This window comes from Tursiops truncatus, chromosome 15 (genome assembly GCF_011762595.2).
Source record: "Tursiops truncatus isolate mTurTru1 chromosome 15, mTurTru1.mat.Y, whole genome shotgun sequence".
Taxonomy (NCBI): Eukaryota; Metazoa; Chordata; class Mammalia; order Artiodactyla; family Delphinidae; genus Tursiops; species Tursiops truncatus.
Window position 1 is genome coordinate 64,306,245 of NC_047048.1, and position 139,391 is coordinate 64,445,635.

Sequence of the window (139,391 nt, forward strand, 5' to 3'; positions counted from 1 at the left end):
AATGTACAAGTGAATGAATGTAGTTCCTTAGACACACTGTAGTCTTTGTTGTCTCATGCACATGCTGTTCTACCCACGTGAAATGCTCTTCCCTCTACTTCTCACCTGGGTTGGTCTTTCATGGCCTTGAGGCCTCCTTTAGCTTTAAACGGCACCATCTCAGACAGGTGTTCTCTGACAACCATGGTTTAAAGTAGGTTCCCATCGCCCTTATTTTTGGTCTCACCCCTTGTTCAATTTTTTCATAGTATTTACTGTAAACTTGTAATTACTTTATTTATTGTCTGTTTACTTTTTTTGGTCCTTTTCAGCACTATAATGTAAATTCTATGAGGGCGGAGACCATGTCCGTCTTGTTCACTGTCGTATGCCCAGCAACTGGTTCTCAGTAAATGTTTGTAGAAAAAATGAAAGTTATTCTGTAGTCTCATCCAGCTTCCATCCACACCTACCCTTCCCTTTTCAGAATCCTCCTAGCACTTAGACTCTGTCCAAGTCTTCAGTATCACCTGTCTTAGGACCAAGTTTAGATTACTATATGTCTAGAATAATGCATCTTATCTCATTTTGCCAATCATATTCCAAGGTCTTAAAGTCAGGGACCAAATTCATTGTCAAAGTATAGTCAAAAAAAAAAATCAAAAAAAAAAAAGTATAGTCAAGAGCTAGACTTGAAAAGATTCCCTTTGCCCTGCCCCCTCCCCCTTTCTAATATTTCCCCTTTTCACCTGTAAGTTCAAGGCTACTTGGGCCTTTTTTAATGTCCTCTAAGTTGCTCAGCTGCAAATCCACACTTCCTGAATCATTGTCAGAAGCACAAGGGACCACTACTTCTTCCCGACTACAGGTCCTACGGATGAAGAGGGGATTATAAAAATTAGTTTTTCAGGACTGCTTCTGTCTCATCACTCAAGTGCAAGCTTAAATGTCTCCTTCTCAGAGAGGCATTTATTGATCACCAATTTAGATTAAGTAAGCTTCTTCCCACCCCAGCCCCACATTTATTTTTTTCATAGTATTTAACCATTACCAACAATCACCAAGTTCATTTGTGTTTGTTTACTGTAAAAATTTATTTCATTTTCTTGTTTGTATGTTTGGCTGTTTTGTTCATGAATGTATTCTAAGAGACTAGAATAGTGCCTGGCACATGGCAATGCTCAATAAATATTGATTCAGTGAATGACTGGATAGATCTATATTTGCTGAATGTCTAGCCTATATTAGTGAATGAAAAAGCAAGTTGCCAATCTGTTTTCCAAAATGCCTGTTGCATTTTACATTTCATTTTTTAAAAATTTATTTATTTCATTTGTTTATTTTTGGTTGCGTTGGGTCTTCATTGCTGCATGTGGGCTTTCTCTAGTTGCCGCGAGTGGGGGCTACTCTTCATTGCGGTGCACGGGCTTCTCACTGCGGTGGCTTCTCTTGTTGCAGAGCACGGGCTCTAGGCGTGTGGGCTTCAGTAGTTATGGCTCTCGGGCTCTAGAGCACAGACTCAGTAGTTGTGGCGCACGGGCTTCGCTGCTCCATAGCATGTGGGATCTTCCCGGACCAGGCCTCAAACCCGTGTCCCCTATATTGGTAGGCAGATTCTTAACCACTGCGCCACCAGGGAAGCCCATGCTTTACATTTCTATCAGCAGTATATGAGGGTTTCAGTTGCTCCACATAATTGCCAATATTTGGTATTGTTGGTCGTTTTATTATCAACCGTTCCAGTGGATGTGTAGCAATATTTCACTGTGGTTTAATATGCAGTGCTGTTGGTCATCTTTTCACGTGCTTATTTGCTATTTGTATATCTTTGATGAAATGTCTACTCAAATCTTTTGCCCATTTTTTTTTTTTTTTTTTTTGCGGTACACGGTCCTCTCACTGTTGTGGCCTCTCCCGTTGCGGAGCACAGGCTCCGGACGCGCAGGCTCATTGGCCATGGCTCATGGGCCTAGCCACTCCACGGCATGTGGGATCTTCCCGGACCGGGGCACGAACCTGTGTTCCCTGCATCGGCAGGCGGACTCTCAACCACTGCGCCACCAGGGAAGCCCCCATGTTTTTTATTGGATTGCTTGCAAAAGTATGTTGGTAAATGTTTAAAAAAGACTCTCGCAGTGTAGTTCTGAAGTTTGATATTTTCATTTATATTAACGAGTAAGATGTAACTGAAACTTCAGAAGTGACTTCTTTTCTGAATGGGATAATAGTTTTCAAACAGGAGAAGGATATTTCCTCAAGTTTTTGTGCTATTGACAATGTGAAATTGATTGATGCAATATACTTTTAAGTTTAATCTCTATTAACATTTTCTCCAACATTAAGTTTACACAGTAAAAAAGCAATAAGTCAAGCTCTGGTCTGTAGCATGTGCTGACTGTATGGGGTAAATATTCTTATTGTAGCCAAAATTCAGCTATTAATGTTACTGGGAAGAGATTTGTAGTAGCACACCATGATATAAGATTTTTACTATTCAGATATTATAGATATAAGCTACCACAAAAACACAGATGATGGTAAAATACAGCAAAATAATTAGGAAATGATGACTTTGGTTTTCAATATACTTTATTTCATTGTAAGTGCGTATAGTTTAATTTTTCTAAATAGCTGTATTTAACAACCAATTTGCAAAATTCCTTTTATTTATATATATGTTTATTGAAGTATAGTTAATTTACAATGTTGTGTTAGTTTCTGGTGTACAGCGAACTGATTCAGTTATACATATATACTCTTTTTCATATTCCTTTCCATTTTGTTTTATTACAGGATATTGAATACTGTTCCTTGTGCTATACAATAGGACCTTGTTGTTTATCAAAATTCCTGATAAATTTAACAGTAGACTCTCCAGGCGAGTATGAGGCTTCAGCACACCATTGGTTGTCTTATTACTGAGTTGGAAAGAGTTCTTTATATATTCTAGATCAGTGCTGTCCAATAGAATTTTCTGTGGTAATGGAAATGTTCTATAGTTCTTCACGGTCCAACATGATCTCCACCAGCCACATGTGGCTACTGAGTGCTTGAGATGTGGTAAGTACAACTGACAAACTGAATTTTTAATTTTAATTAATTTAAATTCAAATTAAAATATCCACATATTTAATGGCTAGTATACCATACCCGACAGCACAGTACCAGACATAGAAAGAACTGACTCTCCCTTATTTAGGATAATAATTTCCGGGACACTAATTATAGTAAGAGTTATCGCATAGTGAATACTTCATATGTTCATAATAGTTAAAAGCACAGATTATGGAGTCAGACTGTCCGGGTTCAAATATTTCAGTTTCCTTCTCTATAAAATGGGAATACAAATAGTGCATATTTCACAGAATGGTGATGAGGAGTAAATGAAATAGTGTACATGGAGTGCTCAGTACACTGTCGGGCTATCCCATAAACTCCCAATAATCGGAGTTAGCTATTATTGAGTTCTTAGATAAGTCACTTCCTTTTTTGAGCCTGTTACTTCGTCTGTAAAATTGGGCTAATATTCTCCTGATACAAATGCTGTGCAAATCAGTTAAAAAATCACTCGTAGGTCAGTTATTAAGAACCGAAACAATCTTTGGAGAAAGTTGCCATAATTTTTAATTTTCTAACAAAACCCGAAACCCCTCGAACATTGCTGGCCCTTCCCCACCGCACCCTTCCTATTCCTTTAAAATCGGCCGGGCTGCAGAGAGACGACTGAGTGACAGCGCAATAGGCCAATCACAGGAGGACGCGTATAAGGCCCACCCCCAAGGCCTCGTCCAACCGCGTGCCGGCAGCGCCCGGAATGGGACGGTTGCGAGGCGGTCGGTTCCAAGTGGGCCAGGGTGCGGGGGGGAAGCGGGCCTGTACTCGAGGACTGCAGCGCACTCTGCGCGCGAGGACTGGAATTCCGGCCGCAGCTGCTGGGAGTGACCCGGCCCAGCGGGACGGCGGGGGACTGACCTGTGCCTAGAGCCCATCCTAGCACGCGGGGTCTGCCGCGAATCCCTGGCGTCCCCTCCGGCGCAGTCTTGGAGCCACTTTCCCGAGCGGAAGTCCGCCTGTGTCTCGGGCCCTGGTGGGACCTGCTAGGAGGAATGGCTCCGCCGGGTGAGGCGTTGCGCATGGCTCGACAACGGGGTCCCGCGGCCCGCAGGCCTTGGCGAGTGGGCCCTCGCCCGCAGGATACTAGTGCTCGCCACGCAGGAGCTGGCTAGGCGGGATCCCCTTACCCTGCGGGGCAGGGGCATGGGCCTGGGCATGGGTTCGGGCTCGGGCTTTTGGGCTCGAGGGTCTGACGAAGAGCTGGCCAGCGGGTGGGATTGCCGCGGAGGAGGGGTTGGGTACGGGTGCGGCGCGGAGCTGCGGGTCCCCCCGAGGCCCAGCCAGGGACCGCGGCCGCGGATAACGCTCGGGCTGACTTAACTCATTCATTTGACTTGCGCGGGCTTCCGGGCCAGGAGGCGTAAGAGTGAGCTTTTGGCCAAATCATCCTGTTTTTTAAAAAATATTTATTTACTTATTTATTTGGTTGCACAAGGTCTTGGTTGCGTTAGGTAGGGTCCTGAGTTATGGCATGCGAACTCTTAGTTGCGGCATGCATGTGGGATCTAGTTCTCTGACCAGGGAGCGAACCCGGGCCCCCTGTTTGGGAGCACAGAGTCTTAACCACTGCGCCACCAGGGAAGTCCCTCGTCCCGTTTTTGGACCATGGTTTCCTTTTTAATGAAAGGGGCAAGACAGTCAGTCATCTCTCTTTGGGAGCTTAGAGCATGAGTCCTGAAGTTAGAGTCTCCGGTACAGACTTGGAGTCTGCCACGTATTCGTTAATGTGACCCTGTGCAAGTTACTTAATTTCTCTGCCCCTCAGTTTCTCATCTGTAAAATAGGTTAGTAAAGTTATCTATCTCATGAATTACAGTGAGTGTTAAATCAGATAATCTCCTTGCGTAGCGTGGAACAGTGCGGCACTAAGTAAGCGCTCAGTAAGCTTAACTATATTGCTAGGTATTGAGTGGGCACTGTGCAGGATGGAACCTCATGTAGTCTCACAACAACTTGGGAAATGTGTACTGTTATTATTTCCATTTGACAGACGGAATATCAGAGAAGGGAAGTAACTTGCCCCAGGTAAAAGTGAATAAGTCAGTGAGCTCACTGCTCCATTATTTGAGAGGTTGAGGATAATAGAGCTCCTGCAGTTTGGTTCTCACCTAGTTACGTGTCTTAGGGCAGGTAACTATTTCTGAGACTCAATTTCATGGTCTGTAAACCGCACTCACTTGGATGTTGAGAGGATTTAATGACTAAATGGATGCAAACTACTTAGCATAGTGTGGGCATACCGTACACATGTTAAGTGCTCAAATTTTAGACCCCGCAGTTGTTATGATTAATATGAGGTGGGAATATCAGGATTCTGGCACAGATGCTGTGTTAGGGGAACTTACAGTCGACCTGGCAAAAGCTAGTCATAGTTACTCACTAGATCTTAAGGTATTGAGTGCGTGCATACGGGCCTCTCACTGTTGTGGCTTCTCCTGTTGCGGAGCACAGGCTCTGGACGCGCAGGCCCAGCGGCCATGGCTCACGGGCCTAGCCGCTCCGCGGCATGTGGGATCTTCCCGGACCGGGGCACGAACCACGTCCCTTGCGTTGGCAGGCAGACTCTCAACCACTGCGCCACCAGGGAAGCCCAGCATAAGTATCTTGATTCCTCTTTTACATCTTTCAATCCATTATCGATTCTGGCTTTAACTTTGAATTCTAGCCAGACTTCAACCACTTCTCAGTACCTCCATTGCTGTCACCCTGGGTTAGACCACCAGCATCTTTTTTCCTGGGTTATGGCAGTAGTCTTCTATCCTTACTTCTCTGTAATCTCAACACAGTATTGTTTATTCTCAACACAAAGTTCCTGTTAAAATGTATGTCGAGTCACTCCTCTGCTCAAGATTTTCCCGCGGCTCCCATCTCACTTTATAAAAGCCAAAGTCCCTATAATGCCCTGTGGATTTGGCCTCTGCTACGTCTGTTACCTTGTCCTTACTTCTCAACCCTTGCTTAATCCTCTCCAGCCATATTGTTCTCTTTGCTAAGGCGAAAAACACCATCTGCACTCCTGATTCAGGGTATTTGCCCTTGCTTTTCTTGGGATAGTTTCCCTCCAAATTTCTTTATGACTTGCTCCTTTTCCTTGAGGTTTACACACAATATCTTTATTTCTTAGGGCTTCACAGGCTACCATATGTAAAATTACAGCTCTTCCTGATATTCCTTCTGTGCTTTATTTTTCTCCATAGCACTTTTCACCTTCTAAGATGATGAATAACGTTTCATAATTATTTTGTGTAATGTCTTTCTTTTCCAACTAGAATGTAAGCTCCATGAGGTTAGGGGTTTTTGTTCTGTTTCCTGTTGTATTTTTAATACCAAAAATAGTGCTTGGTACATAGTAGGTACTTAATAAATATTTGATGAATGATGATCCACATTATAGATCTCTTTCTAGTTTTTTTCAAGAGCTTTTGCATTCTTTAGGTTATTTAACACACACGAGGACTTAAATAACACTAACACTCATGCCCCTAGTGTAGGCATCCCTTCTACAACATTCTCTAAAAAATAGTGGAGTGCGAACTCCATAGATAGACCTGGGTTTGAGTCCAAGATTGGCTATCTCCAAGCTGTTCTGGTCCTCGGTTTTCTTATTTGTAAAATACCTTTTTTAAGGTATTTAAGGTATTTCTAGTTCAAACTAAATTTGACGCTATAGGCAAAGGAGCAGTAATCATTAATGTTAACCTTGTGATTACTGTTACTTGGAAGGCAGACTGTTCATGAAGCTGCCCATCTGAATGCGTTTTTTTCCAAATGAAAAGTAGAAATGTTCCACTTCTGTGACTTCTCTCTGTCCCCTGGGGCGTAATGGATGAGGATTGATTTTTCTTTCCATTTATTCAGCAAATATTAATTCAGTACTGCTGTGTGCCAAGCAGTGTGCAAGATCTGGAATTACTGGGATGAATAAAAGCAACGGTCTCTGTCCTCATGAAGCTTACAGTCTAGCAGAGGAATAAGACATTACACTACTAATTTTAGTTGTGAAAAATTCTGCATAGAAGTGCAGGTTGCTGTGAGCAGATATAGGAACAACAACAACAATAATGTAATAGAAGGAGTAGCTAACATTTATATAGCACTTACCTATATATGTGCCAGTCACTAGCATTTTCTGTATTAACGCATGTAATCCTAACAACCCTGAGGTAGATACTGTTATAATCCCACTTTACACTTGAGAAAACTGAGACACAGCTGGTCACATTGTAACTGCCATGGCCACCTTGCTAAGAAGTGACAGAGCTAGGATTTAAACCTGGCCCCAGAAACCTCGTTGTTTGCTACTTTATAGTACTGGGACCTCATCCAAAGGGGGGCTGTTGGGAGGCTTCTTAAGGAAGAGATACTCGAAATCTCAAAGTCGAAATTAAGCAGGAGAAGGCATGCAAAAGAGCTGGGTGGGAAAGAACACGACTACTTAGAGGAGCAGAGAGCAACAGATGAAAGAGTGGGGGAGGAGATCTGGTTGGGACGGGCAAGGCCACGGGGAAGGATTCAGGATCGGGTTTGTCCTACGAGGCATACGAGTTACAAATGTACTTGAGATGGGAATGGCATGATGAGTCCCTTGCTTTAGAGGCACAGAAGCTGCTGGGAGGACTGTCGTTCAGAGAGTTGAAGACCATGCCCACCACTTCCCCAAGGCGTGTCTCCAGGTTGAACCTCCCAGTTCCCTCACCTTCCTCACATAATTTGGTTCCCAGACCTTGGTGTGCCTCATCATTGGAACTTCGTGTAGAACTTTGGAATAGTGTGGAGTGTATTTATTTAATAGTCGTTTCCCCCCAAGGTTCAAGCACTGTCTTCCTGTTGGCCCTGACAATCATAGCCAGCGCCCATGCTCTGACGCCCACTCACTACCTCACTAGGCATGATGTGGAGAGACTGAAAGCCTCGCTGGATCGCCCTTTCACAAGTTTGGAATCTGCTTTCTACTCCATCGTGGGACTCAGCAGCCTTGGTGCCCAGGTGCCAGATGTAAAGGTAAAGACCACTTTTGTCTTGGTGGCCTCATGCCTTCACTGGGTTCCTTTTGTGTACTTCAAAACTAACCCTTGCTCATTTGAGGATAACCAAGGCAGACCCAATATAATAAATATTTATATCAGTCTGACAGATCCTTTTTTTTTGTTGTTTTTTGAATGCCCAATATATGTTAGGACCATGCCAGATGTTTTAGTAGAATATAAAGGAGAGCAAGTCATAGATTCTTTAGAAACTTTTTTTTTTTTTTTTTTTTTTTTTTTTGCGGTACGCGGGCCTCTCACTGTTGTGGCCTCTCCCGCTGCGGAGCACAGGCTCCAGGCGCGCAGGCTCAGTAATTGTGGCTCACGGGCCCAGTCGCTCCGCAGCATGTGGGATCCTCCCAGACCAGGGCTCGAACCCGCGTCCCCTGCATTGGCAGGCGGACTCTCAACCACTGCGCCACCAGGCAAGCCCCTCATGCTGTTTTTGAACATATTTCCTTATCTCTTTAATTCCTATAAACTGATAGTTAGCTCTTGAGGCTTAATTATAATCAGGGTCAGTTTTCTTGGCAGAAATAGTTCATAGGCAGTGCTGTGTGCTTCCTATCAGTGGATGCATAATATCTGATTGTTTCATTTTTAGTTATGATAAAGTTGAATCAGTGGATTCAGGTGTTGTCATACTAATCTATCTCCTGTACACAGTATATAGTAGGGACTTGTTTTTTATCCATTCTGGCAATCTCTGTCTTTTAATTGGAGATTTAGTTCATTTATATTTTTTTGTAACTATACTGTTGGGTTTAAGTTTACCATCTTGTTTTCTATTTATCCATTTTTTTCCTCGTCCTTTCCTGTCTTAGATTGAATCTTTTTTTTTTAATATTCCAGTTTATCTCTTATATTGGCTTTTTAGCTTACTTATTTTTTTAGAGGTTGCTCTAGAGATTGTAATATGCATCTTAACTTATCACAGTATACTTTGAATTATTATTTTGCCACATCACGAATAAGGAAGGAACCTTATAACAATATATTTCTCTTTAAACTCCCATCATTTGTACTATTGTCATACTGCTTACATTCTTTCAAGGGTCATGGCCTTGTCCTGTCTGTTGTCCAGCATCTCAGCTTCATCTATTTTGTTCAGTTTTACAGTTATTTATGACAGGCTGGTAAATTCAGTACGTTTATTTCTGTCCTGGTCAGAACTGGTAGTCTCTGTTGATGTCTTGCAATCCATTGCAATTGTTATTGTTTTTGATGCTCAAAATGTCCCGTTTTTGCCAGTGGGCCAGAATGTCTCTCTGTGTGTTTTGTTTGTTTCTATGTAATCCAGTAGTCTTTGAGAGTTTCTGATGTCCTTGGCTTAAATATTTTCTGGCCGAGACTAGAATCAGTAATTGTTATTATTTATTTATTTATTTATTTTATTTTATTGCGGTATGTGGGCCTTTCACTGCCACAGCCCCTCCCGTTGCGGAGCACAGGCTCCAGACGCGCAGGCCCAGCAATCATGGCCCACAGGCCTAGCCGCTCCGCGGCATGTAGGATCCTCCCGGACCGGGGCACGAACCCGTGTCCCCTGCATCGGCAGGTGGACTCTCAACCACTGTGCCACCAGGGAAGCCCCTGTTATTATTTATTGAATGTCTCATGTGCCAGGTACCCTGGATATGTTATCTTGAGTTGTCTTCATTCTATATGGTCAGAAATATTATCCTGTAATAGAGGAGGAAACGCAAGCTCAGAAAGGTTAAGAAAATTGTCCAGTGTCTGCCAACCATCATCTGCATAATGGCCCCCAGGTTCAAATCCAGCTTGAAGCCTGTTTTTGTAAATAAAAGTTTACTGGAACACAGCCACGCCCCTCACTCACATATTGCTATGGCTGCTTTTGCACTTTAACAGTAGAGTTCAGTAATTACGGAAGAGACTTATCTGGCCCCCAAAGCCTAATATTTACTCTCTGGCCCTTTACAGAAAGTTTGCTAATCCCTGCTATGTGAGAGCTGTGCTTATTCAGATTTCTTCCTGACAGCTATCTCTTGTTGCTGCCCAATATTTCCTTCCTGTGTGTGACTGTTAATGAAACAGACTTCCCTCATGTTGTTTTAAACCCTCCAGGTCAATATACCTCCTAATAAAATTAGTTTTGTTCAAGAGAAAAGAGTACAGGCAGCAGTCGCTAGTCCAAGTTTTTAATTCTGGCTCCATCTCTCTGTAAAATGGGAGTTGTGATGCCTTCCTCATGGGATCATTGTAAAGATAAAGTGAAATCATATTATGCCTAGTAAGTGACTGGCCCACGAAAGGCCCTTTGAATGGTAGCTATTATTATAATTATATAATATTATATTATAATTATTTAATAATTGTTATATTATAATTTTAAAAGTTTTGCTTCTATTTATAATTTATTCAGGTGAGTTCAGACAATGCTGGCGCAGATACTGTATGGAAGGCCCACAGTGTCTGTAAAGGGCTTGGGAAAGAGAGAGAACAGACAATTGGGAGACATAGGGTGGAGCAGTCTTGACCAGTAGAGGTTTTGTATCATAAGGTGTAGGAGAGAAAATTGGAATATTAGGCTAATGTTAAATTTTGGCGGATCTGAATGCAGGATGAGAGTTTTCTGCTGGTCTGTTTGAAAATTCTGTGGGACCATAGGATTCCGTCTAGGGGCCTCCTGGAGGAGTGAGGAGTGAGGCACTCTCACTCTAACTGAAATGATACTTTTTAAAATTAATTTATCAATCAATTAATTAATTAATTTTTGGCTGCGCTGGGTCTTCGTTGCTGCATACGGGCTTTCTCTAGTTGCGGCGAGCGGGGGCTACTCTCTGTTGCGGTGCATGGGCTTCTCATTGCAGTGGCTTCTTTTGTTGCAGAGCATGGGCTCTAGGCGCATGGGCTTCAGTAGTTGTGGTACTCGGGCTCAGTAGTTGTGGCTCGCTGGCTCTAGAGCACAGGCTCAGTAGTTGTGGCGCACGGGCTTAGTTGCTTCGCAGTGTGTGGGATCTTCCCGGACCAGGGCTTAAACCCGTGTCCCCTGCATTGGCAGGCTGATTCTTAATCACTGTGCCACCAGGGAAGCCTCAAATGATGCATTTTTATCTGTCTCATGATTTAGAGCTGCACGTGGATTTAGGTTGAACTCATGCCCCTATAGGTTTTCTCTGCTGATGTAATGGGTTTGAGGGCACGTTGGTCAGGGCTGAAGACATAGGCTGAAGCCATCCAGACAGCTGCAGTGCAGTGTGATTTGGGGGTAATTGCGTGATTAGCTGTGGGCTTTTTATTCATAATACAGACTCTAAAGTCACATTGGTTGGCTTCAAGATCTTGACTTCACAACTACACCACTGAGTAACCTGTGCAGCTTACCGAACCTTTCAGAATCTTTATTTTCTCATCTGCAAGATGGAGATAGTTATAGTACTCAGCTCACAAGTGATGGATGTAGGTTGGTTGGCATGGTGATGGCATGTAGTAATGGGTGTAATCAGTATTAGCTCTTAGTAGTACTATTACATGGTAGTAGCAGTAAATGTATGTTGATTGACATTTTATTTTTTCTCCTACTGTCATTCCCATTGCTTAATGCCTAATGAAGAGGGTGTTCCACAAATATTTGTTGAATTGTAAACTTTAGCTTAATAGAAATGAAAGTTCTCTGAATGTGCCTCTTAATTGGAAAATAAATGGGTTAATCGCGTACTTCATTTTAATCACTTATGAAATGTGCTGTGGTGATGGTGTGATGTGTACATTGTAAGCAGTGGAAGGAAGGGAGTTGTATGGATATTTTGGAGTTGGTGAATTTCCTTATTAGAGGTGTACACTAAAGAAATCCATTGAGAGAGAGTCTCTGTTACTGTCACTTCCATGTAGTGGGATGTGTCCTGCTCAGCTGTTGTTGCTTTCAGCTGAGTAGAGAGAACTCCCTCAGTTCTGCTAGATGCACTGAGTTGGTTGTTCTCACAGATAGATCATTAGGGGAGATTTTGGTTATTTTGTCGAAAGAGATTCAGCAGCAGAACTGAGAGGAATGGGGTTTAATAAGAATATGAGAGTAGAGCGCAGCTCTGGGAACAGTGGAGTGTGGAATGAGAGTTGATTTTAGGTGTTATGAAGACTGAACATCTTTCATTTTGGTATCAAGTACTGTGTATGTATATTTTAAAAACATAAGCACATGAGAACGGCGATTTTATAGATTTTTTTAAAAAAATAAATTTATTTTATTTATTTATTATTTGGCTGTGTTGGGTCTTTGCTGCTGCATGCGGGCCCTCTCTAGCTGCTGTGAGTGGGGGCCACTCTTCGTTGCGGTGTGCTGGCCTCTCATTGCGGCGGCCTCCGCTGTTGTGGAGCATGGGCTCCAGGCACACGGCTTCAGCAGCTGTGGCACATAGGCCCAGCAGTTGTGGCTCTCGGGCTCTAGAGTGCAGGCTCAGTAGGTGTGGTGCACGGGCTTAGTTGCTCCGTGGCATGTGGGATCTTCCCAGACCAGGGATCAAACCTATGTTACCTTGTGGGGTTAAGAATCCCCACACGCCGGGCTTCCCTGGTGGCGCAGTGGTTGAGAGTCCTCCTGCCGATGCAGGGGACGCGGGTTCGTGCCCCGGTCTGGGAGGATCCCACATGCTGCGGAGCGGCTGCGCCTGTGGGCCATGGCCACTGAGCCTACGCGTCCGGAGCCTGAGGCCGGGAGAGGCCACAGCGTACTGCAAAAAAGAACAAACAAACAAACAAAAAAGAATCCCCACAGGTGGATCCTTAACCACTGTGCCACCAGGGAAGTCCCTATAGATATTATTGCTTAGCTTTTTATAAGACTTAGGAACATTGAGGGTTATTTTGTATTCATTTTAATGAAAATATTAAGTAAATGGGAGACATACTATGCAAAAATTGTGATGGTAGATTAGATTCTAATGACTGAAATCAGGACACATTAGACAGTGTTCACAGGTTGTCAGTCAATCAGGCACTTTCCTGATCTGTGAAAGGGGATAAGAATATCTACCTTATAGAGTTGTTGTGAGAATTAAATGTGATAATAAGTGTAAAGTGCTTAGCTCAGTATCTGGCACATGGTGAGTGTAAGGTAAGTATATCTGTATCCATTCAACAAGTGCTGAGTGCTTTTTGAGGGCCAGGCACTCAGCCAGTTACTGGGAATAGCAGAGAAGCAGGCACTCCTTCAGGCAGTAATCATTTTATGGAGCATCTGCTATGTGCAAGGTATTATGCTAAGTGCAGAGGAGCTCATTAACTAGTGAGAGACAGGAACCATAAGAGAGAGAGCAGGTGTGAGTACAGAGACACATGTAACATGTAGTGCGTGGAAAGTGCCAGGGGAGTCCAGAAGAGGGAGCTGCTCACTCACCCGGTCTTCTGAGAACACTTACTCTTAGTTCCAACCTTGTACAGGGGGAGTTACCATCTGCGATGGCTGCTACACGATTCCTTTAGTCATTCATCAGATGTCTAGTGAGTTTCTGCTGTGTGCTGAGCATGATGCTGGGCACCGGGGATTCAGTATTGAACAACAAAGAGAGCGTCTGCCTTTTGGAATGTATACTCTAATAGTGGAGACAAGCATTAGTCGTGTAATAAATATATACATGAATATTTATAACAATGGTAAGTTTTATGAAGGTGAGATGTATGGTGTTATAGGTGTGAAATAGGGGACTTTGACCTGGTCAGGGAAGGCACTTCTAAAGAAATCTCTGAACTTAAATCTCACTCTGTATACCCCTAAATTACAACTCCTTGAGGGCAGGAACTTTGTTGATTTTATTTGTTGTGTATTTCCAGTATCTAGAGAGCACCTGGCAGGTGGTAGTACTCAATAGCTGTTTATTAAATGAAGGAAGGTATGATGGGTCTGAATTCTAAAAGGAAAGTAGGATTTAACCAGGAGATGGGGAGGGAAGAGACTTTAGCCAGAGGAAGTAGCACGTGCAAAGGACCTGTGCAGTTAGGGAGCAGATTACATTTGAGAGACTGCAAGGAGGCTGTGTAAGAACAGAGAATGCGAGAGAGCTAGAGAGGAAGGCCGGGGCTAAGCCTCCGTGCCTTGGTAGTCAGAGGGAAGATTTTGCTTTTTCTCTAAAGAGAAGTTGATTTTAAGCAGCAAGTATCAGGATCTAGTTTTCATTTTGGAAAAGTTTCTGTCCTGCCTTGTGGAGGACAGACTTTCGCAGGGGAATATGGCACAAGATTGAATGCTGGTAGGGTACAAAAGATAACACCTGGACTTCTGACTTTTGCCACATGAATGGATGGTTGGGATTCCTTAGGATAGGAATACAGGAAGAGAATTAGGTTTGTGCAGGAAAGATCATAAATTCGGTCTTAAAGATGTTGAGCTTAAAATGCCTTTGAATCATGTAAGTGGCCTTTGAGAGAAGTCTGGGCTGGGGGTACAAATCTGAGAAATATCTGCATAGCGGTTCTGGATGAAGCCATGGGCATGATTGAGATCGCCTAGGAAGAGAGGGGATGGATGAGAAGTGGGCCTAGGAGTTGAAAAACTCCAGTGTTAAATGGTCAGGCAGAAGAGGATGAAACTTGAGGAGCAGCTGAGAAGGAGGAAGAGAGCCAGGGGAGGGCAGGGGAATCCCGGAAGCGAAGGGAAGGGAATGTTTTAGAACAAGGAAGGTTCTATCTAGGGTTAAGGGCATGAGCATTGGAAAATGTCCTTTGGCTTCCATAATTTGGAGGTCATTGGTGGGAAGAGAGAGAAGGAAGCAGCTGGAGGGGAGAGAAGGATCAAGGTAAGTTTTACTTTCAAATCAGTCTTAAGTTTTGTTGATACATTAGGGGTTACCAGTGGAGAGGGAGAAGCTGAACTGACGAGATGGATGGGCTTCCTGATGGAGAGAACAGCCCGTACTAAGCCTAGAGGCTTAGAAGTGCTTGTTGTGTTGTGGGGGCCGTGAGTTGGCTGGAGCAGAGGGGTGGTCAGAGAGCATGTGGAAAAAGCCGGCCCAGCTACCAAGACCTGGTGTGGATGGAGGCTGTCGCCAGCGTGTGCCGCAGTAGCCTGCACAGAGCCTGGCAAGATTACAAAGCCTAGACTGAGAGGAGACGGGAGTTGGGGGCTGCTGCTGGAGAGGAAAGGGCAGATGAGAGAGAGAGATTTACTGTCTTCCTGGTTGCTGATTCAGGCTGGGGAGTTGTAGGGAAGAATGGACTGAGAAAAGCACTCATGTCCTTCACTCAGGAGGATATTTAGGTAGCTGGGCACAGAAAGTTGGAGGGGAACAGATAGGGGATGGACATTTAGGAGGCCATTTTCAGCCTTCACTTGTGAGGGTGAGTGTGGAACTAGGGCAGCAGGAGTTGGAGTTACAGATCCCTGCAAGCGGCCAGCTGAAGCCTCAGATCTGGGTGGGCTTACTGAGGGTCCAGAGTATGTTTTGTGAGGTCCCTCATTTTTGCCACTATTAAAACTAAGCTGTCAACATTTTGAGCTTTGAAGCCACAGACCCTTGGTACTGTTTACCTAGATCTGTCTGTGCAAACGAGTAGGCATGATGCTGGTTTTATTCAGGAGCAGGTCGTTTTTAATAGTCCCTTGAGAGAGAGAGACAGGTTGTATAGCTCAGACTCTGGAGCCAGGCTGCCTGGGTCTGAATTCCAGCTCCTCCATTAAGAGCTGAGTGACCTTGGGCAAGTCAGTTTCCTCTCTAATGCCCCAGTTTTCTTGTCTGTAAACTTAAGGTAATAGGAGGACGTAATGCATAGATCCCCCTATTAAATGAGAAATGCATATACAGCACTTGTCAACAGTGCTTGACACATTTTAAGTGCTCAAAAATTGGTAACAATGACCATAATCATTGTCTGGGGCCTTGGGTGTTGTTCCATTGCTAAAGCACCAGATGGCGACAAAGCACACATCTTAAGCTTGCCCACATTCTGCTGAAAGGATTCCTTGAGTAGGTTGTTTTCTTCAGATCCCTAATTTGTGCAGTATGAAGTATTTTGGTTCTTTTCTTTTTCTTTTTGGATTCTTTCAGACTTCTGGTTGAAACTCATTTGTTTGAGACTCTTATTTAAGTATTATTCATAAAATTTAAAACAAAAGTTTTTTGGTTGAAGTAGCGCATGCATACAGTAAAATACCAGATAATACAGAACAGCTATTAGTGAAAAGCAACCATCCATCCTGTGGCCCACCTTGTCCTACTCCTGGGAAGCATCCACTTTTAACTGTTTTTATTACCATTTAATTTTGAATAGCTGAATTTTATATTACCTCAACCAAAATATTTAGTGCTATAACTAGCTATTAAATGTTATTTCTTAATATAGTAGGAATAGCATGGGTTTTCTTATGTGCCTACTCTGTGCCAGGCACTGTGGTGGGAATTTTTCAAAGTCTCTGCTCTCAAGTAACTAGTCCCTGGGGGGGGAGGTAGTTAGTACAGTGTGGTAAGTGCTTTGGGGGAGTGCTCGGGAGGGAAGGCACCTGGCCTGTCCTGGATGAATGTCAGGGAAGGTTCTCTGGAAAAGGTGACATCTGAGCAGAGGTGAAGATGGGACCTGGTTTGGCAGGCAAGAAGGACAAGGGAAAGGTGCTCCTGGCACGGGGTGGGGGGTAGCAGGGTCAGGAACATAAATGGTGAGAGCATGTTATGTCTGGGAAGCTGCAGTGGGGTGGAGGGTAAGATTTTGGAGTTGGAGGTGGGGCTGTGGTGAGGAAGCTGGCACAGAGAGTGAGGGTCAGTCATGAGGGCATTTTAAAAAATATATTTATTTATTTATTTATTTATTTATGGCTGTGTTGGGTCTTCGCTGCTGCATGCGGGCTTTTCTCTAGTTGCGGCGAGCAGGGGCTGCTCTTCATTGTGGTGCACGGGCTTCTCATTGCAGTGGCTTCTCTTGTTGCAGAGCATGGGCTCTAGGCACGCGGACTTCAGCAGTTGTGGTGTGCAGGCTCAGTAGTTGTGGTGCCTGGGCTTAGTTGCTCTGTGTCACGTGGGATCTTCCTGAACCGGGGCTCGAACCTGTGTCCCCTGCATTGGCCAGCGGATTCTCAACCACTGTGCCACCAGGAAAGTCCCAGTCATGAGGGCATTTTATGCCAGATCAGAAACTTTGAGTCTTGTTCTGAGAAGGATAAGGAACCACCCAAGGGTTTTAATAGCAGAGTAAGGTGGATACACTTGTCACCAAGACAAAGCTTGTGGTGCTGGCCGCATGACAGGCCAATAATCGAGAGATGAGGTATTGGGGCAAGGAATAAAGACTTTGTTCAGAAAGCCAGCAGACCGAGAAGATGGGCTCATGCCCCAAAGATCCATCTTGCCTGAGTTAGAATTCAGGCTCCTTTTATAGTAAAAGGGGTGGGAATAAAGTCAAACACTTCCCGGTTCCCATCAGCCTCCAGAGGGGTTGTGTTAATTTCTTCCTCCCTGCAGTCATTCACAGGTGGACCTGGTCGGGATGTTTCCTGTGAGCTAAACAAAGATATTTTAGCTTAATGCTCATAACCTGGGAGGTCATTCCCAGAGTTGCGTCATCATGTATAATTTAAGCTTATAGTCAGCATCCCTTTAGTGATTAACTTGTAATAGGATACAAAAGGTTCTTCCCTATTACACTTTTGCACCTCGTAAAGATCACTCTTGAAGCAGTATGCAGAATGGATTGCATGACTTGAGACCAGTTAGGAGATGAGTGTAACAGTCTCCATGAGAAATGGCAGGGGCGTGACATAAGGCAAGAAGGGAAGCCAGAGAGTGGGGATCGGGTTTGAGAGATTCGATAGGCTTGGAGGGTGAGGGAAAGGTCGAGAATGAGTCCTAGGTTTCTGATTTAGGTAGTAGGTGCATGGTGATGCCCGTACATGAGCCAGAACGTCCAGATGAAGAAATAGAAGGTTTCTAGCTTATGTTAGATGTGTTGAACCTGACTTAGCTTTGGAGACATCGAAGTGGAGACACTGCCATTTATTAGCTTTGTCACCTTCATTACATTACTTACCAACTCCAAGCATCAGTTTCTTATTCTGTTAAATGGGGATGATAGTATCTGCCACAGGGTCCTTATGTTCATTAAAAGGAAGAGCATCATAAACACCCCACACAGGTTATGGCCAGAGCAGGTGATCAGTGGAAGTGGTTCCTTTCTAGGTTCAGAAGGACGAGAGTGCCTTCAGGTTTGCTCTTTCTATGAAGTTAGCATTTTGGGATAATACAGTGTTCTGTGGAAAATATCTGCTTGAAAAATGAAATCTTGTGTAGCTCTCATACTTTAAGCCATCATGGATTGCTGAGAATTATAAAAACACATACAGTTTTCCTAATCACTGTGAATTTCACCACTTATCATTGACTTTCCCCCCGTTTAGCAAGCATGCACCTTCATTAAATCAAACCTTGATCCAAGCAACGTGGATTCCCTTTTCTATGCTGCCCAGTCCAGCCAGGCCCTCTCAGGGTGTGAGGTGAGTCCAGCTTCTGACATTTACATTTACTTTAAACTGTAAAGTGTATTTTTAAAAAGGGAAAGTCATGTCAGAATATTTTTTTTTTTAGCAGTGAGACCCCATTAAGTGTGGGTGGGAATTCCATTCTTGTGATTTTTTTTTTTCTTAAAGAAATAGACTTTTTATTTTTCCCAAGTTTTCACTTTTCATGAATTTTAAATAACTTTTTCCTATAGTTGCCTCTCTTCTGGGAAGTCTTATTTTTTTTCTTTTAGTCTCCCTTTAACATTTAAAAATGTTTAAAGCAAAAGAAGAATGCCCCCACGCCAGATTTCTAGAAATCCATTTTTTTGAACACAGGAGAAGAGCCATATCAGTAGACAAGTGACTTGCCAGAATCTTTTTAAAAGTGTTATGCTGAGGTTTTACAGATATTTAATTCTCGCATCTGAGATGTCGAAGAGGGGTGATCACAGCCCAGGCGGGTGGTGTGACCTCGGCAGTTGCTCTGCCTGCCATCTTTGGCGTGCCTTCCACAGGCTGGCAGCACCTGTTCTAAACTCTGTGTCTACCCATCCTTTCTTAGATCTCTATTTCAAATGAGACCAAAGATCTGCTTCTGGCAGCTGTCAGTGAAGACTCCTCTGTGGCCCAGATCTACCACGCAGTTGCAGCCCTAAGTGGCTTTGGCCTTCCTCTGGCTTCCCAAGAAGTGCTCGGTGCCCTTACCTCTCGCCTCAGCAAGGAGGAGACCGTGCTCGCGTAAGTCACCATCTTGAGCGCTTCTCAGGCTACTATCCTGAGAGGCTTCATCCACTGGTTTCACAAGTATTGTCTGGGCACCTGCTATGTGCCAGGTGCTCTGCTGGCACTGCAGATGTCATATTGTGCTAAGGCAGGTAAGGTCCGTGTCCTTGTGCAGCTCGCCAAGACACGGTCTCCCTCAAGCTGCTCCAGCAGAAGCAGATACTGAGTCCGAGCATAAACACACTGCCACAGAGACACGACTGCCTTTGAGGTTAGGGGCTGAAGCAAGGGTAGGGGTGACCGAGGGAGAGTGGGGCCAGAGAGCCATGTGCATCTCTTACTGCAGCTTGGCCAGGCCATGGTGAGATGTTGGCATTGGAGGCTCCGCCCTGGAGGAGGGCTCACGGGTTCCCTTGGAGAGGTGGGGGAAGTAGGGCCTCAGAGGGGGGAGTATTCTAGGGATCAGACCCTGCTCCTCTGCAAAAGGCTCAGGCGAAGGAGAAGCACCTTATAGGAAGGAACTATACGTTTAAATGTTGCAACTGACTCAAGGATGTTTACTAAAGTTAAAAGTAATAGTATATGTAGTTTTTTTTTTTCCCCTTTGACACTGAAACTCCTCATTTAACACAGTATATGTATTTTTCGTTTTCTGTGTGTCCCCCATTTAATTGCAACCCTGAGACAGATTGGAGCACCTGGACTCCTATTCATTGTTCAACAAGATGTTAGTGACACCAGTTCCCTACTGCAGAATAGTCCAGTTGTTTCCCAGGGTTTTTTCTTTTTCTTTTTTTTTTTTTTTGCTGAGAACCAAAATGTTTCTAAACTTGAAGCTTTGTTAAGGGCAGGGCTCACAGTCAGTTGACGTTCTCCCTGTCACTCTCACGCCCTATTCATATTCACATGGTCAGTAATCAGTGACTTTGGGGCTGGTACGTTTCTCAGGAATGACATTTTCCGCACCCTTTGCCCAATGCTTGGCCCTGTGGTCCTCCTGTTTCAGATTACATTACTTTGATCTCGTCCCATAATCCCTTGTGGAATGCCTCTGCAATCACCACCATATCTCCTGTCATGAGATAACGGTCAGTGCCTTACTCTGATGCCACCTTCTACAGAAAAATCTTTCCCTTTCCCTCTGAGCAAAAAGGAAAATCTCCCTCCTCTAAACCCCAGAACAGAAAGAAGTACAAAGAAAGTACATCCATTTTGGAGTGAGTTAGACTTGGGTTTGAACACCAGCTTTGTTTCTTCCTTGCTGTGTGACTTTGGGCAAGTTAGTAACCTCTCTGAGCCTCATCTGTAAAATATTACCAACAATCCTTACATCATAGAACAAATGTCAAGATTAAGTAAGATAATACATGTGATGAGCCTAGTGCAGTGCCTGGTCTTAACGGGCATGGGACAAATGGAGTTTGTGCTCTCTAGAGCATTTCCTTCTTAGGTCCCTTTTTTAGGGAGCTGGTTACTTCCTTGGTTGTATTGTTTTTTCTGCATTAGATTTTAAGCTTCTTTACTTACAGTGCTCAGAGAGCCTGGCACATGGCAGATGCCCAAGAAAGAGTTAATGAAGGCTGAAACTATACTTTTGTGTTTCTATTCTATCCTCTTGCAAAAAGCTTCAGGTAGAAAGACCACACGCTTGGGGTGAGAGAGAACTGTGTCCAGGCTCTTCTACTTAATACCTCTGTGGCCATGAGCAGGGTGTTTAACCTCCCTAAACCTCAGTGTTTCCATATGTAAAACAGGGAGAATGATATCTGTCTCATAGGGTTATTGTGAAGATCAAACTGGCAGCATGCCTTATATAATATTACTACTAATTTACCCTATTTAAGCAAATCTGATATAGATTAGGACTCTTCTAAATGGGCCTTCTACATTTAACTGGACTTATTCTAGGAAACGAATGTTCATAAACTTGTCTAGAATGGTAAAAAACATTAGTAGCTTTGAATGAACAATTTGAAAAGATTCTATTGTGGTCTCTCATAACCCAATTTCTTTGAATCATCTGCTGTTTATTAGCAAGACAGGATCTGCTTTCTTAGCGTTTGAATATAGTGCTCCAGAGGGAGAGAAACTGCTGGAGTATAAGTAATTAAAGCCAATGACAAAACTTTTCAAAAGCTAAGTGGATTAATTTCATTCTAAAAACTTCTGAGGTTGTTACCAGCATGACGCTTATTCGTTCCAAAGAAGAGAAAAATGATATCTTAATTGAAAAGTTCTTTCTAGGCTCTCGTAGCAGCCTTTTCTGGGCTCAGCATTTATCACGGGCAGATGTGGGATTTTTATCTTGTTTGGAAATTCAGGTTTCATTTTCTCAAGTCTGTTCTAACAACAAGCATCCCAGAGGGGTCATTGAACACTCTGGGGCTTCCCTCTCTGTGAATTGTGACTCCTCTGTTTTCCAGCTTACCATCTTAATGGAATTCGTTTTCCATGGAGGGAATCTAAATTGTTACGATTGTGATGAAAGCGGACAGATTCTCGCTCTACATTCCCCAACACACCGACTTGATAAATGGTGGTTTTACACAAAGGCCCGGTCATCCCTTGGGAATTTGGGAACCTTTCTGGGGTGGACCAGCAGTTGGCTTAACCACCAGGGGTCCTCAGCTTTCTCTTTTCCACCCCGAGAAGCACCATTTGTATTTTTCAAGTTATCCACATTAAGAGAATAGAACGTAATAAAAAATCTTATGTGGACATACTTACTACATTCCGCCTTAAAAAGTTTATCTTACAGAAATACACTCATAAGTGGATAAAAATATATGAATAAACCATAAAAAAGAATGAGGTACTGATACATGTTACAGAATGGCGAGCCTTGAAAATGTTACGCGAAGTGAAAGAAGCTAGACACAAAGGGTCACATTTGTATGATTCCATTTATATGAAATATCCAGAATAGGTAAATCCATAGAGACAGAACACAGGTTGCCAGGGGCTGGCGGGGAGGGGACAGGGCAGGGGATGGGAAATGGAGTGAAGCTGTTTAATGGGTATGGGGTTTTATTTTGGACTGATGGAAATGCTTTAGGACTAGATAGAGGTGGTGATGGCACAGCGTTGTGAAATACACTAAACGCCACTGAATTGTTCACTTTCAAATGGCTAACTTTATGTGAATTCACTTCAATAAATTAAAAGGTGTATATACGCATACAGCCATGAATAAGGGTTCACAGTTACAGCATTGAACAGTTACAGTTCATCTAAGCAATGCAGTGCTATGTCGTTGTTAATAAGGATGAAATATATTTATATGTCCTCACGGAAAGATCTATATAATCTAAATAAATTGCAGGACAGTTATCTTTTAGGGGTAGGCATTACAGGAATTTTAACTTTCTCCTTTAGTAATGTATTTGAAGTTTTGACAAATAGGTACTTTTATAATCAGGAGTAAATAGTAGGAAAAGAAAAAAAGAATAGACGCTGGTTTGAGAACCAGATCTTCTATTTCTTTCATCTTATTTAATGCCTAAAGGACGGGTGGCTTCCAGGTCTCCGAGCAGGATGGTGACAGCACAAGCGTTAGCTGAGTGTTTACCGAATGCTTCCTGTTTATATTGCATTAATCTGGTTTCAGAAAAGTTGCTCCAAATTCTACCCAACAACCTACGTGTGTAGATTCCACAGTACTTCTTTGGTTTTGGAGTAGGAAAAGTAGAAAAGAGGCAGCCAACCTCTGCCCAGCACAGTTCCTCTTACAACATGGGGATGCCAAATATACCTTCATTCGATGAATTGGCTCCTCTTCTCCCTCTAAGTATATCTCTTCTAAATCTGATTAAGTCTTAGTCTGGTGTTCTATATGTGATGCCATTAGGAACCAAACAGATTTTCAGAGGGGGGTGACCTGGTGCACCCTCTCTTCTCTCTGCCCTCAGTACTTATGTGGATCCTGCTGCCCAGATTGCCTTCTCTCTAGCTGTAGTGAACTTTGTAATGTAATGGTCTTTTTTTTGGTGGGGAGTGGGGTGGGCGCTGCATCACGTGGCTTATAAAATGTTAGCTGCCCGACCAGGGATCGAACCTGGGGCCCTGGCAATGAGAGTGCAGAGTCCTAACCACTGGACCACCAGGGAATTCCCTGTAATGTAATGATCTTTGTTACATCTTTCCCTAGACTGTAAACAAGCTCCTTTGGGACCGAGGCTGTCTTATAGTTCTAAAGAACAAGAGCGGGATATATGTGTAGGTATACCAATACAGGAAGGGGAAATGGAGACTTGCCATTCATTGGGGTTCTATTCTCTACCTTTCAGAACAGTCCAGGCTCTACAGACGGCATCCTACCTGTCCCAGCAGGCTGACCTGAGAAGCATCGTGGAGGAGATTGAGGTACAAATTTATTTTGGCAAGTGAATTTCCCAGCTTCTGTCTTTGAAACTCTTTAGAAGAGTCTTGCAGATAGACATGAATGATTTGTTGCGGCCAGTTACCTTTCTTTTCATATCCGTGGCACACTTTTGTTCTTTGTACCAGAGCAATATTTCCTAGGGAATATTTGTTAGGCTCGTATAGTTACACCATCAGTTAGCAACAAACTACTTCAGTGTTTTGTAGGTACAGTCTCATAGTCTACAGATTTTAGAGCCTAACAAACCTGAACTTCAAATTTTTTTCTACTTCTTATTACTTTGTAATCTCAGGCAAATTATTAATGTCTGAGCCTCACTTTCCTTACGTGGTGGTGGTTAGGAACAAGCGAAGTTCTAAAGTGCCTAGTACAGAATTGGTGCTCAGCAAGTGGTCACTGTGGTTTTTGTTATTCCACTACCCTTTCCACTGCCCACGACCTCCTGCTGCTCAGAGACTGCTTCCATGGACCGCAGAGCCGGGGATGACGGGCACTCTGACAGTGTCATCGCTGGATGCCCCACAGGCACATTAGCTGCCTCGTCACGTTGCCCAGGAGAGCAGTATGTCTCTCTTCATCCTTTAGAGCATTGAATAAGAAAGAGAAATGCTCTGCTCTGGAGGTTGTTTCCAAATGGATGGCCATCGATCCATCTGTGTCACGATGCTTCCAGGGTGAACTGTGGCTGGGCCCACTGGCCTTCTGCCCAGAGCAGTTGGTGCCTTCAGTGCCATGGCTCCTGGGCTTGGGCTTGAGTCGAAGGGGTCAGGGAAGGAGCACTCCGAGAGCTGCAGAAGATACTGTTCTCTTCAGATGCCCATATGATATACGTTACTCTCTGCCTAAGCACCTGTTTTGAGAAAGCACTAAGTGACTGAGGTGGGCTGCAGACTTAGAGTGAGATTTCTCAAAACCGTCTGCACTGGGGTAACAGTGGTTTGTACGTCTCATCTCTGTTATCACTTGACTTCCATTCTGCCTCTGTTTTGTTGTGCCAGGACCTTGTTGCTCGCCTGGATGAACTGGGAGGTGTGTATCTTCAGTTTGAAGAGGGACTGGAAACAACGGCATTGTTTTTGGCTGCCACCTACAAGCTCATGGACCACGTGGGCACCGAGCCATCCATTAAGGAGGTGCCTGTCTATATAACAGTTCTTGGGCGTGAAAACCAAAGGCGTTGTTGGCTTTATCTGCTAAGGGAAGCTTTTTTCAGAGAGGACAATTCAGCTAGCTTTGGGGTGTCTTGGGTTAGGCATTGAGAATGAGAAACAGAAAAATGTAAAGCCTGTTCCTGAGAAACTGGTTGTCAGTGGGATAGACGTGTAAAGAAATTGTTATACTTGCTTTAAATGGCGTACGGACACATCATGAGATAGAGACAAGAAGGCCAAGTGTATTACTCTCGATCCACCTCCCATTCCTTCCTGATGCTCCTTACCGCTTGTCTCATGAATGCTTTCCATGCTGGTGGCCTGTGCAAATCCTCTTTCTCTTGAGAAGTGCCCTGTACTTCAGAATTGCCTGTTCTGCTCTCTCCCCACTGACCCTCAGCAGTGCCTAAGTCTGAGCTAATCTGTGCTGATTGACATAGTTCACTGAGAGGCATGTGTGTCTACCAGACATCCACCAAGAGTTAATTCTTTTCTTTCTTTCAAGAGGAGCTTGTTAACCTGAAAGAACCTTTAGTTGGAATGTGTGTGGGAAGTCTTGTGAGTAGGACCCTCTTTGTACCACTTGTTTGTAAGGTTACCAACCCTTGATCTAAAGGACTTAAAATACAAGCTGCTGCTGTTTTAATTTTAGGAGGAAAGATTTGGGTTCCAAGTCAGAACTTGCACTTCTTTTGTGAATTATGAATGCATTGTGAGTTCTGTGCTGAGTTTCAAGTAAACAGTAAATAATTACCTGTCTTGAGTAATTTGAATTAATTTTGTATTTTCTCTGGAGGATATGATCTAATAATTTATTCATGTATTGGCCTTTTTATGTTGTCTTTTCCTTCATCCTAAGTTTAGGAGACCTAGAGATACCACACTCTATTTAAATTTCTGTTACGGGTGAAAGTGCAAGAATGTGGGTCTTATAGTACAAATCATTTCGGGATTCTCCTATACACAGTACAGTACATGAATTGGCGATATTCTACATAAAACAACTTAAACTTTTTCTTGCTTTATTCCCAAGCTGCTACTAACCAGGTATTTGGCTGGGATAATTTTGCTGTCACTGCTTTTGACATAACGATTCTGGTGAACACTCCCCCATTTTAACATGTCAACAGCTTACTGATGGAAAATGTAATTGGTACAATTAAAGAAAATTATTTCATGTCGACTGTGAATAACACTTTCGGGAACAGGGAACTCTTTTGTTAGACGGTAGATTTTAAAAAACGAAACTGATTGAAGTGGAAAATGTTTCCTCTTAAGCAAACAACCTCTAGAATTTTAATAATGCCTTTTAGATTCTACTTTTTTAAAAAATTGCTTTCCGTTTTCCCCTCTAAGCAGCCCATTAGTTCTTAATGGAGAGTTATTTTAGTTTCTTTCTAATGTACACTTTGGCTGTGAAGTTTGGTCTTGTAAACACCAACTTAGCCCCAGCATACTGCTTAGAGGTGGGTTGGCAAGGAAGGGAGCTTGGGTGGGAGGGTGAGGGAAATCAAGAAAGGACATATTTTATTGTGGAAGGACTTTGGAGACAAACAGACCTACATGTGAATTTGGGTCCTGCTTTTTTTCTTTCCATCGTAACTTGTAGGAGTAACTTAACTTCCTTTAGCCTCAGTTTCCTTATTTGGAAAGGATTGATATCAGTCTTTTCAGGATTTTTGTCAAGATTTGAGTTAATGCTTGTAAAGCACCTGTCACAGTGCCTGGCACATACAGGTATGGAACAAATGGGTACTGCTATAGGTGTTTTATAATATAGTTTCATATCTCAGTAGTTATCTAGAAGTACCTTGCATTTGTATAGTAAGCATCCATAAATGGTTGACAGATAAATGCATTAATTTCAGTTTGTACTAGAAGATGGAAAAAAACAACCAAATTCAAGTTTTACGCTTAAATGCAGAATATGTGCTTCCCCCACCCCTACCAATTTGGGTTACTGGCTAAAAGACCTTCCAAGTGAACGCCTAGAAAAAGATAAGGAATGACTTGAGCCAGGTGGGGAGGGAGGGGTGGCTGGCCACCTGTCTGACTGCTGCATTTCCCTTTTCTTTCAGGATCAGGTCATCCAGCTAATGAATGCCATCTTCAGCAAGAAGAACTTTGAGTCACTCTCAGAAGCCTTCAGTGTGGCCTCTGCTGCCGCTGCACTCTCCCAGAATCGCTTCCATGTACCTGTTGTGGTTGTGCCTGAGGGCTCTCCTTCCTACACTCAGGAACAGGCTGTCCTACGGGTATGACTTCCATGCCCCACATGCGCTGCTCTGATTGCTGTTTCCAGTGTAAGCCTTCCAGAAATCCAAAGACTGGTACACAGCTGATTGTAACCCCCGTGAGGACAGACCCCTTAAATGAAGAGCAAATGGGGATGGCCACTGGGTGAACTAGTCACAGAATCCTTCAAGCGAAAGTGTGGAGTCCTTACCTCTGGACGGCCAGGGAATTACCGTCAGAGTATTTTAAATAGTATAGCTTTCACTAAACTAAACTAAGTGCTAGAAAATTGCATTTCTGGATTTGTAAGTACAGATGTATAGAGAAGTCTTACTTCTAAAATGTATTTTCCAGTACCCAGACTTTGTAAATATATTATTTTAAGACAGCGTTTTAAATTCCCAGGTAATTCTGGTACTTATAGTTGTTAAAATCAATATCAGGTCTCTTCTTCCTTGGAGCCGACAGTGTATCTTTCTGCCTCTTCAGAACATAGCCATCCCTCTCACTCAGCAATAAGCACGGAATGTTTTGGTGTGTTAACTCTCTGAATAGAGCAAAATGCACACGTTTAGAGTTTTCCATTCGTCATAATGAGGCATTTGTTGCTATTGTTTGGAAACCAGGAATAAGCTAAAATCTTTATAAAAAGTTAGCATTTTATTTATGTCTAAACACACGGGTTCCACATAGGACAGTTCCATAAGTTCTTCTGCTTCAGAGGACCCTACAGATACTCTCCTGAAGAAGTGCCCCGTATTCCAAAGTTGCCTCTTCTCTCCCTACCTACAAGTCACATCCCCTCAGCAAAGACTGGGGTGAGAACTAACCTGATTAGCATAGTTCACCATGAGTTAGGGGGAGCTAAGAGAGCAAAGTAGAAAAAAATACTGGCTTTTGAAGCTAGGTAGGCTGGGGTTTGAGTCCTTAGCCATGTGGCCTTTGGCAGTCTTGTAACCTCTTTGTGGCTTCAGTTTCTTCATCTGTAAAATAAAGATAGATTCTGCTATGTCTCAGACGATCGGTGGGAGGATATATATAAGAGCCTAGCCTGGTATCTGGCAAATAGTCGACTTTAAACAAATGAGTGTTATTACTGTGTTATCCATATTACTTCAGTTTTCCCATTGCCCATACCTTCCTATTTTTCTTGCTAATAATTTTGTTTTTTAAAGATACTGCAGTAGTGAAGTAGAGTGGGTAGATCAGGGGATCATTAACTGTGTGATCTGGAGCCAGTCCTTACGTTTCCCTGGGCTCTGGTTTCCTCATCTGAAAAATGAGATCATTGGGTAAGATCATCTTTAAGATCTTCCCCACCTCTAACATTCTGTAATCTGTCCCATTCCCAAACTAATTGTGTTTTCCTGTATTTGATTTCCCATAGATAGTAGACCAAAGGTCAGTGATGGTTTTCTAAAACAAGATGGTTCTTTCCTGGCAGAGCTTGCTCCCTGTGGATGAAGCACCCACCCTAGAAGCAAAATCTGTACTCCCTCAGCTTTTGTTGCTACAGACAATTTTAAAATTTATTTCCAGTTGCAGGTCACCAATGTTCTGTCCCAGCCTCTGACTCAGGCCACTGTTAAACTAGAACACGCTAAATCCGTTGCCTCCAGAGCCACAGTCCTCCAGAAGACATCGTTCACCCCTGTGGGGTAAGAACTGAGCACATCTCTGTAGGGTGCCAATATACTTGTTTTGGAAAGTTAGCCTGCAGCCAGTATAACCCAGATTTATGTGGTTATTACCAAGATCATAAAACCAAATTTACCTAAATTTAGGATTATGCTTTATTTATAATAATATGTCATGAACATTTCCCCCATAGGATTAATATTCTTCTATAGTCTTATCTTCAGTGGCTGTGTTATTGTTATGTAAATTTTTTTAAAAATTAAGGGTCAATTTTTTTTTTTTTTTGCGATACGTGGGCCTGTCACTGCTGCGGCCTCTCCCGTTGCGGAGCACAGTCTCCGGACGCGCAGGCTTAGCGGCCATGGCCCACGGGCCCAGCTGCTCCGCGGCACGTGGGATCCTCCCAGACCGGGGCACGAACCCGCGTCCCCTGCATCGGCAGGCGGACCCCCAACCACTGCGCCACCAGGGAAGCCCAGGGTCAGTTTTTATATGAAACTTCGTTAAGTATTAAATTAGTAAGTTAATGAGATTGGGAACTGAGTTTTAGAGAGAAAATGCATTTCTTACACAGTTGTAAAGATACATAGGCAATATGTGAAATTAAAAAGCAAAATCATTTTTTTTAACACCTTTATTGGGGTATAATTGGTTTACAATGGTGTGTTAGTTTCTGCTTTATAACAAAGTGAATCAGTTATACATATACATTTGTTCCCATATCTCTTTCCTCTTGCGTCTCCCTCCCTCCCACCTTCCCTATCCCACCCCTCCAGGCAGTCACAAAGCACTGAGCTGATATCCCTGTGCTATGTGGCTGAAAAGCAAAATCATTTTTACGAATGATCAGTAGAATGGTAAATGACATTGAGGGTTTTGCCATGTAGTTAGAGTTAAGAATTCTCTACCTTTTTTTCCTCTTTAAAATAAAAATTAATATTTTAAAATTAAATTAAAAATAAGATGTATCCTTTTTAGGAAATTCACAAAGCACAGGAAAGTAGAAGTAATGCAGAAAGTTACCTACAATTATACTACCCTACACCAACCTCTTTGAACATTTCTACTTTTTTTTGTTTTTTTTAACGTAATTGGTATCCTACTGTAGACTTAGCTGTTTTGCATTTAGTTGTGGAAGACTTACCCGAAGGAGGTGGGATTTTTAGGAGCTGAGAGGGGGGGAAAATGAAAAGAAGACTTTCGAGACTTGAAAAAGGAGGTCATTTTAGATCGTTTTGAAGTTTGCCCCTCATTATAATCTGTAACTGAGCAGGAGGTGGCCCAGGCGGGTGGGAAGTTGAAAAGTGAAGAAGTGGTGCAGCCCTGGACCATCTCAAGGAATGCCTCACTTTGTAGGCCGTTTGTTATATTTGTGACTTTCCTATGTGAGTTCTTGCTAACCCCACTGTCATTCTTAACAGGGATGTTTTTGAGCTAAACTTTGTGAATGTCAAATTTTCCAGTGGCTATTATGACTTCTCTGTCAAAGTTGAAGGTGACAACCGTTATATTGCAAATACTGTAGAGGTAAGTGCTTTTCTTGTTGCCCCATCTCCATGTTAATATACACAAGGAAATGACCAAACAGGCACATAGCATTAACCATCTGGTATATTGACTTCACTTATGACCAAGTTAACGTGAATATGTTGAGAGGGATAGGTTTGAACTGTGCTGTTTGACAGACTTAGCCAAGAACTTGATCATAGCAAGTTTTCTTTTATTTGTAAATTGTTCATTTTCCATTATAATTTAGCATTACTATCTTACATAAAATTTAGGAAGTAGAAAAAATTAAAATCACCCATAATTCCACTGAGGTATAAATATTCTTGAGATGTTTTCTGTGGTTGGCCTTGATAGATTTATTTATTTATTTTTAATTAAAAATTTTTTTTTGTTTTATTCCCCATGATAGATTTAGAAAAGTGCTTGATGCTAATTAGGGGATCAAAAGCATCAAGTGACCTGTAGCACCATAGTGAGTCTGTCTGGGTAAAGTACAAAAGAAAATTGGTAATCCTTCATAACGAACTATGTTTCAGATGTTTAGCTGACTCTAGTTTTGTTGAAGATCCACGTGGTTTTTTAAAATTTATTTATTTATTTTTGGCTGTGTTGGGTCTTCGCTGCTGCGCGTGGGCTTTTTCTAGTTGCGGTGAGTGAGGGCTACTCTTCGTTGCAGTGTGCGGGCTTCTCATTGCAGTGGCTTCTCTCGTTGCAGAGCACGGGCTCTAGGCGCGTGGCCTTCAGTAGTTGCGGCACGTGGGCTCAGTAGTTTTGACTCACGGGATGTAGAGCACAGGCTCAGTAGTTGTGGCGCACGGGCTTAGTTGCTCCACGGCATGTGGGATCTTCCCGGACCAGGGCTCGAACCCGTGTCCCCTGCATTGGCAGGCAGATTCTCAACCACTGCGCCACCAGGGAAGCCCCAATCCACGTGGCTTTAAGGATGGAAAGCTATGCCTCACTTATCTGATGCTTTGTGGGAATGTGGTATTTCACATTAGTGGTTTTCCTAGCTAATTGAAGTTTGCCCCTTCAGGCACTGTAGCTTTCATTTTAACCTTTTTGGGTAGAAGTTTATTTAAGATGAATTATGTATTTTCCTACTTTTTAAACTATGGGATATGGTTTAACCTCTTCTTATTCTGGCTTAGGATCATAAGTATGAACCCTTCATTGAAAGCCTGTGACATGAACAGTACAGTTCTATGTGCTTTTGCTTATTTTATTCTTACAACAATCCTAGCAGATGCGTGGAGTCCTCTTCATTTCACAGACGAGACCCAGAGGGGTAGAGTAACTTGTCCAAAACCTCCAGCTTGTCTGTGCTTGGGTGGATCCCCTGCACAATACTGGTTTAGTCACTGTGCCCTAGTGAATATTGAGCTAGCTTAGAGGCTGCAGAGCTGTGTGCAGCTCCAGCTCCTGGCCTATTTATAATATTACTTTGTCCTTACTGCTTCATTTCTTAATGTTTCTGCCACTGTGTCTTTGTTGCACCTACTTGACCACATTGTCATGCATTCTGTTGGGTCAGGGGAACTTGAAGTAGTACAATGCCTTTCCCGAATAGTTAAATATATGCTGTTTGTGACAGCTATTTTCTTCACTATTCAAATGTCATTTTCCACTCACTTTTCTTTTTTAATGAAACGTTTTCATTTTGAAACAATTTCAATCTTAAGTTGTAAAAATAATATGAAGAATTCCTGTATACCCTTTACCCAGCTTCCCCAAATGTTAACATCTTATGTAACTGTAATATTATTGTCAATACAAGGAAATTAATAATGATACAATACTATTAATCTATATAGTCTTCATTCAAATTCCACTAGGTATCTTACTGATGTCCCTTTTCTGGTCCCAGATTCAACCTGGGATCACATATTCCTTTAGTTGTCATGCCCTTTTACTCTCCTCCAATTTAGGATAGTTTGTCTTTTGTGACTTTGACACTTTTGAAGAGTACTGGCCAGTTACTTTGTAGAATGTCCCTCACTTTGGGTTTGTCTGATGTTTCCTTTTAATTAAATTCAGGTCATGCATTTTTGGCGAGAATACACCAAAAGTGATGCTCCTTCTCAGTGTATCCTATGAGGCAGTATATGCTGTTGATATGTCTCATTGCTGGTGATGGTAACCTTGATCACTTGGTTAAGGTGGTGTCTGCTAGGTTTCTCCATTGTAAAGTTGCTGTTTTTCTGCTTTATAATTAAGTGTCTGGTGGAGTGATATTTTGAGACTCTGCAAATATCCTGATGATCTTGCCTGTAAGAGTTATTAATGTGGTGTTTGCCAAGAGGTGATTTTCTCTTTCATTCTTTCTACATTATTAATTGGAATTCTACTGTAAGAAAAAGCTGTCCCCCTTCCCTTGCATTTAGTTATTCAGTTACGTATAATACTTTGGATTCATGGATACTTATTTTACTCTGTAGGTTATAATCCATTACTGTCATCTTTTATTTTTTTTGCTCATATTATCCCAAATTTGGCCTTTGGAGAGCTCCTCAGGTTGGCCCCTATGTCACTTTCTTTTACTGAAAGGACAAGGCAGCTAGAAAATTTGACCTTTTCAAAAGTGGGGCATTACTTAACATAGTTAGATTAAACATTTATATTAAAAGTTTGGCAGAAAGGATATTTTCTGGAACTCTAGTCTCTCTGCCTTTTCTCTACCTCATGTCTGACCTTTTTGGGCAGGAGACATCTGATCCTACTCCATTCACTAACACAAGATTTGGATAGAAATGATTGTAGTGTGTACCTTGAACCTTGAAAATCCAGATTCTTTCAATTTTAGTTTCCTGCATTAAGGGGCCTTATTTGCAACTGAGCACATTGAAAGGCAAACTTTTTTTTTTTTTTTTTTTTGGCCTGAAACCTCCTTCCTTCTACCTATACAATCTTGATAACAACATATCCAATATAAGTGCCATACCCATACATCACAGCCATTCTTAACCCTTCCTTTCTTTCCACTTCTGGTCAGTCGCCATGTCGATTCCACCTTTAAGTGGAATGATTCCTTTAAGTTGCATGATTCCTTTGTTCTTCAGCCCCAGTTTTCCTACTTGGGTAGATCCCAAGTAGGTAGATATGTAGTTTCCAGCCAGTTTCACTGTCTTCAGTCTCTGCCCCTTCCATTTAATAAGCACCGTAAACACCACTAGAATTATAAAATCACAGTGTTCCCCTAGTTAAACATTTCTTTGGTTCTCTATTGCCTGTGAATAAGGTCTAGACTCCTCATTGTGGCTTTAGAAGGTCCTCCACAGAGCACATGCGCATCCTTCATTGTGGCTGCATCCCCATCCCCTCAGCTCTAGCTGCTCTTGACCACATACTCATCCTCATATACATTTTATGTGCCCAGTACACGTAAAGCCTTTGGACTTCTCTTGTTTCTTCCATGGGGAATGTTCTTCCCCTCCCTTGCTGAACTACTCATTCTGTAAGGTCTAGTTCAAATATTGCTCCTTCATCTGTGCTCCCATAGGATTTTAATTTTATTTTATTTTTTATTTTGGACTATTTAAAAGATACAGAAAAGAACAAAGAATAATATAATGATTGTCATATACCTACTGGCCACTCATCTCCCTCAAGCCCTAACATTTTGCTATGTTTTTCTCCTTTGTTTTATTTTGGTAAGAAATAAAGCCCTGTAGATTGAATTTAAGCTCTCTGTGTATTCCTCACTTTTTCTTCCTCTTTCCCCAGATTTGAGGTGTATGTTCCAATGCCAGTTTTTATATTTCTGCTACATATGTATTTTTAAGCAATTTATTGCATTGATTTCCATCTTACCAAAATTTATATGCTTCATTATACTATATGTATCCTCTCGCAATTTGCTTGTTTTCACTCAATATTAAAGACAACTAGCCATATTTACGCACGTAGAACTAGAGCTGTATGGATAAATATGAAAATTTTTCATAAAATTGTCTTCCTTTTATGAATGCATCAGATTTATTAATTCATTTTCTGTTGGACATTTAGACTTTCACTGTTACAGACAATGCTGCTGTGAATATCCTAGTACGTTTGCTTATGCACATTTTGTTTATCTAGAATGAAGTTGTGGGATCGTAGGGTATGTTCATCTTCCAGCTTTATTAGGTTTTGCCAAATTGCTCTTTTCTTCATATTTGTACCAGTATTTGCTATTATGAGTTTGGATAATCTGATGGATAGGAAATGGTTATCTTGTTGTTTCAATGTTTTTCTTTGGTTTCTAGTGAGATAGAGCATCTTTTCTTGTGTCTATGGACCATTTAGGTTTCTTCTTCTGTGAATTGTCGTGTATCTTTTGTCTTTTTCTTTTGGTTTGTTAGTCTTTTAATTATTGATTTTTAGGAGCTACATATATTCTGGAGCTATATATATTAGTAAATCCCTAGTTATAAGCATCAGACATTGTCCCTCAGTGTTGCTTTATGGCATCTTTCGATGCACCGAAGTTCATTTCAATGAAGCCTAATTTAAAAGTCTTTTTTTCCCTAGATTTTACTTTTTGTGTCTTTAAAAAATTCTACGCTGCTCCAAGATAAAAAAGATAGTCTCTAATATTGTCTTCTAACAGTTTTAAAGTTTTTTTCCCCGTATATTTAGGGCTTGTCTACTTGGTTTATTTTTGTTGCTGTAGTATTTTACACCCTGTCCATAATTGTTCTTGCTGCATTGTATTACTATTGTTTGCTTATAAGTGTTGCTTTTTCACTGGGCTGGGTGCTCCCTATGGGCAGAGACCAAATCTTATTTTTTCAGTGCTTAGCTTCCATCTCAGACCACTTAAAAGAAGAAAAGGATGGAGTGGTCTAAACATTAAAGATGTTTCCCCACATTCCAAGGCCCTTAGAACTATGGTAATTCATCTTCTAGGGGTGAGCCTTTTACCCTACACAAAGTAGCTTCCTTTTTTCTTTCAAATAACAGCTTTACTGAGGATATATGTAATTCACATACCATAAAATTACCCAGTAAAAGTATATAATTCAACATATTTAGTATATTTAGATGAGAGTTGTGCAACCACTACCACCATCTAATTCCAGAGCATTTTTACCACCGCCAAAAAGCAACCCTGTGTCTATTTGTAGACACTCCTTATGCTATAGGAATATATCCTCCTCCCAGTCCTGGCAACTACTAACCTACTTTTTGTCTCTATGGTTTGCCTATTTGGGACATTTCATGTAACTGGAATAATAAAATATGTAGCCTTTTGTGTTTTTAACTTAGCATAATATTTTTAAGGTTCATTCATGCTGTAGCATGTATCAGTACTTTATTCCTTTTTATGGCTAAATAATTTAGTATTCCATTGTGTGGATATACCTCATTTTGTTTATTCATTCATCACTTGATGGACATTTGGGATATTTCCATGTTTTGGGTATTATAAATAATGCTGTTATTTACATTCATGTACAGGTTTTTGTTTGAACACCTGTTTTCAGTTCTTTCAGGTTTATGCCTAGGAATGGAATTGCTGAGTCATATGATAACTCTATGTTTAACTTTTTGAGGAACTGGCAAACTCTTTCTCAAAGAAGCTGCACCATTTTACATCCCCACCAGCAATGTGTGAGGGTTCCAATTTCTCTATATCCTTACCAACTCTTGTTATTTATTATCTGTCTGTTTCATTTTGGCCATCCTAGATGGGTGTGAAATGGAATCTCATTGTGATTTGATTTGCATTTCTCTGATGGCTAATGATATTGAGCATCTTTTTATGTGCTATTTGGTCATTTATATGTCTTTTTTGGAGAAATATCTATTTAGGTCTTTTCCCCATTAAAAATATTTTATTTTGTCTCTTTATTTCTTCCTTCCTAATCTATATACTTCTTTTTTCCTTTTCTTATTACATTGTTTGTCTTTTTATGTTCTTGAGTTATAAGAGTTCTGTATATATTCTCTTTTTTTTGTATATATTCTTAATACAAGTTCTTTATCAGATATATGATTCACAGATATTTTCTGACAGTCTGTAGCTTGTCTTTTCCCTTTCTTGATGTTGTCTTCTGAAGCACAAAAGGTTTTAATTTTGATGAAGTCCAATATCTTTATTTTTCTTTCATTAATTGTGATTTAAGTGCCGTATCTAATAAACCGTTGCCTAATCTGAGAGCATGAAGATTTACTCTTAAGTTTTCTTATAAGAATTTTGTAATTTTAGCTCTTACATTTAGGTTTCTGATCAATTTTAAGTTAATTTTTGTATGTGGTGTGAGGTAGGGGTTCATCTTCCTCCTTTTACATGTGGATGTGCAGTTATCCCAGCACCATTTGTCAAAAAGACTGTTCTTTCCCTGTTGACTTGTTTTGGCACCCCAGGTACTGTCTGACAGCTCCCCATTTGCTCTATTTCCTGAAGAGAATAGGGCAGAGTCCCCACATTCCAGCCCTTTCCCCCCCGATCCCTTTCCCTTTCCGGGGCTCCCCCAATAAACTATTTTCGTGCCAGCTACAAAAAAAAAAAAAAAAAAATCAGTGTGACCATAAATGGTTGCAGTTATATTCCACTAATCTATATTTTTATCCTTATACCAGTACTATGTTGTCTTGATTATTGTTACAGCTTGGCTTTTTGTTACATCAAATCTGGTGTTTGCACAAGCGTTTCTATGGTCGTTGGAAAAATTAAATAAGTACAAAGTAACAGAAATGGCTAATAGCTGTTACTCATGCAATGATAGTAAGCTCCCATAGAGGCCATTGCTGTCCTTTTCCTTCCCAGTGATGGAGTAAGCGTTAAAGATCTCTCTTCATTATGTTAAGCTTTATGTGTGTGTGCGCATGTGTTTGTGTGTGTGTGCCTGCCTGTGTGCACGTGCATGCTCTGACCTCTGTCACATATGCAACTTTACTTTGTAATTTCAGTAATAGTCATGCTTAGAGCCTCAGAGCGGGTCAGCAGGTCCTGTTTACTCTCCTGGGAGATGCTTGACATTGGTCAGAGTGCATTAATGGTGGTTTGGTGTGGAGGACCTGTAATAGCACTCATTGACATTGGACTTGCTGTCAGGGGAAGCTTGGGTTTTAGAAGCTGTCATTAGCATTAATTGCCCCTAATGCACCATCATTTTTGACAGTAATGAGCTAAACAGGGAGGTTATTACTCTCAGCAGAAAGACTGCATTTCTTGGCGTTAAAACATTTTTTGGGGTGTATGTGGCGTGCAGTACAGGCAAAAGAAGGACTAGTTGATGCACTGTAAAGCAGGTTTAGCTGCATTTAAAGTGGCTAAACAAGTCCCTTTCTTATTATAAAAACTAATCCTGCAGTGTTAGTTTGAAGGAAGAAGCAGCTAACCAACAGGGATCCTACTCTGAACTCTTTACAACAGGGTTTTGAAAAAACCTCAATTTGATTTAAGAGAGTAGCATAAAAATGCTTTTCTTTTCAGTGTTTCCAGAGACCCATTTGTAATAAGATTTTAGGAGTGGAAGGACTTGTTTTAAATGGTTCCTTATTTAAGAACAGCCCTACGGTGTTTCTGTGCAACACAGAAAGCTGTAACTTAGGAGGCCTTTTAAAATTAGGCTGAGAGCAAACCCAAAATGACTTGAGTTCACTGCAGTTTGCCCTTTCATTATTCCATGTGTCTGTACTGTGAATGCTTACAATGTCTTCAGAACAAACACAGTTGAATCTTGATTAGCAGGCTTTAGTGACCGTGTTATTATTGTAAGTTTATAGTCAGGATTCTAAGTAAAAACCCACAAGTTGATGGCTTCCTTATCACTATAATTAGGATACACTGAGGAGCCTTACACAAGTCTTTAAACATGTTTGTGTTTATTCATCTGTTGAAAGGGAGAGTGATTGTCTTTTAAATCATATTTATTGGGTGGTACTTTTTTTTTTGGCCGTACTGCATGGCATGTGGGATCTTAGTTCCCTCACCGGGGATCGAACCTGTGTCCCCAGCATTGGAAGCCTAGAGTCTCAACCGCTGGACCACAAGGGAAGTCCCTGAGTGGTACTTTTTAATACAGAATCATTTATAAAGAAGAAAGTATTTGTCACACAATGCCAATGCTCAGATAATCCCTATTTTATTTTTATTTATTTATTTATTATTATTTTTTGGCTGTGTTGGGTCTTCACTGCTGTGCGCGGGCTTTCTCTAGTTGCGGCAAGCAGGGGCTACTCTTTGTTGCAGTGTGTGGGCTTCTCATTGCAGTGGCTTCTCTTGTGGAGCATGGGCTCTAGGCGCTCAGGCTTCAGTAGTTTTGACTCACGGGCTCTAGAGTACAGGCTCAGTAGTTGTGGCACACTGGCTTAGTTGCTCCGTGGCATGTGGGATCTTCCCGGACCAGGGCTTGAACCTGTGTCCCCTGCATTGGCAGGCAGATTCTTAACCACTGTGCCACCTGGGAAGTCCCAATCCCTATTTAAAAAAAAATAGGAGTAAAATATGCATGTAGTTAAAAAAATTCAAACTGCAAAAAGGTATATAATGAAACATTAGAGCCTTCTCTCATCCCTTCAGTCCAGTCCCTCTCCTTTGAGCAGGGGTCCCCAGCCGCCAGTACCACTCCGCGGCCTGTTAGGAGCCAGGCCGCACAGCAGGAGGTGAGCGGCTGACCAGCAAGCAAACCAGGCTTCATCTGCCGCTCCCCATAGTTCGCATTACTGCCTGAGCCACGCCATCCACCCGCCCACTCCCCCACCCCCACCCCCACCCGTGGAAAAATTGTCTTCCATGAAACTGGTCCCTGGTGCCAAATGGTTGGGGACCCGCTGCCTTAGAGGAATCCATTAGTAACAGTTAACTGTATATACTTTGAAAAAGAAGGATGCCCATATCATTGAATGTATGCATATCCTTTCTTATTTACACAAAAGTAATCCTTCTATGAAGAGTTGTGTTCTTTGCTTTTGTTACAAAGTAGAGGTTTCCAGCTTTCCCCTTGGGGTCTATTCAACTTGATGGCCTCCCCCCACCCCTCACCCCCCCACTCCCCTGCCATAATTCACCCAGTTGCCTGGACTCAGTGACAGGCGATGTTAAATATAATTCTGCCAATAGATGGCTGTGTATTCAAAAGTAGGAGGTGGTCTCCATATCAGTCCACAGACACCTACGTTGTTCTTTTTAATTGCTCCATAGTAGTTCAAAGTGTATGTGTGTGTCATTATTTCTCTAACTAGTCTCCTCTTTATGGACATTTAGGTGGGATGATGATTTTAAAATCACACTTACAAATTAAATGATTGAGTCCTTAAGAGAATGAGTCGCAGAAGTGAAGAGGGAATTACCTAGTTAATGGTGATGAAGATTGCAGAGTAATTACCCGTGAAAACAGATTATTTTTATAGCATGGAGTATTGCTAAACTCATGCTTCTCCTGAAACCAGAGGACTGCCTAAGCCCTCCTGCTACACATTTCCCACTCCCCAAACAAGGGCTGCCTGAGGCCGACTTGGGTCACAGTTCCTTCTGCTGTGCTTCCATAGCACTTTGTCCATCCCTGCATTAAAGCAGCAGCCTGGTCTGTTATAATTTAGCTTTGCCTTTATGCTTCCCTTTGGGACAGGAAGTGCATCTTGCCATCTCTGTCTGTCCCTGCACCTAGGTGTTCCAGATGCTCTAGGGGGATATAGGGAAGTGGTCTCAGTGGGGTGTCTTGCTAAAAATCAAAGCTCTTTGGCTACTTCTTTGCTTGAGCCGTCCATTCCAGTTTTTCTTCAAATGGAAGTGCTGTTAGTGCCTCTCTGGGTTGAGCTTTATAACAGCAAAGTTGGCTCTGGTTCCAAGCCCTGTATGAGTTGTGAAGCTGTTGGCTCAGCAGAGCGCCCAAGAGCCAAAGTGGAGGATACCAGCCCTCTCCTTGGTGGTTTATTCAACTTGAAGGCCATTTGTTCCCCCTCCCTCCCCCACCCCCCACCGTAGTTCACCCAGTTGCCTAGATTCAGTGACAAGCTATGATGCTAAATATAATTCTGCCAATAGGCAGCTGTGTATTCAAAAGTAGGAGGTAATAATATGCTTATAGACTTTGGTAGTCTTTTACATTTAGGGTTTTTTTTTTTTTTTTAAGCAAAACAGAACACCCCTATTCAACCTGATAATTGAGGTTGTTGTCACAAAATAGTTATTATGGAGGCTGTTAAAAGGAATTACTTGATCGCTATCTTTATCTCTTTTAAATTTTTCTTCTTTGCCCTTGATTTGAGGTTCTCACACCTTGATAGTGCACTTCAGAAAAATGCTGAAGCTCTCCTTCAATTATTTGCCCAGCCTTCTATCTCTATTCCTTGATCCTAACTTAGACTGTAAACCAGTGTATGTGGCAAGGATCTCTTTAAGCATTACATTCAAGCTTATCAAATATTTGGAAGTCTCACAGATATGTTTACACATTAAAAGTGCCTTGGGATTGCATAATTTGCACATTGAAACTTAGATTTTAAATAAAAAATTTAAATAAAAAAATAAAAAATTTCCCTTGAGGTAGACTTTTAGCATGTTTTCTGTCTCTTTTGGAATTTTATGTTTATTTTAATCTAATTTTTAAAATTTTCTTGTTTACTAGCATTGGCTGGCCCCTCTTTGTGAAAATGTTTATAGGGAACGTATAGAATTAAAGCAACCTAAGAGTTAAGATGGACTGGTTTGTGCTTGTAACAAACTCCAAATCTCAGGGGCTTAAAACAAGTTTCTTTTTTGCCCATGCAAGGTATCTTTAATGTGTCAGCTGGAGACTCTGCTTCACGTTGCCCTTACTCCAGGACCCAGGCTGAAGTAGCAAGCTCCTTTGTAGGTCGTCTATGTCCATGTCAGAGGAGAAGAGAATCACAAACCGACTCTTAAGTTTCCACTTGGAAGTGACACGCTTCTGGGCAGAGCCAGTCACATGGCCATACCTGACTCCAGGAGGGCAGGGAAGTACATTTCTGCCACATGCTCAGAAGGAGAAGCAGAAGTACTTGGTGGATGGCAGAGATGACTGCCATAGCTTCTTAAATCTTCCTGGGCAGACCTGTAGTCTGCTTGGCACAAACTTAAGTGTTGGCTGGGAAGTTGGACAGGAAGGTGCCTAAGAACGTGGACTCTAAGTCAGGATGCCTGAGCCTGAACCCTGGCTCTGCCTTACTAGCTATCTGAACTTGAGTGAATGGCTTCATTGCTCTAATCTTTAATTTCCTCATCTGAAATAGCACTACCTTAGAGTTGTGGTGAGGATTAAATGAGATAATCTTTAGAAGGCCAGTGTCTTTCACATAGTAAACACTCAATAAACATTAGCTGTCATTAGAATTGAGTACTTGTTGATTTAAATTATTTGAAGGTTACTACTTAAGGAGTTTCTCCCTTATTTATTTTAAAGTACACATGAAGATACCTACTTTTTTTCTTTTTGTTTCTTTTTTAATATATACCATTCATTCAAGGCCAAAGAAAGGAAGAAGGGATAAGAATCAAGGAGTTACTTTTAGGCCTCAAGATGGAAGAGGTAGAAATACTACTGGGATGGGTCAGTTTTACTAAAATCATTGAAGACTCCTGTCCTAGGATTATTTTCATGCCTTTACTCACAAGTAAGAGAAAAATTTGGATATGTATATTAATTCCTGGTATACTCACCAGCTGACTTGGCGATTTTCTTCTGTGTTTCACCCTAGCTCAGAGTCAAGATTTCCACTGAAGTTGGCATCACAAATGTCGATCTCTCCACTGTGGATAAGGATCAGAGCATTGCACCCAAAACCACGCGGTAGGTGGGATGCCTCCTGGGTACAGGGAGATTCCAGGCTTGAGCTGGGAGGAGCATGCCTAGGCACTGAGCCCCTTCAGATGTCATTTCTGTGTCAGCAGTGACCCAGCTTGTACTCCAGATGAAAGAGGCTGTCATTCCTCTGGCACTGCATCAGGGTGCTGCTTGGCATCCAGACAAATTTGGGGGTTGTCTATATCAGTGATCAGTCCCTGAGCAACTGTTTATTAACAGTCCACAGCGAGGTAAGGAGCTTACCTCAGAATGTAAGTCTGCGTCAGTCAGCTGTGTTACCAAGCACATTATTTAGTTCAGATGTCGATTCTTTTTAAAACAAGACTTTCTTTGGGGTTTTTTTTTTTTTTTTTTGGCCGCATTGCATGGCTTGTGGGATCTTAGGTCCCCAACCAGGGATCTAACCCTTACCTTTGATAATGAAAGTGCAGAGTCTTAACCACTGGATCACCGGGGAATTCCCTAAAACAAGACTTTCTTAATGGAGGAAGCAGTGTATTAATTTATTTTCTGATGTCATCTCTTTATCTTCACAGTCTTGAACTTGCTTTTAGGGGCCTCATGTCAACTCTCTTTGGCCCACAGTGAGCCTGAAATCAGTTGTACATCTCACAGGTCCTTAGAAGTGAGATGGCAGATACCCAGCGCTAGGGCTGTGAGTCCCTTTCTCAAGTCCATGGAGGGCATCACTGATCAGTCACAGCATTTGTTCCTGCTGAACTCAGAATCTTTTTTTTTTTTTTTTTTTTTGGCCGCGCCATGTGGCATGTGGGATCTTAGTTCCCCGACCAGGGATCGAACCCGTGCCTCTTGCATTGGGAGCACAGAGTCTTAACCCCTGGACTTCCAGGGAAGTATTTCAGAATGTTTTTTAACACAGACTTCTAGGTAACCATTAGTAATTGATCAGAGTTGGGCCAGAACATTGTATGAAGCCATTTCTCAGCTCTCTCCCAGATCCTCATTGGGTGCGGGGGGGAGGGGGCATCTAGACATCTGGGTGTAGTTCAGACCCCAAATTTACTCAACTGGGGTGGCTATAGATGCCAAAGAAAGTAGGGGAACCTTCGAGGCTGTTTTGAAGATGGGATATTAGCCAGAGACTAGAAGCTAAGCATTCATTCATTCCTTTTAAGTCACGTGGAAGGGCTAGGCTTTCTGCCTCTGGCTTGGATATTTTTATAGTGACATTGGAAATGAGAGCACTGTTGAGAATCCACTGAAATAATGTCTGTAAGAGTGCTTTGCAAAGTTTAATACTCTACATAGATAAAGAGTTGGCATTACTCATAAGTAAATATAAAGCCTAAACATGAAACGTGGCCCTTGTGAGCTCTGTAATCACTTGGCTTGTCTTTTATCCCCTGGCCATTTTAATCTAAAGTCCCAGGAGATAGCTGTGAAAAGAAGAGTTTTCTCATCAAGCCTGCCTTTTGAGAGAATGACTTTTTAAAGCTCAATTTCAGGCAGAAAAATAAATTGAAACGGTGTCCAGGAAAAAAAATGCAGCATTAAAAAAAAGAAAAAACTGTATATACCCTTCTGTCCTTTGCGTCTCCTACCTCCTAGTCTCCCGACCCTGCTCACATATGCTGCTAACGTCGATCCTGTGATTTTTTTTTTCTCCTTGTGGTTTTGCCAGAGCCCTCCAGTCCGCCTGTGAGCTTGCATGGGGACATGTGAGCCCCATTGGTGCCTGACTTGGTTGAGTTGATATCCTTAGGTCCTTGAAGTGAAAGCCTGGAGCATCTGCATTTTCCCCAGACCCTGATGAAAGTTTATTCTGTGCTTTTCTCAGTCCTGGCTTTATCAATCCAATTTGCCCTCAGGCCACAGACAATTCTCCACTCTGTCCACAACAGAAAAGTGTTACAATTGGGAGAGGGAGGATTAGGCAGTGAAGTGAAGTTTGTATTCTTCTCTCTTGTCTCAGAGATCTGCAGATCCTCCTCTCTGAAAACTTACCTTATAAATGTCTCTTTCAGGGTGACCTACCCAGCCAAAGCCAAGGGCACATTCATCGCAGACAGCCACCAGAACTTTGCTTTATTCTTCCAGCTGGTAGATGTGAACACTGGTGCTGAACTCACCCCTCACCAGGTCAGGAAAGAGCGCAGACGGTTCTCTTGGCCTGAAACATTGATGTACACGATAGTTGTTGCCGTGGTATATAACACTGAGTCGAGAAAATTCCGAATTCCTGCTTTCAGATCTTCACTCTGAACCCTGACAATCCATCGGGTTCTCCCACATGACACTCTGCCCCTCTTATACTGGTTGTAACCCTGAACCTGGAAGGCACTCTTCTTTTAAAGAGATTAGCTGGCATAGAAAAGATATATTTAAGGAAGATTAGCACTTAATTGAGGCTTTTTTCTTTCTGACTAAAAAACATATATTAAAATAATTTTGAAAAAAGGAAAACCTAGGAAGTGAGCCCAAAGTATGCTTTTGTTCTGGCCAAAGCAGATTTTGTAGGAATCTGAAAACTAGCACTTTTTAACTCGTGCCTCCCTCGTGTTATGAAACCAATAGGCTTCATTTCTGTTTTCCATATATAACATAATGATAATTATTATTTAAAAGATTTTCAAACTGTATCTTTTCCCCAGAGAGTCTGATATGGCCCTTGTCCTCTCAGACACCTCCTTTCCTGCCTCTGTCATCCCACTTGATTGAGAATAACTGCTCTGAGCCCTGCCCCATCCACGGTTGTATTGTAAAGGGAAGTTCAGAGAAGTACTTTGAATGTGGAAAGATAGGAAAGAACGTGGGACCTAGTGGCCTTGTTTTAGGTGCTTTGTAGCAGTACTTCAGCAAGAGCTAGCGGACTTGTGTCCATGCTGAGGGGCAGACCATGGAGGGGAGTGGACTCAACTTGGAAACCTTTTTGCTTTCTGTTTCTTGTAGCTGCAGCTACTGTGCTTGTGCCCAGGCCCAGAGTGGCTGCCGCCAGCACCGCCGTCCCGGCCCTTCTCTGTTTCTCCTCCCTCCACACCCAAGCTCCAGAGAGCTCGGTCAGGCCACTTAGCCACGACTAACTTTTCAGCCCCTTAGCACTTCCCACCTCCTTCTCAGAATGACATCTGCCAGTGAAACAGCACAAGGGAAGACAGAATATGAAGAGAAGTAATTACAAGACAAAATTGGTGGGATTAGGGTTAGGGCAGGAAGAGTTAGTGAGGAAGTATAACTTTAACTGAATACTCCTCATCTCATCCAAGATTCTGTTTTGGAAACCCTGGCTTACAGACCTCCTAGGTAGAGATGACATTTTGTAGATGAGCCTGGCTGCTGCCTGTGCTTGGCTGTGACAGGAGGAATATCAGGCATCCAGGCTTCTAAATCCCATTCTTGGCCAAGACTGCTGGAGTCAGGAGGCTTCACAGCTCTGGGCCTCTTTCCCTAAATACTTTGATGGTGGTTCTTTGTTGCCCAGGTGTAAAGTAACAAATGAGATTTGTGTTTTTTCTGTGGATCCAGCACTAGCTCTGTGACCATGGCAGCTCATTTAAACTCCGTGCCTCATGATCTGTGAAATGGAACCGATCTACCTGCTTTGTTGAATTCTTTATTTTGAAACACTTGAAAGAAAAGCTGAGTGGATATTAAGTTTTGCTGCAGTTCTAATTTGCAGAAACCTTAGTTTCTTAGGCCATTGGGGGGATAAGGTGATTAGACTCATACCATCATTGATAAATGTTTGTTGACTAGCTAGTATATAGTGGGTCCTACACTAAATGCTTTGCCTACATTATTGTGACTCTTGACATAGATATACCACATGTAGAAGTTAATCTTTCTATCTTAAAGATGCAGAAATCAAGGCTCAAGGAGGTTAAGTAACCTGCTCAGCCAATTAGTAGTGTAACCAAATCTGTTTGTCTTCAAGCTAGGCTCTCTCTGACACTGGGCTGCTTTGCTCGATTAGAACTCTGCCTTGCTATCAATCCCCAAGCCTTCTCTCCTAAATCTTTAACTGGAGGCACTAGGAAATTGAAAATGAGCTTCTTAAAGTTCCACCTCATTTCCCTTCTTTTCACCCTCTGGTGAAGAAGTTAATTGGGCAGCAAAGTGGCCAAAAGGCTGGCAGAAAGAAGAAATTACAGCAACAGCAAAGGGCTTAAATCATCCACAAACTGGGCATTCGGCCTACAAGTCGTTGAGAATTGGCTGGACCCCTAAGTTAAATTTCTTATACTAGCAAAAAGTGATCTCTGATCTCTGAGCTAGTAAGCAGGGTGGGACGGCCACTCCTCCTGCTTTCTCGGGCAGGCCTGGCAGATCCCAGAGCTCCCACTGCGATGAAAGAACTGACAGCCTGCTGCCTTGTTGATTTGATGTTGGGCCCGGAGGGAGTTTTGAAATTATCAGATGAAGGGTTGCGTTATTGTTCTATCCAGACATTTGTCCGACTCCATAACCAGAAGACTGGCCAGGAGGTGGTATTTGTTGCGGAGCCGGACAGCAAGAACGTGTACAAGTTTGAACTGGATACCTCTGAGAGAAAGCTCGAATTTGACTCTGCGTCCGGCACCTACACTCTCTACTTGATCATCGGAGATGCTACTTTGAAGAACCCAATCCTGTGGAATGTGGTATGTGCCTCCATGTATCTTGACCCAGGCAAGAGTGGCTGTGCTGCAGTCAGACACAGACAGCTCCTCTCCAGGGCATGGGCTCCCTACCCTGGCCTCGCCCTGCCACCCAGGGCGCACGCATTGTGAGGTGAGGGGCTGTGTGCTGTCCCCATTAGTAGTCTTAGGGGCATGCACATGGCCTGGCACGTCTTAGGGGTTTAATAAATAGTGATTGAGGGAATGATTGATGCATAGATTTGCCCTCATGGGTTCTAGCAAATTTCTATAAAAGTTGTAGTAGAAGAAGGTTTTCATAATACAGCAAAGCACTATGGGGGGGGTACATAGATATGAGATAAAGGCTTTGAGATATGGCTTGGCCTCACAGTGTGGGCCAGGGAGGGGCCTAAGATTTGAAATCCAATTCCAATTCAGGATGGTGTGGGACAGTGAATTGTGGGATATGCAAAATGCTAATTAACTAATAACCAACAACTACAAGGTGTATTAATAGTTTACATAGTGTGTTTCACTTACATAACTCACTTTTGACTGGTGTGTTAAGAGAAAGCTTGAAAGACATGGCATTTGAACTAGGGAAGAATTGCAGGGGTTTATCAGAATAGTATCTGGGGGACTATAGATTGATTGCTGGGGGAACAGCCTCCAGAAAAGCTTGAGGTGCTTTCAATGAGATATGAGTTGGGTCCATTTTGCTGGAGCACCTGAATCTGGTCCAGAGCAGTAGGCCGTGAGGTTGGAAAGGTAGCAGAGGCCAAACTGCAGGCCTTGAGTGGTTGGCTCCCTTTGCAAGACAAAGGGGCAGCTGCATTTTCTTATGTTGTATTCAAAGCTCCTTTTCTTCTCTTGGACTTTGGGCTGCTTTTTGTATGAGAGCACATTTTCATTTCTTTTTTTTGGGGGGGGGGGGGCGTCTGAGACTAAATTACACTTCCTAGGGACATGGAGCAGTTTCTGATTGCAACTGTAACAGCCTGAGTACCAGCTGGGATTTTTGTATTAGGCAGCTCTGTGGGGCTCACCAGACCAGTAGAAAATTGGAACTCTTGGTCTAAAAAGGATTTTCAACAAATACTTATTTTGTTCTTGAAATTTTTACTGCCTCAGTTTGTCGGCTAATGGATCAGAAGTGATTGGACTGCTTGGAGCTTTTTTCAGTTATGGTCCTGGACGTGAGTTAGGAGATACTGTCCTGCTGATGAGTTTCGCCTCCTTCTCTGCCCCTGTGCCTTTAATGGCTGCATTTATTTTTTTAGGCTGATGTGGTCATCAGGTTCCCTGAAGAAGATGCTCCGTCGACTGTCCTGTCCAAGAACCTTTTCACCCCCAAACAGGAAATTCAGGTAGATCCCAAAAGAGTTCTTCACTAAACATTGAAGAGAAATGTGAAGTGGACACAGTGAGAGAGGGCAGCAGACCCCTGGACACTGGCTCTGGTCCCTTCTTTAACCTGTTTATATGATGTTTTATAGTTTGGTCTTTGCCATCCTGTGGATCAGTCAGGGCAAATATCAGCCCCATCCTAGTGCTTAAAAAACAGGCTCAAGCTGCCCACTGACCAGCTCCCAGAAAACAGATAGTTGGAGACAAAATCAGAACCTGAATCTGTTTTCCTAAACATGCAGGAGGTTTAGCCCTCAGATCACTGCTTGATACTACAGCACACATGGATTTGGCTTTGTTCCTCTCTGCTCCTGCATAGACCAGGGGCCCACAGGTGGACAACTCAACTGGAGAACAGGGCTTTTCTCCCCTAGGCAAGCCCTTCCTCTCTCCTGGAACTCACTTTCTTTGCATACAAATATTAGCAATCCCTGCCCAGCCCAGCCCATAGGACTGTTGTGAGGATCAAAATAGTTCACAGATAAGAAAAGAAAAGCTTTGAAAAGTTTCTGAAGCAGTTCACAAAATAAACAATAATTATTAAACAGTTTGAGCACTGGTTAAAGAAACTGAGGTAGAGCCACTCGGTGGACTGTTTGCAATCGTGAGAAATGATCATACTGCAGTAACAGGGAAATCCCCATTTGAATTAATGTTGAAGTGTTCCAAGCAGACCACTTACTCTTATTTCACTGTTAGAAAAAGGCCAAGGGCCCAAAAGCTAGAGTAGTAGGATTTCTTTTTTAAAATCCTCCTAATGTTGCTATAGCATCGTTTAAGAATGTCAAATGCAGTTAAATAGTGGAAGGTATAAGCATGATGACAGAGGGTGCTGACTGATTTATAGGGTTGGAGTAGGCAGCAGTGACTGCCACAGGCAATGTTAGAAGTCCCTTCATGACAGTGGCAGCAAAGAGGAGCTGAGGTTAAAAAGTTGGGAACAGGAGTCTCAGGTGGAGGAGCTGCCTTGTTATGGAGCTGGGTTGGCTGGACACTGGCAAGCAAGAAAATTTTAAATTATTATACGCCAGTTAGCTAATTTAAGTTGGTTAGCAAAATATGATAGTGCTATCCTAGGAACCCAGAAGCATTATGAAATCCAGAGTCCTGCCTTGCGTGTGTCACCCCAGCCATCCAGATACCCGGGCACCGTCTTCGATACTAGGCAAATGCTGCTTGATAGGTTGCATTCTCCAGCCTCTAAATGGCAATATGTCTTGGAGGGAAAAAGAGGGTTGGTCAGGAGTAGTGAACTGGTGTAGTGTCTTTGGAAGCAGGCCTCTGGAAGCAGAAGCCCCTGTTGAGAAGAGGCGAAAGGCTAAGTGGCCACTCACGGCCAGGAAGTTTCAGCCTCTGGGAGGCATTTCCTCTTCTTGACTGTCATTGGCGTTTGGTTCCTAGTACATATACATGGCAGCCCCCGCTGGGAAGAGCACGTTTTAAAATATTCCTGGCTTGTCTTCTTTTGGCAGCACCTGTTCCGCGAGCCGGAGAAGAGGCCCCCCACGGTGGTGTCCAATACATTCACTGCCCTGATCCTCTCGCCCTTGCTCCTGCTCTTTGCTCTGGTGAGTAGCTGTAATTAGCATGGGCAGCGTGTGTCTGGCGCCAGACTCAGCAGATGTAGCTGTTCCAAAGGAGGCTTTGTGCTCTGGCCTCAGCACAGCTCCAGAGGGGTCCAGCAGCTGTGACCCAAACCGATGGTCAAAAAATTTTAGAATAACTAAAATTCCCCATTATGGGGGAGCAGCCAGAAAAACTGATCCATTATCAAGGGGCATGAGAAAGTACCCAGTAACCGTTAAAAATGGTAAAAGTGTATAGACGGGGATGCTCTGTAGGAACGTTCAGATGAGGTCAAGTGTGAAAAAAGCAAGACCGGATGCTAATAGCTATAGAAAAAGTGAGTACAGAGGCTGTGCATTTCAGCACTGTTTGGAGCATAAAACTATAAACAACCTAAAGTCCTCATAAAAGCAAGTGTTAAATAAATTATGTACATTCATACAATGGAATAATATGCAGCTCATTAAAAGAATGGATAGGGCTTCCCTGGTGGCGCAGTGGTTGAGAGTCCACCTGCCGATGCACGGGACACGGGTTCGTGCTCCGGTCCGGGAAGGTCCCACATGCCGCGGAACGGCTAGGCCCGTGAGCCATGGCCACTGGGCCTGCGCGTCCGGAGCCTGTGCTCCGCAACGGGAGAGGCCACGACAGTGAGAGGCCCGCGTACCGCAAAAAAAAAAAAAAAAAGAATGGATAGATTTATGTACTTGTCAACTGATATGACGAGGTTGCCAAGATGTTCTATTGAGTGAAGAAGGCAAGGGGTAGGATAGTATGTTTAGTACAGTGCTCTTTGTTTAAAAACCTTAAAAAGGCATCATCTATTAGTGTTGGTCGCCTCTAAGGAGGGGGCCTTTTAGGGAGTATAGAAGAAGGACATTTTTACCTCTTATACTTTAATGTACAGTTTGAATTTTTTTTTTTTTTTTTTTTTGCGGTACGCGGGCCTCTCACTGTTGTGGCCTCTCCCATTGCGGAGCACAGGCTCCGGACGCACAGGTTCAGTGGCCATGGCTCACGGGCCCAGCCGCTCCGCGGCGCGTGGGATCTTCCCGGACCGGGGCACGAACCCACGTCCCCTGCATCGGCAGGCGGACTCTCAACCACTGCGCCACCAGGGAAGCCCTCGTCTCTTTTTAAAAAATTATAAACATAGATGTAAATCCTCAAAGTTCAGAGAATTTTGAGAACTGTATGGAAAACTCATTAGATCTTACTTTTGGAAAGTTGCTTGTGTTCCTAATTCATTCATTGATTTTAATAAAAGAATTATTGGTCAATCTAAATCTGGAAGGCATGCCACAAGCTTTCAGAAACCAGACCTAGGATATGGGCACCTGTTCTTTTGAGTGATCAGAATTTCAAAAAGCATGGAACCCACAGCAAGAGCGTGTGCATCCTCCCGACTGCTGGTGGGTTTATCTCACCAATACTTAGAGAAATTAGCAGGGGTGCCAGTTACTTCATCACAAATACAGGTTCTGACCTTTCAGCCTCATGGTTTCACCTGTTTTAAAATAGAAAAGTTTGCTGTCATTAAAAATGATGTTCAGGTTTGAGTTACCCAAGCGCATTTGAGAGCAGGTGTTGGAATGCCTTTCTAAAGAAAAAAGAGAACAGTTTTTTCTGAGGACTTATAATAGGGTGGTCGTCACTTGGAAAATTCCCTGTTCTTCAGGTGTGCATGAACTTTTAAGCCCTTAGGGCTGTTTATTGGATTAGCATTGGCATGGCATGTGTTGCCTCCCTTTCAAGTTCTAATGTCTTTTTAATTTATTTCTCCCCATCGTTCAGTGGATCCGGATTGGTGCCAATGTCTCCAACTTCACTTTTGCTCCTAGCACGATTATCTTTCACCTGGGACATGCTGGTAAGCGCCCCAGGCTGCTAATTCCATTTAACCTCCTTTGACATTTTGCCTGCCCACGCAAAAGCCCTGTTAAGTAGACCCACAGCCTATTAACTATAATGACTTAATAGCATAACATTTCCCTCTTCCTCGTGGCCTTTTACGACAGTTAATATGATGATAAACCTGTTTGGCCCATCAACTTAGAACAGCTGTCATTATATTGGGTTTCATTGTACTAGGCTGCCGTTGGCAGGCCGTTTTACCTTCATTTAATAGCTCTGTTCATTTCCAGAGATTACTCACTTATTGTATCTTTACATTGAGCCATCTTCCTGAGTGAACAGCATTAATGCAGTTTCCAACGGTTATCTTCCCCCAACGTATTGATCTTCACATTTGCTAGCGGCTGTGTCTGGACTGTAGTCGAAAACAGTCCCTTCCACAGTCAGACATGCTGTCCTGCATTGTTCTCTTGAAAACTTAGGACCTAACTGTTACAAGACAGTAAATTCACAAATCAGTTAGGCGTTTCAGAAACTTTCGATACTATTGAATTGGTGACCCTTGCATTTCACTGAGACATTAATATTCTTTTCTGATTTCTTTGACTCTTTCAGGAGTCACCCTCTTTGTGTCCATAGTGTGCTGATTCTGTAGGGGTCCACAGACGAATCCCTTGAAACTCTAGGCAAATGTGTATCTCTGTTTTCCTGGGGAAAGAGAGAGTTTGTAACTTTGATCAAAAGTCTGACAGTGGTCCATGACCTCAGAAAGGGCTAAGAACCCCTACTGTAGTTCATCTGTCATCCTTCTGGGCAGAATTGACAGGAAGACCTTTCTCTCCAGCCCAGTTAACTGAATTTGAGTGATGGCCCTCCCAGGTCAGGCTGAGAACAAAACCTGAATATAAATTTGTTTAGAGCCATGACTTTTTTTGCCAGAGTGCTTTTTGCGTACATTCCCTCATTTGATTCTCATCACAACCCTGATGGGGGTGACCAGGGTAGGAATTATGCTCCTTGTTTGATGGGTGAGAGAATTTAGGCTCAGAGAAATTAAGTGGCTGCGAAGGGCAGAGCCTGGGCCAGAACCCACGGTCCTCAGTGCCCAGACCTGAGCCCTATTGACTAAACCTTCCTCCTCTGTCCACCTTGCTTCCTTCCTAGTCACAGTGGCAAATTAGCCCTAAAAATTTTTTTAATGAAAAGAAAAATGATTCATTCCTTTAATCCTATGGGCTTTCATTCAGAATTTTAAAAAATCAACTGAATCCCAAATATAACATGACATAACTTAAAAAACAAACAACAACAAAACCTGCGTTAAAGAACAAAGATGCGAGCTGGAATATGGAACCAAGTTGCTGAGATCTGGTTTTTACCTGTGGATTTCTTGGTAGCCAGGGCTGAGAAGCAAGTATATTGAGCTGTTTATTTTCTGGCATCAGATAAAGGGAATAAAACATGCTGGTCTATAAATACAGACCTCTTAGGATCTGCAGTTACTGGCTTCTAACTGTCCTCTGCCCAGGGCAATGTCACTGTTTGACTTAATTGGCTATCATGACGCCTGTTCTCGTAGCTATGCTGGGGCTCATGTATGTCTACTGGACGCAACTCAACATGTTCCAGACCCTGAAGTACCTGGCCATCTTGGGCAGTGTGACGTTTCTGGCTGGCAATCGCATGCTGGCCCAGCAGGCAATCAAGAGGTAAGGTTGGGGGCGGGCCAGGGACCCAGAGTGGGATTAGAAATACTGTTGTCAGCTCTGTCCACCCAGCTCTTTGAACAGCGGTATGTGGCAAAATGACTCATGTCCTTAGGGGCCAGTGTGACACCTTAATTCAGCCCGATACAGAAGCCTTTTAAATCAGAAAAGAGCCTTGGTGATAAGTTTTAAATACGTTAAAACCACAACAGTTTATGCCCCGGCACATTGAAACAAGAGAAGAAAATAATTGCTTTATGAAGATTAAAATGGGGTAGGACAGGTGGCAGAAGAAGGTTGTTGTTAGCGTGCTGGCTGTATAACAGTTTTCTCCTCTGCTGCCGCAGAAAACCCTTTTCTGCCCTCCTCCCGCACCCCCGAGGAGGACTCTTCTGTAACCACCACAGCCTCCCGGAGCTCTTCCTCCTAAGTATGAGGTCCATGATCTTCCCCCCAGAAACTGTGTCGGGCTTTACAGAGGCCCCCAGCAGGGAGCACTGCTCAGTGGCCCGCATCACGTCCAGACAAGAACCAGACAAACTTAGGTTCACACAAATGGTCAGGTCCCCCCGCAATGGCAGCTTGCTGGCAGCTTGACTTTAGAACCTGGCTTAGAAGCAAATTTAAGTGTCACGTAGGTATTTCTCATTGATTTAACTTTATTAGAACTTGGGTGATTTCAGCCACATAAAGGTCAATAAGAAAAGGTCAGAATTGCTTTCACCTTTGGAAGTTCACAATTTCAGACGTGCCCTACTTTCTCCTCTCCAGAACTTTTGGTGGAAGAATGTAACACAATAGTGTTAGCCCCCACCGTGCGGCTGCCAGTTAAGTTGGTCAGATCAGAGAGAGACTTGCTCAGAGACTGTTATGGGCGGGAGAGTCCCACGTCTACTCCCTGCCTGAGACTCCATAGAGCTCTCTGAGTGCCTCACCGTGGATACCGGCCCCAGCGTGCTCCCTGCCCCGCCTGTGGCCGTCCAGATTCCGCTAGAGCTTCCCTTAGCACCAGCAGTGGCCACTGGCTCACTTCTCTGCCCCTCCAGCAGCCTGAACTTGGTGGCTCTGCACTGCATCTGAGAAAGAGCCAGGACTCAGCTGTTTTCTCTGAGCAGAGCCCTGTTCCCTCAGAGCAGCCCGTCCAGGCCCCAGGGAGCCAAAAGGCTGTCCTCTGCTGAGTTCACTCTTTTCTGGAAGTTGCCCACACAAGATGAACAAGATTAAGGAGAGATGGGAGTGGAAACCGTTTGATTTAGGTCCTGCTCAGCGGGAGTTCCTAGTCTGGAAGGCTAACATTGTGTACACTTTCTGGGGAGGAAGACCATGGTTCTCATCCCACCCTCCATTCTATATAGAAAGTCACAGCCCACTCTGTTGCCGTCTTCCTGAGTCCTAGAGCAAGCTCTGCCCCTGGGGAAAACGATGACTCTAACAGAAGCTCTGGTCGGGTGTTTGCCATTTCTTTCCTCAGCTTATTTCTCTTCTTACTGTCCTTTCTTGACTCTCAAACCCTCTTTCCTTTGGCAGGATCGCTGCAGAGCAGAGCAGTAGATTGGCAAAATATAGGACACTACGGTAAAGATGAAGGGCGACTCATCCCAGGAGCAGGGCCCCTTTCCATCTTGCCCACCTCATGCATGTCAGTTATTTATCTGATTTTCAGCACACTTGTTCCTCCCCATCCCTCCCTAAGCCGAAACTGAATTCTGAGGCCATTTCCCCACTTCCTGGACCAAGCTGTAACTGGACCAGGGCAAAAGCCAAAGCCCCCTGAGTTAGCCCAGCTGATGGTAACTGCAGCAGAGCAGCTCTGACCTGGCTTTGACTGTAAGGCTCCATCCTCCCGTGTGTCCCACGGGGTACTTTATAGACACAGCCCCTCTCTGTGTTCAGAGGAGAACAGAGTTGAGGATAGACAGATTCAACCTTGGACTTCTTAAAAGGGGACACCCCCCCCCCATTCAGGACATCTAAATTCATTAAATGATGGTCCCATGGCAAATCCTGGCACACCTTGTCACTGTTCTAGGCCTTTTTGTAATATTAACCTCTGATTGGGCCAAACAGTGTGGTTTGGTGAGACACTAAATTTTGAAGACTGATGGCCACAGATCAAAGCCAGCATCATCAAAACCCAGGTTCCTAGAGCTCAGGATATATGGTTCAGGGCAGCTCCCTGTGTGACTAAAATGTCAAGTGAAATATCACCCGTTCTCCATTGTGTCAGTCCTAGGATGAGGATGGGAGTGGAGGAAGGTGAAGGGAGGCAAGGAGAAGAGAGTGTCTGATGCTTCACTGATCAGCTCCTTTAGACCAAGGATTGGCAGAAGTTTTCTAGAAAGAGCCAGATAGTACTTAGGCTTTGCAGGCCATACGGTCTCTGTTACAACTACTCAACTCTGCCACTATAATGTGCGAGCAGCCATAGACCACGTAAACAAACCCGCATGGCCATGTTCCAATGAAACTTTGTTTACAGAAGCAGGTGGTGGGCTGCATCTGGCCCGTGGGGCACAGTTTGTTGACCCCTGTACTAGACCAACAAAGAGGAGGGAGGTATTTGAGTTTTCAAGTCATGTTCCCTCTCGTCCTTTGCCATGGAAATGGCTTTCCCTGCCAAAGCAACAAAGCCGTCTAATTTTCACTCCTCTGAAAATAGGAGAAATCAACAAAAGCGTAGAATGTAGAGCCTTTCCACTGACGTGTGAACATAAGCTGGAACATCTAGTTCTCAACACAGGCTTGCTCAGAGACGACTTGCTCAGAAAACGACTACATTTGTTTTGGTTTTGTTTTTTCAGGATTAATTCATATACAGTAAAATTCACCCTTGTTAGTGTACAATTCTGTGAATCTTGAAAGATGTAGTAGACAGTCTCGTAAACACTACCTCAGCCAAGGTACAAACTTATTTCCACACTCCAGTGAGCTCCTGTGTCTCTTTGTGGTCTGTCCCTTCTCCCCACCCGCCATTCCTTAGCCTTATCCATTTGGTTTTGTCCTGAATTACAGTTGCTCTCGCTGAGATTTGTTTTCAGAACTAGTCCTTTCTGCTAAGTATTGAGCTCTTTAATTCTTTAAAACTAACTGGATTCGTTTTGTTTTTCTTGATTTTTAGATAGTCTGCCCCCCCCCCCCGCTACCCCCAAACCATACTGCTTGAGAAAGAGGAAAGTCACTTGATCATTTGGACATTTGGGACTTCCTGAGGTTGGGACCTTGTCTTTTAGAGGAAAGTCCCTAGTAGCCAAGTGTTTTTGATCTGAGAACAGGTATTGATTTGATCAGGCGTAACAGAGGGCTAATTTCTTAGCTAAGATGGAGGCTTGTGGGTCACCACCCTTTCTGCTGTTCTTATTTCATAATTAACGGTGTCCTCTCTGCATGAACGTTTCGAAACACACATACTTTTTTTTTCTTTTTTGGCCGCCCCACGTGGCTTGTGGGATCTTAGTTCCCCGACCAGGGATCGAACCTGTGCCCCCTGCAGTGGAAGCTCGGAGTCCTAACTACTGGACTGCCAGGGAATTCCTGGAACACACACCTGGGAACCTCTGAATGCTGGCAGAGAATTAGGGGCACTCACTTTGGCCCTCAGGATGAGTTCCATGCCTGTGCATGCGTGCCCCTTGGAACTGTTGATTAATTGGTTTGGAGCCTGCCATTCTGCAAGACCGCCTTGTCATCACATCAGCCCTCACCACTGGGGACAGCTGCCTGCTGAGGACGGCATGTGTGTGAGCACCTTGCTTCTGCTCACCAGAACCATCTGAATCACTTACTTGGTGCTGTCATCCTCTGGCTGCACAGTGTCTGTCCAGATAGTCATTTCCCTTCTTGTGTTTCCCCGTCACTTCCTGGAGTCTAGGGGGGGGCAGCTGTGGAGAAAGAAGGAATAAAGAGAGTTAGTGTTTATCCCCTCAAACTTTTTCTGTGAGCTGAGTCCAGTTTCTGAGAATCATTCTTTCTTAAGTTTAGACATCGAGTCTGATCACTGACAAGAACATGACCACGCGATAGGAATATGGTGCAGATTTCTGTACCGAAAGGTCAGAATGTCATCTTCCAAGCTACGTGAGGGCATGTGTTGTTTGGCAGACCTGGAGTCCGGGAAATTGAAGACGAGCATTCTTCTATTCATCCAGTTGAAATGTACAGTGTCTTTTTGGCCTTGTACTGTGAGAGGTGTGCCTGGAATTACCTCATCTTGTGTTTTCACATACCACACTTACTTAGGTATCATCAGGTGTGTTTCATTGATTATTTAAGATGTTGTCAGCTTCAGTTCGAGCTATCTGTCTTATATTCTTTTGTGAAATGAGATGGGGCATAAATAAATAGAATTAATAGATGAATGAAAAAAATAGATGAATGATTGTTCCCTTATAAATGGGATCTCCTAGTACCTTGGTCTCTCTGTTGTCACCAGTTAGGAGCTGCAACCCTGAATTGAAATATTCAATAATTTTGTGTTTGTCTCCATTTTCTTTCAGAACAGCACATTAATTCCAGGAAAAAGAAGGAGATTCTGAAAGCTTAAGTGAATATCAAGAGAAGGAGTCAAGAATAATTCATAGTTTGAGAAGAGGAATGAAAAAAACCCTTTATTTAAAAAGAAAAAAGTCAAAATCGTTTTGCTTGTTTTTCTATTTCCCCAACACAGAGCAGGTACCTGTGAGCCCAGATACTCTGTTTCTTTGGCATGGGGCCCTAGCAAGATGCTGTGAATATTCTAACTTACCCACATGTTGCATTGAAAAGTTGAAATCTGTAATTAATCTGTTACGCAATAAAGAGAATAATAGGAATGAAGACCTGAGAGTTTCTTCCGGTACTTTGGGGCTGATTGGATTCCCAGGGCACATAACATGAGGCCTTCGTTGGGAAGTATGCTTGACACAGTGGCCGGGGTGTTTCTCCAGGACGTTTTACGTTGGTCCTTCTCACCTCTTTCTTTCTTTCTTTTTTTTTTTTTTTTGCCGCATAGCATAGCATGTGGGAGCTTAGTTCCCCGACCAGGGATCGGACTCGTGCCCCCTGTCACCTCTTTCTTAGCAGAGCTGAGGATTACCTGGAAAAGCCAGCATCCTTTCTTCATCTCCAGCACTGGGTACCAACTATGTCCTGTCGATATCTGAAGACCCCCCTGCTTTTGCCTGGAAAGTTTGGTCTTGGTGTGCAGTGGGGAAGGGAAGGGATTATCTTAAAAGAAGGCTGAGCCCATGAGCTATCTTAGGTTCTTAGAGGGACACATGCATCTCAAGAATGCCCCTTTGGAAGTTGTGCCCGGGATGACCATTACGTGGAGGTTATACGATATCACTTAGAGAAGTAATATTGAGCAGTGTGTTTATGTGTGCAGACTTCAGTGTTGGGCAAGCCTACTGTTACCACTTACACGCTGAAGGACTTTGGGCAAGTGGCTTAATGTCTCTAAGCCTCCTTTTTTTTCTTCCGTAGAAGATAATACAGTACCTCCTCATATGGCTGAAAGAGTTTCATGAATCTGAAGTGCTTGGCTCAGTGCTTGGCATCTGTCCTAATTGGCCCATAGTTATGTACTTTGGCTCATTGCCTCTACTTCTATTAATTGAAATATAATAGTAGATAACTTTTGAAATGCAGGTAATTCTAGGAGTATTTATTGAGTTTGGGGGGTAGAAATTATTTTAATCAGATTGCTTTCCAGCGTAGCTGGACTTGCCCCTTCAAAATGGGGATTTTAACTGGGGAAAGAGGAAAGGAGATTCTGGAACTTTGGCTGGTTCTGAATGGGACTCTGCAGGGGAGCGGTTGATACGGGCAATAACAGGGGTGCCTCTAAGATAGGAAGGAGACCTCACCTTTCCCAGAGGTTGCAAACCGGTGGCCCATGTTTTATTTGATCCATAGTGTTCTTTGGTTTTTTTTAATTGAGTGAGTTGCTAACATTTACAAATTGAGAAAATTCATATAAAAATCCAATTTGGGGAGTTCCCTGGTGGCACAGTGGTTAAGAATCCGCCTGCCAGTGCAGGGGACATGGGTTTGAGCCCTGGTCCGGGAGGATCCCACATGCCACGGAGCAGCTAAGCCTGCGAGCCACAACTACTGAGCCCGCAGGCCACAACCACTGAAGCCTGCACACCTAGAGCCCGTGCTCCTCAACAAGAGAAGCCACCGCAATGAGTAGCCCACGCACTGCAGCAAAGATTAGCCCCCGCTCGTCGCAACTAGAGAAAGCCTGTGTGCAGCCACGAAGACCCAGCGCAGCCAAAGATAAATAAATTTATAAAAATAAGTAAAATAAATAAATTTATTTAAAAAAAATCCAATTGGGGGTTTGGGATTCTCTGGAAAAAGAAAATCAGAGCCGGCAACATTGGGCCTGATTCCTGTATGACAACAATCAGCTGAAGCTGAATAGCATCTGCTGCCTTTGGGTTGGGCCTGCACTCTCCAGTCTGCCACAGTCCTGCCCCCACGGGTTCCGCCTACTCTGGCATCGGTCCTCCCACCAACTTCTCGCGATTGGTACCTGCCTGGCTCCTGTAGACGTATGACTGAAAGCCTTGCTTTTAAATTTTAGCTTCTTATCCCGCCCTGATGGGAAAAGGTGATGTTGGTCTCCAACTGCTGTTGGGTGGCTCCTAGTGTCCCTGCTTATGGGTGCTGGGACCTCAGCAGCTCAGAGTAGTGGGGAAGGGAGGAGAACAGGAGACCCACCCACCTGGCACTGTCGCACCTGTAACCAGACCTGTATAGTTCTGGAAAACAGACTGGTTGAGGCCTGCTGGACAGAGGTGTAGAGAAGGGACAGTAGGGCCTGAGCATAGAAGTGCAGTGGCTGGAGGGCAGGAGATCAGGAAACAGCTTCCTAGAGAAGGGACTGGCAGGGCTCGGGGCGCCATGGCCGGTTCAGGGCTGGCCTGCAGACCTAGAGGAGCTGGAGAATAAAGCACAGCAGACGTTTGCTACATGCCAGGCTCTGTGCTTGGTCCAGCTGTGGCAGTGAGCAAGACAGATTGTTCCCTGCCCTTGGTTCACTTATATCCCAGAGGGGACAAGGGAAAGGGAGCAGAGTAATCACAAATCTGAAAAGGAATATTTATCCAGAGGGGTTGGGAAGGCTAAGCTGACAATCGAAAGAAAAGAGGCAGTCTTTGCAGAGCTGGGGAAGAACATTCTAGGCAGAGCAGCAACATACGCAAAGGTTCTTGAGGCAAGAGCTTGGCGTATCTGAACTGAAAGCAGGCCAGAGTAACTAGGGCGGAGCTAGCAAGGAAGAGAGTATCCTTGGAAGCCATAACAAATATGGATTTTAAGGGCCATGGTAAAGGGGATAGATTTTATTTTCAGACTGACAGCAAATTAAGGGAACTTGAATTTTATGCTGAGATACAGCAGAGGCAGAAACAGCTCGTATGCTGTCTTTCTGGCCCTTCCCACTGGGAGAAGCCTCTTGAAGGCTGCGGGAGAGAGTCCGCCTGCTTGTAGCCTCGTGGTAGGTCTGGGGAGGCTGCAGTTGAGAACAGGCCTAATGAAATCCACTGGATTTGTTGCTCAAATTATTTGCTACTAGCAAAGATGCTTTGCTTGACCAAACTTTAGTCAGGATCCTGAAATTTCTCCTACACCCATCTGTACTCTTTCTTTTAAAATCTAGTTTTAGCAAGAATCCTTCTAAGCAGTTTAACCAGACCCTCCCACCTCCATGTCTGATCACCCTGATATGTGGTCAGATTCCTCACCCTCCACCATCTCCCAGGTGATGTCTGATCTTCCTGGCCTATCTTCAGCCAGAATCCTGTTAGGTCAGCTTAACTAGAATCCCCTTACCCCTGATGTATCTTCTTGGTAAGTTTCCATCCACTGTTCCCCACCCTGCTCCTTGGCTGTCAGTTCCCACTAGACCATGCTGTATTCAGAATTGAGCTCACATCTATATGAGGTCTCTTTCCCCCTATTGCAGAAGTCCTGAATAAAATCTGTTTTTACCTCTTTAACTGCTGTGCAGCTCTGGTTTTCATTTGACACCACAGTAGTGCCTGGGCCTTGCTTTCTCTATAAAGAGTACTCAGCACAGCAGGTCAGAGTCCAACTGACCTTTCTTCAACCCCCTGAGCCTTAGTTTCTTATCGGTAAAAACGGGATAATACCTCTGAGGGCTTTATAAGGATTAAATGAGGTCACATCCAAAACACAGACTACAGTGCCTGGCACTGACATTGACTCAGAGTTTTCTTGGATTAGTATAGATATTACCATTGTTATTTCCTGTGTGTCGTTGGCAGGAGCCCAGTAAGCAGTTTGTACCAGGTCCATGTTTCTTTGTTGGTTGGTCGAATTCACTTGCTTCCCCAGCTGTCATTTCCTGGAGGGCCTGGAGGCTTGAAACAATACAGGAGCACTGTCCTGGAATCAGGAGTCTGTTACGAGCTTTGCCCCCTCCGGGCTGTAGGACCTCTTACCTCTGCTCTGCCCTCCCCCAAGGGCTGTGGTAGGGAGCACATGAAGCAATGGATGGGAAACCCCTTTGTGAATTTTAATATAAACATAAAGGATTATCATAGCAACAAGTCCCCCATTGATTAGAGCATTTCTTTAGGGGAAAAAAATAATAGCACTCCATCTTAAGTGGGACCCCCCAAAGGAATGGGAAGCTCCCAGTCCCTCTGTGGGGAGGGTTTAAGTCCTGTAAGCTGCCATTAGTGTCATAGTTAATGGAGATAAAGCATCGGAATTGTTGCCATCACGGTCTTTTCCTTTATAACGGCATTCACCTCGAAAACCACAAGTAGCAGCGGGGCCCAGTGCTCGTTATTTCATTTGAAAAACTCATTGGAAGTTGAGAGAGCCCTCAGTCTTTGCTTTTGTTGGGACAGGCGGAGGAAAGAGATGAGCAGGTGGGTCTGGGGGAAGGAAGGGGGGGCTCGGGCTGGCCTGGCGAAACCACCATTCAGCAGCCTCCTCCTTTGTTCTCCTTCCTTGGCAGGTTCTCGGCCAGCCCGCTCAGCTTGGTTGAAGTGGACCGCGGCCCTCAAAGGCCAGCCTTCTCTTCTGAAGGGGGCTTTTGTTGCCCATTGTTGGTATTGTCTCCTCCACGGAGCCATGGTGGCCCCCCGCAGAGCATTTCCCACGCTTCACATTCTTTCTTGGAGGGCAAACTGGGGGCTCCCAGAGAGAGCAGGTGGTCTGAACCGGGTGAAGCCCTGAGCTGGCTTTACAGCCCTGGTGTGGGAGACGGGCCCACGGGATGCGGGTCCAGCACTGTGTGTGCCAGGTCGGAAAAGGCCGGAGATGGGACTGCTCACCTCTGAGTCCCCATCAACTCTGAGATGCTACAGATCTTCTTGTACTTTTAATCCAAACACACCCATCATCCAGACGTTTCACTTTTTTTTCTTTTTTTAGATTTAATCTACTTATAGTAAGATGCCCAAATCTTAAGTGTATAGCTCAATGAAATTTTACATCTAACTACGCTAGTGTAACCATTACCCAAGTCAAAATATGGAATGTTTTGATCCCCTCTCGGAAAGTTCAGAGTCTAAGAAGAGGCTATGTGTGGGGTGCTGTGTGGTGGTGTAGGTGATGTGTGTGGGTATCTGGCCCAGGTAAAACTGTTCATGAATAGAAAAAGTTGGGTAATCACTGACATAGGTACATCTGGTCAGTGGCTTCAGCTCTCTGCTTCCCTTTATAGCAAAACTTCTTCAAAGAATTGTCTCTACCAGTGCTGTCCAATAGAAATGTAATGCAAGCCCCATAGGTGATTTAAAATTTTCTAGTAACCATAACAAATAAGTAAGAAACAGGTGAAATTCAATTTTAATATATTTTATTTAACCCAATCTATTCAAAATATTATTTTAACATGTAATCAATACAAAAAACCTTACTGAGATATTTTGTATTCTTTTTTCATACTGTCTTTGAAATCCACTTAAAGTACATCTCAGATGATATTAGCCACCTTTCAGGTGTTCAGCAGCCATATGTGTTCAGTGGCCACCATATTGGGCAGCCAGGTCTATACTCATCAGCTCTGACTCCTCTCCTGCCATTTTCTCTCTTTTTTTTTTTTTTTAAGATTTTTTGGATGTGAACCATTTTTTCAAAGTCTTTATTGAATTTGTTACAATATTGCTTCTGTTTTATGTTTTGGCTTTTTGGCCATGAGGCACATGTGGGATCTTAGCTCTCCGACCAGGGATCAAACCTGCACCCCCTGCATTGGAAGGCGAAGTCTTAACCACCGGACCGCCAGGGAATTCCCCTACCATTTGCTCTTGAACCCACTCGAGTCAGACTTTTGCCTCCACCATCGGCCCAATTTGTTCTTGCCAAGGTCATCAGTGGTTTCCATGGTCACTTTCATGTTCAGTTCTCAACTGACTTGACCCATCAGCGGCATTTGGTACCGTAGATCATTCCCTTCTCAAAACGCTTTCTCCGGTTGGCTTCTGGAATTTCCCTCTTGTAGTTTTCCTGTCATCTCACTGCCTGTTCCTTCTCAGTCTCCTTTGCTGGTTCCTCATCTTTCCTCCCAGCTTTCAATGTGGGGTGCCCCTGGGTAGTCCTTGGACATCTGCTCTTTCTGTTCCTCTTCCTTAGTGATCTAACCTACTCTCCTCACTTTAATGACCATCTAAAGGGTGACGGCTACCAAACCAAACCGGCTGACCAGACCTCTCTCCTGGCTCCAGACTTGTACACCCAGGTGCCTACTCAACATCCTCACTGGAGCCTTTAAGGGGCGTCTCAGACTCAGTATGTCTAAACCCAAACTCCCAATACCCGCGCCCCCCACCGCCAAAGCTCGTAAATGGCAACTCCATCCTTCCAGTTGCTCAGGCCAAAAACTTTGGAGTCATTCTTGACTCCTCTCCAATCCCCACACCGTATCCATCAGCAAATGAGTTCTACCCTAAGAATGTATCCAGCATCTGACCCTTTCTCAGAGTGACATTAAATACAAGTCAGGGGCTTCCCTGGTGGCACAGTGGTTGAGAGTCCGCCTGCTGATGCAGGGGACGCGGGTTCGTGCCCCGGTCCAGGAAGATCCCACATGCCGCGGAGCGGCTGGGCCTGTGAGCCATGGCTGCTGAGCCTGTGCGTCCGGAGCCTGTGCTCCGCAACGGGAGAGGCCACAACAGTGAGGGGCCCGTGTACCGCAAAAAAAAAAAAAAAAAAAAAAAAAAAAGAGTTACCATTAAATACAAGTCAGATCACGTCGTTCTGCTTAAACTCTGCGATGGCTCCCATCTCACCAAGGGTGAGATTTTTAAGTCCTTACCATGGCCTCCAAGGGTCAGATGAGCTGGCTTCCCGCTCCCTCTTGGCCTCCTTTCCTTCACCCACAGCCTCGCTGTGCTCTAGCCGCACTGACCTTCTGCTCCTCCTCCCTTCACACTCTTGCCTCAGGGCCTTTGTGTTGGGTTTTCGCTCTGCTTGGAATGTTCTTCACCCACATATTGTCAAGGCCAACTCTTGAGGGACTTTACTCAAATGTCCCTCATCAGAGAGGCCTTCCCTAACCACCACACCGCATATTCACTAGAGATAAAATAATCCCCTCCCACACTCCCATCCCATTAATTTTTTCCCTTTGCAATCGCCACCATCTTACATATTCTATACATACGAACCTTCAAGTCGTGAGCTTTCAAATATGTGAACATGCGTTTGTATGTCCAGTCACGTAAGCTAGTTCAAGTGTCTGGCGTACATTGTCACGTGTGTGCATCCTCTATAAGTGGTTGCTTTTTTTTTTTTTTTTTTTTTTTTGCGGTACACGGGCCTCTCATTGTTGTGGCCTCTCCTGTTGCGGAGCACAGGCTCCGGACGCGCAGGCTCAGCGGCCATGGCTCACGGGCCCAGCCGCTCCGCGGCATGTGGGATCTTCCCGGACCGGGGCACGAACCCGTGTCCCCTGCATCGGCAGGCGGACTCTCAACCACTGCGCCACCAGGGAAGTCCGGTTGTGCTTTTGTGTACTTTGCTGTGCAGTACTGTATAGAGTACAGTAGTTCAGTATCTTTATTTCAAACGCAGGATGTCCGGGAGCAAGCGTAAAAGCAGCGGTGATGTAGCGGGTACGGCTAAGAAGCACCAGCTGTGGTACTGTACTACTGTACTTTTCAAGGTATTGTACTGTAAAATTTAAAATGTTTTCTTTATTTTTTTGTGCTTGTTTGTTCTTTACGTATTATTTGTGTGAGAAGTATTATAAACCTATTACAGTGCAGTACTCTATAGCTCTATAGGCTAACTTTGTTGGACATGAACAAATTGGGCTTACGAATGCGCTCTCAGAACGGAACTCTTTCGTATGCAGGGAACTTACTGTATTTACTTGTTTTTATTATACTTTCCCGTTTTTTTTTTTAACATCTTTATTGGAGTATAATTGCTTTACAATATTGTGTTAGTTTCTGCTTTATAACAGAGTGAATCAGCTATACATACACATATATCCCCATATCCCCTCCCTCTTGCATCTCTTTCCCACCCTCCCTATCCCAACCCTCTAGGTGGTCACAAAACACCAAGCTGATCTCCCTGTGCTATGCGGCTGCTTCCCACTAGCTGTCTATTTTACGTTTGGTAGTGTATATATGTCCGTGCTACTCTCTCACTTCGTCCCAGCTTACCCTTCCCCCTCCCTGTGTTCTAGAATATAAGCTCTATGAGGTCAGGGACTTTGTTTGCTCACAACTGTATTCCCAGTGCCTAGAACAGCACTTGGCACATAGTGGGAGCTCTAGAAATATTTGTTGAATGAATCAATGGTATTGCTCATAGGTGAACAAAGTCACCAGTGGATGAAGGATGACTTTCGCCCAGAGTAGACAAATATGGCTAAGAGCCCGGTTCTGGGCTGGACCCCCTGGGTTTGAATCCCAGCTCTCTCCTTGCCAGCGGTGACCATGGCAATTCAGTTCACCCTTCTGTGCCTCAGTTCCTCGTCTGTGAGATGCAAAGGATGCCAATACCTCCCATTAGGCTGTGTGAGGAGCGCATGGGATTCTACACGTGAAGCTGCCCGGTTGACACTGAGTGTTTGGTAAGTGTTAGCTTTTTTTTTTTTAATATCTTGTAATACCACTTTGGGAAATGTAACTATGTAAAACATGAAAAATTAGGTTGAAGATAAAAGAAAAATGGAAATGCAGACCAGTATGGGGGAATTTTATTGTATTTATAAAGGAAAAGGTAGGTCAGAAATGAAATAGGATTAATCGGATGCTGTTGTGTCTCAGCTGCAGGGAGCAGGAAACATATGCAGAACCTTCATCCTTGGGAATTCCTGTCGCAGAAAGGAAGATAAATCTCAGTCTGGGGGCACTGGAGTAAAGGCAAGACGGGACAGGACAGCCGGAATAAGGGTGATGGAGACTCCGGTGTTAAGACTGACTATCTGGGTCCCAAAAGGACCTCAGTCTTAGCCCCAGTTCTCCCAACCTACTCCCAGTGAGATCCTGGGCAGTCACTTGCCTGTGTAGAAGCTGCTTCTAATCCCCAGACAGGGTTAGATTAGGTTATTCTTTCCAGCATACACATTCACCACACCCTTTACATCTCTTACCATTTATCACACATTAAATAATCCACCGTACAAGTAATTAATTTCTGTCTGCCTCAGTGTGTTATAAATTCCATGTGAGCAGAGACCATGGCTGTCTCATCCACTGCTGTCCCCCCAGCCCAGAGGCTGGCCATCTTTGGATGATTTTTAAGGGATGGGAAGGTGGATAAATCTGAACTTGTTTCCTTATAGGACTGTTACGTGGACACAAAGTGTGGTTAGTGCAAAAGGATGCCATCTGCCAAATCATTCTACTCTGCACTCGTAGGGTGTAAGAACTCATTCTGCTGTTATGTTTTCTCAGGCCCACTGTGATGTCCTGGTATTTGCAGCAGTTGAGCTGGAGGGGGAACAATGGCTGGAGCAGCCCCCAGGCCCCTTCCTGCTGCTCTATGACTTCGAGCTCTGTGAAGCCTCTGGCTTTTAACCTGCAGGAACAAAGCCTGCATTCTTAGGACTCGGCCCTCCTTAGGGCCATTCTGCCCCACTGGGGCCTGGTGGGAGTCATAAAGCAGGTGAATGATGACCTAATCCCAGCGTGAGAGGCACAGGGGAGGCATTATTCTTAGGGGCATTTTTTAAAAGAATTCTAGCCTTCGGGACCTTGGCGGTGATTGGAGCGAACCCACTCCCTTCACAGAGGAGGGAACTGGGAAGCTGACTTGCTCTGTGCGGAGAGTTGGCAGCAGAACCAGACCTGGGCCTCAGGTGTCCATCCTGCCTCCCAGGCTGGTTCCTGCCCCTCCTGCACTCTTCCTGTCACCCTGCTGCTGCTTGCATCTCCCCAGGACTGTACTTGGTGAGATCTCTGAGCTCTTGGTGTTTAATTAGGCTGGGAAGAAGGTGAGGGGGCACACGGAGAGCTCTGCTGGGAACTGAATTTGCTTAATAGTTTGGTCCAGAAGTGCCTGGCAGAGTCGTGCTGGGACACGTTTGTGCTCACAGTTCAAAGTCAGGCTCTAAAATATAGCAGTTTCTCCAAACAGTAGTGTCATTTGGGGAAACTGTCTGCGAAGTGGAGTTCATGTGAAGCGCTCCAGGGAAGAAAGGCAGGTCTTGGGCCTGCCTGGTCCCTGACTTGGGGCCAGATGCTGCCCCTTCTTTGCCTCAGTTTTCCTCCTCTGTAAAATGGGAAAACTCATTCCTGATCTCCCCTGACTCCTACTGGGATTGTGGGGGTCAGGGAGAGGGGAACTGACTGTCACTCCCGTCTCTCCCTCTCACGAGCGCTGCTCACACTTGTCCACCCGAGGGTGTTGGGAGGGGCTGGTCTTCCTTTGGCTTTACAGTTTTATGAACTTGGTAAGGGATCCAGGGCACGCCTCCTACTACATCAGCATCAGAGTCCCCTGGGACCCTTGTTAAGATGATTTAGATTCCTGGATCCTATCCCAGAACTGTTGAGTAACGTTTCTGGACACAGACACCGAGCCTGGCCTCTGGCTACACACTGGAGATGCAGCAATGGACAAGACCAGTCTCTGTCGCACATTTTCTCCCCTTCTTCCGGTTCTTGATGTGTGGAAGGAGGGACCCCATTCCCAGTTTGCTTGGTAGAGCCCCACACCTTTGGAGATGAGGAGTTTCTTTCCTTTTCCAGCCCACGCTCTGGGAAAGAAACCTCTGAGGTCCCTAAACACACACACACACACATGCACACATGCACATGCACGCACACACACACACATACACACGTATTCCCACCTGTGCTCCTGCAGCAGGGTCACCAGGATGTTCTCCAATGCCATCTGCTTTTGGTCTGCCCACATGCTGTCCACCTGACGGCCAAGCCGTACCTTTGCTCCTTGCTCCTGGTTTCTCTCTCTATTCGATTAGAAAAAGAGAAAAAACTGAGATTGCTACTTGAATAGGACGCAGAGAGGCCTGCGAAAGGCCAGGGCAAAGTTAACAGAGCAGGGTGCGTCCCTCTGCCTATTCCAATATCTGGCATAGACTCTTGCACCCAACTGAATTAGACTCAGTGACATTTAAGAAGACAGTATCTATAGGAGTGAAGACAATAGACTATGAAACACATATCTTCCTACAGACGACTTATTAATTACAAAGGAGAAAATGTCAACTTTACAGAGGAGAAACCTGGCAAACATCATGCTAGCCAAGTGATCAAAGTTACCATCACCAATGGGACAAATTGACATCACGTGCCTCCTGATAGGATGCACTGAGAAGGACGTAACATCACTTCTTTTGCATAACATGAATGTAATCATGAGAAAGCACCAGGCAAGTCCAATATGAGGGACATTCTATAAAGAACTGGCCTTTACTAATCAAAAATGGCAATGTCACAAAAGACTGAAGAACTGGTCCAGATTGAAAGAAACTAAAGAGACATGACAACTATGATGCCACCTGTGATGCTGGATTGGGTCCTGGATGAGGAACATCTAGTTGGGGACAACTGGTGAAATTTGAATATGGACTCTAAGTGATAATTATACTGTGATTATGTAAGAGAGTGTCCTTTAATTAGATACTAGGAGACACACAGAAGTAGTTAAGGATAAAGGGTCATGATGACTGCAATCCACTCTCAAATGGCTCAGCAAAATAATAATAATATGTATTATTATTTGGGTTTGTGTGTGTATGTCTAGATACAAAGTAAGCAAATATAATAAAAATATTAGGAACTGTTAACTACAGGGAAGGGAATGTGAAAGCCCTTTGTACTATTGCTGCAACTTCTCTGTAAGTTTGGAATTTTTTCAAAATAAAAACTAAAAAGTGGGGCTTCCCTGGTGGCACAGTGGTTAAGAATCCACCTGCCAATGCAGGGAACATGGGTTTGAGTCCTGGTCCGAGAAGATCCCACATGCCGCGGAGCAACTAAGCTCATGCGCCACAGCTACTGAGCCTGCGCTACAGAGCCCGCGAGCCACAACTACTGAAGCCCGCGCACCTAGAGCCCATGCTCTGCAACAAGAGAAGCCACCGCAATGAGAAGCCCATGCACCGCAACGAAGAGTAGCCCCCACTCGTCACAACTAGAGGAAGCCCATGCGCAGCAATGAAGACCCAACACAGCCAAAAATAAATAAATTAATAAAATTTTAAAAAACAAACAAAAAACTAAAAAGTGTTCAGGCTGTAGAGTCAGGCTGTTTGAATGCTAACTCTGCCACTCTTTGGTGTGTGTCCTTTAGAAGCTATTAATGTAGCTTCTGTACGATGGGGGTAAGAGAACCTGCTTTGTAGAGTTGTTGGAAAGAGCACATAAGAAGCTAAGAATAGGGACTTACCTGGTGGTCCAGTGGTTAAGACTTCACGCTCCTAATGCAGGGGGCCCTGAGTTCGATCCCTGGTCAGGGAACTAGATCCCGCATGCTGCAACTATAAGATCCCACATGCTGCAACTAAAAGATTCCCACATACCGCAACTAAGGGTTTTCTTGCCACAGCTAAAGATCTCGTGTGCTGCAACTGAGACCCGGCACAGCCAAATAAATAAATAAATACTAAAAGAAAAATCAAAAGAAACTAAGAATAATGGCTAACACTACCAAGGGCTTACTCTGTGCCCAGCACTGTGCTGGGTGTGTGCAAATGTCCCAGGGTAAAGTCTTTGTTTCTGGCAGAGCCACAGTCAAGTGGTGACTACCACTGGTGTTGTCACTGTTGGAGCCCATCACAGAGACAAGCACATAGTGGGTGCTCAGTGATCATTTATTAGTTAAGCGTAAGCTGAGGTTTGACATTGGAGCCCTTCTGCTATGGCGAGTCCAGAAATGACAGATGCTGTGCAAGGGGAGAGACCAAACTTGGTCCCTCCAAACCGCGATGCACTTGGGGTATGGGAAGAAGTCACGAGAACGTCAGCTCACCCCTGCTGCCTGCTCATGATGTCCTGGAGAAGCTTGCGGGCAGACAGCTGGGCCAGCACCTTCCGGTAGCTGTTGGTAAAGATGGCGTCTGCGTACCTCGGCATCCTAGTGGAAGGAGTCAGAGGTCAAAAGGCAGGGTGGGAGGCCCAGGAGGGCTGTGCTCACGGGGTCTCTATAAGGTCCTTCTGTGGCCTGTCCCCAGAGAGAGCTGGAACCTGGGCTGAGTGACCTCTCTGGGGCTCAGAGTCTGCCTCCCTCCCAGAGATGAGTAGTGGAGGCTGCCCGAGGAGATAGCTGGGGACCAGCTGGTGGCTTGATTCTGCACCCCCTAAGTAGCAACCCTGGCAGGGCTGGCTTTGGGGTGGCAGGAATACAGCAGGCCCTGTTGTCAGGACTGCTTACCTGAGGGGCTGGGAGGGTGGGGAGCCGTGGGAGCCGCTGCTGAGGGTGAGGGTCACGAGGAAGAACACCCAGAGCAGCATCCTTCACCCCTGTGCTGGCACCTGGGGAGTGACAGGAAGAAAAGGTCAGGTGAAGCCATAGCCACTGGGATGTCTTTTGCTGGGTGGGCCCAGCCCTGGGCTTGGCTCCATGCAAGTTTGGCCCTTGTCTTTTGGAAGCTGTTGGGTAGGAAAAGGAACCCAGACACACCCGGGTTCAAGTTCTGCCTCTGATAGTCACAAGCTCTGACCTCATTTTTTCCATCTGTAAAATGGGCATGATAAGGCTACTCTGCTGACCTCACAGGGTTGAACATAAAATGAATGACAATGGTGAAACTGCCCCTCCTTGTAAGGCCTTATACATGGGATTCAGGCCTCAGCAAGGAACAGGGGAGGAGCAAGCACCTTCCCCTAGTCACCTAAGTCACCCACCAGCCCAGTGTGGCACTGACGGTATTGAACAGGGCTAACAGCTCAGGCTCTGAGTCAGACAAATCTGAGTTCACATCTGGGCTCTGCCGTCAGTAGCTGTGCATCCAGGACTAGTGGCTTCTCCTTTCTGGACCTCAGTTTCTCTATCCATAAAATGGAGTCAATAACTACACCTACTGCATAGGGTCCTTGTGAGTATGAGGTGAGATGAGGCACCTGAAGTGAGCGCTTGGCACGTGGGCAATTCTCCACACACCTCTGCTCCGACGACCTAATGCTCAGGGAGCAGGCTGTCCTGATTTTGTGAGGAGTCGGAGGAAAGGGAGGAAGGCTATACATCTTGCTCCAGATGCTTAGATTTTGCCCTGGAAGAGGCCAGGGAGCTTGGGGAGCCTGTGAGGCAGAATCATCTCATAGATCACGTAATTGTTCTTCATTGGGGCCTGCTGACACCGTGCTCGGCAATTAGGGGAAGAACAGTCTACAGGGAGAGAGCTGCCTCGGCTGGGGCGGTGCCCCTACTGTCAGACCATGGTGTGGAAATGGCTGGCCTCGGAGTAACTCAGCCATCTCAGATCTGGGTCTTCTCATCTCCCAGGGGCACCCCCTCTCAGCAGGATGTGCCCTCCATGGGGATACAGACCCCTCCGGAGGCTCAGCCAGCCCCTGGGAGGGCAGGACCCCTCATGTTCCACCATCTCCCCGCATCACTCCATGTCCAGCTGGTCCTTCTGAGGAGGGGTTTCCGGCAGGCAGGGCTAGCCCTGAGGGAATCCACTTCCTTTCCCGGGCTCACTTGCCCTCTCAGGGCATCACCCCTCTTCTCCCAGACACTGGGGTCTCGACTAACCCAGGGATGCCCTGAGACTCCAGGAAGCACCTTGGGGACTGCTCAATGCTGCCCGAGACCCCTGCACCTCCAGAGCTGGAGGGAGCAGCCAGCCAGGCCTCAATCATCAGCCCCTCTTTGACGTGCACCCCTTCATCCTCCCCGTCCAAAGACAATCCTCCAGTTTCAGCTCAAACACTTGCTGCTGCTGAGTGACAGGGAGCTCACTACTCTAAGCCAGTCTGTCTTATTTCCAGGCAGCTTTTCCTTTTAGGAAGTTTTTCTCGTTGCACCAAGTCCAAGTCCCCTTATCCTGCAAATACTTGTTAAGCGTTTACTATTCTGCTAAGGATTGGGGCTAGAGAAAAGATGAGACCGCGGTGTCGGCCCCACGGGCTGCCCCTTTGACATCCACCTGCCGTGCCTCCCAGGCCTTCTGCGCCTTCATCAACACGACAAGCCCTTTAGGTGCGTTTTGCATCTGATTTAGAACTTGACCCCCCAGACCAAGGATCTTCAGTCTTCTGTCCTCATCACACACTATCACACCTGGCCCCCCTTTCCCGACCTGGTCCACTGCTGGAGTTTCCTAAGTAAGGAGATCTTTGGAGGCAAAGGGGTCTCCTTGACATGACCACTGTTCTTCTGTCTCCCAGCTGCATCCTGGGATTTCTCGTGTTCTTTCCTGCTGATCTTGTAATGACCTGAGCACATCCAGGCCCCCAGTTACCTCACTCACCCCTCCGAAGCCCGTGACACCTCACCCCCTCCAGAGCGAAGCCCTAACCCCTGTTTTTGGCCTAAGCTCCACGTCAGCCTCCCCACCCGCTGCCCCTTCTCCCGGGGCTGGCACAAGTGATTCCCAGCCCCTGTGCCCAGCCGGCCCGCACAGCCCACCCTCACACTCGCCCTCGGGAACAGGTATCACGACCTCCAATTTTACAGCCAAGGAAATGAGCCCAGAGAGGAGAAGGGCCTTTCTCCATGGTCCTCCATCAAATTAGTTTCGGACTGGGCACTTCAGAACGGGCCTCCTGATCCGCACGGCAGCCTCTCAGAAACAAGCCCTTATTCACAAGACTCCCTATTCATGGGGTGCTTCAGAATTCATCACCTGCACATGGGAAACAGTTCTGAGAAGACTGAAAGCTTTTGCTCTTTGTTACTGGTCTCTGGGGAAGAAACAAGGGGGACAAACAGGAACACCTGCTTGGTTGGCGTGTCCCTGTGCACATCCGATGGTTTTAGGGAGTTGAAAATAACCCGATAGTGGCAGACTTTGGGGGGCAAGTCATAGTAAATCCAGTAACCCGTGGTCATGCAGAAGGAGACTGGGCAACTGCATAATCTGGTCAACCAAGAGGCACAAGATTTGCCATAAACAGCTTGCCCCAGGGATGGGTCAAGCCACCACTGTAACCTCTGGGGTATGAGAACCTAATCCATGGAGTGGCAAAATCCCATTAGACAAAGAGGGAAAGCAACAAGAATTATCCAGTTTCTGGTATGATGAGAATAGAGGTTGTGTCACTAGGACTAAAATAGCTGTTGGCAGGCATCTTCCACCTGGCCAGTCTAAGGAGCTAGAATTCACTGAATTAAATCGAGCATGAGTCTGAGAGCACCACTGACACCCCCTTGATGGCTCCAAAGGCATTTTAGGGTTTATCATCTATCATGATGAGTATCAGTTAGCTCTGCGCAGTGCTTACAAACTAATTCTGTGATGAGATATATTTGAGGTCGTCTGGACTCAGGATAAATGGGCATTTGATTACATCAGTTGACACTTCTTGCCAGACTTCATGCCAGGATTGCTAAAGGAATTCTGCAGATGAACCTTCAGCTAACAGCAGAGGTCAGGTCTCAAGTGCCAAATTAGCAAGGCCATGTTTGAGCTCCTGGAAAAAAATCTTTTACCTTTCTTAAATATTCTGCTGTGTAATTTAAGAACCCCAAAGCATTGGCGTCCTGATTCAGTTTATAAACTGTTTCACCGATAGGGTTCCGAGTCGAAGGAGATCTAAGTTTTTCATGAGGAAGCATCTTGAATGGTCATTCAAAAGAGTGACACCCCATCTCCTTCCAGAAAGGGTTTGAGATGGTTTATGGTAAAAGTTACAAGTACTTCAGGACCATTAAAGCCCGGGTCGAGAGACGAGCGTGGGGGTAATGGAGTGCTCCAAGGGTAGATAATTGTGTCTAAAACCTAGAGTAAGGAGCGCGGCTGCAATTGAGCAAGAAAGCAAAACGTTATCAATTTCCAGGCAATTATGCTGAATCGGTTCTGAGCGATCGGTACGCGGTATTGATTTGCACAGCCACTTGGTTCCTTTCTGGTCCATGGCAGAATCCCGTGCTTGACAGGAGAATCTAGCCAGGTGATGTCTTGCCCCAGAAGCCCACCTGTACACCCTCGAAGGAGCACTGCACTGAGACCTCATCTGCCCCAGACAGACACCTGGCACGTGTCTGCTGCCACCTCTCCAGGGACTGAGGTCCACGCATTCGAGATAACCTCAAAATGACACCCACCGTCAAAAGCATATTCCAGAGCCCCTAGCGAGGGGCCTAAAATGTACTCACCAGTCCACGGGCAAAGAGGATGGCAGTGGCCTCTTGGATGTGGTGTCTCTGAGTTGCTCTCAACTTTCGCACCCCCATCCAGCCCAGCCCCCGGGGCCACCCCCTCTCACCTCCGAGGTGGTGGGTCTCCCTCTGCTCTGAGACGTTGCTCCGGCTCCACGGGCCCCCGCGCTCGGCGTTTGCTCCAGCGGCTGCGTGGCGCTCCCATCATTTATACCTTCATTTTCCCCAGCGTTGTCAGCGTCAGAGAATCAATTACTCACAAGTCCACCAAAGGATCATTTTTAGCATCACACTGACGAACCCTAATAGGGGAAAGAGGTTTTGCCCCTTGCAAATTAAGGCTTGTAATGAACATTCCCTTTATCTTTGATAGAACAGACAGAGCGGAAAGTTATATTATTCCAAGAGGAACAGAGAGTCTAATACTGCTCCTCTAATAATTGGAGTACTCCTTACAGTGAAACACCAAGGGTTCATTTACTCTCTGAGATAAATGAGCCTTTTAAAAGTTCATATAATCTTGTTTTGTCCGTGTGCAACTTTATTTCACTTCAGGGCAGTCAACTTTACAGACTAAGTGTTTTGTGTTTTTCTCCCCTTAGTGAGGAGAGTTGTTTGCGGTTTCCCTTATCCAATTATCAGGATTTTCCTCTATTTGACTTAACCCACTGTGGTCACAGACTGGTGTAGGCAGCTAGCCCGGGGGGCACCCATAGTCGCGTGTCGGAGCAGCCAGACGTAGATAGTTGCCTCAGAGGTGTGTGAAGTGAGAGGGAAGAGACGAAAATCTTGGGACAGCGGTGTTTCCAGATTTCTCTAGCCTATAGCTAAAGAATCTTCAAGAACGGCATGAAAGTGCGCGAGGCAGAAGCTCTGGTTTCCCATACGGCTGTTGTCGAGGAGTGGAAATAGCCCTAAGGTAAGAGTCCAGACACCTGCTGTCCCTCCTATGCCTGTCCATCACGACCTCGGTGACCCTCAGCAAGCTACTTCTACCCTCCAAGCCTCAGCTTCTATACCATCAATTCCCACTTGCACCCCCAGCGAAACAGCAGAGAACAGTAGCTTTCAAACTTTTAAAAGAGTTTGAACATGGATTTTCTTCGGAAATCTTCTATGAAAGTGCAGTATATAAAACAGATTTTTTTAAACGGGGCTGCTCTGGTCGAAGAATGGAGACTGGAGACTGTCTTTGCCTGCCCCTGGGCAACTCTACGGTTCACATTTAGAACCAGTAATGTCTGAAGGAACCTCCTAGCAGTGACATTTGTGATCCAGTTTCTTAGCTTGCACTGAGCCATGTTCTTGGTAAACATGGGTTGTTCCCCAGAGAAGCAGGGACTGAGTGTCATGTCGCCCTGAAGGCCCGGACACAAAGTGGTCAGGTCAGGCCAGATCTCCAGGGACTAAGAATAGTCTGACAGGTCACAGCAGCAGGTGGTAGATGGAGGAGTTGGGAGCCCCCAGGGCAATGGGTCAGAAGGTGTGGGGTTATCTCAGCCAGCACAAGGTGGGGACCACAGAGAGCTGGGCGCCCAGAATGGACACAAGGCCAGGGGACAGATATAGGACACACAGAATTGGCTGAAGAAACCATGGGACTCAGAATTCAACCCCAGCTGAAGCTCTGCGCCAGAGATTGAGCTAAAGACTTCATGCTTGATCTCAGCTTCCTAATCTGTAAAGTGGGAGTGAAGCTCATGAGGCTGTTGGGTGAGGATTAAATGTGACAGTGGATAAGGTACAGACCTGGAATAGAGTAAGTCTCATAAATTAGCTCTTACTGCTGCTGTCGTTGTTGTTGTTATAAATGAGGAAACAGGCACAAAGAGGCTGCCCACTTTCCCACAGTCACACAGCTGGGCAGCGGTAGAGCCAGGACTCAAAGATTTCTGACTTGCAAATTCAGTGCTCCACAACAAGCTAATGTTTCATGGTCCACCAATTCTTATTTTCCTACTTTTTTTTTTTTAAAGAACTTTAATGGTTTTATTGAAGTACAATTCACACATCATAAAAGTCATCTGTTTGAAGTCTACGGTTCAATGAGTTTTCATAAGTTTATCCAGTTGTGCCACCATCTCCTCAGGCAGGTAGACCTAGAGAGGGACACACTAAGTGTTTAATTGCTCTGAGCCTCAGTTACCACATCTGTACAATGGGCACCATAATACCTGCCTCCCCAGGTTGTTGTGAGGATCAGAAATATGCTTGTAAAGTGTCTGGTACACTTGGCCAGTGTCAGCTGTTACTGTAGTTCTTATGATCAGAGCTGAGCTCTGAAAGCCAGAAAGGGAGAGCTGGGAGCCATCCTGGGTGATGAGCTTAACTTGCTGTAAATTCTTAAACCCATCAAGGAAGAGGCTGAAGGGAGGAAGCCAGGACGAGCCTTGAGACTGAGAGCCCAGCCCCCTCCACCAGTTCCGTCCTCATCCTCCGAGAGGGGTGGGAACAGCTCGCTCACCACCCGGCTCTCTTCCCAGGACGGGTTTTCATCCAGCGTTAATTAGCGAGATCGGGCCTGTGTGTAAGGGTTGGGGGCTTGAGCTGTGGAAAGAAAGCGCCCCAGAGAAAGGCTGGCTTTAAAAGGCTCCAAAAGGCTGGGGCAGTGAGGCTCCACTGAGAGACAAGCCGTGCATTTGTGTTGCAAATTTGCAGTGTGCTGGAGCCAGCCATTCAAAGAGGGTGATGCTGAAGGCGAGGGGCTTGGGGGTGGGGAGGACAGAGGAAGTCGACAAAGGGGGCCTGTCCGAGGGCCTCAGACCCTGCTTTGTAAAAGCTGCTTTCATTGCCCTCCCTGGATGATGGCAGCGTTCCCAGCCCGAGGCCACCGTGCAGGGACTGAAGGCCTGGACCCCAGACTCCCAGATTCCCTTGACGCCCCCTGCCCCCCACTCCGCGCCTTCTGGGACTGTTTTTATGGAGTCAGCGGCAGCAGATGGCACAGGAGTGCTCATGATGCTGTGTCAGAGTGAGGGGCTAGTGGTTGGCCTTGCTGGGTGGCCTGAGGCAACGTGACGCGACTTCCCTGAGCCTCAGTTTCCCCTTCTGTGAAACAGGGCCAGTGGGGTCCTTTCTCCTACTTCACGTCCTACCCAAGCAGAAGGGCCTGTGATTGGAGGGTGATCCAATCACCATTAGAAGTTCATCTCTTTCTGGAAAAGTCTGCATTTGGGAAGGTCATTGGAAGAGTTCTTTTTAAGAGGTAAAGTCGATTATACTTAGCAAATCAGTTAAGTGACTCTGGGTTGCTCAGAAATGTTACTCGCATGAGTATTTTAAACAGTCACCTTGCTTGGAATCTTGGGGCCTGCCCCAAATCAGTTATTATGGCTGTGAGTCAGGTTGGTTTTCTGGGTTGGTAGACACAGTGCAGGTGCCAGGCATGAGGCACAGGAAGGCTGTTCCCAGCTGATCCTTCAGGCAAGCTCTCCTTGGTGAAGATCTATGTGACCACCCTTCAAAGCACCCTTTGGATCCCGCCTCTGCAAGAAGCATTCCCTACTGGTCTTGCCTTGTGATTCACAGATTTTTTATGTGGTAAAGCAACTCCTTCTCTGAGACCCTTGGGATGTCTGGGACCAGATCTGATTCGTAACTGAACCCCCCAAAGCTTTTAATTTCTTCCAGCTTTATTGAGATATAGTTGACATATATAAAACTTTCTAATCAAAGTGCCGTCCCTAGACCAGGGGTATCAGCAGCTTGTTAGAAATGCAGAATCTTAGGCTCCACCCTAGATGACTGAATCAGAGGCCAAATTCCCTTTTGTTCCAGGATTCTAAAGGCATCGGGCACCTAAGATGGTCTCGGAACGCCCTGGGGTTCTCCAACCAGGGAGGAGGGCCATGGCCGCAGGCAACCAGGAGATGTCGCTCTTCCCTAGTCATTGGCCGTGTCGGGCTTTGCGAAGAAAGCCAGAGGCCCCAAAGCCAGGGCTTTGTCCGTTTTGAAAGCCTAGGAGCACCGAGGGGTCCAGGTCAATTACATCCACCAGGCCATCCTCTCCTCAGCCACCCAGGCTCCCCATCTTTCTCTGCCCAGTTCCTGCCCTGGGTTCTCACCTGTGTTTCCAGTTAGGAGAGGCTGTGTGATCCCCAAGCCCAGCCCCTGCCCCAGGATCCCCAGGAGGAAGCCCAAAGGAGAAAACGCAGCCCTTGGAGCCTCCCTAAGGCCTGGCTCATCAGGCAAGAACGTGGCCGGGTGAGGACGAAGACATCTTTTGGGAGGCCCCTTCTCACTTGGAGTCTGAGTTGTTGCATCTCAGTGACAACAGGACTTGCAGACACAGAGAGAGAAAGTCGAGTGTCTATAGGAAAAACCCAAGGCCCGCCTGGCACTCTAGTTTCCAGTTTCCCATCTGAAATCGGTGCCCAGTGCCAGGGGCGGGGTTATGGCTTCACTTCCCCTCTGTGGTTACAGTGCAGTTAAGGGAGCTCCATTAGCCATGGATGCAGCAAACCTGGCCAAAGAGCCCTTACTCCAGACTGGAAGCAGAATTGCTGGGGTTTCCCTCTGGGGCCAAAGCTCCCCATCTGGCCATATCCTCCTGGCCTTCCCTCATCCTGCATCATTTTTTCTCTGAACATCCAGGCTACAGAGCAGAAGGAAGATCTGTATCCACACTCAGCATCACCCTTGGAGCTGGAATTCTCCTCTAACCTGGGAATCCATCCCTAACGGATGGCGGAGACTTGGCTTCCTAAGTCCTGTCATTCCAGCCTCTGGGTCAGCCCCACTCAGCGCCACCCAATCGTTTACAGGAATCTAGTTGTCCTGGGTCACAGCAGCATAGGAGTATCATCTCTTGATGCTTACCATGTGCTAGTCATGTAACATACATGATCTTCAATAACCTTAAGGGTTAGGAGCATAAAGTGATCTCATTTTATGGTGGAAGAAGCCATTGGGCTTGGAGCCATTGGGTAAATTGTCCAACCTCACACAGACAGTAAATGGGGAAGCCAGGGCTAGAAGCGGCACCCGTCTCCCTCCAGACAAGCCTTACTGCCCTCGCTCCAGCAGTGCTACCGGCTACCCCAGCCTCAGCATTTTTTGGGACCATGCTGTGTGGCTTGTGGGAATCTTAGTTCCCCGACCAGGGATCGAACCCGGGTCCTCGGCAGTGAAAGTGCAGAGTCCTAACCACTGGACCTCCAGGGAATTTTCCAGACTCAGCATCTGACGGCTGATTTCTGCCAGCTCCTTGTGACAGATATCAGATTTCCTTTGAGCAGTATCAGTAGGCTCTCTGTGGACCCTGTGAGGTGGAATGATAAGTGTGATAAGTGAGGATTTCCTATGGCTGATGCCAGGGAAGTTGTGATGGGAGATGGCCCTGTACTTTTCACATGGCACTCATCATGGTGACAGTGACATTTCTGATTAGTATCAGAACTTTGGTGATTTCAGCAGTGAACCTGGAACCAAAAGTCCTGGGCTCACATCGGACCCGATTCACACGTCCTTTAGGTTAGAGATGGTCTCAGGCACACACAGGCTTTCCAGAATACTAATCAACAATGAAAATTCATCATTAGTTTATTTACATATTTCATCATTCATTTCAGGCTCTCATCTTTCCTTTGATAATTCATCCATCAGACATCATTGTAGTAAAACCTTGCCGGGAGCTAAGCATTATGTTTGAGATCCAGGAGCCAAGAAATGGTAAGATACAATTTAAGTTAATTAATATTTATCAAGTGCCTGCTGGGTGCCATTCACTGTGTCGGGGGCTCCAGGCATTCTGGGGACTTGCTTTGGTGGAGATTTCATTCTAGCTGGGAAGGCAGGCAGGCAGCAAACACATAATTACATACAGTGTGATACACACGGTCTACAATAGAGGTGTGTGCCTGGTGCTATAGGAGCAGAGTGGGTGGGGAATTCACTCTGCTGGGGAGGAGGAGAGGCTTTGCAGAGGAGCTGACATTTAGGCTAGGCCTCGGAGAGACGGGAAGCGTTGATACAGCATGAACAGAGGCCTGGAGGCACGATCCAGGCAAGCAGCTTGCTGTGGCTAGAGTGAGGATGCTCAGCTTTTGTGTGCTTTGGGCCTAGACCCCCCGATGCAGTTGTCTGGGGTAGGGCCCAGGGTTCTGCATTTTCCACCAAGGCCCCAGATGATTATGGTGCAGAGGTGAGAGATGGCAGTCTGAGAAACCCAGGCCTAGTGCTTCCTCTGCAGGGAATGCAGAGGACGATTCTGGAACCATAAGTGGAGGCCAAGCTGTGCAGGGTGTCAAATACCTTGCTAAGGAATTTGGGCCTTTTCTCTTCTCAGCGGAGAGAGCCCATGGGAGGCCTTCAAGCCCAAGAGTGGTGGTTTTGGAAGGAGCATCTTGCCAGCAGCCTGGATGGGGGACTGAAAGCAGAGAGGCCCCGGGGAAGGAGCCCGGGTAGGAAGCTTTTAGAGCTGGCCAGGTCTGCGGGCCTGAGGGCCTGAGCCAAGGCCCACCGAGGAGGTGGGTGGGGCACCTGAGGTAGATTTGAGAGGGCTCTCTGGAAGATGGGACCACGGGCCTGAGGTAGACGGGATGAGGGAAGGGGAGGGGGGGAGGGGCTGGGGGCCTTGAGGGCTGATCGGATGCTTTGGGGGGCAGATTGGGAGGAAGAGCAATGAGTTCCAATTTACAAATGTTGAGTTTTTCCGGACGCAAGGCGCCTCCAGGAGGAAGTGGGTAACAGGCTCTTGGATCCAGTCTGGAGCTCCATCTGGGCTGGGGGTGCGGGGAGCCAGCACAGAGGAGGCAGTAGGGGTGGTGGGAGGAACCGCTAAGCACCAAGGGGGGTTCCTGGAGAGAAGACACATTTTCAGGGCAGGTGGAGGCAGAATTGGAAAAAGTGGAGGAAAAGAACAAATTAGAAAAGTAGGCTCTTTGTTGTCAATGTATTATCTCCACTTTGCAGATGGAAAAACTAGAACTAAGACAGACACTTAAATGCCTTGTCCTTGATCCCTGTGCTCATCAGGGTGGGGCTGGGATTTGAATCTAAGCCTCTTTGGCTCCAGCACCTATATATTCTCTTCTCTGCTGCGACCCCCAGGAGGCAAATCCCATCCCCAGATATGAGATAAACAGATTCATAGATTGGGGGAGGGGCAGATGCAGCAAAAAACCAACTTGCGAGAGAAAGGCAGTGGAGAACAGTGTATTAAGGGAGTGTGTTTTTCTTGACCTCTCCCCACAAGAGTATTTTGAAGCAAATCCTAGACCTCATATCACGTAATCCATAAATATTTCAGTCTGTATCTCAACAAGATAAGGGCTCTTTCTTTAACAGCGTCACAATACCATTATCACACTTAAAGAAAAATCTAACGGTAATTCCTATTAAGTGAACCTACTGAGGGCAATTTGACAAGACCTCAGAATGTGCTTATCCTGAGCCAGTATTGTCACAAAGCCACGATAAGGAATTTAAATTTTCCCAAGATAATTACAGTGAGGGCTGAACAGGGGATTGGAAATGCAGGAGATTTGAGAAGCTTTGGGGGCCCTGGAAAGGAAATGTTATAAAGGAAAAAAAAAAAAAAAAGTCTGGAAAGGTTTGCAGAATACAAACGAAAAGAATCTTCTTCCTGACTTCCTTTTCCTCACCCAAAGGCCTGTAGTCTTAAATGTGAAATAGGAACCGGGTCTAAAGTTAAAGCAAACGGATAAAAATAACACAACAAGTAGCTGTTAAACGTAAGGAGACAGATTCATTGGGCCGGTTTCCCACCTAGCCTCTCCAGACCGCTCACTTCTTAGATAAGGACTGTCTTGCTGCTGCTGTAAGAATGTTAGCTTCCTGGGAGGTCATGTATATTGTTTATTACCTGGTGCATTAACTGGACTCTGCCTTTCCACTGAGCTTCAGGAAACCTGGTTTATAGGCCCAGCTCCTCTACAAACTTGCTCTGTAACCTTGGCCAAGTTACTTCACCTCTCTGAGCTGATGTGCATCATGAGAGCGTTAGACCCCAGGATCTCAAAATTGCCTTTTAAGTTCTTAATTCTGTGATTCGATGAACAACTAATAAATGGCGCTCATCCCCTGGAGTTTAGAAAGTGTTACCAGGGTTTGGTTCCATGTTACCTCACGTCTGCAAAATGCTTGGCTAACCTAGATGAAGGATGCCATGGAGACACCACGCTTTTATCATACAGGTTCGTGCTCCAGAATCACCTGGGGCTGCACTTGGCTGCAAGGAGGAAATCCAAAAGGCAGCTCCATATGAGCTCTCAGGAAACCAGCGGTGGATGGAGACCAGACAGAAACTGCACAGAGCCATCCACAGATGGAGCTGGTTGCCTGAGACCCAGGAAGCAAATTGTAGAAATAAGTTTAAATGACAGCCCAGTGGGTTTTTTTATGGCAGGTAAAGGGGTTGATGGATGGCAACCAGGGATTTGGGGCTGAGATGGAGCTAAAGGGAAGGGGCCAGTGAGAAGCTGTCAGCTCACATTGCCATATGTTGCTGGGATTCTGGACCTTGGCCTGGGGAGCTGCATTCAAGCAGAATCTTAAGACCTGGGGTCAGAGGGGAGCCAAAGGAAGATACATGAGAACGTGAGCCGGAAAGGGTAGGGGAGAAACAAAACAGACCTCATCCTGGGCCCGAATAGCAGCCCTTTCCAGAAACCCTGCCCCCGACCCAGCTCCTTGCCATTCTGCTGGGAAGGAGAGGATGTGTAGCGCTCAGCTCCAGCTGCCCTGATTTCTTTCCTTTGGTTCCTCCAGTGTGCTCTGCTCTTTCCCATGAAGACCTTCCGCCAGAGCTGTGTCCTCTGCCTGGAAGGCAACTCTCCTCCTCTGGTCAACTTTCACTTAGACCTCAGTTCAAACCTGCCGCCTCCAGGAAGCCCTCCTTGACCTCCCTATCTAAGACAAACCACTCTGTCTTTAGGTCCTTACACCACTACATACTTAAAAAAAAAAAGCACTCTTCACTGGTTATAATTTGTCATGTATTTATGTGAGCCTTTAAAAATTTTTTTGTTTATTCACTTATTTATAATGAAATTATGGTCTAAATATTTACAACATATAGGAAAACAGAGGATACGTTTATACAAAGCCAGCCTGCAAAGTATTCAAAGGTGCAAAAATGACAGTTCAGTAACTCAAACTACTCCTGGTTCAGCAGACCAGCTCCTTCACTTCCACACATCAATATTCCACACAAAAAAGTTCTTTTGGAAAAATCTGTAATGCTAAGAGAAAGGACAAGTTGCAATTTCAGAATGTGATCCTTTTTTAAATTTCTAATTTTGAAATAATTTCAAGCTTTCAGAAAAATAAAAATGATACAAAGAACTCCCTCCCATATACTTTTTGGCCCAGATTCAACAATTAACATTTTGTCACATTTGCTGTATCATTTTCTGTGTGTGTGCGTGTGTGTGTGTGTGTGTGTGTGTTAAATATAATCATACATGTATGGATAATATATTGATTATTTTTTTCTGAGCTTCTTGAGAATAAGTTGCAGACATCTTGCCCCTTTACCCTTATATACTTAAGCATTATTTCCTAAGTACAAAATCATTCACTTATGTAACCACAGCACAATTAAACCATCTGATTCTCTGAACCGTCTGTTTCCTTTTACTTAAATGTAGGCTCCATGAGGGCAGGGGCCACTCTTGCCCACCGCCCATGTGTGCAGCGCCCAGCAGAGTGTCTGGCACAACACTGGTGCTCTAAAAATATTTGTTGAATGTACAAGAAATCCTGAATTTGAAGGGACTTGTCACAAGTATTGCATCCTGCCCCAGCCGTGAACTTTCTCACTTGGGATGCCGTGTGCGTTGGATGGGGTTGGGTGTTTGGATTTGTCTACTTGCCTCCATTTCTGTGGGGAATCAGAATCCCACTGCGGTAAATTATAGTGCCCGAAGATTTGGCTTCTGTCATTTTCAAATCCTCTCCCACCAGCTCTGGCCCTTGCTCAGCCACAGTCTTGACTGACAGACGCCTTTCCTCTGGCTCAGTGGCACCTGTTGGCCATCACACCCAGTTAACTGGCCCCATGAGAGAGTTCTGGCAAAGACAGCCGGAGTGCTGGCCCATCTTCCCAAGCAATTGCTCGTATGCGTGCTGGCTTCGGCTTTGGAAACTGCCCTCTAAGCCCTTGGCCCACCAGGTGCTTTGGGCTACCTTACAACCCATGTGGGTCCTCTGTCAGGACGTTGTAACTCCTTAGTTAACAGAGGAGCTGATAGAGGGGCTGGATGTGCTTTACCCCTAAATACTTAAGCAGTATCCATTTCAGGGCGAGCGGGAGCTGGAGCCCACAGCTCATGGAATCTTGAGTTCGAGAGGCCTTTAGAGATCATTAGGGTGGTGGTCCCCAAACGCCGGTTTCCATACCTCCTGGGAACTTGTTCGAAATGCCCCAGTCCAGACCTATTGAATCTGAATCTCCGGGGATGGATGGAGCATTTTAAACGGCCTTCCAGATGATTTGGCTACACGCTCAGGTTTGCAACCCACTGCTCTAGGCTGACCCCACCAGTTTTCAAGGGGGGACCTCAAGCTCCAGGAAGGTCACCTTGACGCCTCCTCTCATGCAGGTACCTTCTCTGCTCACTGCTGCATATCTGCAGCTTGCTGGTGGGTTTTTTTTTTTTAATGTTTTCAGAATCATAAATAAGCTTACCACTGGCTATTACATTACCATGGCAACCTGGCAGCTGGCTAGAAAGAAGCAGGTAGCACAGCTGCCTTGGGGTCTCGGCGGCACTAAAGTAATTGTGGATTTTTTTCTCTGTTGGCCTCTGCCTGGCCTCTTCGTTTTTCTCCTCATTTCCTCCTCCTTTCTTCTCCGTTTGGCCCTTATTCCTCCCTCATCTCATTAGGAGCAACATGTGCTCTAATTGTTTTAGATTTTCCAAGGGCTGCCAAATCTAACCTCTCCTTTGAAACTAACAATAATACCACCAATGGGCCCATGTGAGCCTGGCTATTTGACTGCTTTTTTATCCCCATCAAAATGTTGTATTAAAATGTCCTTGAATTTGTTTTGATAAGGTACATGCACAGAGTGCAAAATTCTAAAGGTACAAAATGGCACACATTAAGAGTAAGTTGGACTTCCCTGGTGGTCCAGTGGTTAAGACTCCATGCTTCCAATGCAGGGGCCACAGGTTCGATCCCTGGTCAGGGAACTAAGAACCCACATGTGGCGCGACCAAAAAAAAAAAAAGACAAAAAAAAGTAAGTCACCCGACTCCGTGGGGTCTAGGTCTTAGCGATCCTTCTCCAGCATTTAGAGTTGCCTCATGCCTTTTAATAGCTGCATATTCCAGGGTGTAGATGTACCACCACTTCTTTAAGTGGTTCCCTGCTGATGGATATTTGGGTTACTTCCAGTCTTCTGCTATTTTCATCCCCATTTTACAGCTGGGAAAGCTGTGATTCAGAGAGGGAAGTGGTTTCTGGAAACTCCCAATGCAATTGTGGGCCTCTGTAGGCATTGCTTAGCTACAGAATCTAAGAAAAAAGGAAGAGTTGACTGACTCCTGAATTGCAGACAGGAAAGAGCCATCCAGAGACCTGATTTCTTTTCTTGCCCTGCTGAGGTCTTAGCTAGTTCAGTTAAATTCTGCTAACATTGACTGATGCCTGGTGTGTAATTAAATGATTGTGGAAGTGTTTCACATCTGTCTTCGCTGCTAGATGATAATCTTTGTTAGGGCAAAGATCATGTTTCCTTCCCTACTGCATCCCTAGCAAGTACTATACTCCTGGCAAGCACTGGGTGTACCATAGGTGCTCAATTAATACTTGTTGAATGAATGAATGAATGTGCCAGGATTGTGTGTGGTTAAGACAATGGGCTTAGAGGCCTGGGTTTGAATCCTGACTAATTAGTTGTGTAATCCAAGACCCATTACTCAGCTTCTCTGTGCCTGAGTTTCCTCAGCTGTGAAATGGGAACACACCCTCAGTGTTGTTAGATCAAGTGACTGAATGCTGTCAACTCTCCGTCACAGAGCTCTGTACACAGTGAGCGCTCAGCCATTTCTCTCAGCTTCTTCCAGGGTCATGTATGGCAGGGAAATTCTGACGGGGGAACCAAAAGATCTTTTAAGATGAGGTAATTTGAGCTGGGCTCCGAGGGAGGAGTAAGATTCCAGTTTATGCGGCTGGGGCCAGATCTCTTTACTGAGTCCATGCAACTATAAAATGGAGATGACGACACCCAGTTTCTGGCTCCCTCTGGGAAGATGGTCCCACCTAAAGTCCCCCAGGAGGAAGACAGCACACAATTAAAAGGCAGCATCATTATTCAGCTGGAAAACCACCTTCACAGGACAAGTGAACTGAACCCCACCAAATATGATTCGCTTGTGCTGTGTGTAACTGAATATTTAGCGTGGATTTAACCCAGGGAGCCAACTATGCTGTTGGTTTGAGTCAAGTTTAATGAGGCACTTCATAAACGTGGAGGTAATTAGTACCATCCAGATGCTGGTTGCATGTGAAGCTTTTACTGCTTCCATGGCTGAAGCAGGGAGATGAAGTTCTGGACTGTGGACTCCTCAGGGGGATTTGGAAGTATGAGCTCCGGCCTGGACCTTTGCTTCAGCTGTAATCTCCTCCTATAGATTGAATGTCACCTACTCTGGGAAGCCTTCCTTGATTGCCAAAGGCAGAGTCTGATGCTTCTCCCGGGTTCTTATGTCATTCTGCACACACTTCCTTTGTAGAACTCAAAATATCCTACTGTGTTAGTGTCTATGTCTGTCTCTCCCACCAGAGCCCAAGATCTTGTCTCCAGTGTTTCCCTGACATGCAGTTGGCACTTAATGGATGTCTGCTGGATAAAGCTTTTCAGATTTCAAAACTGTGGGAAACCTTGGGTCTCAAGAACAAGTTATAGCATTTGGATTTTCCTGGGAAGGGCAAACCCTCTGTGGTGTTGACGTGTAATCTACCTTCTGATGGAAATTCTGTTTGATGACCTCTTTAATGAGCCCAGCATTGAAATGTGAACCGCACCTCCTTTGTAGCAGACCTGCTCCTGGAAGATCCTACAGCACAGGAATAGGACCTGGGTACCATGGGTTTATAGACACCCAAGTGTGGAATCCAGCCCTTGGTTCACACCTTGTAGAAAGCAAGAGGACAGGCCTTGAGCTATCAAAGTCGGTTATCTGCTGGAAGGCTCCTGGAGGCCCAGAAAAAGAGTCCAGAATGCGGTGAGCCTCCACTGTTGTTTGGGCTCTGCTGGTTCTGAAATGAATGTATTGCTGGCCTTTCTGGCATGTAGAAGATGTCCTCACCATTTGGAGGAAAGCGGCCCCTCGTTTTGGTCCTGCATTCTGGATTCATCAGGATGTACCATGCTCAGCATTCCTGGTTTCTCCCTGGAGCTGAACCTAAGGGCAGAGAAGGAGTTGATGGAACACTGCAGAACTGGGCTCAGGCAAGAACCCCACCCAAGGCCAGGTGTGGCCAAGATCCCTGCTCTGAACAAGGTCCTGGACTCGGAACTCACCACAGTCTCTGGCTGACCCTTGCAGCTGGCGTTGCTGCCTGGGGTGGGGGCTTCTGATGGGTCGTGGTTAAGTTCAGCATCTTTGCTCCAGCAGGGACTGAGGAGAGGGTGTGTGCATCCCACCCATCTGCCTCTTCCTACCTCTTGGGATTCCCACAAATGGGGGTTCAGATTTCGGGCAGCCGAAGTGACAAATACTAGCTTTTCCCCTATTCTGTGAATTCCATGTTGTCTTCTAGTACTCTTCAGAAAGGCTCCATCTCCTGGTCCCAGTTAGTCACTCAACAAACATTCATTTGAGCCTACATGTACCAGGCAGTGTGCTAGGTGCCGAGAGGCAGGAGTGAACAAAGGAAATAGAGTTTACATTCTAGAGGGGGAGAAACTGATGATAAATAGGCAAATAAGACAATTACAGATTGTGATAATGTTATAAAAGAAACAGGCAGGAAGCTGTGATAAAAAGTAAGGAAGGTCTACTTAGAAAGAGAATTTCTGTAATCTATACCCCAAAACTTAGTGGCTTAAAATACCCATTTATTTAGATCATGATTTTGTGGGTCAGGTATTTGGGAAAGACTGGGCTGGGAGGTTCATCTCTGTTCCATGTGGTATCAGCTGAGGTGTCTGGGGCTGCGGAGTCCACTTCCAAGATGGTTTCTTTTTTGCCCACAACTTTGTAGTGAAAAATTTCAAACATACAAAAAAAGTTGAAAGAATTATACAGCACATGCTATACCTACCACCTAGATTCTACACTTAACATTCTACCACCTTTGCTTTATCACACACCTGTCCATCTTTCCACCTCTCCAAGATGGCTTCTTCACTCCCGGGTCTGGTATCTGATGCTCCTCTGATTCCCTTCCTCCCCACGTGGCTTGGGCTCCTCCCAGCTCAGTGGTCTCAGGCTGGTCGCACTTCTTACATGGTAACTGACTTCCAGGCCAGTTAAGTGCCATGCCTGAAACGGACACAACATCTCTTCCACTGTACGCTATGGGTCCAAGCAGTCATGGGGCAGAAGAGCCCCTGTGGGATGGGCAATACTGCTGGAGCCATTTCTAGAAAAAACAATTAGCTAGAAAGGACGATCACAGAAGCCCTTTCTGAAAAGTAGTATTTGGGCAGAGCCCTGAGGTATGAGAATGAGCCTGTCTTGTAAAGAGCTGGGAGAAGACAGCATTCCAGACAAAGACACCAACAAAGGCAAAGGCTAGGAGGTGAAAAAGCAAGTCTTGTGCCTCTACTTTCCTTTGCCCATATCCAAATCCAGCCCATCATCCGGGACCCACATCGAGCCACCTCCCTCATGAAGCCTTCCCAGATACCTCATTCTCTGCTAACGCTTCCCTTCATCCTAGAGCACTCATGCCTGGAGTGCTCATCTGGCTTGAACAGCTTAGCTGGGTAGTACAGTGGTTATGCATGCAGTCTCTGTGGGGACTTGGGGAAGTTGCTTAACTTCTCCGGCCCTAGGTTTCTTCATCTGTAGATGGGAATAATACCTGCCTTACAGGTTTGCTGGGGGGAGGATATTGATATATGTAAAGTGCTGCGCACCTGATGAATACTCAATAGATGGCAGCTATAATTAATCATTTCAAACTGGTTCACCCTGTCGTGTTAATCTAGTTTAGAAAATTTTCTCAGAGAGACACCATGCCTTTTTCAACGTTTTCTCTTTCATCGTGCAAGCAGTGTGCCTTGCACAGATATTATGGATAGGAACAAGCACGCCACAGAGCGCTCCACCATGCTGTGGTGCTAATGGAGCCATGCAGGGCACAGAGATGAGTAAGACTCAGCTGGATCCCTCCAGAAGCTTCCAGAGAGTAAGAAAGTAGCTGTGCTTGCAGCAGCCATGCTGGGGATTTTTCACATTTGGATACAGATAGTAACAGGTTTCAAAGCACCTGCACATCTGTATTAGTTTGCTATGGCTGCCATAACGCAGTACCACAAACTGGGTGGCTTAAATAACAGATAATTATTTTCCCACAGTTCTGGAGGCTAGGAATCAGAAATCAAGGCTGAGGACTGTGGGGAGGAATCTGTTCCATGTCTCTCCCGTAGCTTCCAGCGGTTTGCTGCAATTTTTGGCTTCCCTGGCTTGTAAAAGCCTCACCCTGAGCTCTGCTTTCATTTTTACACGGCATTCTCCCTTACGTGTGCATCGTGTCCAAATTTCCCTGTTTAATGAAGACACCAGTCATATTGGATTAGGGCCCATCCTAATAACCTCATTTTAATTTGACTACCTCTGCAAAGACCCTGTCTCCATACATGATCACATTCTGAGGTACTGGGGTTAGTTCTCCAACAAATCTTTTTGGGGGGACACAATTCAACATATAAGACATCTCTGTCTCCTATGATCCTCCTCATTCACACCCCACAGCGAGCCCCTCCAGGACAAGTACCAAGTCTTGTCCTAAATATCTGTATCTTTCCTTCCTTCTTTCTTTCTCTCTCTCTCCCTCCCACCCTTTCTTCCTTCCTTGCTTCCTTTTTTCTTTCTCTCTCTCTTCCTTTCTTTTTTTCCTTTTCTTTCTTCCTTTCTTTCGTTCTTCCTTTCTTTCTTTCTCTCTCCCTGCCTCCCTTCTTTCCTTGCTTCCTTTCTTTCTTTCTCTGTCTCTCTCTCTTTATTTTTCTTCCTTCCTTTCCTTCCTTCCTTCCTTTCCTTCCTTCCTCCCTCCCTCCCTCCCTCCCTTGCTTCCTTCCTCTCTCTCTCTCTTTCCTCCCTCCTTCCTTTCTTTTTTTTTGACTGTGGCGAGCGCAGCTTGTGGGATCTCAGTTCCCCAACCAGGGATGGAACCTGGGCCCGGGCCTACAGCAGTGAAAGCACCGAGTCCTAACCACTGGACTGACAGGGAAGTTGCCTAAATATCTGTACCTCTCAGGCCTCAGCTTCTCCCCACTGTCTTATGCGTCAAGCCTTTCCAACAGCCTTTCCACCTCCCACCATGCTTATTCCTTTTGTGCCTGGCAAATTCCTATTCATTCTTTGTTTCTAAGTTTAAATGTTACCTCCACAGAGAGGCCTTCCCCGATCACCTTTTCTTGATTGTATCTCCCATGCTATTTATTCTCTCATGGTTTCCTCTTATTTCCTCCCTACACACCTCATGGTTCATAAATATACATTTCTTTGTGATTGATTAATGAGGGTGTCAGATAACCCCTGGTCTGTAAACACAGTGAGGGTAGGGACCCAATTACTCACTATTGCCTTCCTGATTCCATAGTGTATGATCCAGAACAGAAACTCCATAAATATTCGTTGAATGAATGAATAAATAATACATCTTTGGATCCTCCATATCATCTCACATAGTATGGGATTAGTGAATGTTGAGTGAATTATAATTATTTCTGTCTGTGTCCTCCAGGAGAGAGTGAGCTCCTTGAGGATAAGATTAGGTCTCATTATTTTTTTTTTTTTTTTTTTTTTTGCGGTACGCGGGCCTCTCACTGTTGTGGCCTCTCCTGTTGCGGAGCACAGGCTCTGGATGCGCAGGCTCAGCGGCCATGGCTCACGGGCCCAGCCGCTCCGCGGCATGTGGGATCTTCGCCGACCGGGGCACGAACCCATGTCCCCTGCATCAGCAGGCAGTCTCTCAACCACTGCGCCACCAGGGAAGCCCTAGGTCTCATTCTTTTTTGAATCTTTAGCATCCAACCCCTCCTCCTTGATCTTCTCTGTACTAGTTATCTATGCTGAAAAAAAATTACCTTGCAACTTAGGAGCTTAAAATAGTAATATTTGTTATTTCACAACTTCTATGGGTCAGGAATTCAAGAGTGATTTTGTTGACTGTTTCTGGCTCAAGGTCTCTCATGAGATTATATTCAAGATTTTGGCCAGGGCTGCAGTTACCTGAAGGTTTGACTGAGGCTGGAGGATCCACTCCCAAGATGGCTCACACACATGGCTGGCAAGTTGGAGGTGGTTGTTGGCAAGAGGCTTGGTTATTATTCATGCAAGCCTCTCCCCAGGGCTGCTTGAGTGTCCTCACAACATGGATCCCTGATGAATGATCAAGAGAGAGCAATTAGAAGAACAATGTTTTTTATGCCTTCATCTTGGAACTCATACTCCATGATTTCCACAATATCCTATTGACTATATCTGTCAGCCCTATTCAATGTGGGAAGGGGCTATACAAAGGCATGGATACCAGGAGTCAAGAATCACTCAGGTTCATAGTGAAGGCTGATTACCAAGTCCTATTAGATCTCCTTTCTCCCCATTACTTGCCCCACCAATACCCAGTCAGGAACTCTGTACTGCCATCCAAACACTTATCACATTATATGATAATATGTTCAAACTTAAGCTCCACAAAGGCAGAGACTCCATCTGTCTGGTTCAACAACCAGCACAAGCCATAGAGTAGGTACTCGGTGAATGTTTTGAATGAATTTTAATAATTTGCTTCTGTCTGAATTACAAAACTGTGCTTGTTTGTCTCCTCTCTGCATTTCATTGTAGGCTCTTAGCTCAGGGCCTGGCATAGAATTAAGTCTTCTATACAACGTAAATCAAAACTACAATGAGGCATCACCTCACACTGGCCAGAATGGCTATCATCAAAAAGTGTACAAATAATAAATGCTGGAGAGGGTGTGGAGAAAAGGGAACCCTCCTGCGCTGTTGGTGGGAATGTAAATTGATACAGCCACTATGGAGAACAGTATGGAGGTTCCTTAAAAAAACCACAGTTACCATATGATCCAACAATCTCACTCCTGGGCATATGTCCAGAAAAGATGAAAACTCTAATTCAAAAAGACACATGCACTCCAATGTTCACAACAGCACTGTTTACAATACCAAGACATGAAAGCAGCCTAAATGTCCACTGACAGATGAATGGATAAAGAAGATGTGGTACATATATACCATCTACTCTGCCATAAAAAAGAACAAAATAATGCCATTTGCAGCAACATGGATGGACCTACAGATTATACTAAGTGAAGTAAGTCAGAGAAAGACAAATATCATATGATATCACCTCTTTGTTGAATTTAAAAAAGTGATACAAATGAACTTACTTACAAAACAGAAATAGACTCACAGATATAGAAAACAAATTTATGGTTACCAAAGGGGAAGAGGGGAAGGGATAAGTTAGGAATTGGGGATTAACTGATACACACTACTATATATAAAATAAATAAACAACAGGACCTACTGTATAGCATAGGAAACTATATTCAATATCTTATAACCTATAATGGAAAAGAATCTGAAAAAGAATATATATATATACATATATATGTATATATGTATATGTATATAACAGAATCTCTGCCGTACACCTGAAACTTACACAACATTGTAGATCTACTTCAAAAAAAAAAAAAGGCTTCTATAAATGTGTATAAACATTTGCTGAAATGGGCTGTGATAAAGGGGCTTGAAGAATCGACGGTGTCTGGATCTCACTTCCGTAGTCCTCTCCGTCCAGCTCAAACCCACTGGGTTGGGACAAAGGTCTGACAAAACCCAGCGGCCCGGATCCACCAACCGTAGCAACGAGGGCGGTCGGAGCTGAGCCCGCTGGTTGCTCAGGAGCGTCACTTCCGGGACCGAGGTTGCAAGGAACCACTTCCGGGGGCGCGGTGCGGCGGCGCTGGAGGTGAGTACGGTGACGCCGTGGCCGGTCCCGGGCTTCAGGGCGGGGTAGAGTCGCAGATGCTGAGGTACGGAGAGGGGCTTAAGCTCGGGCGCCGCAGGCGGCGCTGTTCTGCTGGCCCGGGGGCCACTCCGTGCGCGGCGAAAATAACTTCCTGGGTCGCTCTTTCGGAAGTTACTTGGGAGGGGAGTTTGAGTCCCAGGGGGGCGGAGAGCCTGTCTTGCTGTCCCTCAGTGCTTTAGTTCTGAGCAGGGCCAGAACCCGGTGCTCCTCACAGTTGTGACTTGGCCTTTCTTCCCACTGACGGAGCTTTAGGAGGAGCCAGAGTCTTGGAGTTAGTCTGGCTGGGGTTTGACCCCTGAGTGTACCCCTATTGCTATGTAACCGTGGGCGAGCTCTGGTTGCCTCTCTGGTACTCAGTTTCCTCCTCTGTAAAATGGGCGCATAGGGTTAATCTGAGGATTAAATGAGTTGGTGAATGCAAGGCGCTTAGTAAATGCACAGTGCGTGTTCGCTGATTTATTGCTTTTTAAGGGAAGTGGGAAATGAGTATGTGAAACCTCACTTTTTAAGTGGTGGCAACAAATTCGGATTTAATAATTACATTTTGTAGGACATCTGCCCACCAGCTTCAGCCTACTGGCTGCCAGTTTTGACTGCTCTAGGAGATGGCTTGTCTTTTCATAGGACAAAATTCTAACCCAGTTTTGAGCAGTTTTGGGGAATTTGTTGTAATGGGGCGGGTCTGGGTATACAGCCCATGGCTGTAAGGCAGTAATTCCTGACACTGATTTTCTGTACCCCAGTCTGTTTCCTTTGAATTCTCAGGACAGAATTTTTTTTTTTTTTTGTGGTACGCGGGCCTCTTACTATTGTGGCCTCTCCTGTTGCGGAGCACAGGCTCCGGACGCACAGGCTCAGCGGCCATGGCTCACGGGCCCAGCCGCTCCACGGCATGTGGGATCTTCCTGGACCGGGGCACGAACCCGTGTCCCCTGCATCGGCGGGCGGACTCTCAACCACTGCGCCACCAGGGAAGCCCCAGGACAGAATTTTTGAATCACTTCATTAGAAGCCAGTGATCCCCTACCAACATCCTTGGAATCTGTTTCTTTAAATCTAAGAGAAGACTTAGTTTCTATTTGCTAAGTCTGGACAGCTATACATGTCTCAGGGGTTATTTATTTATTTTGAAATAGTGACTGTTTTTTCTAATAAACTTTTTATTTGAGAACTATTTTATTTATTTATTATTTATTTATTTTTATTTTTGGGGGGGGCTGTGTTGAGGGTACGTGTGGGCTTTCTCTAGTTGCGGCGAGTGGGGGCTACTCTTCTTTGTGGTGCGCGGGCATCTCATTGCGGTGGCTTCTCTTGTTGTGGAGCTCGGGCTCTAGGCCCGCGGGCTTAGTTGCTCCGCGGCATGTGGGATCTTCCCGGACCAGGGCTCGAACCTATGTTCCCTGCGTTGGCAGGCGGATTCTTAACCTCTGTGCCACCAGGGAAGTCCCGAGAACAATTTTAGATTTACAAAATTATTGTGAAGATGCTGCAGTGAGTTCCCATATATCTCCCACACAGTTTTCCCTATTATTAACATTTTACATTAGTATAATACTTTTGTCACAATTAATGAACTGATATCAGTAAATTATTATTAACTAAAGTCAATGGGCTCTTCAGATTTGCTCAGTTTTCTCCTAATGTCCTTTGTCTGTTCCAGGATCCCACATTACATTTAGTCGTGTCTCCTTGGGCTTCTAGGACTGTGATAGTTCCTCAGACTTATCTCGTTTAGATAAACTTGACAGTTTTGAGTATTACTGGTCAGATACCTTGTAAAATGACCCTCAGCTGGGATTTGTTTGGTGTTTTTCTTATGATGAGATTGGAGTTACAGGTTTGGGGGAGGAAGACCACAGAGGTAAAGTGCCATTCTCATCATATCACATCAAGGGTATATACTTTCAATATAAGTTACCACAGTTGATGTTAACCCAGATCACTAGCTTGAGGTAGTCAAGTTCTTCCACTGTAAAGTTACTCCCCTTCCCCCACTTTTCCATATTGTACTCTTGGAAGGAAGTCATTATGCACAGCCCATGCTTAAGGAGTGTGGAATTATACGTCATACTTTAAGACAGATTATCTACATAAATTGTTTGAAATTCTCCATGGGAAATTTGTGTATTTATTAAATCATTTATATCAGTATAGTCTTGGATATTTCTTTTCATACTTTGGGTTATAATCCAGCACTACTTAATTTATTTTGTTGTCCAAATTGTTCTGGCTTTGGCGATTGGGAGCTCTTTGAAGTGGCTTCTATATCCCTTTGACATACCCCGATCAATGTGTTTTGGGTTTTTTTGAACACTTTCTTACTTTCTGTTACAGGTTTATCTTGTGTATTTCCTGCTTCAGTCCTAGAGTTAACCATTTCTCCCAGGAGCCCTGGTTCCTTTTATTGGAGAATGGTATCAGACACCAAGATCTGGGTGCTAGGTGTGCTCATTGCTACTGGTATGCCCTGTTTCTGGGCTCTGTCAGCAAAAGAGCAAGAGATGTATGTGTGTAGACTAATCTCCCTCTTCTTCTCCTCTCCCTCTCTACATATATATATATATATATATATATATATATATATATATATATATATACACACACACACACACACACACACACACACACACACACACACACACACATTTATATATATAAATATGTAGCCTTCTGTATCTATATTAATCTAAATATGAGTTTATACTGATGTCTGCAACACTCTTCCATTTCACATGGATCATTCTAGCCTCCTCTGTCTTAACTGTAACCTTCTACTCCAACTGTAACAAACCTAGCTCCCACCATCTACCATCCATTTACTTAATTGTTCAATTCCAGTGTACATGTATAGTTGTTTTAGAATTGGTAACCTATATCCCATGTGGGAAACAACTTTATTAACTAGAGTACAGTGACATATACAGTTCCTTTTGCCTTTAGTTTTACAAACTCCATCCATTTCCAAAGTTACTGAGGTCAGCACCTGATTCCCCCTACCCCTTCAGTGAAATCGCTTCATCCATTTCTAATACATTTAGATTCAGAATGTCACATTCTGCATTCCATCCTGGATACCTAAATGATTTTTTTTTTAATTCATGTACATTAAAGTTTACTCTTTGTGCTGTAAAGTTTGCTGGGTCTTAGTTGCAGCACACAGGCTGTTCGTTGTGGTGTACAGGCTTCTCTAGTTGAGGGCGCAGGCTTCTCTAGTTGTGGCGCGCAGGCTTAGTTGCCCTGCGACATGTGGGATCTTAGTTCCCCGACCAGGGATCGAACCCGCGTCCCCTGCATTGGAAGGCAGATTCTTAACCACTGGACCCCAGGGAAGTCCAGTTCTATGGGTTTTGACAAATGCTTAATGTCTTGTATTCACCATTACAGTAGCATACAGAATAGTTTCACCTTCAGGTCTTATTTTTAATTTCTCTCTTTCAGATTTCATCTCAGAAATCTTGTTGGCCCTCTCTTCAAAATATATCTACAACCTGAGAATTTACCGCCTCTACTGCTACCTGGTGCAAGTGTGTCTTTTTGACTATTATATAGTAGCCTCTTAACTGGTTTCCCTATTTCCACTCTTGCCCCTCTACATTCTGTTCTCAACACAGCAGCCGCAGGGACCATTTAAAAATGAGTCAGATCGTGTCATTTCTTTGCCAAGAACCTTCCAGTGGCTCCCCTTTGACCCAGCGTTCTACTGATCCTACACAGCTGCTCACTCTACTCTCTTCTCCTTGGTCATAAAGTTCATTCCTGCCTCAGGACCTTATCCTTTGCTGTTTCTTCACCTTGGGGTACCTAACAGGAATTGAATTGACTTGTTCTTTCACTTTTTTCTTGCCTCTGCTGAAATGACACCTTCTCAGAGAGGCCTTTCCCTGACTGCCTCATATAAAATAGCACCCCTTATCTCCCTATTTATATTTCTGATAATACTGCTGCCATTACATATCTATATGTGTGTGTTTGAGTGCCTCCGATTGGATGAAAACTCCATGGCAGGACCTAGAATGATGCTCAGTAAATATGTGTCCAGTGAATGAATGCTTCAGACCACTGGTATCTGGCATTCACAGATGAGCCTCAAGGGGTCTGATAACCTTATGAAATTATTTGCCATGTTTGAGAATAAATGGCTCTGTACTTTTTATGAAATTCTGGTGAGGGTATGAGTTTCCCCCCATGTGTAAAAACCTTTGCTCTTAAGCAAGTCTGGAGCATCACAGGGTTAGAGACCTAGCGGGATGTTCAGCGTTGCCCTGACTCACTGGTAGAGCCTAAGCAAGCAGCGTGCCTCTCTGCTCCCCCTCCTCCTTGTTAAATGAGGCTGTTGGTTGGGGCATCTGCTCTTACTTTAAAGGTGGGAAACAACCATAGGTTTCATCAGTTACCAAATATCTGAGTCAGGCCCTGGAAGAAACTCAAGATGGACCCTGGGTCCCTGCTGTCCAGGAGCTTATAGTGGAGCAAGTAAAAACATTAGACTGTGTCGTATTTCTCAAACAATAAGAAATACATTTTGAATTTTGACCCAGAACATCCTTGCTTGGATGTAGATGGATATAACTAGTTAAAAAAAAAAAAGCTTCAGGACACAATACTCACCCTTACTGATATGATATTTTCTATTGTCATTTACTTAATTAATTAAAGTACTGGTTAATAAAATTAAAGAGGAAAAAATGTCAGCTGCAGCCCCCTTAATGGTTTCCATGGCTCACAAATTGGCCACAGCCTGCAGTTTGAAAACCATTGACCACCAGCTAAGTTTCAGTCGTACCCACCAGCCAGTTTGAATCCTAACTTTGCCACTTCTCAGCCAAGTAATCCCAGGGTAGGCCATGTAACCTCTCCCAAGCCTCGGTTTCCTCATCCTCATTAGTAATACCCACCTCCCAGAGTGGTTGTGAAATGAATGAGATGCTGACTGTAAAGTGCCGTGCACATCTGGCAAATGATTTGCTTACCGCTACTGCTGTGACAGTGTCGGGGGTGGGGTGGGAGGAGCAAAGCCTGTCAAGGAGTCTGAGGGATAAGAGCCTCCTTGTTGGGAGCTGAAGGATGAGTAGGACTCTTGTGACTTCAGTATTCAGGAAAGGAAAACCCAGAAATCCTGGCAGGCAGACTGGGAAGTAAAGCATAGGGGTACAGAGAAAATTAGACAGGAGTTCTAAAGCAGACACAAGATGTATAGAGCATTTTATGTTTTCCAGAACTTTATTACAACCACCCTCTGGTTGTACCTGTGCTGTCCAATGTGGGAGTCTTCTAGCCACATGCAACTATTTATAAATAAAGTAAAATGAAAATGAAAAATTCAGTTCCTTAAGCCTCATTTAAGTGCTTAATAGCCACATGGGGCTGGTGGCTACCATATTGGAGAACATTTCCATCATTGCAGAAAGTTCTCTTGGGCAGCATTTCATTAGACCCTATAAAAGCCTTGTGAGAGGAGTAGATAGGCATGGATTTTTCTTTTAGATTGTATTCAGTTTTTTCAATGATATTCCCCCCACAATTAAAACTTATGAGCCCTTCACTTTAACAGCAGCTATTTACATTTTCTTATGGCCTCTTCTGATCTTTAGCCAGTGAGATCATAGTTTATACATGGCTGCAAGTCAGTGTTTATGTAATTATTTTCTTTTTTCATTTAATATAATTTTGCAAAGATTTTTCTGCTGACCTGATACACCACATATGTACTTGCCATTTTAGCCAACAGGGAATATCCCGTGATGTATCATAATTGGGTTAACTGCTTCTTTATTGTTGGACACTTTAGTTCCTTCCTGCTTTTCAGTATTATGAATAGCACTGCCATGAACTTTTTTTGTACCTGAAGCCTTTTTCTTCTTTTGAATTGTTTCCTTACTGTAGATTCTAGGAAGTGAGTTATTCGGTCAAAGGATATAATCACTTTTATGGCTCTTGTTATATTGCCTAATTGCCATTAAAAAAAAAAAAGCCTAAATGCATTATAGCTTTGAATAGATATTATTGTTGTTGTTTGGCTCCTGAGAACATCAAGTCTGTAGGAGGTCAAGAGATTGGCCCAAAGTGTAGCTAATTGCTGATAGAAGCAGGGTTTGTGCCCCCCCCCACTGTTGGCCCCATGTTTTTATTGTACTACAAATATTCTTAACAATGTTGCTGTGAGTAACACTAATAAATCTAAGTATTGATAAGCCCACTCGGCTTGTTACAGCCTTAAATGTAAAGTTTAGGGCCAAGGGCATTTTAAAAAAGTATGTATTTATGAGGTGCAACTGTGAAGAAATGAGAGAACTCTTTTATACCTTGCTATTCACATGGTGTAAGGATATAGTGTCCTGTCTGGGCTGTACGTTTCCTCCAGTAAAGCTGTTCTTGCAACAGCCTTGGAATTCACTTCAGGGCCAGTTTCTGAGCCACCGCAAACAATCTGCCTAGGGTCTGAGCGTCATAACCTTGTATTTGACCAAAAATGGTATTCCTGGGCTTGAGGCTCCACCTGATTCACCACACTTGGATCCAGATGCTGTTGGGTTCCTTCCAGAAATCACATCCTTCCTGGGAGGATGAAGATCTGCCAGCTCTGAGGATTTTGGGGGGGGGGGAAAAAGTGAGCCTCAGGCTTTGAAAGCCATTCACAAAGGAGACAGAAGTGGTGGGAAACAGTGGCCACCTTGTCAGCTCGGGCACATCACCTTCCTAAGTGACTAGGTTGAAAGGTAGACAAATGCGCATTTGCACAAACCCCAGTCTGTTCACTTGGAAGGTTGTTTCTGTCATCCTTTAGTCACTCCTCTGTCATGTTGGGAAAATGTTGCAAAGCAGTGAAGCCGCAGAGCCAAAGTGAAGGAAGGTTTTAGGATAGTCTCTTAACCCAGAGCCATCCATAGGAATATAACGCAGGCCGTGTGTGTAATTTAAAACTTTCTAGTAGCCACATTTAGAAAGTAAAAAGAAACAGGTACAATTTGTGTGTGTGCGTGGTAAAATATCCATAACATAAAATTTACCATTTTAACCATTTTTAAGTGTACAGTGTGTGTAACCATCACCACTGTTTCCAGAACTTTTTCATTATTCCAGACTGAAACTCTGTACTCATTAAACAATGACTCCCTATTGCCCCTCCTCCATCCCCTGTAACCTATATTCTAGTTTCTGTCTCTACGAATTTACCAATTCTAGGTACCTAATGAGTGGGATCATACAATACTTGTCCTTTTCTGTCAGGCTTATTTCATTTAGCATGTTTTCAAGGTTCATCCATATAGCATGTATCAGAATTTCATTCATTTTAGTAGCTGAATGTCCTTTGTCCTTTGTCTATACCACATTTTGTTTATCCATTCATCTGTTGATAGACTCTTGGTTGTTTCCATCTTCTGGCTATTGTGAATAGTGTAGCTGTGAACATTGGTGTACAAGTATATGAGTCCATGCTTTCAGTTCTGTTGGGTATATACCTAGGGGTGGAATTGCTGGATCATATGGTAATTCTACGTTTAACTTTTTTAGAAATTGCCAAACTGTTTTCCAGTATGTCTTTTCACTCTCTTGATAGTGCCCTTTGATGCACAAAAGTTTTTAATTCTGACGAAGTCCAATTTATTTTTTCTTTTGTTGCCTGTGGTTTGGTGTCACATCTAAGAAGTCATTGCCAAATTCAATGTCGTGAAGACTTCTCCTATATTTTCTTCTATAAGTTTAATAGTTTTAGCTCTTTAGTTCTTTGATCCATTTTGAGTTAATTTTTGTATACGGTGTAAGATAAGGGTTCAGTTCATTCTTTTGCATGTGGATATCCAATTTTCCCAGCACTATTTCTTGACAAGACTATCCTTCCCCATTGGATGGTCTTGGCACCCTTGTTCAGAAATCAGTTGACTATATATGTGGGGATTTACTTCTGGGCTCTTCATTCCGTTCCATTGGCCTAGATCCTTATGCCAGTATCACACTGTTTTGATTATTGTAGCTTTATACTAAGTTTTGAAATCAGAAAATGAATCCTCCAGCTTAGTTCTTTTTCAGCATCAGATGAAATTAATAATTTATTTAACCCAGTATATTATTTCAACATGCAGTTAGTATAAAACACTGTTAATGAGATATTTTATTGATATGTTCTTTTTTAAAAAATTAATTTATTTTTATTTTTATTTATTTTTGGCTGCATTGGGTCTTTGTTGCCATGCACGGGCTTTCTGTATTTGCGGCGAGCAGGGGCTACTCTTCATTGCACTGCACAGGCTTCTCATTGCGATGGCTTCTCTTTTTGCAGAGCATGGGCTCTAGGCGTGTGGGCTTCAGTAGTTGTGGCATGCGGCTCTAGAGTGCAGGCTCAGTAGTTGTGGCACACGGGCTTAGTTGCTCCATGGCATGTGGGATCTTCCCGGTCCAGGGCTCGAATCCGTTCCCTTGCATTGTCAGGCGGCTTCTTAACCACTGTGCCACCAGGGAAGCCCTATTGATACATTCTTATGTTTATACTACCTTCTAAATTGAGTGTGGACCTAACTGAGCAGCCATCTCAGTTTGGACTAGCTGTGTTTCAACTCTCCATAGCCACATGGGGCTCAGGGCCACCATACTGGACAGCTCAGATTTAGTGGAAAGTTGCCTTGTGGCACAGATCTCTGAAAACACAAAGGGCTTTGGAGTCAGGTGGGCCTGGTGCCCAAGTAAGTTTTCCCCTTTCTCATTGGGCTGGGCCAAAGGAAGCCACTCGTGGGTGCTGTGGTAGAGGGGGAGCAGTTCAGTCCTACCAGGGTAGGAGGAGGGCAGTAAGAAAGACATGCTGGGGAGCGGGGGCACGAGCTCAGCCTTGGAGGTAGAGTAGGGGCTTCGCCAAGCAGTCGTAATGGGAAAGGGCATTCTTGGCAGAGTGTGCCACTTGGGTAGAGGCCCAGGATTTGAAAGAGCTCAGTGCTCTTGGAGAATTACAGGCAGGCCTTTCAGCTCGACCAGGGTATTAGGAGTGGGAGAAGTGAGAGACTAGACAGGTGGGTTGAGACCGGACCTGCTACCACTGCCCCTGTCGTCCATGTCCCGAGCATCTCTTATTTGGGTTACTGGTAGTAGCTCCCTCACTGGTCTCCCTATGTCCACTCTGTACCCCCCCACCCCGTTTAAAATGTAAATCAGGGAATTCCCTGGTGGTCCAGTGGTTAGGACTCTGCTTCCACTGCCAGGGGCCTGGGTTCAGTCCCTGGTCGGGGAACTAAGATCCCACAAGCCATGTGGTGTGGCCAAAAAAAAAAAGTGTAAATCAGATTATGTCACTTTTTTGCCCAAAACCCTTCTGTGGCTTTACATTTTGCTCAATCAAATCAGGAGTGTTAGGGTCCTACAAGGTCAGTCGCCCCTCCTTCTGATTTCACCTTCTACTCTCCCTCCTGTACGCCCCTCTGACCATTTTGGACTCATATCCCTGCCCTGAGGCCTCTACACTTGCTTTTCTCTCTGCCTGGAATATGCTTCCCTGAGATTCTCCACTGGCTCAGTCTCATACTTCCTATCTCTGTCACTTCATTCCTGTCTCTTCTTCAGAGAGGCCCTTCCTGTCACCCTATACAAAGTAAAATGATGCCCTTCTGAAGCTTTTTTCAAAACAGTTATCACTAGATGGCATGTCCTATCTGGATGTGTTCTTTGTCCGCCTCTGCCCCGAGAGAGCAGGGATTTGTCTGTTTTACTCTTCAGTGCTTGGTGTTCAATAAGTATTTGTTGAATGAATGACTGGATGTATAAATGAACAAATAAATAAAACCTGAAACAGAGCAGGCCTTCAGCAAATGTATGTTGATTTGAGATTTTTGTTGAAATGTTTGCATTTATTTATTTATCTCCTGTAACTTCATTTTTGGAAAAATTTCAAACATACAAAAAAGTTGAAAGAATGGTCCAATGACTCTCCATGTTAACATTTCATCGCAGTTGCTTTATATATTCTTGCATGTATGTGGGTGTGTTGGTGGAAGTGAAACCATTTAAACGTCAGTTGTAGAAACATGACATTAACTCTTTGCATTTAGAAGTTGGCTCTGGAGAGCGGTGAATCAGAGGGGACCTCAGGCAGCAGGCAGCTGGGGCCATGGCCTCCGACCTGGACTTCTCCCCTCCCGAGGTGCCTGAACCCACATTCCTGGAGAACCTGCTGCGATATGGACTCTTCCTGGGGGCCATCTTCCAGCTCATCTGTGTACTGGCCATCATTGTACCCATTCCCAAGTCCCACGAGGCGGTGAGTCCTTCCCTGTGAGCCTCCTCTCCTCAGACTGGGTTCTAGGTACTGAAAATAGATATCACAGCAATGAAGGCTAGCAGGGATTATGCGGGGTTTTATTGATTTAGAGTGTCCCTAAATTCCCACCTGGTAGCATTGGGCCATATGGTTCATACCTTATTTGTTCACATGTGCGTTAAGCAGATTTTTATTTAGCACATACTTACTGTGTGTCAGACTCTGCTGAAAGATGTGGTGTGTGCCCTCAAGGAACTTCTAGTCTTTGGGAGAAGGGCAGATATGAAACAAATACACATGTTTCCCTGAGAAGTACAGAGTACTGTGAGGGTATATAACAAGGGGGGAGGACCTAATCTTACACTGGGGCAGGGGCTGGGTTGTCCGCCCTCCCCCAAGGAGAGGGAACTGCATGTGTAAGGACCCGAGGAATGAAGGAATGGTCTAGGAACTGAATGCAGGTGACTGTGGCCAGAGCACAGAAAGGACACGATGAGAACAGCCAGAGGAGTGGCGGGTCCCCAGGGGTTTTAAGGAAGAGAGTGACACGATCAGATTGGCTTTCTTCTTGTTTTGACTCTTGTTCTATAGGTCTCTGTATTCTGTAGCTCTGTACCCTCCTTCCACCACCCCACTTCCAATTTTCTCACGACCTTGGTTTGCTGGAGAAAGCAGGTCATTGTCGTGTGCCACATCCACATCCAGGATTTGGCTGATTGCTTCTCTGTGGTGTCATTTGACATGTTCCCTTGTTCTGCATATCTCCTGTCAACAAGAAATTCAGTTTAGAGGCTTGATTCGATTCAGATCAAGTTATTTAGTGAGAGCACCTCATAACTAGTGCTGTGTACTTCTTATTCCATGTCATCAATCAGCACTTGGTGTCTGGTTGTCACACAGAGATTCTAAGATATCTGGGTTCAGGTGATAATAGCTGATCCCTCTGTTATAAAATCTTCATTTTATAACTCTTTCACCTAAATGGTTTTAGCATCCACTGATCGTTGCTTAGATCCATTATTTCCTTTGGCCTTTATTAGCTGGAATTCTTCAATGAAGAAGACCTTTTCCTCATCCCTATATGGTTACTCTGAAATGCTGTTCGTAGTAAAAGGCAGGATAAATGCTTGGTTCTTTCCCTTTATTAGTGTTCAGAATAGTGAGTTTGGGCTCTAGCAACCTCCAATCTTGACCAATAAAGCTTTGATTTTCAGTGGGAACCCCATCAAGTTGTATGAAATATTGTCTACCAAGGAAACCCATTAGAGACTCATTGCCTAGGGTTTTACTGGGGACAGGTCACATAAGCACCCTCTGCCTAGCACAAACCAAAACTCAAGACTTCCAGCAAGAAAGCAGGATTTAGCATAAACCATATTGTTTCCACAAACAGGTTAGGCATAGTGAGCCATTCTTTTTTTTTAGATTTTTTTTTTTGATGTGGACCATTTTTAAAGTCTTTATTGAATTTGTTACAGTTTTGCTTCTGTTTTATGTTTTGGTTTTTTGGCCACAAGGCATGTGGGATCTTAGCTCCCTGACCAGGGATCGAACCCACACCCCCTGCATTGGAAGGGGAAGTCTTAACCACTGGACTGCCGGGGAAGTCCCATAGTGAACCATTCTTATCAGTTCTGGGAATTGTGGGAACCACCCAAAATCCAGTTTCCCAGATGCCAGCCAAAGACCACCCTTGCAAGCTGGCTTTTCTACGGATAGCCGTTTTCTTTTCTTTCTTTTTTTTTTTTTTAATGTAAACTCTATTCTGCACATCTACAGCATACTTATTATAGTTTTCAAATAATTATGTGTTTTTTTCTCTACTAACAATAAGACTCAGAGTGAAATTTATGATTTCTTTGTGGTTCTTTTTGGGCCCCAAAATATGTCCCATAATTCAGGGTACTATGTTTAGTAAAGTCTTTTCTTCACATAAGTATACTCCCACCATCACATACATTAATTTGCCTCAATTTGTTTTTAATTTTTAGAGGTTTTTCTTTTTGATTTAATTTAAAAATTATATAAAACTTTTATATACAACATTTCCCAAAGTTAAAACTACATAACAGGATAGAGTCACAGAGGTTTCCTTTAATCTCAATATCTTCCACCCTTTTCCCTTTCTCCCTTGATAGGCAACCATTTTTATTTTGATTTATCCCTCCTTTGTTTCTTTTTTATTTATTTATTTATTTATGGCTGTGTTGGGTCTTCGTTTCTGTGTGAGGGCTTTCTCTAGTTGAGGCAAGTGGGGGCCACTCCTTATAATGGTGGGCGGGCCTCTCACTATTGCGGCCTCTCTTGTTGAGGAGCACAGGCTCCAGACGCGCAGGCTCAGTAATTGTGGCTCATGGGGCCAGTTGCTCCGCGGCATGTGGGATCCTCCCAGACCAGGGCTCGAACCCGTGTCCCCTGCATTGGCAGGCAGACTCCCAACCACTGCGCCACCAGGGAAGCCCCCTCCTTTGTTTCTTTTTGAAGAAGTATGCAAATGGATATGTGTGCCTGATATTTATTTATTCATTTATTTTCTCCCTTTGATGCACAAAAGATAGCATCCTACTAAACACAGTTTTACATGTTTCTTTTTTTACTTAACAATATACAGTATATTCTAAAGATACCTATCTTGGAGATGACTATGGCCCAGAGATCCTGCTGGTGTAACTGGGAGGAACCCTGGCAAAGGGGCAAGCTTGGGGTGGGGATGGGGAAGGAGCATGCTGGGTTCAGTTTTAAACAGGTGCCTTTAAGATGTCCAGGTGATTCTGTCAAGTAGGTAGTTGCATCTGCCGGTCTGTATCAGGAGGAGGGTCTGTGCTGAGTGTTGATCAACATTTGAGAGTCAATAAGCTGTAATTAAAGCCATGAGAGAGGATGAGGTCTCTTAAAAGGGAATGTGGAATAAGATGGGGAGAGCCTTGAGGAGCTCCAGCATTCAGGGAACCAGCAGGGAGGAACAGCCAGCAAAGGTGGGGAAAACCTTGGTGAACATAGATAGGCACGTGGGCTCTGGATTGTTCTGTTCATCTGCATTTCTTATTTTGGGGTTTTGAGAAGGAGGTCGTGATTGGAGTTTTTCTGCCCACAATTGTATCACACTCTAAAGACGTAATCCTTGTGCCCTGTGGCTCTGTCCTCACAGATGCAGCGTGCTGCTGGGCATTATAAATAACAAACATTTTTATCGTCATTGGCCACTGATGAAGCCTGCCAAGAGTCCCGAGGGAGGGAGGTGGTGAATGTTCTTGTTTTACAGGCAGAGATGTAGTCAGAGGTGTGTGGCCTTACGGAGAGCCACAGCTCACCTCCTGTTGTATTCTTAACCCTTTGAGGCTAGCCATAGAGGCCCAGGTCCACTTATCAAACTTTCAGAAAAAGGGGTGCCCTTTACTGATCTCTGAGGATTTTAGTGACATCTTAGGTCAAGGTCTTTCAAGGCAGGGGGTTGACAAAGGGCTCCACAGTATGCTTCCCCCCCTCCCCCCCCCCCCAGCCAACCCTGCCGTTTAGACATTTAGAGGTTAATTTTGGACAACAACCTCATCTTTTATAATTTTTTTATTATTACTTTTTTATTGAAGTATAGTTGATGTACAATATTATATAAGTTACAAGGGTACAACATAGTGATTCACAGTGTTTAGAGGTTATACTCCATTTATAGTTATTATAAAATATTGGCTATATTCCCTGTGTTGTACAATATATCCTTGTAGCTTATTTATTTTATACATAATAGTTTGTACTTCTTAATCCGCTACCCCTAACTTGCCCCTCCCTTCTTCCCTCTTCCTACTGGTAACTGCTAGTTTGTTCTCTATATCTGTGGGTCTGCTTCTTTTCTGTTATATTCACTAGTTTGTTTTATTTTTTAGATTCCATATATAAGTGATATCATATAGTATTTGCCTTTCTCTGTCTGACGTATTTCATTTAGCGAAATACCCTCCAGGTCTGTGCATGTTGTTGTGAATGGCAAAATTTCATTCTTTCTCATGGCTGAGTAGTATTCCATCATATATATTTTATATACCACATCGTTATCCATTCATCTATTGATGGACAGTTAGGTTGCTTCCATATGTTGGCAATTGTAAATAATACTGCTTTGAATACTGGGGTGCATGTATCTTTTCAAATTAATGTTTTTTTGGTTGGTTTTTTTTTGGATATATACCCAGGAGTGGCATTGCTGGGTTGTACGGTAGTACTGTTTTCATTTTCTTGAGAAAACCTCCATACTGTTTTCCACAGTGGCCAATTTACATTTCCATAAAGAGTGTACAAGTGTTCCCATTTTTCCATATCCTTGCCAACATTTGTCATTTGTGTCCTTTTTTTTTCTTCTTTGTGTGTGTGTTCTTTTTGATGATAGCCATTCTGACAGGTGTGAGGTGATATCTCATTGCAGTTTTTTTTTTTTTTTTTGCGGTACGCGGGCCTCTCACTGTTTTTGGCCTCTCCCGTTGCGGAGCACAGGCTCTGGACACGCAGGCTCAGCGGCCATGGCTCATGGGCCCAGCCGCTCCGCGGCATGTGTGATCTTCCCGGACCAGGGCACAAACCCGTATCCCCTGCATCGGCAGGCGGACTCTCAACCACTGCGCCACCAGGAAAGCCCCTCATTGCGGTTTTGATTTGCATTTCTGTGATTAGTGATGTTGAACATCTTTTAATGTGTCTGTTAGCCATCTGCATGTCCTCTTTGGAAAAACGTGCCCATTTTTTAATCGGGTTCTTTATTTTGTTGATGTTGAGTTGTATGAGCTGTTTATATATTTTGGATATTAACCCCTTATTGGTTATATCATTTGCAAATATTTTCTCCCATTCAGTAGGTTGTCTTTTCATTTTGTTGATGGTTTCCTTTGCTGTGCAAAAGCTTTTAAGTTTAATTAGGTCTCATTTGTTTATTTTTGCTTTTATTTCCTTTGCTTTAGGAGACAGATGTAAAAAAATATTGCTATAATTTATGTCAAAGAATGTTCTGTCTGTGTTTTCCTCTAGAAGTTTTACGGTTTCCAATGTTACATTTAGGTCTTTCAGCCATTTTTAAATTTTTTTTTTTTTTTTTTTTGCGGTACATGGGCCTCTCACTGTTGTGGCCTCTCCCCTTGCGGAGCACAGGCTCCGGACGCGCAGGCTCAGCGGCCATGGCTCACGGGCCCAGCCGCTCCGCGGCATGTGGGATCCTCCCGGACCGGGGCACGAACCCGTGTCCCCTGCATCGGCAGGCGGACTCTCAACCACTGCGCCACCAGGGAAGCCCTCAGCCATTTCTAGTTTATTTTTGTATATGGAGTTAGAGAATGCTCTAATTTCATTCTTTTACATGTAGCTGCCCAGTTTTCCCAGCAGCATTTATTGAAGAAATTGTCTTGTCTCCTGTATATATTCTTGCCTCCTTTGTCGTAAATTAATTGACCATAAGAGTGTGGGTATATTTCTAGGCTGTCTGTTCTGTTCCATTGATCTATGTGGCTCTTTTTGTGCCATTACCATACTGTGTTTTGTTGGGGTTTTTTTTGCGGTATGTGGGCCTCTCACTGTTGTGGCCTCTCCCATTGTGGAGCACAGGCTCTGGACGCGCAGGCTCAGCGGCCATGGCTCACGGGCCTAGCCGCTCCGCGGCATGTGGGATCTTCCCGGACCGGGGCATGAACCCATGTCCCTTGCATTGGCAGGCAGACTCTCAACCACTGCGCCACCAGGGAAGCCCCCATACTGTTTTGATTACTGCAATTTTTTAGTATAGTCTGAAGTCAGGGAGTGTGATTCCTCCAGCTCTGTTCTTTTTTCTCAAGATTGTTTTGGCTATTTGGGGTCTTTTGTGTTGCCGTGCAAGTTTTAAAATTATTTGTTCTAGTTCTGTGAAAAATGCCCTTGGTAGTTTGATTTCATTGATTCTGTAGATTGCCTTGGGTAATATGATCATTTTAACAATATTAATTCTTCCAATCCAAGAGCATGGGATATCTTTCCATCAGTTTCAGTCATCTTCCATCTCTTTTATCAGTGTCTTATAGTTTTCCAAGTACAGGTCTTTTACCTCCTTAGGTAGGTTTATTCTTAGATACTTTATTCTTTTTGATGTGATGGGAAATGGGATAACAATCCTTAATTTCTCTTTCTGATAGTTCATTGTTAGTGTATAGAAATACAACAGATTTCTGTGTATTAATTTTGTATCTGCAACTTTATCAGATTCATTGATGAGCTCTAGCAGTTTTCTGGTGGTGTCTTTAGGATTTTTCTATCTGTAGTATCATGTCATCTGCAAACAGTGACAGTTTTACTTCTTCTTTTCCAATGTGGATTCCTTTGATTTCTTTTTCTAGTCTGATTGCTGTGGCTAGGACTTCCAATACTGTGTTGGATAAAAGTGGCGAGAGTGGGCATCCTTGTCTTGTTCCTGATCTTAGAGGAAATGCTTTCAGCTTTTCACCGTTGAGTATGACATTAGCTGTGGGTTTGTCATATATGGCCTTTATGAGGTTGAGTTATGTTCCCTCTGTGCCTACTTTCTGGAGAGTTTTTTGTCATATATGGATGTTGAATTTTGTCAAAAGCTTTCTCTGCATCTATTGAGATGATCATATGGTTTTTCTCCTTCAATTTGTTAATATGGGTTATCACATTGATTGATTTGCAGATACTGAAAAATCCTTGCATCCCTGGGATAAATCCCACTTGATTGTGGTGTATGATGCTTTTAATGTATTGTTGGATTCGGTTTGCTAATATTTTGTTGAGGATATTTGCATCTATATTCATCAGTGATATAGGCCTGTAATTTTCTTTATTTGTGATATCTTTGTCTGGTTTTGGTATCAACAACCTCATCTTTTAAAATATAAGTGTGGTACAGACTATCTCATTTTCATTTATCTTGAAGTTCAGAGGAGTAAGGCTCACACAAGTGAATTGTCTTTGTAACTGAAGGTTACTGTATTACATTTTTTTGTTTTTGTTTCTGTTTTTGTTTGTTAGTTTTTCAATGGATCAGTAACAAAAAATATAGTACCATTAATTTAACTTTTTATTGATGCACGATGCCAGCAAATGGTCCTCAATTATTCAGAGATTCTACTGCCAGCTTTCCTCTGCATGCCCCCTTTTCTTACTCCCCGAACTATTAAATAAATGGAAAGGAAAAACAGTATTCTGTGTGTATAAACAGTCTTACAAAGAGAGAGTGAGTGCTAAGACTGTGCTTAGAGGTTGTGCTTAGCAGCAAGCTGGGATTTGGAATTTGGATGGGGAGGGAAAAAGAAAGGGATTTTAACTTGGGGCTGGGGAGCTCTTCTGGCAGAGGGGGACAGCTGTGGGGACTCTAGGCAGCCTTAGGGCAGGAGGGAGGTCCCTGAAAGTGGAAGGTGGCAAGGAGGTGGGAGGAGGTGGACCCAGAGAACAATCTTGCTCTCTGTCACTTCACTTAGGGCAAAATCACCCCTCTTGCTTAGCCTATAGAAGCAAGGTTTATTAGTGGCTTTTTGGGTCAGAAGATAATATTTTTGGCTCCAGATGATGGGAAAGGCTTTGAAAAGCAAAAGAATGTCTTTCCTGTTGTTCTAGTGAGCTGATTTTTTGCAACTAGTTTATGACTTCAGTATTTCAATACTTAGCAGATTATTTGAAAGCTCTTTTGGGGGTAATCAGGGAGGAAAAAAAGGAACACATAGAAATGCTTCCCGCCCCACCCCCTTTCTTTTCCATAGTAGGAGCAAGAACTAATTCATAAAATTAAAACCAAAGTCCCTAGAATCCTAAGCCAAATGAGAACGTTTTCTCATTGACGCCTCATTAAACTAAAACCCGAGAAGAACATTTGTTTGAGCCTGATTGAGGCCTGGGCCACACTTAATCCAAGCATTTTCCTGTAGGCTAGGTTCTAAAATATAAGAAGGTAGATCCTTGTACTGTTTCTGTCTATTCCAGGATGCAGCTGTGTTTCATCTCTCATGCCCAGTCTGATTGTTTGTATGGTGGCCATGGTGGAAAGGATTCTGGGGCTGCTTCTAGGCTCCAGAGTAAAGAAATTATTCATTGATGTCTGCCTTGAGCAAGGGACTGGGGAGTGGTAGCGTGAATTGCCTGTCCTTGGGCTGGTGCATGTTTCTCTTATCTGGCTGCACCCACCTGGTGAATTTTCAAAGGCCTGGGCTGTACCTATAGAGATTCTGATTCAGTTGTTCCCTGAAGCCTTGGATCAGTGTTTTCTTAAAGTGCCCAGGTGATTCTGTTATGTAGCCGCTGTTCTGGTCCTTAGACCGTTTCCCTGAAGCACAAACCAATTTGGGGAGGACAGGAGGTGTTCAGTTCTACATGTGTTAAGTTTGTAATAATAGCATGACATCCAAATGGGAAAGAAAGAGCCAGTGAGAACTTAGGGAGGGAGACCTGGGAATTATTTTAACCAACATAGTATTATTTCTTGAAACCCTAAGAATGAGTTGCTAAGCTTTTCAAGGGAAATGAAGATTCAGGGAAGGCCTGAACTTGGGGCATGCCCAACCTTGAGGTAGTTTCTGTGCAATGTAGAGGTACTGAAAAGATGTGGGTGCTCTCCCAGAGCAGGGATGCAACTGGGCCTCTGGAAGGAGTGGGCACCAGGGGCCCCATCACTCACTGTCTGCATCCCCTCTGCCTCCCCTTCTGTTCATCTCCTGTCTCTCACTTCTCTTGCCCTGCTTCCTCTGCTCACTGTCCCTGGGGTAAGATGAAACATGGCCACTAACAGCTCCCAAAGTTTCCATCTTTCAGCTGCAGCATCTGGAGGCTGCCTTTCTGCTTGGTCCCAGTTCCAAATTCCCTAGAGAAGGAACTGTAGCTGACCCAGCTTGGGACTGCTCTGGCCAGTGTGAGGGAGGGGAGCATCCTGTGGTGTGACCTCTAGGGGTGGAGGAGAAGGTCATTTCCCAAAGGAACAGGAGTGCTGTGCAGACAAAGCTGGGGGTCTCCATTCCTTTAGCTCTCTTGGAGGTGGGCAGACTAGTGGGCAGAGGGCTAGGAGACTGTGGTCTCCCTGAAAACCCCTGAGTGGTTCAAGGAGGGCACAGAGATTGGGCAGCAACAGCTGAGTGATGGAGGAAAGGCTGCTCAATGTGACAGTGATGCTGTATTCAGGCTGCTCTTCTTCAAAGTTTGGTTTCAGGAGAACTAAATTCTTACTAGGGAGTTCCCAGATCCCTAGGGCATCCCTAGGGCATCCCTAGATAAAGACTGCAGAAGTCTGTGAGCTCCCTGCAGTTGTGTGCAAAAATGTGATGTTTTCATGCTTAGGCATGTTTTCTGGGAGGATAGTCTATTGCTTTTCTCAAAGTGGACAGCAGCAATTTTAATGAGGTGGGAGCCAAATTCCAGGAGTGAAAGAAAGTAGTGAGGAAGTAAAGGTCGAGAGCCCTTCTACCCCTTCCCCACAGCCTGCCTGAGCTTCCTCCCAAGCCTCTTTTGTATCTTTTTCTGCCCAGAATGTTGATCCAGTCAACGCTAAGCAAGCGGGTGTTGACTTTTAGTGCAGTGACTCACGTAGCAGGTAGTATTAGTTCATCGGGCAATTAGTCGTTCCTAGTAGTTTAAATGCTGACTATTCTCATGTCTTCATATGTTTATGTCACATCTGCCCAGCCAGATGCCAGCCCCTGGGCAGGAACCTTCACTTCCACCCTGCCGTCTTTGCGTGATTGCCTCAGTCTCTTCTGTTGAAAGCTCAGAAACTGGGTTCCATCAGTTTCCTTAGAAAGAGACTGTTTTGGCTCTTAGAACTGGGAATTTCAAGGCACACCTGGGTTCAGAAGGTCGCAAGGTCTTCAGAGCTCGGTCTCTCCATCTCCTGGCTCTCTAGGAGTGTCGGGTTCATTCTGAGGCCCTTGCCACGTGTCAGGAGGATACAGCAGCCCCAGTCTGTGTCCTTATCGCTCATGATTTACAAGCAAGAGAAGCCATTTCTCTGCCTATGCTCACTTTCCAGATCTCATGGAAAGCCTCTGCTTGGCTCTGGCTTGGCCACATGTCTGTACTTTGCCCCATAGGTGGGAAGGGGCATTGGGTCCATTTCTGGCCAGACCACATTAAACTGGCCACTCCTGTGGTCACAGTGACTCAGAGTCCCCCAGAACCACATGGGACAGGGCATGGCCCCGATGGAGAGTGGGTGCTGGGCAGACAAAGACAGCTGATGCCCAGCACTGTGGCCCGGCAGAGGAGAGCTCACCAGAATTGATGGCAGGAGTGGTGGCTTTCTATGTGATGCCCACGTAGACTTCACTGTCAACCAGAAAGCCCTGCAGTGTTTGGAGCCCTGAAAGGGATGGAGCCTTCCCGGGGGCAGCGGGGCAGTGACCTAGATGTTCAGCGGGTCTTGATTTTAAACTAGACCCGATTGCCAGCGAAGGCTGCCGTAGTAAATAATTAACTTGGGCAGGTGTACACCCATTCTCAACACCTCAGGAGACAGTCTCGCGGAACCAACTTTTCAGTTCTGCCCTGTTTTTTTTTTTTTTAAGCTTGGGAGGCGCTTGCAGTTGCATTGGGCGGCAGGGTGTTTTTTGCTTAACAAGCAGTTCTTGAGAGACTGCTGTGCGGTGGGCAGGGCAAAGGTCTAAACATGGTCTCGAGATGTGTACCGGCTCATGGGAGAGACGGCGGAATACACATGGAGCCGCAGACCAGCCGGTGGGCAGGGCCTGCGGTAGTGCTGAATCGTGTCTGGAATGAGCTCCCTGGGCTGTTCTCTCTAATCACAGTTCTCCTCGCCTGCCAAGCGCATCCTGGACTCTGTCTCCGTTCGCCTTGTGGAACCCACATGGACGGCCTCCCCTGCTTGGTTTCAGCTAGTCCTGTCCTCCTCTCAAGGCCAGTGCTAGTCCCAGCCCCGCAAGGTCCCCCAGCCCCCACCCTGCCCAGGGCCTCGGGCAAGAGCGTGCAGCAGGAGGAGCCAGAGCTTCAGCACTGGGCGCCTCCCCCTCCCTGAGCCCGTGTCCCAAGCTGGAATAGGAGGGCATTCATGCCCAGCCCACGCCATTCTTGAGGATCAAGTGAGGCAAGGTGTGTGAGGCTACCTGAGCATAGCACAGTCGTCTTCTTTCCCTGGACCATTTTAGAGGAAAGAAGAGTTTCAGTCTGTGTAGAATGACATTTTGTCCTGATTTATTAGACTAAATACACACTGAGCTGTATAGTGGAAATCATAAAATTCTGTGTGCTTTCCCTGCTGGAGGAGATTTCATGCATTGTGGCACATATTCGATTATTTGAATCTGATGAATAGCAGCAATTTTCTGGCCTTATAAGTGGCTGTGGAGCTGCTTCATTATTGATGAGGCCTGTGTCACAGAGAGCACCTCCGCAGACCCAGGAACCACCTGGTGGGCTGGGGGGTGGGGGGTGGTTTCTTTTACTCCCCAAAGTGAGATTGCTGAGGGAACTGAAAATTTGCTTCAGAGGAAGCGTGACTGAAAGGTGGGGCCGTAGTGTTCAGGGTCTGCCGTCTGCCTGGCTTGTACCAGCAGCGTGCATTTGAAGAGAAATTAAGTCAGCCATTTATTGAGTCATTCTTACCAGCTAAGAATTAGGAGCTACACCTCTGTGTGGCTAGGACCTCAGCATCCGAATCACGTGTGTAACCGCTGCCTTTGCTTCCCTGTCCCTTGGGGGGAAGGCGGATGTGCCCCACTGGGTTAGTTGGGATGTCTTGGTGAACCTCAGTTTCCTTGCCTGTAAAATGGGGCTCATGGAGATGGGCTTATCAGGGTTATGGGAGGCTGAGCAGCTGATGTTTGTGAAGCACCCACGTGGTGCAGATCATGTAGTGTGCATCCTTTTCTTCATCACCCTGCACTGCCCGGCACAGAGGCTGCATGCACTGGGCACAGATAGATCGGTGACAGGTGCTGAGCACCTGTGCAGAGCATGAAAGAGAACAGAGCATCTGGGAGATACTGGCTGGCCAGTAGCCCAGAAGTGACAGGGTGGGCTGCATGAGAGGGCATGCCCGGGGACAGGGCCAAGGCTGCAGTGGAATGGCTCTCGAGGCCACTCGGGGGTTCTTGGAATCTGATTTATACAAATAGGGACACCTGGAGGCTCTTGGAATCTGTCTTATACCAAGAGGGAACCAGCAGCACGTTTAAAGGAGAAAACAGACTGGTCAGGACGGTCGTCTTAGAAGAATAGGCTCTGAAAGCAGTGTGGTGGGTGGTGAGGAAAACCTTGGGAGGGGGAGGCAGGAGACTGGGGGCTCTGAACCGGCTCAGTAGTGTGTGTCCAGAGGGGGACTGGGCAGAGTTGAGAGCCGCATGGAAAGCAGAGTGGACCGGCCACGGGGACAGATCAGATGTGGAGGCACACAGGGAATGGCGAGAACTCAGAGATGGCTCGGCAGTGTCTAGCTTGGGTAACTGGGTGGGTGACGATGCCAGAAACTGAGCTAGGGGAGAGAGGAGGAGGTCTGGGTTGAGGAGGAGACAGATAATGTGCTCAGATGACTCAGTGACTGTACTCTGTCCACGCGCCCACAGAGAGCTGCTGTCAACTGTAGGAGCAAAGCCTGACTCGAGGAGTGCTAACCCACTTCCCTGACTCCTGCCACAAGCAAGGGGGTTCTGAATGACCCATCGGCAGGATCCGGAACAAACTGTTATTGTCATTCCACAGTCACCTGTGCTTCTAGGCGCTGCTAACTAGGGAGAAAGTAGATGTCACAGTTAACTCTAATTCTTGGTTGCCATCAGCGCCGAGGTCCCTAGGAAACCCGGGAGAGGCTATACCATACAGCCACTGAGAGCTTAGGTTCATCCTGGCCCTGCCGCTCGCCAGCTGAGACCTTAGGCAGGTCACATAACCTCTCTGAGTGTCTCTTCTTTCGTCTATCAAATGGGGCTCGTTATGGCCCTTTGTGAGGCAAAAATAAGATATATCCAGGCCTCAGAACACAGGGCCTGGCATGTTGTAAATAATACTAGCAGCTGTTGTGGCTGTTATTATTAGTATTCTTATTGGTGGCTATATCTAGCCATGCTTTAGGATATGAATATTGGGTTCGAAATCTGCTTGTGTCCTCTCTACTTATGGGAAGAGTGAGGCTTAGTCTAAAGTGCTACATCTTCATGATGATGAACAGCAGTGAGGCTCCCATGCTTATGGGAGATCTTGTGTTTTCTTTCATTTCATTCGTTCATTCAGGAACAATTGAAGCTGTCCAAGGACTAGTAGGGGAGACCATCATGAGCACATGTAGCTTAGTGCTAAATGAGTGGCATTGTAAGGTTCCTGGGTGCCTGGGGCGTTGGGGTGGAGGAGGGGATGCACCTGCTGGAGGAAGAGGAGCAGAGGAGGAAGGCTAGACAGTGAGTAGCAGCCCTTGGGCTGGCCCAAACCATGGGGAAAGGTTTACTGGGTGGCCAAGGAAAGGAGGGTGCTCCTCTTGTTTAGGAGTGAGCAGCAGAAGCCCTGGGGCCTGGCCCAGTGTGAGGGGTGGAGGAGAGCTCAGGGGAGGCTGGAGAGGTGGTCTCCTTAAGCTGCCATCCCAGAAGCAGGACATGAGATTGTGGGTGATGGAAGCCACTGGAAGGTGTAAGGTGGGGGGATCTGCATTTTAGAAAAATTCTTTTGGCAGGTGCACAAGGCATGGCATAGAGAGAGCAGGGAGGCTGGTTGGCAGTGGGGGAACTGAAGTAGGGCCTTTGATGCTCAAGAGAGTGGCCAGGTCAAGGTGGAGGAGGTCTAATCAGCAGGACTTGGTGACTGATTGGACGGAGGGGAGGAGGGGGAGGGTGGGGTTGCCAGGACCCTGGTTGCTATGACCATGGGTGGGGAGGAGGGCCAGGCCAGATGGAGATGGGGCCATGCTCTGTCTGGGACAGTTGAGTTGTAGGTGCCTGGGAGGTGCCACTCCAGTCATCTGACAGACAGCTGGGTCAGGAGAGAGGTCTGGGAGGTGACAGAAAGGATGAGGTGAATGAGAGAAGATCTGTGGCGTAAGGGAAGTAAGGGAAGCACTGGGGACACAGCTGCGTGTCCTCATCTCTGGATTCTGAACTGGCCCCACTGAAACCAGAGGAGGCGCCCAGCTTGAGCTCAGAGGGGTGCTCCATCCCTGGAGATCCTGGTGGGCCTCGGCAAGTTCCCTGTGCATAAACGCTTTGTCTAATCAGGCCCTGTTTGCCCAGGGCATGCAGGGACTGACTGGTTTCCACTGGCCACACAGGTACTGCGCTGGGGATGGTTTCCAGCTCCCAAAGTCTGCAAAGGCATTGTGCCCTGTGGGGTTTGCCTTAAACAGTAGCCTTCCTGCTGGGCTCTGCAGCCATCAGCCTGTGCACTTGACACACTGGCTCCTCTGAGGTTTTGTTTTGTTTGTTTGTTTTTCTAATGGGCTAACTTTTTACTTTTCTTTCTTTCTTTTTTTTTTTTTTGCCAAGTTACAAAAACAGTATCAGCACAAGGGGACAGGCTGGGGAAGTCCAGAGCGCAATCAGAGACCTGGCCAGGGGAGGGGCCGGTCCCCTGGTTATCTTGGGAAGATCCCCCATGGGTGCCTGGGACTGGGCTGGGCCTTTACACCTGGTGTCTCAGCTGGCAGGCAGGCAAAGTGGAGAGCAGACAATGATGGCCGGTAAGAGGGAGGTGACAGACCTTTGGACTGGGCCTTAGGTAGGGACCGCCCCGCCACAGCCATGGTCCTGCCTCTTCTGTCTGACGGAGACTCGAGGCTGGGGCCAGGGGCTGACGGTGAGCAGGGAAGGACAGAGGGTAAGGCAAGCTGGCAGCTCGGAGCTGGCCAGTTAAACACGAAGAAATACTTTTCTAGAAACAGCGTGCTCCCTCCTCGTATTCTTAGTGTGCTATTTGTTTTCCCATTTTTAATAAAAGAACACAAGTACCGAAAACATTTCCTTACTATTAGTGCTGGGGACAGTGGGGGTGGGGGTCAGGGCACCTGAATAAAGGGGCAGCCACTGCTCAGCCCGTTTCTTCCATGAGGGGGTTCAGGGCCAGTGTCACTGGATGTTTAAAGTTTTCAAGGAAAGCAAGGACTCCAGATCGAATGGGAAATCTCCCAGTTGGCTCAAATTCTTAAAAATAAACACTGCAGGCCAAGTGAAGTCTGCCTGTGGGCCGGACGAGGCCTATGGACTGTGGTTTGTGTTCTCTGGGCTTGATGGGACTCTGTTAACATCCTGCCTGGCTGTGGCACAGTGTGATTTATCACCCAGGGAGGAGGGGACACCCGACGGGACTGAGGCCACTCCAGAGTCTCCTGTGACATGAGCCTGTGAGACTGTGACAGGCCGAGTCCCTTCCCCAGAGTCCACTTTCTTTATCAGCTCAGTGAAGGCCAGGGCTGGCTCTGTGGTTTTGAACCTTTTTTCAGCAGCAGAACCTTTGTTTAAACCAAATCTTACAGGGAACAAATCACAATGTACATGACAGATAAAAACCAGGGCTGTCCCAGATGTAGGGAGGGTCTGGAGTTCTGCCCTGAGGCTGCCCTCTCCCCTTTCCCACAGGGCACCTCTGCCAGGCGCCGCAGAACTCTGTGTGGTGGCCGCCCTTCCACCCTTCCCTGCCCCAGCATCTGTGCTTGAATGGGCGGAGGAGAGTAGCAGGGCCAGCAGGAGAGCAAGCCACAGTAGGTCTGCCCAGAGCCGGCTCCCCGCCCGCATTCTGCCCAGTCCCTGCCCACCATGGCCCGCCGGCCGCAGGGTGCATTTGCACTTACTGGGGGCTTTCCATGCATTTTTGCCTCCTCACATCAGCCCTCCAAGTTGCGCACCACTGTTTCCACATCACAGGTGGGTAAGCCAAGACTTAGAAAGGGGAAGGGCGTTGCCCACAAGGTCACTTGACTGGAGCTGGGGGAGCCTCGATTCCCCCAGGACTGTGAGACTCCAAAGGCTGCCTCCTCCCCTCGGGCCTCCTCCCTTATCCTTCACCTGCTCCCCGGGGACAGTCCCAAAACATGTGGCTCCTGGGGCCTGGCAGTGACGGTTTCCATCCCTTGTGTCTCTGCGGCACGCTTCCGTTTGCAAAGTCCCCTCAGACATGATCTCATTTTGCTGGTGTCAGGCTTGATTTGTCTAAGCAGGACTCTCCTTTCTGTCACCACACAGGAGGCAGAACCATCTGAGCCCCGAAGTGCGGAGGTGACGAGGAAGCCCAAGGCCACTGCTCCTTCTGCAAACAAGAGACCCAAGAAGGAGGCCAAGAAGAAGCGGTAGAAGAGGCGGCCTGTGGAGCCCGGTGGGCGGGCAAGGGCCTTGGGGGCAGCCCTCCCGGGGCTCAACGTTCTGTTCCCTCAGTTTATCCCGGGCTCAGGGTCTGAGGTGGCTGGGACGCCCTCTGACCACAGAGATCTGGACAGTCACGATAGTTCCCAGGGCCCGGTGGGCAGACCACCACTTCCTCTTTCTTCTGCTTCCATGATGGTTTAGGGCCAAGGGGACTAAAACACCCTGTGAGCAGAGACTGTCTTGGAAGTCTCTTCAGAAATTGGGTCAGCTCACAGAGTTGCATTTTCCTACTGAATCCTCGTGTCCTGCCTTTAGTCACCCACGTTGTAGATCTACACTGCATTTTCGAGTCATTATCTGATGCTGACAAGCCCCGCCCATCTCCCATTATCTGTGCCCCGCAGATCAGATCTGCTAATCCGTCACCTTTGTCTCTGCTTGTGCAGATGGAGCTGGGCCAGGCCTCCCCTGTTTGTTTAGGTCAAGGCGCCAAAGCCACTGCAGTGCTAGGGGTCCCACTAGTACAACAGCCAGGCCTGAAAGATGCCTGGAGTGAGAGCCAGTGGAAGACCCAGCCAGGGTGATGCCCCATCCTCCTCCAGCGCATGGAAGGGATTTGGCTGAATGAGCGTGTTTTCTTGGGCCCAGACTTCCTGAGCATCTGAAATGGGGGAGGGCTTGTCAATCTCAGACCACCCTCTTTTCAGCCCATCATAGCACATTCAACGTGCACCTTTTGGCTTCTGTCTGTGCCCCCTCCCACACCCCCAGTTCTTTCAGGCCCTGACCGGTGAGGAAAAGTCATTTGGGGAAGTAAACGTTAATAAACGGCCCCACACGCTGAGCTGCCTGTGTGTCGCCTGTGCTGATGGGGAGCGCTGGTCCCTCCCCTGCGGGGTGCGGGAAGGGTGCACCCCCAGAGAAGCGGGACAGTGGGGCCGGGGATGGCCAGAGCGGGGTCCTTCTGGTCAGAGCAGCTCCGGGACGAATTTTAGGAAGGGTCCAGCCAACTGCTTCCTGTGGCCCTTAGTCACTGGAAATGCGGTGAACGTCCGTGCGTGTGTCAGAGTTTCCACCGGGGCCGGGCCCCTCTCAGTCCCTGGTTCCCGCTGCCTGAGGAAGATGCTGCTTGTCTTCAAAGCAGCTTGAGGAAAACTGAGTTGGAGGCCTTACGTGGCATGGGGTGGGTCACACAGGTCCTGTCACGTGCCCTGAATCAGCCACCAAGGAGAAGCCTCGATCTGTGGTCCCTCTGAACGCCTGGCTGGTTTACAGTTTGCCGAACACTTTCCCAAATGTTGTCACAACTGATGAGGTGGAACTTAAGGGATGAGCATGTGTCATCTCCCTTTTAGAGACGGGAGACTGAAGTCCTGATGACTTGAGAATGCCAGAACTCGGACTTGGGCCCAGTCCTTGGGCCTTTTTTCAACATTTAACAAATATTCAGTGAGTGTCAGCAGGCTGGTGCTGTGATGGGCCAGCCTGCCACGGAGGGCCTGGCAGGATCCCAGCACCCCAGGTTTTAGGAGGAGCCCGGGGACTGGAGTGCCTGCACGACAAAGGGCCAGGCACAGCCAGATCCTAGCAGAAGGGGCTTCTGCTGAGTGTTTCTGTTCACAGACGTTTACTCAGTCTCTTAGATGTCTTATGCCACGCTAGGGCAGGGGATGCAGAAATAAGGAGGCCTCCCAGAAGCCCAGAGTGAGCCTGGACCAGTGGGAGACTGAGACGTGTACACAGCCTGGGTGTGGAGAGCTGTCCAGCGAGGGAGCAGTGGGTGCTGTGGGAGCTGGGTGGGGGCCCCCAGCTTGGCCTTGAGGCAGGCAGCACAGCCGCCTGGCAGAGTAGAGTAACTGAGCTGAGTCTTATGGGCCCAGCTGGAGTTGAGACCGGAGGGGAATTATGCTGGGAGAGTAGGGGCCAGACCTCTAGAGCAGACCTGTCAAGCTAACGGGAGGGGAGACAGCTCTGGAATCACAGGAGCAGGGCCGCCTCGGTAGGTCTGACTCCCTTAAACTGTCTCCTGTAGAGGCTGTTTGCCAGAGAACAGCCCTAGGAAAGTAAAGGTGGTCACCCTCTGCTCCACCAACCCCTTACTCCACACTTGCTTTGGACAGAGCTTGCAGCATTTGGCGCTCCTGGCTTCCAGGACCCCACCCTCGCCTGGTTTTCCTTCTACATCACTGGTTCCTCCTCATCAAAGGGGGCCCAGGTCTCAGTCCTTGATCTCTGCCCACACTCCCTGGGAGATCTCATCCAGGCTCATGGCTTTAAATACCACCAACATGCCTATGTCTCCCAAAGAAATCCCACCAGACCCCTCTCCTAAACTCCAGACTCATATATATCTGACCTCCTACTAGGTATCTCCATTTGGATGCCCAACAGGCATCTCAAAGTAAAGTCCTGACACCAGCAGCCCCAAGTCTGATTTTTGTGGTCTTCCCCTTCTTTTTTAAAAAATTTATTTTATTTATTTATTTTTGGCTGCATTAGGTCTTCGTGGCTGCACGTGAGCTTTTCTCTAGTTGCAGCGAGTGGAGGCTACTCTTCGTTGTGGTGCGCAGGCTTCTCATTGCGGTGGCTTCTCTTGTTGCGGAGCATGGGCTCTAGGCATGCTAGCTTCAGTGGCTGTGGCACGTGGGCTCTAGAGTGCAGGCTCAGTAGTTGTGGTGCATGGGCTTAGTTGCTTCGCGGCATGTGAGATCTTCCCAGACCAGGGATTGAACTCATGTCCTCTGCATTGGTAGGCGGATTCTTAACCACTGTGCCACCAGGGACGTCCCAGGTCTTCCCCTTCTTAAAGGGCCTCTTAATCCTTTCAGTTGTTCAGGCCAAAAGCTTTGGAGCCATCCTTGACTCCCCTCTTTCTGTGACACTCCACTTTTGATCCTTAAGTGGTTCCTTGCAACTTGACCTTCAAAATCCAGAATGAGACCCATCTTACCACTTCTCTCTACTACCATGGTCCAGCCACCATCGCCTCAGGGATATTGCAGCAGCCTGCTCATGGTTAGTCTGTTCTAGACACAGCAGCCAGGGGCATCCTTAAAACCCATAAGCTCACATCCCTCACCTGATCCCGTCTCACTCAGGTAAAGGTCAGTCTTCACTGGGACCCATAAGGGCCTGTAAGAGCCATTTTACCTTCTTTACCTGTCTGATTTCGTGAGAGACCACTTCCCCCCTTGCCCACTCTACTGCATCCTCATTGATCTCCATCTTCCTCAGGCAAGTCTGGCAAGCCCTGCCTTAGGGCCTTTGAACTTGCTGTCCTTTAGATACTGTGCCTTATGTGGTGGACAGAATAATGGCTTCCTCAAAGATGTCCGCATCCTAATCCCCAGGACCTGTGACTGTGTCACCTTACATGGCAAAAGGGACTTTGCAGGTGTGATTATGGATTTTGAGATGGGGAGATTATTTTGGATTATCCAGGTGGGCCCAGCATAATCTCAAGGGTCTTTATAAGGAAAAGAGCGAGGGAGGAAAGTCAAAGAGAAGGAGATGTGATAAGGGAGGCAGAGGTTGGAATGATGTGGGTCCATGAGCCGAGGAATGTGGGCAGCGTCTAGAAGCGGCAAAGGCAAGGCATGAGCTCTCCCCTGGAGCCTCCAGAAGGACGCGGCTCCACCAACACCTTGATTTCAGCTCAGTGAGACCCATTTTGGACTCCTGACCTCAAGAAACGTGAAATACTACACTTGTGTTGTTTTAAGCCTCCACATTTGCGGTAATTCGCTACAGCAGCAAGAGGAAATGAAAACACATCACTCAGGGAAACCTTCTCTGGCCACCTAATTTGACAATCTAACCTTTCGGGACTTCCCTGGTGGTCCAGTGGTCCGCTCCCAGTGCAGGGGGCCCGGGTTCGATCCCTGGTCAGGCGACTAGATCCCACACGCGGCAACTAAGAGTTCGTATGCGACAACTAAAAAAATCCCGCATGCCACAACTAAGACCTGACACGGCCAAATAAATAAATCTTTAAAAAAATAACTAAATAAAATTCTAAACTTTCCCCCAAACTTCTTATCCCTCACCCTTTATTTTTTCTCCTTAGTATTTACCACCATTTAACACATGTATTTTACTTTATTTATTGTCTTCTACCCCAATTGGAATGTTAGCTCCAAGAAGAAAGGAATTTTATTGCTGTTCTTGCTTATAGATGAATCCCCGAGGCTAGAAAATTGCCTGGCACGTAGCAGGTGCTCAGTAACTATTTGCAGCACAGGTGATAGTAGGAGAAGCTGGCCTGCCCTGACAACACAGCTTAGAGAATAAACATTATGTGTGCCCAGACACTTTACACGTCTGATATCGGTACATCCTCACAACAACTCCACGAGGTTGTAGCATTAGCACCCACATTTTAGGATGAGGACATGGAGGTGCCTGGAATTGAACTCAGGCAGGCTGACTCCAGGGCCCACTCTCTAGCTCATGCTGCTCTTTCCTCCCTGGAATTCTCAAGCGGGGAGGGGGTTCTCTGGGAAAGAAGAGCTTGGGCCCCGTGCTGGGGGCTTTACTAACCGGAGGACTAAATCATTCATGGTAAAATTATGCTCATTAATGAGGAAGAGACTGCAGGGTGAAGTGATTGCTTTTCTAATCTTATTGAGGTGAAATTCACATAAATAAAATCAACCACGTTAAAGTATACAATTCAGTGGCATTTAAAACATTTATTAGTGTTGTGCAAACACCATCTCCATCTAGTTCCAAACCATTTTTGTCACCCCAAGATAAAACCCCATGCCCGTTAAGCAGTTTCTCCTCGTTCCCCTCTCCCCACAGCCCCAGGCAACCACCATTCGCTACCTGTCTCTAGGGAGGTTTACCTGCTCCAGATATTTGGTATAACGCATCACACAGTACATGACCCTTTACGTCTGACTTCTTTCACTTAGCATGATGCTTCTGAGGTGCCTCCATGTTGTAGCATGTATCAGCACTTCGTTCCTTTTCATAGCTGAATCAAAGGCAACTTGAAGGAAATTTTGGATCCAGACAGTCTCATTTTGAATCTGGATCTCAAGGAGATGTAGCTGTGTGGTGTTAGGCAAAAGAATTCACATCTTTGATGTTCAGAGTCCACCACATAGAGATCATACAACAACCTTGCAGGGCTATTGTAAAAATATATATACTGTGTGTATATAAGTTACCTGGAGCATAGCAGGCAGTTTATGTAAATGGCAGCAGTGAAAATGATTATTCAATCAGGGACAAGTTTATCATTAAAACATTCTGACCTCAAGTCAGCCATGATCTGGCCCCCCAACTCGTTCGTTGGAAGACAAAACGAGTCCTTAGCTCCCCAGTCCTGGGAAACCCAAGTCAACGGGAGGGTTCCAGGGCTGAGCTCACGTTTGGTTTTGTATTTGTAGAGCTCTTTACATTTCTAGTAGATTTTGTCATCAGTTTTTCCCTTCCTTATATGTTCAACAGTCCTTCAAATCATGGAGGTTGAAAGCTCCATGGCAACGAGGGGGAGAGGACCTTTAAAAACTTCTAAGTAAGCACATGACAGGAGTTCATTAGTCATGGGCAATGCAAATTAATACCACAGTGTGATACTAGAATGACTAAAATTGAAAAGACTGACCACACCAAATGTTGCGCAGGGTATGGAGTGACTGGAATGCTCATACATTGCTGGTGGAAGTGTAAAATGGTACCACCACTTTAGAAGACCATTTGGGAGTTTCTTTAAAAAGTACAATATATATCTACCCTATGACCCAGCATTCCACTCCTAGGTATTTACCCAAGAGAAAAGAAAATATTTGTCCTTGAAAGTCTTGACTAAATTCTAGCTAGAAGGTTCACAGCAGCTTTCCTCACAATAGGCAAAAACTGGACATAGCCCAGATGCTCATCAACAGTAGAGTGGATAAGCTGTAGTGCGTTTATACGATGAAATACCGCACACCACAAAGGACGCATCCTACTCATACACACGATAATATGAATGAATCTCAAAACTGTTGTGTTGAGGGAAAGAAGCCAGACATACCCACAAACACACAAATACAATATCTACTGTCTGGTTCTATTCATACGGAATTCTAAAACAGACAAAACTAACCTGTGGTGATAGAGATCAGATCAGTGGTTGTTTCTGGGAGAGGGATTGCCTAGGAAGGGGCATGAGAAAACTTTCTGGGGTGATTGAAGTGTCCTGTATCTTGATATGCAATCATCAAAATTGAATGCTTAAGATCTGAGCATTTCACTATGTGTAAATCACACCTTAATAAAAAATTTTCCTGCGGGCCTAGCACTAAGCTATGTGCTTTGTACACATGTTATTTAACTTGTCAGCAATTCCCATAGGTAGATGTTATTGTCTCTGCTTTACAGATGAGAAAATTGAGGCTCAGGAAGTTTAAGTAACTGCCTCAGAACACACAGCTAGAAAAATGAGATTAGAACCCAGGTAGTATGACCCCAAAGCCCATGCCTCTGGGGTCTCCTCTTCTCCCTCTACCCATTCTCTGCCCTATGATTTTACAGATGGGGAAACTGAGTCCCAGAGAGGAGACTTAGCTCTTTGGCATCAGAATCAAATGAGAACCCAAATTTCTGGAACTTTCTTAGTGCGTCACACATCCTCACTTGGGCAAAGTGGTCAAGTTCACTCCCACTTCTGCCCAGCGAGGGCTTGGGAGCGAAAAGTACAATTTTTAAAGAGTTGAGTATAACATTCATATTGTGAGACCCACACTCAGGGCATAGAGATCCTGTGACTTCAAAATGAGAGATCGAGTTCTCCATCTGTCTTTGCACTACTGGAGTAGTTCCCGTGGTTTTCTGTGAGTGGTGGAAGCTCACCATTCACTCTCCCTGCAGTTAAACCCTGCTCCCCACTAGGTCCCCTTACCAGACTCACCTGTTACCTCCCTCCATGTCTTCTTGGGTTGCACGATGTCCAAACTCTCCAACACATGCAGCATCCTCTGCTTAATTTAAGAGGAGCAAGCATGAGTTTCTCATCTTCCCCTTGACAGTCAGAGTTCTGGAAAGGATTAGCACCAAGAACAACAAAAACAGCCAATCGGCTGTTGTCAGGTTCAGTCCATCGCGCTGTTTGTGAAGCAATGTTGTCCCTGGTGTTCGTTAAGGATACCACCTTGCATTTTGGGAGAATTTGGCTCAAACCATGATAGTTTGCTCCCCCAAAAACTTGAATCTCTGGGAGGAAAAATATATATGTCCCAGCTTGTTTTCTGTCCACTAAAGAGAAACTTCATCTTGAAATTTCTTTGTCTCCTCTTTAAAAGTTGCAGAATGTATTTCATGGTCTGCCTTTTCTCTGGACCTGGCAAATGGTGCCGTGAATGAATCACCCTGCTTCTTGGGAATGTTTTGCTCCAAGAGCTCAAGGGGGTACAACAAGACGATAAACAGCCTCTTAAGTGATCCCTCCTCCCCCCACTGTGGCGCCTGGGGCCTGTGAGTTCATAGAACTGGACCGTGGCTGAACTTTCAGAGACTGCTGCGTCCAGCCTGGTTTTGCAGACGAGGAAACCTAAGCTTTAACATTTCCGGGAGGGGAGCCGTGGAACAGGGCCAAGGCCATCTGAGTGTGATTCATCCGCTCTGATCGCCAGCCCGTGGTCTGTGCCTCCATTGCTCTGAGCTTCGGCTTCCTCCTCTGGAAAATGAGGCCGGGAAGCCTGATGTCCCTTTTGGTTTCCTATCATTCAGGGGCACTGCGCATCTGCACAGCCGCTTGGTAGAGATGCTTAACCTGAAATGTAGTTCTCTACCCGGGAGCCAGAGAAGGATCAAGGCCTGTCCAACAGTCAGTTCAGTTCAGTTCAGATGAGACCCATTCAACAAACACACCCACACCTTCGCTCTGTCCAGACCCTGAGCTGGGCACTGGGGACACCAAGATGGATCAGATGTGGCCTCTGTCTTCAATCTGTAGGGCCAGATGACACACAGACAATCCGATAGACTGTGGCAAACCTGGTGATGTTATGCCTGAGGGGCTTTGGGGATGGAGGAGAGTCAAGGAAGGCTTCCAGGGGGAGGTGACAATGCCAGAGGATTAACATCTGGTGGCACTGATGAAGGAGGAGATGACGAATGGAATAAGGCATTAGGCAAGCCCCTTCCCCACTGTGGGCCTAAGTCTCCCCAGAGCACACTCGCGGGGGATGGCTAACTCAGCTGAGGGTCGTGGTCCCCCACTCTGGACTTCTGAGGTGGGGAAAGTGTTGATGTTAGTTTCTGAGCATGGAGGGCACCTGGTCCAGCAGCCAGGAGAGACTTCTTGTTCTGGCATTTGGGGCCTTGGCCCTCCTGGTCTCCTACAGGCCCACAGCCCCCAGGGAGCATCAGGGCGCCACGCCCTACAGACCTCTCGGCTCTGACCAAGTCCCGGTTTGTGTGAGAACGGCCGGGGTTGAGAGAGGTGAAAGTGAGTCACTCTTGCCTCTCCTGACCCCATGCCCTGTCCTCAGTCCACTGGAGAATTGCTGCAGGCGGGAGAGAGCTCTCCGTGCTAACACAGGACTGAGGCACACTGCTGGCCGGACGATATCAAAAAGGAAGGTATTCTGAGGTCTCCATCTCTCTGGCAAATGGCTGGAGTCCCTGAACCCAGATGACCAGGGCAGCATCCCAGGACCCTCAGATCCCTGTTAGCTGCTCCCGTCTCTCTCTGCCCTTCCCAGCCAGGCTTAGGTGCTGGAAAGTGTGGGGACACTTGCTCTGTCCACCTCCTCCCCTCCCATTCCTTCCTGACCTCGTGATCCCACCATCCCCCACCCGACTCCTCGGCCACCGTGCTGCGCAGGGGCAGCTCTAGCCGCTCTGTGGCTCAATACCCTGGAGACTCTGTTGTCCCTGCCTTCTCTTATGTGACCCCTGGTGACATCAGGCTGATCCAGGAGAACCCCCTTCCAGGAAGCCCAGAACTCCTTTTCTGGGCCTCCTCCTGCAGTCTTTTAGATGTGAGCACTGCTTGGGGCTCTCCCTGGCTTTCTTCTCATCCTATATACAACATCCTACTCCAAGCCTCAGTTTCCTCATCAGTGAAATGAGGGCATAATAATGGCACCTATTCTGAGGGGTTGATGAAGGGATTAAATGTGTCTGATGCAGACTGTGTTAAATAAGTATTGGCTGAAGTATTAATTTTTTCAACATTACCATGGATACCTAAAAGGTTTCTCCAACATAATTCAGCCAAAACTGAACTCATGACTTTTTGCCCTCAGCGGGCTCCTACCCATCTCAGCAAATGGCAACTCCCTCCACTCAAACCAAAAGCCTGGGAATTAATCTCGATTCCGCCCTCTGTGTGCTCCCACGCTCCCGATCCAAGCAAGGACGGTGGGTGCTTCCTTCAAATGCACTTGAATCATGCTCTCTCCGCCACCTTCCCTGCCGGGGCTAAGCCTCCTTCACCCCCTCCTGGAGGTGTCCTAGCCTCCTTGCTGACCTCCCTGCTTCTACCTGCCCCCCTTTAATCCCCCTCCAGGCAGCTGCCAGAGGGATATTTCAAAAACATACATCAAATCTTGTCACCCCTCTTGTTTAACATCTACAGGCTTCCCAGTGCGTTTAAGTAAAGTTCAAGGCTCTCACAACAGCCCAGGAGGCTCCAGGCCCTGCTCCAGGCTCCAGCTTTACCTCCCACTATTCTCTCCCGCCACTGCCCCCACTGTACCACGGTTCCACCTAGACAAGCCCGTTCTCACCACAGGGCTTTTGCCTGAAAGCTCTTCCCCCCAGATCCTTGTATGGCCTCTCTTTTTATCCTTCAAACTTCAGCTAAAATTCGTCTCCTCCGAGAAGCCCTCCCTGACCTCCTGTCCTCAGTGGTCCCCACTCTTCCCCATCACATCCCGGGCTTCCTCCCATCCTAGCAGGTAGCACAGTCTGCCTTTCTGAATCAACAGGTTTGTTCTCTGGTTTATCCACCACCCCTCACACCAACCTGTGAACTTCACGAAGGTGGGAGCTGTGTGTATTTTATCAGCCAGTGTGTATCCACAAGATGGTAAATATTTCATCAACTCCCAAGACCTTAACCAGGTCTCCACCCCTGGGCTCTGTGACCTTGGGGAAGTTTCTCACCCTCTCTGGGCCTTGAGTTTCCTGTGCCTGGCAGGTAGAGGGGCCTGGCTGGTGATGGACTCCTCCCCCTCGCCCTGGCCCAAGGTGCAGGTGGGAGGGAGGCTGGCCCTATCACCTGCTGCAGACAGTGCTCCACAGTGTTTGCTGAGTTGAACTGAGTCAAATGGCCCTGCACCAAGGTCCTGGAAACACAGATGCCAGAACCTCCAGGAATGGGAAGACGGCAGGGGAGCTAGCTCAAGGGCCAGGGAGCTCGTTTACCTATTGGATGATTAAATATGTTTAATTATTAGGAGGTGGCTGTGGTGGAAGTCGAGGATAGACCACAAATCGCAAGAGGCCTGGTTCAAATTGGGGCTGGGGGGAGGTGACTTCCCCAGATCCAACCATCTGGATGGGAGAGGTCTCAGCCAGGGACCATGGTCCCAGGGGGCGCTGAGGCCTGGGCCAGCACAGGGGCTGGCTTCCTTCCTGGCTCCTGCTAGGATCCCAAACCCCCTGAGTCCCTCCCTGAGCCGGCAGGGGTGTGGGGAGATGGTGAGGCCAGACGCAGGCTGTGTCCTGGGGCAGGGTGGCTGGCTCAGTTCTTGTTCTGGAAGACTGATTGAATGTGCTCGCCTCAGGCAGGGGCTGGGACTGGCCTTGCACTGTTCCGGTGGAACTGTGGAATCCAGGCCTGAGATTCCTGTCCCAACAAGCATGGAGTTTATCCAGCGTCAAGCCCTGGTGGGGGCAGTGCTGTGGCACAAGGATGACGCAGGTCCAAACTACACCCCCTTGGAGTTCTTGGCCTGCAGTGGGGGAAATGGATGGGTAAAACTGACGTTCCTTGTGAGAAGTGCAGAGGGCGTCCATGAAGCTTTGACCCAGACTGAGGGGTGGGGGGGTCAGGGGAAGGGCCAAAGAATGTACAGGATTAACCAGGGAGGAGAGGTGGGGAGAGGTACATCCCCAGTGGAGCAAAGAGCAAAGGTGAGACAGTGCTGCTGGTGGGCAGTGACCAGGAATTCAGCCCTGGGGGAAGATGCAGACAGCAGTGGAGAGGCTGTCCCGCCCTCTGTGGCCTTCTTTATGGGCTTTGGCCTGAGGCCACAGGGGAGCCCCTGAAGGACCAGAGCTGTGTCCTGGAAAGAGGAACATGAAGGCTGTTAGCGGATGAGTCAGGGGTGGGGAGACCAGACGCCGGGAGATCAGGAGGAGGCCAGGCCGGTGTCTGGATGCACCAGGCCCCACCTGAGCATGGCGGAGGGACCCACGGAGGGGGCGGTTAAGGAGGGCGTGGCAGAGGCCATCGGTCTTGGGGGTGTGGGTGTCTGGGGAGGCTGAGGGTGCTGCGTTTCTGAGAAGGTGGAAGAGCTATTCCTAAGCTGGGGACCCAGGATGGGGGCCGGCCTCAGGGAACAGAGGGCGTGCTCTGCTTAGGGTAAGTAGAGGATGTCAGAATGGGGGTTGGGAGAGTGTCCTGGGGAAAGGTCTGGAGGATGACAGACAGATGGACCCCGAGCTCTAGAGAGAGGCCGGGCCGTAGGAGGGGGACTGGGGTGAGGCTGGGTGGGTGGTCCCTTCTCAGATCATCTCCCTCTGGCTCTGTGGGGGCAGGGAGCAGGCTTGGTTATGGAATGTGAGGGAGTCAACAGCCCTGCGGGCATCCCGAAGCCAAAGAGGGTCAGGAGTTGGGGACAAAGGCCCCGTAGGATGGGCATCTGTGGGAAGCATGTTGAAACTCATGTGAGGTTCCGGAGGAATGGAGCTCCCGTTGCCTCTGGCAGTGACCTGGATAAGCCTCCTTTATTGGCCTCTCTCCTTCCCTGTCTCTTCCTGTCCCCCCACTGCAGCTTCTAGGATCACTTCCCTAATGAGTACTGGTCTCAGGTCTCAGGTCTCTCTTTGGGAGAACCCAACTAAGATAAAGTCGAGCGGGAGCCACCAGACTGTGGGCTCCTCCTGGGCTACTACTGGCTGTGTCTTCGGCCCCAAAGCCAGGCCCCGGGCAGAGGAGCCCCCCTCCTTATTACCTGCCTCTGCCCCATCCTGGAAGGGTGTGCGGACGTAAACAGGGTGAGCCAAGGTTGAGGGAAAGGGGAAGAGCAGAGCCCCAGGATGTCATGGAAGAGAAGTGGGCACTTGCCCTGGGAGTCTCTCTCTTTCTCATCAGGCAGGGCCAGGATCCCAGGCAGAGGCACCTGGGGCAGGGGGTGGGGTGAGGGTTGGCGGCCAAGTGCATGGCCAGCTCACCCTCGTGGACTTTGGCTCCCCGGGAGCCCTGAGCTGTGGAGTCTATGACCAGGCCTTGCATTGGGCCTCCAGAGCAGTTAGGGAGCAGATCAGAGTCACAAATAATCTCTAACCCTTTCTATTGCCCCTGTATCATGACCTCATTTTCAAAAACTTAAAAAGTAAAGACAAGCACAAAAGAAAAAACTATTAAGCTCATCTGTGAGTCTCCCCCTCCCCCCATCCCCGGGGGATGCTAGAAACTGCTAGAAACATGGTAGTGTTTATTCCTTTTGTTTTCCCTACTCCCACACTTTTTTAAAAACAGAAATGGGATTACACTGTTAATACTATAACATTTAAATTTACTAGTATAGCATGAACTCTTTCCAGGGCAAAACATATAGATGTACATTGTTAATTTTAAGACTGTCACAGTTTTCCGCTTTTCTAATGGAACCTTAGGTTGGCTACACCAGAAATAATAATAATAATAATAACAACAACAATATCCATTTACTGAGCGTCTAGCATGTGTGTGTCACGCTGATCACTGAGCAACCAAAGGAGATGTGTACAGTTATCCCCAGTTTACAGATAGACCAGTGAGGGTAAGAGGGGTCAAGTGCCTTGCCAAAGGCCACAGAGCTATCCAGGCAGGATTCAAAGCCCGGTCTCCATAGTTGCTCTTAACCATGATGTTTGGCCACCTGGTAAGCCCCCTTTCCCGGGCCCCCATGTTCGTTTCCACCCAGATATTCTGATGAATTGAAGTCCTGTGTATGCTTTCGCCTGTTCCACTTAGAGGGAAGCTTTGTATTGGAGTCGGCAGGGTGGGTGGGGGCGATCCTTTCCATCCCTCCTGCCTGTCCCTTAAGGCTCCCTGGACATGACATTGAACCTCTTCCCTCAGCAGCTATGGAAACAACGCTGGCCAGAGAGGGGAAGGGACTTGCCCAAGACCACACCGTGTAGAGGCTGCACCAGACTTCCGATTCCCCACCCAGGGGGCGGACAAAGCAGGCAGGATGCACAGGACGTAGAGGGTAGAGGCCCCAGCTCCAAAGGACAGGGTCCGTTTCGGTCTTGCTCGCTGCTACGTCCGTCCCCGACCCTGGCACAGGGCCTGGCATGCAGGAGGCATGAATGAGTAGAGAGGATACAAGGACCAAGAGGGGTCTCTGCGGAAGGCTTCCGGGAGGAGTGGCGGATGGGCCGAGGAGGGCAAGCGGGGTTTGCACAAGCTGAGGGGAGATGGTGGGCGATACTGCAAGGGCAGATGTATGGAGCGGGGAAGGAGAAAGTGTACGTTGGAGGGCAGGAATGGGACACGAGACCAAGTGTCTATGAGTCTTTGAGAGACCAGAGCAGACCCCAGGAGGCTCCAGGCCCAGCATCTGGGGCAGTCCCCCAACCAGCACGGAGCCCTGCCCGGGTAATTCCTGAACAGGAACAGAAGGAGGAAGTTGTATAAGCGACACTCAGCTGGTGAGTGGGAGGCAGGGCTGGGTTTCATTTCCAGACAGTCCTGGAGTTGTTCGGCTCCGGTGCCCACCCCCGCCCTTGCCCATCCCCTGCTGCCTCTGTCCTTGACTCAGGCAATGGTGAACCCCAAAGCCCAGGGAGGCTGGGAAGGAGGCATCAAGGCTAAGAAAATGGGGATGTCCCCTGGCGTGGGAATGCCCAGGGAGAGCGGCCCGATGCATCTCCTTCTCTGCCAGACCAGCTGGTGAACTCTGGAGGCCGGGGCTGCAGCTTCCACATCCTCTCAGCCTGGCAAACAAACGCCTTTCCATCCTTCAAGACCCAACCCAGATGTCCTTCATCTAGGAAGCCCCCCAAGAAATCCCCACCAAAGCAGATTGACAAATCGCTCCCTCTCTGAGCTCTCCAGCACTCAGACTGCCCTTAAAACTAAAAAAAAGAATCATTGTTTATTGAGTGCTTACAGTGACCAAGGCACTGTGCTGGATGCCTCACAGCCCTGACACCTTATTGGATTCTCTCAGCATCGCTGAGAGAAGGTTCCGTCACCAGCTCCTTTTCATCCAGCAGCACAGTGAGGCTTAGCGAGATCACATGGGTTGCAGATGGTGGGGCTGCATCTTCTGGACATGGAAGCTCATAGCTCTCTGGCTCTCCTGCTCAGGGTGTTTCAGCACCTGTTTCCCCTTCTGGTTTGAGAGCCCCCAGTGGGCACGGTCTGTGTCCCTGGACACCGGGCTCAGGGGGAGGTACTGACCCATGGACAAATCTTTGAACCTCTCAACCTGCCTTCACCATGATGAGGACCTAGACTGGTGTCTTGTATACAGCAGGCATTTGACAAATACTTGTGACATTGAGAACCCTTGATCCTAGTTGAGGCTGTCATAAGCTTGCATATGACCTTAGGCGAATCTCTTCATTCCCCAGTCCTCAGTTTCTCAAGCTTTAAAAAGAAGTGTTTAGGGACTTTCCTGGTGGGCCAGTGGTTAAGAATCAGCTTTCCAATGCAGGGGACGCGGGTTCAATCCCTGGACGGGGAACTAAGATCCCACATGCCGTGGGGCAACTAAGCCCACGTGCCACAACTACTGAGCCCTCGCACCTCAAATAGAGAGCCCGTGTGCTGCAAACTATACAGCCCATGCGCTCTGGAGAGCTCGTGCCACAACTAGAGAAGAAAATACTCGCATGCCACAAGTAGAGAGAATCCTGAGCATCGCAACTAGACAGAAGCCCGCACACCACAACGAAAGATCCCGCGTGCTGCAACTAAGACCCGACGCAGCCAAAAAAAAAAAATTAATTAATTAATTGAAAAAAAAGGAAATGTTTAGCAACAGCTCTCTTGGCTTCCTGTCTGCCTTAAAATTCTGTCCTTTGCTCTAGAACATGATACGGCGTATACCCCCCAACCAATTTCCCCTGTAACTAACATCTCACATCAATATGGTTCATTTGTTACAACGAATAAACCAATATCGATGTACTATTATTAACTAATGTCCATACTTTATTCAGAGTTCCTTAGTTTTCCCCTAATGTCCTTCTTTTGTTCCAGGATCCCACCCAGGATGCCACGTTACATTTAATCATCCTGTATCCTTAGGCTCCTCTTGGTTATGATAATTTCTCAGACTTTCCTTGTTTTCGATGACCTTGACAGTTTTGAGGAGAACTGTTCAGCTATTCTGTAGAGTATCTTTCTCCTGGAATGTGTCTGATGTTTTTCTCGTGATTACACTGTGATTATGGGTTCTGGGGAGGAAGACAACAGAGGTGAAATGCTACGCTCACCACATCATATTAAGGGTACATATTATCACAGTGACTTATCCCTGTTGATGTCGACCTTGACCACCTGGTGGAGGCAGTGTTTGTCAGGTCTCTCCAAGGTAAAGTTACCCCTCCACCCACCCATGCTGTCCTCTTGGGAAGGAAGAAAGTCGCTGTGAGCAGCCCACACCTAAGGAGCCGGGAGTTATGCACCCCTCCGTGACAGCGAGTATAGTATGAGCATTTTTTTCTTCTTTAGTATCTACTTTTCAAGTACTCCCACAAAACATTGCTACATTCCATCTCCCCAACAGGCCTGGGAAATGTGGGAGATGGAGACATTCCATGAGGTGGAAGCAGAGGCTCAGGGTGGGAGGGATCAGAGGTTGGGTCAGGCTCCGTGGGTCTTGCCTCTCCCTGTTGAATGTGAAAGACGTCCAAGGTCTGGGCAGGACAGGACCGCAGAGCCTGAGCTCCAGACCCAGGAAGGCTTGAAACTGAGGTCCTGCCCTCCCTTGCCGTGGCACATAGTCTTGCTGAGCCTCAGTTTTCTCCATCTGTACAATGGGGATAACAATAGCTCCTACATTGTAGTGCTGTGAAGAACAAACACCTTGCTACACATGGACCCCAGAACAGGGCCCTGCCCAGGAAGCTCTGCACACGGTGACTGGGCTGTTGTGACGATGATTATTTTTACAAGCATTCTTCGAAGACCTCCTGTTGCAGACTTGTCTCCTCTCTGCTCAGCAGGTTTCTAACCCCCTCTGATCTGTAGGGTCACAGCTCTGGCTGCAGATTTCCGCCCTGCCCTCTGCCCTCCTGCCAGGCCTGGCAGATCAAGGGCCCTGGCTCCTTTTATCCTTTCTCACAAACATTCTGAGATATGGCGGAAGGAGGCCTGGGCTGGAGGGGGGCTGGCTCTGCTTGCCGGTGACTCTCTGTGTGACCTTGGGAGAGAGTCTGTCCCTCTCTGGGCCTCTACTGTGGCCTGAGGGGAGTGATGTGATGAAGGGCTGAGTTTCTTGGGGGGCAGCCAGGTGTCTCCCCCATTTTCACGTGGACAGGGCTTTTCCTCCTGTGACAGCCCCTGCTTTGTCTCCAGACTCCCAGCTGAGAAATACGTTTGAACAGCACATTTTCCGTCTGTGAATTGGCCGTACAGCCCCAGAAGGTGAGTGTGTGTGGCGGCACTCAGAGGTCAACACTGTCATTTGTTTGTCATCACTTGGGCTGCACCTGCTCAGGTGCCCACTGTCTCCATCCTTTCCCTGGAGGTGGAAGGATGCTGGAGGAACCTGCTGGTGGCTGACCACCCCTGCCGGAGGCCGGCCTCTGAGGAAGCACATGCTCATTTGCTCCCAGCTCCTTTCGACTCTCATGGGGCTGGGGACGCTTCCCTAGCGTCCTGTGTCTTAGGCCTTCGGGCCAGTTTGGCCTCGCTCCTTGGGTCGCAGGTAGGTGCCCATGCACACACACCGATGTAAGCCGGGGGCTCGACCTCTGCTGGTCCTCAGCTGTGGTTGCCATCAGCCCAGAGGCTTCCAGACTGCTCCTCACTGCCCCTCAATCTGCCCCCCACTCAGTGACAGCACCTCTCCCCAGGCCCTTCTCTGTTCGCAACCCTCCATGGCTCCCCACTGCCTCCAGGACAGAAGCCAAGCCTGGCATTCAAGGATCTTCAGAGCTCCCCCCAGCCTCCCTTCCCTCACCCCAGCCCGCCCATCACGTGCTTCCAAACACAGCGTGTTTTTGGCCTCTGTGTCTTTGCTCATGCTGTCCCCCCGCCCAGAACACCTTCTCTTTTGTTCCATTTTCACCTGCAATTGCTTCCTCCGGCTTCTATACTCGCCATAGATGACTCCTTCTTTCAGCAGCCCCCCTTCGCCAACACACGTGCTGAGTTAGAACCCCTTCCTCCGGGCCCCACCAGCCCCCGATGCTTGTGCCTAGCACACTGTCACTCTTCCCTGCCCCTCCAGGCTGTGAGCAACTCCAAGGCAGACACCAGATCTGGTTTGTTCACTGCTGTATCCCTAGCATATAGCACAGACCCTAGCACGTGGTAGATGCTCAGTAAATATTGACTGACCAGAGGAAGGAAGAGTAAGGCTTAGCCAGGGGCTGGTGGGTGGAGAGCATTCCAGACAGGGGGACCAGTGCAGAGGGCCTCAGGGCGGAATAAGCTTCTGTGATGGAGTGACAGCAGGGAAGCAGGCTTGACTAGGAGGGAAGGGGACCAGGGCTCGCAAGCGAAGCCTGAGCGGTTGGCAAGGGCCAGATCAGGCTGAGGCACTGGGCATCTCTGTGTAAACTGTAAAGTGCGGTGCCATGAGAGGTGCCAAGCCCACTCCACAGCCTCAAGCCAGAGCCTGCCCACTTTTTCACCTTATCCTGTAACCCTGAGCCCAGTTCTTCGAATAGACAACTCACAGCAAACCATCTGGGGAATGACAGGGCTGGTCTGGAATTTCCCACCGAGTGGTTGTGAAGGGTCAGCTTTCCAGCTGCTTTCCAAGGATGAGCTGGGTTCAGGGTGGGTGGGAGCCAGAGCCACCAGGGCCCTGGGTGAGGCGCAGGCGGTGCCCCTGATCCCGTGGCATGAGAAAGCTCTCGCCACAGGTTTGCTGCCAGTTGTGGCGGGCCAGGCCTCACCTCCCATGCTCCATCCTGCCCTCAGTTGTGGCTTTGACCCAGGTCGGGGGAAGGAGGGGAGAGGAGGTTTCCAGAGATACAGAACTGTATACAGCTGGTGTTCGCCATCTCTACCATGTTGACATCAATCACATCTGTCATCTGCTGGGTGTTTTGGGTTGGGAAATTATCCCTCTTGGCGTTCCAGGCCCAGCTCACACTGTGTATACCATCAGTGGTCAATAAGTGTTTGCTGTCCATTAATGATGACGAATGATTTACAGGTATTAAGCAATGAGTTTCTGTTTTACTAACTATCTTTTAAGCAAAATAGTGCACCAAGAGTCACTCACTGATCCACCAGGCCAGACTGTCAGCTCTTGCATCTACATAATCCTGGAAGGTGGTAGGATCGTTGCTCCCACTTTACTGATGAGTAAGTTGAGGCTCAGAGAGGGTGGGGTCACAGAGTCGATGAATGGAAGAGTTGGAACTCTTGTATGTGGATCCCTAGGCCGAGTACTCTCTCTGGCCAACCAGGCAGTGCCCACCCTGTGCCAGGCATGGGCCAGGACATAGTCCCTGCCCTCTGGGTGGGGACAGATGCACCTTGAATGGCTTGGGGTGTGCCTCCATCAGAGGTTTGTCAGGAAGCATGTCCTGGAGGAAGTGGCACTTACTTAGGACCCTGATGGACAGGGAGGGCTGGGCAGCTAGAGATGTGGGGTAAG

At 46.1% G+C, this 139,391-nt stretch overlaps 3 protein-coding genes, 1 long non-coding RNA gene and 1 other non-coding gene across 13 annotated transcripts; 3 read left to right on the forward strand and 2 right to left on the reverse strand.

Moving 5' to 3' along the window:
- The first annotated feature begins 3,899 nt into the window (after positions 1-3,899).
- Positions 3,900-57,867, forward strand: RPN2 (ribophorin II). Of its 5 annotated transcripts, XR_002179538.3 has the most exons (19): positions 3,900-4,098; positions 7,901-8,094; positions 18,454-18,549; positions 19,118-19,293; positions 23,565-23,640; positions 24,658-24,792; positions 26,889-27,065; positions 28,585-28,703; positions 30,105-30,210; positions 41,839-41,930; positions 43,931-44,045; positions 46,349-46,543; positions 47,803-47,889; positions 49,402-49,497; positions 51,290-51,365; positions 52,929-53,058; positions 54,583-54,630; positions 57,029-57,301; positions 57,549-57,867. XR_002179538.3 is itself a non-coding variant. In XM_004313910.4 (18 exons), exons 1-18 carry the CDS (start codon positions 4,086-4,088, stop codon positions 57,559-57,561), a joined length of 1,944 nt encoding a protein of 647 aa, XP_004313958.3. In that variant the 5' UTR covers positions 3,901-4,085; the 3' UTR covers positions 57,562-57,867. The 5 variants fall into 5 exon arrangements, 3 of the variants coding, with proteins under 3 accessions (XP_004313958.3, XP_073649078.1, XP_004313959.3); XR_012326285.1 differs by lacking the exon at positions 57,029-57,301 and having other exon boundaries at positions 3,901-4,098; positions 54,583-54,694; XM_004313910.4 differs by lacking the exon at positions 57,029-57,301 and having other exon boundaries at positions 3,901-4,098.
- A 9,517-nt stretch (positions 57,868-67,384) lies between these two features.
- Positions 67,385-70,955, reverse strand: GHRH (growth hormone releasing hormone). Its single transcript, XM_073793306.1, has 4 exons — positions 70,876-70,955; positions 70,474-70,578; positions 68,330-68,449; positions 67,385-67,457 (listed from the first exon to the last, which is right to left on the reverse strand). Exons 1-4 carry the CDS (start codon positions 70,953-70,955, stop codon positions 67,385-67,387), a joined length of 378 nt encoding a protein of 125 aa, XP_073649407.1.
- Positions 70,956-83,709: 12,754 nt separating this feature from the next.
- Positions 83,710-93,815, reverse strand: LOC109552676 (uncharacterized). Its single transcript, XR_002179578.2, has 3 exons — positions 93,601-93,815; positions 92,142-92,291; positions 83,710-88,142 (listed from the first exon to the last, which is right to left on the reverse strand). It is a non-coding gene; the product is annotated as an uncharacterized lncRNA (long non-coding RNA).
- Positions 85,853-85,925, forward strand: TRNAW-CCA (transfer RNA tryptophan (anticodon CCA)). Its single transcript has one exon. It is a non-coding gene; the product is annotated as a tRNA-Trp (tRNA).
- Positions 93,816-93,874: 59 nt separating the features above from the next.
- Positions 93,875-121,291, forward strand: MANBAL (mannosidase beta like). 5 transcript variants are annotated; one of them, XM_073792978.1, is made up of 4 exons: positions 93,875-93,909; positions 97,408-97,493; positions 104,001-104,209; positions 120,328-121,291. In XM_073792978.1, exons 3-4 carry the CDS (start codon positions 104,060-104,062, stop codon positions 120,433-120,435), a joined length of 258 nt encoding a protein of 85 aa, XP_073649079.1. In that variant the 5' UTR covers positions 93,875-93,909; positions 97,408-97,493; positions 104,001-104,059; the 3' UTR covers positions 120,436-121,291. The 5 variants fall into 5 exon arrangements, with proteins under 5 accessions (XP_073649079.1, XP_073649080.1, XP_019806476.1 ...); XM_019950916.3 differs by lacking the exon at positions 93,875-93,909 and adding an exon at positions 93,910-93,973; XM_004313914.4 differs by lacking the exon at positions 93,875-93,909 and adding an exon at positions 93,957-93,973 and having other exon boundaries at positions 104,004-104,209.
- The last annotated feature ends 18,100 nt before the right edge of the window (positions 121,292-139,391 follow it).

Coding starts and splice junctions, on each gene's coding strand:
- GHRH (XM_073793306.1), bottom strand. CDS start 70,955: ATGCTGCTCTGGGTGTTCTTCCTCGTGACCCTCACCCTCAGCAGCGGC. Junction 68,450..70,473: donor ATCATGAGCAGGCAGCAGGG/GTGAGCTGACGT, acceptor CTAATCGAATAG/AGAGAGAAACCAGGAGCAAG. Junction 67,458..68,329: donor ACCCTGCTGCAGGAGCACAG/GTGGGAATACGT, acceptor CCTTCTTCCCAG/CCTAATTAAACACCAAGAGC.
- MANBAL (XM_073792978.1), top strand. CDS start 104,060: ATGGCCTCCGACCTGGACTTCTCCCCTCCCGAGGTGCCTGAACCCACA. Junction 104,210..120,327: donor TTCCCAAGTCCCACGAGGCG/GTGAGTCCTTCC, acceptor GTCACCACACAG/GAGGCAGAACCATCTGAGCC.
- RPN2 (XM_004313910.4), top strand. Junction 28,704..30,104: donor ACATCGTTCACCCCTGTGGG/GTAAGAACTGAG, acceptor CATTCTTAACAG/GGATGTTTTTGAGCTAAACT. Junction 53,059..54,582: donor GCCCAGCAGGCAATCAAGAG/GTAAGGTTGGGG, acceptor TTCCTTTGGCAG/GATCGCTGCAGAGCAGAGCA.